General features: G+C 55.8%; 2 protein-coding genes across 3 annotated transcripts; both read left to right on the top strand.

Moving 5' to 3' along the window:
• Nucleotides 1-2,673: 2,673 nt before the first annotated feature.
• ASXL2 (ASXL transcriptional regulator 2) lies at nucleotides 2,674-21,467 on the top strand. The gene is made up of 7 exons (XM_040091449.2): nucleotides 2,674-2,803; nucleotides 6,345-6,485; nucleotides 10,240-10,403; nucleotides 11,097-11,193; nucleotides 12,288-12,393; nucleotides 13,926-14,499; nucleotides 15,821-21,467. Exons 5-7 carry the CDS (start codon nucleotides 12,305-12,307, stop codon nucleotides 17,888-17,890), a joined length of 2,733 nt encoding a protein of 910 aa, XP_039947383.1. The 5' UTR covers nucleotides 2,674-2,803; nucleotides 6,345-6,485; nucleotides 10,240-10,403; nucleotides 11,097-11,193; nucleotides 12,288-12,304; the 3' UTR covers nucleotides 17,891-21,467.
• Nucleotides 21,468-30,204: 8,737 nt separating this feature from the next.
• LOC120766079 (dystrobrevin beta-like) lies at nucleotides 30,205-98,807 on the top strand. Of its 2 annotated transcripts, XM_040091450.1 has the most exons (12): nucleotides 30,205-30,287; nucleotides 31,001-31,080; nucleotides 51,376-51,443; nucleotides 52,978-53,058; nucleotides 57,728-57,941; nucleotides 62,764-62,849; nucleotides 69,194-69,348; nucleotides 72,237-72,342; nucleotides 76,599-76,765; nucleotides 80,991-81,115; nucleotides 96,428-96,505; nucleotides 98,684-98,807. In XM_040091450.1, the coding sequence occupies exons 3-12, from the start codon at nucleotides 51,377-51,379 to the stop codon at nucleotides 98,781-98,783; spliced, it is 1,179 nt and encodes a 392-aa protein (XP_039947384.1). In that variant the 5' UTR covers nucleotides 30,205-30,287; nucleotides 31,001-31,080; nucleotide 51,376; the 3' UTR covers nucleotides 98,784-98,807. The 2 variants fall into 2 exon arrangements, with proteins under 2 accessions (XP_039947384.1, XP_039947385.1); XM_040091451.1 differs by lacking the exons at nucleotides 30,205-30,287; nucleotides 31,001-31,080 and having other exon boundaries at nucleotides 51,393-51,443; nucleotides 52,978-53,050.
• Nucleotides 98,808-111,011: the final 12,204 nt, after the last annotated feature.

Genomic DNA, 111,011 nt, shown 5'->3' with positions numbered 1-111,011 from the left:
AGAAGGAAGGAGGACAGGAATTCCATGGATATAAGAGAAGAAAGAGGAACAGGAATTCTCATGGGAGAAAGGAAGGAGCAGGAATTCCATGGGCAAGAAGGAGAAGGAGGAGGGCAGGCATTCCATGGAGAGAAGGAAGGAGGGCAGGAATTCCATGGACAGAAGGATACAGGACAGGAATTCCATGGCAGAAGGAAGGAGGACAGGAATTCCATGGAGAGAAGGATACAGAACAGGAATTCCATGGACAGAAGGAAGGAGAAGGAGGGAGGGCAGGAATTCCATGGACAGAAGGAAGGAGGGCAGGAATTCCATGGACAGAAGGAAGAAGGAAGGAGGGCAGGCATTCCATGAATAGAAGGAAGGACAGGAATTCCATGGAGAGAAGGAAGGAGGGCAGGAATTCCATGGACAGAAGGATACAGAACAGGAATTCCATGGACAGAAGGATACAGGACAGGAATTCCATGGACAGAAGGAAGGTGTCCTTGGTGTGCAGCAGGAACAGGATTTGTTTTGTGTCCCTGCTCTGCGCAGTGCTGAGTGACCCCGAATGCGAGCTCAGAGCTGAAATACACAAAATGAAACCCCAGGAGGTGGGAGATGTTCTGTTCCCAGCAGGGCGTTTGTGTTTAATCACTGTGTCATCCTGAGCAGGCATTTAGGGTGTCCTAAACCCATTTAGGGGATCCTAAACCCATTTGGGGGATCCTAAACCCATTTGGGGGATCCTAAACCCATTTTGGGGATCCTAAATCCCTTTAGGAGACCCTAAATCCATTTAGGGGACCCTGAACCCATTTCAGGGATCCTAAATCCCTTTAGGGTACCTAAACCCATGCTGGGTATCCTAAACACAGTTCGGGTATCCTGAGTCCCTGTAGGTCTCCTAAATCCATTTCAGGGATCCTAAATCCCTTTAGGGGATCCTAAACCATTTCAGGTATCCTAAATGCATTTCGGGTATCTAAATGCATTTAGGGTATCCTAAACACACTTTGGGTATCCTAAATCCCATTAGAGTCGCCAATCCCCATCGATCCCATGTTTGGAGCCGGGGCTGTCCGCGGTCCGATCCCATGTTTGGATCCGGTGCCGATCCACGTGTTTGGATCCGGTGCCGATCCATGTTTGGATCCGTGCTGATCCCTGTTTGGATCCGGTGCTGATCCCATGTTTGGATCTGGTGCCGATCCCGTGTTTGGATCCGGTGCCGATCCCGTGTTTGGATCCGGTGCTGATCCCGTGTTTGGATCCGGTGATCCCGTGTTTGGATCCCGTGCCGATCCCATGTTTGGATCCGGTGCTGATCCATGTTTGGATCCGGTGCTGATCCCGTGTTTGGATCCGGTGCCGATCCCTGTGTTTGGATACGGTGCTGATCCCGTGTGTTGGATTCCGGTGCCGATCCCGTGTTTGGATCCGGTTGCTGATCCGTGTTTGGATCCGGTGCTGATCCCGTGTTTGGATCCGGTGCCGATCCCGTGTTTGGATCCGGTGCCGATCCCGTGTTGGATCCCATGCCGATCCATGTTTGGATCCCGTGCCGTATCCCGTGTTTGGATCCGGTGCCGATCCGTGTTTGGACCGGTTGCTGATCCATGTTTTGGATCCGGTGCCGATCCCATGTTTGGATCCGGTGCTGATCCGTGTTTGGATCCGGTGCCGATCCATGTCTGGATCCCATGCCGATCCATGTTTCTGATCCGGCGCCGATCCATGTTTGGATCCGGTGCCGATCCATGTTTGGATCCCGTGCCGATCCCATGTTTGGATCCGGCGCTGATCCATGTTTGGATCCGGTGCCCGATCCCATGTTTGGATCCCGTGCCGATCCCGTGTTTGGATCCGGTGCCGATCCCGTGTTTGGATCCGGTTGCCGATCCCATGTTTGGATCCAGGTGCCGATCCATGTTTGGATCCCGTGCTGATCCCATGTTGGATCCCGTGCTGATCCCATGTTTGGATCCCGTGCCGATCCCATGTTTGGATCCCGTGCCGATCCCATGTTTGGATCCCGTGCCGATCCCATGCTTGGATCCAGTGCCGATCCCATGTTTGGATCCCATGCCGATCCCATGTTTTGGATCCAGTGCCGATCCATGTTTGGATCCCGTGCCGATCCCATGTTTGGATCCAGTGCCGATCCCATGTTTGGATCCCGTGCCGATCCATGTTTGGATCCCGTTGCCGATCCCATGCTTGGATCCGGTGCCGATCCATGTTTGGATCCCGTGCTGATCCCGTGTTTGGATCTGGTGCCGATCCATGTTTGGATCCGGTGCCGATCCATGTTTGGATCCGGTGCCGATCCGTGTTTGGATCCCGTGCCGATCCATGTTTGGATCCGGTGCCGATCCCATGTTTGGATCCGGTGCCTATCCATGTTTGGAATCCGGTGCCGATCCGTGTTGGATCCCGTGCCGATCCCGTGTTTGGATCCGGTGCCTATCCATGTTTGGATCCGGTGCCGATCCATGTTTGGATCCGGTGCCTATCCATGTTTGGATCCGGTGCCGATCCGTGTTTGGATCCGGTGCCGATCCCATGTTTGGATCCGGTGCCTATCCATGTTTGGATCCGGTGCCGATCCATGTTTGGATCCCGTGCCGATCCCGTGTTTGGATCCCGTGCTGACCCCGGCTCTCCGTGTCCCCGCAGGCCCTGAAGCAGCAGCAGCAGAAGCAGCAGCAGCAGCAGCAGCAGCAGCAGCAGCAGTGCCGGGCGGGGCTGGCGCCGGGCCTGGCGCTGCCCTCCGGCCAGCACGTGCTGCTCAAGGCCAAGGCCGCGCCCGGGAGGTCGGGTACGTGCGGGGCGCGGGGCAGGAGGGAGAGCGCCGCTCTGGGCACCTTCCCCTGGGCCATGGAACGGGCACCTCCTGCCCCTGGCTGGGTTCTGAGAGGGTTTGGGTTCTGAGAGGGTTTGGGTTCTGAAAGGGTTTGGGTTCTGAAAGGGTTTTGGTTCTGAGAGGGGTTTGGGTTCTGAAAGGGTTTGGGTTCTGAGAGGGTTTGGGTTCTGAAATCACCTCCTGCCCCGGGCTGGGGTTCTGAGAGGGGTTTGGGTTCTGAAATCACCTCCTGCCCCTGGCTGGGGTTCTGAGAGGGTTTGGGTTCTGAAAGGGTTTGGGTTCTGAGAGGGGTTTGGGTTCTGAAAGGGTTTGGGTTCTGAAATCACCTCCTGCCCCATGGCAGCAGTGCTCAAAGGGGTTTGGGTTCTGAAATCATCACCTCCTGCCCCATGCCTGGGGTTCTGAAAGGGTTTGGGTTTTGAAATCAACTCCTGCCCCTGGCTGGGGTTCTGAAAGGGGTTTGGGTTCTGAAATCAACTCCTGCCCCATGGCATTGGTGCTGAGAGGGGTTTGGGTTCTGAGAGGGGTTTGGGTTCTGAAATCACCTCCTGCCCCATGGCTGGGGTTCTGAGAGGGGTTGAGGTTCTGAAAGGGTTGGGTTCTGAAATCACCTCCTGCCCTGTGCCTGGGGTTCTGAGAGGGGGTTGAGGTTCTGAAAGGGTTGAGGTTCTGAGAGGGGTTTGGGTTCTGAAATGATCAACTCCTGTCTCATGGCTGGGGTTCTGGAGTGAGTTTGGGTTCTGAAATCAACTGCTACCTTGTGGTTTGGGTTCTGAAATGGGTTTGGGTTCTGAAATGAGCAGCTCGGGGTTTGGGGCTTGGGTCTGTCAGGGATGCACCAGGTAAGGACAGAGCTTGGAGAGACCTTGGCTGGATCCTGGGTGGATCTTGGATGGACCTTGGCTGGATCTTGGATGGATCCTGGGTGGATCCTGGGTGGATCTGGGGTGGATCCTGGCTGGATCTGGGGTGGATCCTGGCTGGATCTTGGGTGGATCTTGGATGGATCCTGGCTGGATACTGGGTGGATCTTGGCTGGATCTGGGATGGATCCTGGTGGATCTGGGATGGATCCTGTGTGGATCTGACGGTGCTTGGGCTGGTTAAAAGCTGCTCCCAGTTCTCAGTGACTTTCCCAGTCACCTGGACCCCCCGCAGGGGATTTCTGCTGGAGTTTCTGTTTGGGGATTTCTCCTGGTGTTCATGTTTTGGGAATTTCTCCTGGTGTTTCTGTTTGGGATTTCTCCTGGTGTTTATGTTTGAGAATTTCTCACAGTTATTTATGTGTGGGGATTCTCTCCTGGTGTTTATGTTTTGGGATTTCTCCTGGTGTTTATCTTTGGGAATTTCTCCTGGTGTTTCTGTTTGGGGATTTCTCCTGGTGTTTATCTTTGGGGATTTCTCCTGGTGTTTATCTTTGGAGATTTCTCCTGGTGTTTCTGTTTGGGAATCTCTCCTGGTATTTCTGTTTGGGAATTTCTCCTGGTATTTCTGTTTGGGGATCTCTCCTGGTATTTCTGTTTGGGATTTCTCCTGGTATTTCTGTTTGGGGATTTCTCCTGGTATTCCTGTTTGGGAATTTCTCCTGGTATTCCTGTTTGGGATTTCTCCTGGTATTCCTGTTTGGGATTTCTCCTGGTATTCCTGTTTTCCCAAGTGCCTCCTCATCCCGCAGGGTGGGTCCCACGTCCCGGTCTCACGTGGAAGATCCCTGAGGGGTTCCCAGAATCCGTGGTGTCAGAAGCCAGCGAGGTCCCTGCTCTGCTCAGGCGCTCCCCTGCCAGCAGCACATTTCCCACGGCATCCCAAATTCCTGGGAGCCACTTCCAGCCGCTTTTCCCTGATTTCTTCCCGGAGTAACTGAGTGCCTCGGTCAGGTCCTGAGGCACGGAATCATCAAATCCCGAAGTGTTTGGGTGGGAAGGGGGCTCAGAGCCCCTCCAGTGCCACCCCTGCCGTGGCAGGGACACGTCCCCCTGTCCCAGGTGCTCCATCCCCCATCCACATCCCAACAAAACTGAGGGATTTCCACCATGGAGCTCTCCAGGGTAATTCATTAATACTAATTATTGACCCCATCCCAATCCCAAAACTCCTTCCCTTCTGAGCTGTCAGTCCCTGCTGCCAAATTCCCTGGCACCTGGAGAATTCCCTGGCACCTGGAGAATTCCCTGGCAACCTGTTGAATTCCTGGTGTCTGTTGAATTCCCTGGCACCTGCTGAATTCCCTGGCACCTCTGAATTCCCTGGCACCTGGAGAATTCCCTGGCACTTGGAGAATTCCCTGGCACTTGGAGAATTCCTGGTGTCTGTTGAATTCCCTGGCACCAGCTGAACTCCTGGTACCTGCCAAATTCCCTGGCACCTGCTGAATTCCTTGGTATTTGCTGAATTCCTGGTGTTTGCTGAATTCCCTGGCACCTGGAAAATTCCCTGGCACTTGGAGAATTCCCTGGCACTTGGAGAATTCCCTGGCACCTGGTGAATTCCCTGGCACCTGCTGAATTCCCTGGCACCTGCCGAATTCCCTGGCACCTGGAAAATTCCCTGGCACCTCCTGAATTCCCTGGCACCTGCCGAATTCCCTGGCACCTGGAAAATTCCCTGGCACCTGCCAAATTCCCTGGCACCTGGTGAATTCCCTGGCACGTGGAGAATTCCCTGGCACCTGGTGAATTCCCTGGCACTTGGAGAATTCCCTGGCACCTGGAGATTTCCCTGGCACCTCCTGAATTCCCTGGCACCTGGAGAATTCCCTGGCACCTGGTGAATTCCCTGGCACCTGGTGAATTCCCTGGCACCTGGTGAATTCCCTGGCACCTGGAGAATTCCCTGGTGTGTCCAGGAGCCCCCTCAGGCTGTAAATCCCTCCCTGACGGGGCCTGGGAGGTTCCTCTCGTGGGATTTTCCCCATTTTCCCCGTTTTCCCCATCCCGGGACGCTCCCGGCAGGGACAGCGGGAGCTGTGCAGAGGGCGGGGATGGAACGGGAGCGGGGAGGGAATGACATTCCAGGGCAAAGCCAGGCACCGAGTGCGCACTTCCAGGGATCTGCCCGGAGCTGGAGGAGCTCGTGGGAGGAAGGGAAGGGAGGAACCAGGGTGGGAAACGAGGAGGAGGAGGAATTCCCCAGGGTGGGCAAGGACAAAAGCTGCAGTAGAGGGGTGAAGTTTGGCAAGGACAGGAGAGGTCTGGAGCGATTTCCCTGCCCTGGAAGCGTTAATTAAATCGTTAATGGGACATTAACCCCTAAACCCAGGGGTCGGGCGAGGTGGGAGATAAATCGGGATCATAAATCAGGATCATAAATCGGGATCATAAATCGGGATTATAAATCGGGAAACGGCCTCAAAGCCTTTGTTTTGGGGTGTTCTGGCGGCCCCAAGGGACGCAGGAGGCGCTCCGGGAGCGCGGGGATGCTGCTCCTGGGGTTTCCAGAGCTCCCTGGGCGCTGCAGGAGCGCGCTCACGCAGGATCCCTGCGTCCCTCTCCGGCAGGCTGGGAAGGGAAGCGGGCGGACGGGAATTCCAGCGGCCCCCCGAACTCCACCTGCGGCTCCTCGCCCTCGGTGAAGCTGGAGAGCTCCCTGCCAGGCCTGGGCAAGAAGGCGTTCCCGAGATCCGACAGGCTCCACGCACGTAAGAGACGGATCTCCCTGCTCCTCGGTCTGGGAGCACGTTCCAGGGAAAGCTGGAGAACGTAAAACCCCCTCCCCTCCCAATTATTGTCATTTGGAGATTAAGGGGCTCTCAGGCAAAGATACGGGGATAGGAGTAACAGTTCTTTACTGGGAATATTGAAAATACAAATGTAGTGGTACAAAAAAGAAAAAAAAAAGAAAAAAAAGAGAGAAAAAAAAAAAGGAAAAAAAAAAAGCAAACAAAAATCCTGGAAACGCTGCCGGAGTGAGCAGAGAGCTGTCCCGCTGCTGCTCAGGGTGCTGGGCCCAGCCCAGCCCAGCCTCCTGCAGTGACAGATGTGGTTCTGGCAGCAGGGATCCTGCAGCAGGGTGCAGTTTTCCTCTGCAGCTCCCGTGGTGCTGGGATGGCTCCGGGGCTCCTCTGGCAATCCCGTGCCCACGGGCTGTGCTGCTGTTCCCAGGGCCAGGTGTGATCCAGCCGGGAATGCCGGGCTCCTCCCCTGGCTGCAGCATCTCCCGGTGGGCTGATGGAATTGTCTGAGCCCTGCAGTGAGCCTGGATGGGCCAGGAACAGCAGAGATCCCCTGGAATGGTGAGGGATGGCTCCTGGAAGGGACAAACAAACACTGCCCCAGCTGCTTGAACAGCTGCCCATGAACAGAAAATCCCCTGGAGTTATGAGATAAATAAACCCCCACCTTTTTGACTGCTCTCAGCGGATTTGGGGATAGAATACACGCTTTTGGTTCTGTGTTGCAGCCCAGGACATCAGGGCTTGGGCTGCTCCAGCGCCAGGACGAAGCCTGGAGCAGCCAGAGGGAGTGAAGTGTGCTGATCCCAGGCTGAGGGGGTGCTGCCAGTCTGCTGGGAATGGGCAGAAATAATTCCCAGTGCCATGCTCAGAGCAGCCCTTCCCAGTGCTCAGCAGCTGGGCCCCTGCTGGGAGTTCCCAGCTGGTGGAGAGCACAGAAGGACCTGCAGGGGGTTTGGATGTTCTTACACCCTGTAATAACGGGAAAAAGGAAAAGAAATTCCTCCCCTGGATCTCCATCCCTGCTGGATTTGGCTCCCAGCCCTCCCGAGCTTCCTGGTTCCTTTTGCATTCTCCAAGGCTGGGATTGACCATGGTGAGCTTCAGGGTATTTCACAAACTCATGGAATGTCCTGAGAGGGGAGAAAAAACCCAGGAGGATCGTGGAATCCAGCTCCTGGTGCTGGCCAGGACACCCCAAAATCCCGCCCTGGGCATCCCTGGAGCGCTGCCCGAGCAATCCTGGAGCTCTGGGGCCGTGCCCATTCCCTGGGAGACTGGGCAGTGCCAGCACCCTCTGGGGGAAGAACCTTTCCCAAAATCCACCCCAAAATCCATCCCAAACCCCCCTGGCACAGCTCCTGCACCCTCTGGGGGGAAGAACCTTTCCCAAAATCCACCCCAAACCCCCCTGGCACAGCTCCAGCACCCTCTGGGGGGAAGAACCTTTCCAAAATCCATCCCAAAATCCATCCCAAACCCCCCTGGCACAGCTCCAGCACCCTCTGGGGGAAGAACCTTTCCCAAAATCCATCCCAAACCCCCCTGGCACAGCTCCAGCACCCTCTGGGGGAAGAACCTTTCCCAAAATCCACCCCAAACCCCCCTGGCACAGCTCCAGCACCCTCTGGGGGAAGAACTTTTTCCCAAAATCCATCCCAAAATCCATCCCAAACCCCCTTGGCACAGCTCCAGCACCCTCTGGGGGAAGAACCTTTCCCAAAATCCACCCCAAACCCCCCTGGCACAGCTCCAGCACCCTCTGGGGGAAGAACCTTTCCCAAAATCCATCCCCAAATCCATCCCAAACCCCCCTGGCACAGCTCCAGCTCTGCCCTCACTCCGAGATCTCTGTCCCAAATCCTGTCACCGTGGAAAACAGGAGCTCCCACAGAGCAGGAAAATCCCAAAGAAATCCCCGGGAACAAACCGACCTGCACTGGAGGCGTGAACCAGAGAAGTGCTGTGGCCAGGAAGGAGCTGTGGGAACCCTCCTGAGGCCAGGCAGGGTCCCTGGGCGTGGAGAGAGCGGGGATGGAATGTTCTGGGCCCGGTGTGCAGAGGTGGAACACCACCGTGGCTTGGGGCTTTATCTGCTTTCCTGCTCTTGGAGCCGGGATTAAACACTCGGGAGATGCAGTTTGGTGCCCAGACTCGGGTGTTGATTAATTTTTATCTGGTGCAGTCTCGACTGTGAGTTCTGCCTAACAGAGTGGCTCTAACTGGCTCTAACTCTTTCCATGATCTTTTAAGCACTAATGACCCAATAATGAGGTGACACCTAAATTATTTTTGCTTTTAACCCAGTAATGACCACTCAAGGTCTGCAATGCCGACCTTTTCACCCAGTTACAGAAAAAAACACCCAAACCCATAAAGAAGGTGAAGAACTTAGCCAACACCCTAAATCCTCCATCTTGCTTTATATATGTTACTATATCCTAAAAACCTTAAACTCTTGAGTTTTGCAGCCTGTGACATCACACACTTCCACTCAAAGCACACACCTGATGCCTCTGAAACAGAGACTGGGCAGATCTGGAGAATAAAATATTTATTGACAGGCCTTTGGGATCCACCGTGGGCAGGACAGGAGCCTGAGCAGGGCTGCACCCGGGGGGGGCACCAGTGAAAGGTGGTGTCGAGGTCACGAGGTCTCACACTTTTATAAGTTTTGGTTCATTTGCACGTTGGGGTTTTAATTGTCCAATTCCAGCTCCAGGTTGTGAGATCCCATCCTTGTTCCTTCCTTTAATCCACCCTTGTTTGTGCTTTTGGGCTGGAAGTTGTCCTTGGTGTGCAGCAGGAACAGGATTTGTTTTGTGTCCCTGCTCTGTGCAGAGCTGAGTGACGCTGAGTGCGAGCTCAGAGCTGCACCCCGGGCAGCACAGAACGTGAAATACACGAAATTAAAGCTTAAAGCAGCACAGCCCCAGGCCCGGCGCTGTCACTGGGATCTGGGAGCTGTTCACGGCCTCAGGGCAATGCCGTGTTTGCCTGGGGGGCAGAGCCTGGCACAGAGAGCCTGGCACTCCCAGCGCCCGGGGTTCTGAGAGGAGCTGGCACCGTGCCGTGCCTGGGGGTCAGGGAGGGCAGGGGAGGGGTCACCAGGGGTCACCAGGGGTGACCATGTGAGGGGTGACCAGGGGTCACCAGGGGTCACCAGGGGTCACCAGGGGTCATCAGGGGTCATCAGGGGTGACCATGTGAGGGGTGACCAGGGGTGATCAGGAGTGATCAGGAGTGACCAGGGGTGACCAGCTGAGGGGTGACCAGGGGTGACCAGGGGTGACCAGGGGTGACCAGCTGAGAGCTGACCAGCTCAGGGATGACCAAGGCTGACCGGGGATTGACCAGGGCAGCTCAGGGGTCACCAGGGGTCACCAGGTGAGGGGTGACCAGCTGAGGGCTGACCAGGGGTGTGCTCCACAGCAGGGCAGCTCAGGGCTGACCAGGGGTGACCAGGTGTGACCAGGGCTGACCAGCTGAGGGCTGACCAGGGGTGACCAGAGGTGATCAGGGCTGACCAGGGGTGACCAGGTGAGGAGTGACCAGGGGTGTGTTCCACAGCAGGGCAGGTGAGGGCTGACCAGGGGTGACCAGGGGAGGGGTGACCAGGGGTGACCAGGGCAGCTCAGGGCTGACCAGGGCTGACCAGGGCTGTCCAGGGCTGACCAGGGCTGACCGTCTGAGGGCTGACCAGGGCTGTGCTCCACGGCAGGGCAGCTGAAGCGAGCGCGCTGCGCCGAGATCGACGTGGAGACGCCGGACTCGATCCTGGTGAACACCAACCTGCGGGCGCTGATCAACAAGCACACCTTCTCCCTGCTGCCCCCCGAGTGCCAGCAGCGCCTGCTGCTGCTGCTGCCCGACGTGGACAGGCAGGTACGGGCACACCTGCGCCTGCAGCTCCGGGCACCTCCGGGGCGTGAGTGCAGCGTGGGGTGACCTCGGTGGCACCTGCAGGGGCTGAAGGGGCTCCAGGAGAGCTGGAGAGGGGCTGGGGACAAGGGACAAGGGACAGGACACAGGGAATGGCTTGGAGCTGGAAAAGGGGAGATTTGGGTGGGATTTGGGGCAGGAATTGTTCCCTGGCAGGGTGTTGAGGCCCTGGCACAGCTCTGGCTGCCCCTGGATCCCTGGCAGTGCCCAAGGCCGGGTTGGAGCAGCCTGGCACAGCGGGCGGTGTCCCCAGATCCTGGGATTTGGCCAGCAGTGCCCAGCAGTGCCCAGCAGTGCCCAGCAGTGCCCAGGGCTGTGCCCAGCAGTGCCCAGCAGTGCCCAGCAGTGCCCAGCAGTGCCCAGGGCTGTGCCCAGCAGTGCTCAGCAGTGCTCAGCAGTGCCCAGCCGTGCCCAGGGCTGTGCCCAGCAGTGCCCAGCCGTGCCCAGCAGTGCCCAGGGCAGTGCCCAGCAGTGCCCAGCCGTGCCCAGGGCAGTGCCCAGCAGTGCCCAGGGCTGTGCCCAGCAGTGCCCAGCAGTGCCCAGGGCTGTGCCCAGCAGTGCCCAGGGCAGTGCCCAGCAGTGCCCAGCAGTGCCCAGGGCTGTGCCCAGCAGTGCCCAGGGCTGTGTCTCTCACAGGTGGGGCCCGATGGGCTGCTGAAGCTCAGCAGCTCCGCTCTCAACAACGAGTTCTTCACCTCGGCTGCACAGGGCTGGAAGGAGAGGCTGGCGGAAGGTAAACGCTCCCCACGGCTGGGGAGGGACTGGGAGAGACTGGGAGAGATGGGGAGAGACTGGGAGAGACTGGGGAGGGACTGGGAGGGACTGGGGAGAGCTGGGGAGGGACTGGGAGAGACTGGGAGGGACTGGGGAGAGACTGGGAGAGACTGGGGAGAGACTGGGGAGAGCTGAGGAAGGACTGGGAGAGACTGGGGAGGGACTGGGGAGAGCTGGGGAGGGACTGGGAGAACTGGGGGACCCCCCTGGAGGGTCTGGAGCTCTGCAGGAGCCACTGCAGGCCGTGCAGGTGAGGGAGCCACAGCAAGCCCAGAACTGTGGGCTCCAGCCTGGAGGGGGCTGTGGAAGTTCTGCCTTGACCTGACAAAGGAAATCTCGGGAAGAGCTGAGAAAAGAGGGGAAATGAGTTTAAATCTTGTGAGCTGGGGCAGCCTGGAGCTGTCAGACACCACTGAGGGGGCAGAGAGGGGAAATGCTGTTCCAGAGCAGAGCACGGTGTCACTGGCACGGGGTGCCCGGTCCTTCGAGCCGTCCCTCTGATGTTTGGGTGGGATCCTGGGGGAAAATTCTTCCCTCTCAGGGTGGTGAGGCCTGACCAGGCCGTTCCCTCTCCTGCTGCCCCTGTTCCCTGGCTGTCCCCTCCTGTCAGGGACTTGTGCAGAGCCACAGGGTCCCACTGAGCCTCCTTTTCTCCAGGCTCAGCCCCTTCCCAGCTCCCTCAGCCTCTGCTGGGGCTCCATTCCCTGTCCCAGCTCCCTCAGCCTCTGCTGTGGCTCCATTCCCTTTCCCAGCTCCCTCAGCCTCTGCTGGGGCTCCATTCCCTTTCCCAGCTCCCTCAGCCTCTGCTGGGGCTCCATTCCCTTTCCCAGCTCCCTCAGCCTCTCCTGGGGCTCCATTCCCTTTCCCAGCTCCCTCAGCCTCTCCTGGGGCTCCATTCCCTTTCCCAGCTCCCTCAGCCTCTCCTGGGGCTCCATTCCCTTCCCAGCTCCGTTCCTTGGAGCAGCCCCTGGGGCTCAGGTTGGCACACCCAGCCCAGGCTGTGCCCCATTTCCCAGCCCTTTCCCGTCTCAGAAATCCCTCTGGCACCCACAGGAGAGTTCACCCCGGAAATGCAGCTCCGGATCCGGCAGGAAATGGAGAAGGAGAAGAAGGTGGAGCTGTGGAAGGAGCGCTTCTTCGAGAGCTACTACGGGCAGAGGTGAGACCCCAGCTGTGTTCTGGGCTTGCTCCATCCAGGATCCTTGGGGTTCGTCAGCTCTGCAGCCTGAGGGAGGTTTCTGGCTTCAGCTGCTTCCAGGAAACCGGGAAATGCCGGCGGGATCCAGGTCAGGTGTGAGGTGTTTGCCTCACCCTTCATCCAGTGCAGGGTGTCCTGGAACCCACACCTCCTCCTCCTCCAGGTTCTCCTGGAGCTGGGGCTCTGCAGGAATCACCCCCAGGGATCTCCTGGAGCTCTGCAGGAATCACCCCCAGGGATCTCCTGGAGCTGGGAAAGGGCATTTTGGGGAACACCCCCAGGGATCTCCTGGAGCTGGGAAAGGGCATTTTGGGAATCACCCCCAGGGATCTCCTGGAGCTCTGCAGGAATCACCCCCAGGGATCTCCTGGAGCTCCGCAGGAATCACCCCCAGGGATCTCCTGGATTTTGGGCTCTGCAGGAATCCCCCCAGGGATCTCCTGGTCCTGGGGCTCTGGAGCGTGTCCCACCCCAGGGTCAGGACCTGCATTCCCACATCTCCAACCCCACAGGACCTGCAGGAAGCCCCCCCAAAATCTGCAGAGCTTTTATTCTGCGCCTCCTCTCTGGGTTTTCCCATCCTTTGGGGCTGACAGGGAGGATCTGGGGGTTCTGAGAAACCTGGGAAGGAGCACGCAGGGGTAAGAGCTGCTCAGGAATTTCTGATCCTGCCCTGTGCCGGGTTTTTGTGTGTGCTCATCCAGGCTGTTTGAACCCTCCAGAGCGTTCGGGTTGTTCCTGGCATCCCCTGGTGCCCTGGCTGGGATGAGCCAGGGGCTGGGGGAACACACCCCAGGGATACAGCAGGCTGGGAGTGCAGCTCACAAAGGGCTTCATCAGCCACCTGAGCCGGGTCTGTGCTCCAGGGAAGGTGACAGCAGCCTTGGAGCACGAGGGGACAGGGGACAGCGTGGAGGGGACGTGTGCCAGAGCAGGACCTCCGCTCCCTGCAGCTCCTGAGAGCCTGTCTGGTGGGAGCCAGTCCAGAGATTGGCTTTACAGGGTTGTGTTTGGGGAAAAAAAACCCCCAAATTGACAAATCCTTGAGAGCGATGGGTGGAGTTAATCCCAGAGGAGTCACTTTTCCCATTCGGCACTGTGGGAACGAGGTCCCACGTTCCTCTGGAGGGGTGGTGGGACGTTCTCAGTGTCAATGTCACCCTGTGAGCCGGGGTTGCTCCCGTGCTGCTGTGGGGAGAATATTCACTGTTGGCCAAACTCCTTGGGTTTGCAGCCTGGAATTCTGGTGTCTGGAACAGGCCTGGAGCTGCCCAGCGTTCCCCGTATTGCATTTAGCTGGTTGGACCCTTCCCTGCTGATTTCTGTTCCCTGTGGAAGGACAGGCAGTGGGGAAGGCTCTCAGCACGGAGAATCGGGTGTGCGAGACATCGATTTAGGGAGTTCCGTTCACAGAATCCTGCCTCCATCTCCCCCAGCACGGGATGGTCTGGCGGGGACGTTTCACAGAGCAAATCCTCCCTTTTCCTTGGCAGTTCCGGGCTGAGCCCCGAGGAGTCGGAGCGGCTGACGGCGCAGCCCGAGGCCGAGCCCGTCCGGCCCCGCAGCCCCGCGGCACGGGGGACGGCTCCAGCCGGCGCAAAAGCGCGACAGGAGCCGCAGCCCGAGGCGGCCGAACCCGCCGAGGCCTCCCCGGAGCGGCGGGCGGCGAGAGCCGGAGATGGCTGCGGCGCTTCCCGGGACAGAGCCCACGGAGAAACCCCGGCCGAGAAACCCGCCGGGGCCGCCAGCCGCAGCGCGGAGGAGCGGGGCAAAGCTGCGCCCGCCACGGAGCAAACTCCGCGTTTGGCCCCGGGCGAAGCCAAGAGCCCCGAGGCAGCCCCGGGAGCCGCCGAGCCGCAAAGCCCCGCGGAGCAGGAGGAGAAGAAACCCGCCGGGAGCGAGGCGGCGGAGGTCGGTGCGGAGGCCCACAAGAGGAGGTGGGAGAGCGGGGAGGAAGCTGCAGGCAGCCCCGAGAAGAAGCCCCGCGTGGCCGAGCCCTGCCAGCACCTGCAGGCCTTTCGCAAGCAGCCCTTTCCCGGCGCCGTGCCGCGGGTGCCCCCGCTCAAGGTGAGCAGAGAGGTGGGGCTGCGAGGGCACAGACACCGCCCGGCGGTGGGGACAGAGGAGGGAATGTTATCCAGGACACCGGGATTAAATCCAGAGCCTCCGGCAGCACCGCGGGCTGCTGCGGGGAGCTGCGGTGCCAGGGAAGGAGCGTTTCGGGGAGCGTCTCAGGAGCAGAGGCCCTTTGGCTCTGCTGAGCCTTTGCAAAAGCCCCTCTGGGAAAGGAAAGAGGGAATTGGTTCCTGCTGGGATGGGCAGGGGAGGCAGCAGGACAGAAACATTCCAGGTTTGCAGGCGCTGGGTTTGGGAGCCAGGTCAGGACCAGGCAGCTGCTGCTTTAGGCTTCGGGCAGAAGTTTAATTATTCCTGTACGTCCCAGGAATTCTGCTCCCCTATTCGTATTTGGACTAAAAAGGCTGCAAACCCAGAACTTTAAAAGCAGCTCGTCATCCTCACGTGTTAATAAGAACAGCACCAAGGCAGGAAAGCATCAGTGAAATTGTGAGGGACAGAACTGGGGAAACCATCCAGAAAAGAGGTCTGGAATCCCAGGCAGGAGGGAGGGAGGGCACTAAAGGTGGGATTTGATTTCGTTGAACAGCAGAGCGAGTTGAAGGTGAGTGTGAACAGTTTCCCTTGCAAAGCAAGGGGAGAATGGGGACAGACGTTCCCAAAACACATCATTCCCCCCAAAAACGAAGCTGATCAGAGCTCAGTGGGGGTTTTATGGACACGGAAAATAAATGCAGCCTCAAGTCAACTCCCTGAGATCTCTGCAGGGGGAACAGGGCAGCTCCAGGCTCAGTGCAGGGCTCAGCTCATACCGGGAAGAGAAACATGGGGAAAGTCAGCTGGAACTTCGGGGAAATGTTCTAGAAGGAAAGAGGGAATTATTGGCATTTTTTCTCCAGCTCGGGGGATTATTATGGCTTTGTACAAAGGCACTGAGGAGACAAATGATGGGTGAGCAGGGGGGAAGAGCAAGGCTGAGTGCAGCAGGGTGGTGACACCTTTCAAAGGACAGAAATGACATCTGAATAAAGGGAGAGAGAGGAACAGGGCTGACAGGGCTGGATCAGCCCTTCAGGGAGGGAGGGAGCCTGGGCGCTCTGCCGTGCCGGGGTCCGATGTTCTCACCGCGAGGGACGAGCTGCACTCAGAGCCTCGGGGTTTGTCCCACCCTAAAAACGCCTGGGAGGAACCCGAGGGTCAGACAGGACAGGAGGGGTTTCTCCAGAGGGATTTCTCCGCAGCCAGGGGGAACTGCAGACACTTTAACCTGTGGGTCGTGTCTCAGCCGTGCTTTTCTCCCGCTCTGTTGCAGATTCCCGTGTCCAGAATCTCCCCGATGCCATTTCCTGCGGGCCAGGTCTCTCCCAGGGCGCGCTTCCCCCTCTCCCTCAGCAGTCCTGGCAGGACAGGAGCCAGGACCTTGGCCGACATCAAGGCCAGGGCCCAGCAGGCCAAGGCTCAGAGGGCAGCGGCCGCCGCCGCCGCCGCCTCGGCCGGGGGAGCCGTGCCGGGACCCGGCCCGGGCGGGGGGAGACCCCCGGGCAGGGCGGGAGACGGGAGAGACCCCGGCGGAGCCCCCCAGCCCGCGGCCGGAGCGAAGGCCCCGGAACCGGCGGGAACTGGAAGCGGGGGAAGTTCGAGAAGGTTTCTTCCCCATTGCGCAGGGCCCCGTTCCCAAGCGGAGGGCCAGGCGGAGCCGGGAGCTGCTCGCCATCCTCCTGGAGCACAACTACAGCCAGGGGCGGCCGCGGCGCTAGGGCACGGGGCCGCGCCGAGCCCCCCGCGGGGCGCGGCCGCCCCGGGGCCCCCAGGCAGCGGGGACCGGGCAGGGACGGCTCCGGCGGACGGGAACGGGAGCGGGCCCGGCTGCGGCGGTGGAAGCCCGGGAGGGAGCGGCTGTGACCTTCCCAAAAACAAACCTCCTTCCCCGCCGCTGTCCTCCCCGCCACCCACGGGCGCCGGGGCCCAGGCTGGAGCCGCGGGCGCTCCCGTGCCACCCTCCAGCGGCTCCTCGGTAGCGCCCGGCCTTAAATCCCCTCCCGGTGGGGCCCTGGGCAGAGCGAGCTCCAGCATTCCTGCCAACAACCCTTTGGTCACCCAGCTGCTCCAAGGCAAGACCGTCCCTCTGGAACAGTTCCTGCCCAAGCCGCTCACCAGAGCGGAGACGAGAAGCGTCCCCGCGGCTCCTCAGGAAGAGAAGGGGGCAGCAGCTCCCGGGAGCGGCACCGAGGCCGGGGACAGAGCGGCGAGTTTGCCCCCGCAGCCGCTGGGGAAGCTCTTCTGCCAGAACAGGCCTCTGCCTCACGTTCCAAGGGCCTTCGCGCCGCCCTCGGGAAAGGAGCCCGGTGCCGAGCAGCAGCAGCAGTGCCACGAGGCGCTGAGCAGATCCACCCAGGAGCAGATCCTGCAGACTCTCATCAAGAGGGTGCAGAGGCAGAACGCGCCGCCGCCCGTCCTTCAGCCCTCGCAGCCGAACCTCCCGCGCTCAGGTTTCCCGGCGGAGAACGGCTCCTCCGCCGGCCAGAGGTTCACGCTGGGCTTCGCGGGCAGGAGGACGTCCAGGCCCGCCATGTCTGGGCACTACCTGCTCAACGTCTCCACCTACGGCCGCGGCTCGGAGAGCTTGAGGAGAGGTTTCTCGGCGAGCGCCGAGCCGCGCCTGGGGCTGAGCGGCCCGGCCGAGAGCGGGGACGCGGGCGGCAGCGGCAGCGAGGAGGACGCGGACGACGAGAGCTCCGGGGACGAACGGGAGCGCGGCCGAGAGGAGGCACGGGCGGGCCGGGGGGAGAGGGGGCCCGGCTCCCCGGCGACGAGGGCCGGCAAAGCCGAGGCGGCCGGGCCCGGGGAGAAGGCGCTGGACAGCGGCGCGCTGGCCCGGGACCTGCTGCAGGCGGCGCGGGAGCAGATGGCCCAAGCCGTGAGGGGCAAGGGCGGCGCGGAGCTCTCGGGGCCCCCCGGGCCGGACTCGGCGCGGCCGCCGCCGCTCGCCGCCCCGCGCCCCCCGAAGCCGCCCGGGAGCGCCGGGGCGCAGCTGCTGGGGCCCAGCTACAGCGGCACCATCAACGTCTCCACCTCGGCCGACGTGGCCGGCCAGGGCTCGCTGGCGAGCGAGTGCAGCCCGCTGGCCAGCTCCATGGGCAACGTGATGTCCTTCTCGGTGACCGTCACCACCATCCCCGCCGGGCAGGCCGTCGGCTCCGGCGGCCACGGGCAGAGCCTCCCGGTGCAGGCGTTCGCCGAGGACGGCGGCGCGGAGGATCCCCCTTCCAAATGTTACTGCAGGTTGAAAGCCATGATCATGTGCAAGGGCTGCGGTGCCTTCTGCCATGACGACTGCATCGGCCCCTCCAAGCTCTGCGTCTCCTGCCTGGTGGTGCGGTGACGGCGCGGGGAGCGGCTCTCGGGAGCATCTTGGGAAGAAACAGGAATTTTACTGCCTTGCACAAGAGACACGTTACTGAATCAGGAATACAGAGTTTAGAGTCCTTCTTTCGTTAGCGAAAGAGCACCTTCTTGTACAGGGAGTCGAAATGGCGCTCGACTCCGTGAATCGTGACAAGAGTTTGCACTTAAGGAATTATGTAAATACGCCACGTTATTTTGTTCAAAGGTATTTTTTCAGTCTTTTAGGAGATAGCGTTCGACTTGTACCGCAGTCCCGGTAACCCCAGGCTGCCCTGAGCACTGCTGTCCCCGGGGGATCCGGCCCACGGCCCCGCTGTTGGTTTTCTCCCGCCCGAGGGGACGGGGTGACCCAATTCCAGCCGAGGCAGGAGCTCCCTCGGCCGCTCCAGTTCAGATCCCCGGGCACTGGGAGGCACCGCGGATGCGCTGCCCGCTGCAGGAGGCTCCTGGGCCGTGCAGGACGGGCTGGCCTCGCCGGATTGCGGATCCCCCCGTGCCAGAGTCCCGCTGAAGGGAGGGGTGCTGCCGCTGGAGCTGCAAGGAGCCCACCGCGGGGCTGGCAGCAGTCCGCTCTCCTGAGTTCCCCAGGAGCTGGGAGCTGCCGGCCCACGGGGGCAGGGGGAGAGCACAAAGCGTCACCCCGGGCCCTGCCGAGCTCTGGGAAGGGTTTTGTGCTCATCCAAACGCCCCCGTGGTCAGACATCTCCAGTTTCTATCCGAGATTTTAAATTTCCTGGGCGTGCGGGGGAAGGCGGATGAGGGTCTGCCTGGGCCTGGCTGGGTTTGAGATACCAAATTGGGCTGAGCTCGGCTCAGCTCGGGCCCAGCCGAGCCGGGGGTGCTGGGGCAGCGCCTCGGGCCCGGCTGGGGACACGGCTGGTGGCACCTGTGCCCGCTGTCCCTCCCTGGGGCCCTTCCCCTCCCGGGGCGGGTGGGGGCCTTGCTGCATCCTGGTCAGGGAACAGAGCTATGTATGTTTTTGATGGAAAAGCACTGAATTCACTTTTAATCCAAAGGCCTTTTTAAGCTGAAGCAATATTCCCTCGGCAGCGGGGCAGCTGAGCGGCGCGCGGGGTCCTCGGCCTCCCCTGCCCCTCTCCTTTGTACTACTGCTCCCTTCCCCTTCCCCCGGGAACCGGCGCTGGCCTGAGGAGCAGAAATCATTCCCCGGGTGGTTTTCCAAGGCTGCCAGAGCTCCAGGAGCCTTTGGACAGCACAGGGTGGGATTGCTGAGGTCAGGAGTCAGACTGGATGATCCCTGTGGATCCTTTCCAGCACAGGACATTCCGTGACTCTGTCATTTATTGGTGATGACAAGGGAGCTGCAGACTCGGTCCCGTGGTAGCAGGAGCGTTTCCTTCCCTGCCCAGGGAGCAGCAGGAGCCGCAGCATCACCTGCTCTGGGTTCTGTCACCTTAAATGTGCCGCAGAGCAGTCGCTGTCGCCATCCCGCATCGCTGCTCGGCCATCCCGTGGTGAGGAGGATTTAGGGAGCAGAAATTAACTCCCATTTTTTAAATCTAAAACATTGCACAAGATTGTCCCCACGAGCGTGTCACGCCCGTGGTGGCGGCGGCAGCCCGAGAACGCCCGGTGCCCGTTCCTGCCGCTTCCCACTTGCAGCTCTTGTTCGGGAAGAGGAAATCCTGCATGTTTGTGAACTCGGGGAGGCGGCGTGGGCCGCGTCCGTTCCTCCCTCAGCCCTCATTTAGACAGACGCGTTCGGGAGAGGCGCTCCGGGAGAGGCCGGTGCGCAGCTCGGTGCGCTGCTCGCACAAAGCGGCAGTTTTCTCCGAGGAGAGCGGGAGGTTTCCCGCACGCTTGGGGCGGTGCCGCTCTCCCCTTGGCTCCTCTCGGGGCGTTTCTCCAGGCTGCTGCGGAGGGGGAAGCAGAGGATGAGGAGGGAGCTGCGACCCTGAGCACCCCCAGGCGTTGGGCTGCAAAGGCTCTTGCAGGGCTCCCGGCCCGGCCGTGGCTCCTGCTGCAGCTCCTGCTGGATTTCCCGGGGCCCTTGCCGAGCCGTGCCCGTGCCCGGAGCCATCCCGTGGGAACGCGCCTGTCTGCCGTGCCGGGAGGGGCCGGCTGTGACCCGGGCTGGGACAGTCGTGACCCCGGCCGTGGAGGTGGCCCCGGGCTGGCGGCTCGGGAGTTTACACCTGTCAGTGCCTTAGTTCCGTTTCACGGATCAACACTTGGCCTGGGCTGCTTCCGTTTCTTTTTAAGGAAGGCGATTCCCTCGGCGCCCGTGTGAGCACGCTCCTGGTGCGGCCTGGAGCGTCTCCGCGGTGAGCAGAGGACACTGAGTGGGAGGAAGCTGTTCGGGATAACGGGCTCGGTGGCGTAACCCCTGGAAGAACTCCCTGGCATGGGGATAACGCCCCGGGAGTTCTGCCCGTGCTGCAGCTGGCTGTGGGAGGATGGTTTCGGAAGGGGGAATCCTGTGGAGTTCTTGGGATCAGCCTGTCCCGCTGCTGAGGCTCCTTCTCCCAGACAGTAAATCCACCTCCACACGGGATTGAGAATAAAGGGATGAAAGCAGGAGTTTAAACCCTCGGACCTTGGTCCCCCGGGAATGAACTGAACGGCGCCGCAGGGAATGGCGGCGTCAAAAATCCAGGATTTCCAAAGGCCGACGCCGGAGCGTTCGTGGCAGGGAAAGGAACCTGGTGAGGGAGGAGGTTTCAGTTTCCCTTCCCAGGACACAGAACTGGAATTTGAACCTGACCGACGCTTCGCTTCCCGGCCCCAAAGCCCAGGGACAGGCGGCGGCGCAGGAGGTGCCCGCGCCGCTCCGGGCCTTCGGCTTTTGAGCCAGGTGGGCAGCAAAGGGAAGGGATTTGGGGTGGAATTTTCCTTTCCCTCCTGGAATTTACAGGAAAGAGGAGGTTCCAAGCAGTTGCACTGGTTGGGGAGTTGGAATTCTTTATTTTATTTTTTTTTTTTGGTTGCACAAAACAGCTGCTGGAGCAGCAGCTCCTGGTGAGGTCGTTACCGGGAGGGATCCTCGGGAGGGAGGGAGGCAGCAAAAACCATCCCGGGGCGGGAGGGTGGACTGCGGGCGGCTTAGAATAATATATTTTAAATAATATATATTTTAGTAGCTGAAAAGAGGGGACGAAGGAGGGGTTCTGAGGTGGTGACAGGGTACCGGGGGCAGTTCCTCGGCCAGGCCAGCGGGGCTTACTGCAGCACAACTGAAAAGGTTCAGTTCCTGCCATTAATGCAATAAAAACGGGAATTCTCACAAAGAAGCAATCCAGTGCTGTTTCCCAGAGGCTTTTCCTGTGCGGACAACAGGCCTGTAAACACAGTTCCAAAAATCCTAAACCTTTGTCTTTTTTGCCTTTTTAAAAGGGACTTCGATTGGGCTTGAGGGTCTGTACAGCAAAATCGAGGTGACACCATTTGAAAATGTATTTTTACACAAATGATATAGAAAAAAAATCATATTTTACATAAGAATTTTAAGTATTTGAAATATGTGTATATATATATACTGTATGTACTTCGTATATGCTTTATTTTACATTTTCAATGTATTAAAAAGTATTTGAGCTGGTTGGATCTGAGATGTAATAATGTTTGAAAACACAGAAACGAGGGAAAAGGAGCCTGGGGAAGAGAGCGGGTGGGAGCTCTGCAGGGAAGCACGAGCCCAGAGCACAGGGTCTGGGGAAGGCTTTGGCAGTTTGGGGTTTGGGAAAAGCTTTAGCAGTTTGAGAGCCATAAATCGTTCTGTTCTCATGACCTCCTGGGATAATCCAGGAGCTGGGATGGATGCAGGAGCTGGGATGGATGCAGGAGCTGGGATGGATGCAGGAGCTGGGATGATCCAGGAGCTGGGATGGATGCAGGAGCTGGGATGGATCCAGGAGCTGGGATGATCCAGGAGCTGGGATGGATGCAGGAGCTGGGATGGATGCAGGAGCTGGGATGGATGCAGGAGCTGGGATAATCCAGGAGCTGGGATAATCCAGGAGCTGGGATGGATCCAGGAGCTGGGATGGATCCAGGAGCTGGGATGGATCCAGGAGCTGGGATGGATCCAGGAGCTGGGATGGATCCAGGAGCTGGGATGGATCCAGGAGCTGGGATGGATCCAGGAGCTGGGATGGATCCAGGAGCTGGGATGGATCCAGGAGCTGGGATGATGCAGGAGCTGGGATGGATCCAGGAGCTGGGATGGATCCAGGAGCTGGGATGGATCCAGGAGCTGGGATGGATCCAGGAGCTGGGATGGATGCAGGAGCTGGGATGATCCAGGAGCTGGGATGGATGCAGGAGCTGGGATGGATCCAGGAGCTGGGATGGATGCAGGAGCTGGGATGGATGCAGGAGCTGGGATGGATCCAGGAGCTGGGATGGATCCAGGAGCTGGGATGATCCAGGAGCTGGGATGGATCCAGGAGCTGGGATGGATGCAGGAGCTGGGATGGATCCAGGAGCTGGGATGGATCCAGGAGCTGGGATGATCCAGGAGCTGGGATGGATGCAGGAGCTGGGATGGATCCAGGAGCTGGGATGGATCCAGGAGCTGGGATGGATCCAGGAGCTGGGATGGATGCAGGAGCTGGGATGGATCCAGGAGCTGGGATGGATCCAGGAGCTGGGATGATCCAGGAGCTGGGATGGATCCAGGAGCTGGGATGGATGCAGGAGCTGGGATGGATGCAGGAGCTGGGATGATCCAGGAGCTGGGATGGATCCAGGAGCTGGGATGGATCCTCCTCACAGCGATGACCCTGCACAGCCGAAGCTGCTGCAGCCCCTGCTCGACCAAACCAAAGCAAACCAAACCAAACCAAACCCAACCCAACCCAACCCAACCCAACCAAGCAGCGACTGTGTTTGCTCCGGCCCTGCAGCGGGGATAAATGGCTGGGTTCTCCACAGAATCGTTTAGGTTGGAAATGACCTCCCAGCCCGTGGAATCCAGCCTTTGGCAGCGCCCTGCGGGAGCCTCTCACGGCGCTGCAGGGGTTCAGACACCGAACCTCCCCCAGGGCAGCTCCGAAGCAGAGATTTCTTCACCCTGCAGGGCTTTTGGTGCCCATCTCCCTGCAGGGGTCCATCCATCTTCGCAGCTCGTAGCTCTGGAGTGAATTCCCGTGGGGAGTGAGGTCCCACCAAGAGCAGCTGGGGGGGCTGAGCAGACACAGCTCCGTGTGCTGCAAATCCCAGCAGGCAGTCCTGCAGCAGGAGGAGACACAATTCCCAGCTGAGGGGGGCTGGGAGCAGGCTGGAGGCAGCCTCGTGCCTGCTCTGCCATGCCCTGGAGGACATCCATTCCAGTTAACACCGTGAACGTTCCTGGGATCCCGTCCCTAACCCAGAGCTGCTGGCAGCAGTTCTGTCCCTGGGATGCGCAGGGAAGGAAACCAGGTGGGAGAAGGAGCAGAGTGAACGTGTCGGGGTTAAAGGTTGTGGTGGTTTCAGGCAGATTTTGGGAGAAACCCTCCCACGGGGCCCCCCTCCCCTCCTCCAACCGGTTTGGGAAAAAAGATTTCCTCAGAGAGAAGTGGAAAAAACCTGTTTATTAAACAGGCAAAGCACTCCCAGCACAATACCCAATGACAAGAGCTTTGTGCCGCTTACGGAGGGATAACAAACTTAAAGAAAGTCTCCTCGAGGGTCGTCGCTGTGCTCCACCGCTCCATCTCCACTGACGTTGGGAGAAAAGGAGATGTGCAGGGCTGATCTTGGTGGGGTGAGTCCCCTGTGGAGGCCCCCGGTGCTTCCCCAGGTCCTTAGTCAGGAGAGGTTGGAACAGTTCCGAGGAGAGGGCAAAAAAAAGCAAAAAGGAAGAAAAAAAGGGAAAAAAGGAAAAAGAAAAAAAAAAAAAAAAAAGAAAAAGAAAGCAAAAAGCTTCAGCTATTCTACAGCGTCTAACTACGCTAGCACTAAACTTACTAACTGCTGGGGAAAAAACAACAGAGCTTCTTTCGTCTTGCCGTGTTCCAGCTCCCCTGCTTCAAGGTCACTCCGATGAGCAGAGTTTTCCTGGGGAAAAACAAACCGCGCTTGCCCTCCCCCCTGCACCCAACAGACGATTGGGGATACAGAGTCACCCCAGGACAAAGGCACAAAAGTGAACCCTGGAAGGACCCAGAACTGGTGCTTCCGTGCGTGGTTGTTACCGGGATGTCCTGCGAAGCCAAACCTTGGCACGCAGCTGGCACAGTGCTGGGGCAGGACGGGTTCCACTGGGTCCTGCTGGATGAACACAGGCTCTGGAGGGTTTTCCCTCCTGTCCAGAGGGATCCTGCCTTCATCCCAGGCTCCTCCTCCTCTCCTGCAAAGCCACCTCGCAGCTGGGAGGGAACGGCGGCCTTGGGAGCGGTTCCTGTTTAGGGTGCGTGGGTGAGATAAAATATAAAATGGCCAAGTGTTGGAGCTGCTGCTTCCAAAGGAACGTTCCTTGTTCCTTATTCCACTGGTGCTGCTGCATCTCCCCAAACTGAACCAAGCTGCTCTCTGTCCCTTTCAGTCCAGCCTGCTCTGACGCCGATTATGGATATTGCAGTGCCAAAGCTGGGCTGAGAGTTTCACCTCCAGAGGCCAGACCCCTGGATGTGATCCCAGGGGCAATGAACCAGCTGCAGCTCCCACAGCCTCCTCCAGGCTGCTTCCCAACGGATGGGATTCGCCTGTCCCAATGGGACGGGTGGACCTCTGTCACCGAGACACACAAAGCAGTCACACACAGACAAGAGATTTTCACAGAGGTCCTTCCCATCCCAGCTCACAGCTGAGAGAGCTGAGAGAAGAAGAGAGCCCCTTTCTTTATTTCTTACTTTTTATACATTTGTGGGTCCAGCAGAAGATTGGCTTTTTGGGGTTTCCACCCCTCAGCCTCAGTGGCCAGACCAATTGTCAGTTACAATTGTTTTCAGGTTAGAAATATGCGAACAAAGGACAGAGAATGAAAAACAAAGGATTTGTTTATGTTACATCTGTGGGAAAGGTAGAAAACTGCTCTTAATATTGTACAATAACTAAAAAGATCTGACTCCATTTAAGAAAATCAAAAGGCTCAGAAAAACCAGGGTAACAGACCTCGAGCCTCACGCACACAGGTTTTACTCCGGTGTCCAGAGGCGCCCCAAGGATGAGCCCACAGAACGACTCCGTGGGAGCTCTGGGCCAGTTCCAGCCACGCCGAAATCAGGAGAGCGCTGGGGCTGAGGGTCACAGGCCCCTGCAGGGCAGTGAGGGGATCTCTGGGCGTTGAAACAGCCCAGGAGTGCCGGAGTCCAGGGCGTTCCTCTGGTCACCCTGGAAGGTCTGAGACCTGGGCAGGGGGGTCTGGGACCTGGGCAGGGGGGTCTGAGACCCTGGCACAGAGCCCAGAGGGACATTGGCTTTGATCCCAGTCCATGGGAAAGGCTTCCTGCACTGAGAGATGAATTACAGGCCACAGGAGTGTGAAAGGTGGTAGTTTAGCTTATCACAGGGTGAAAAATGGTAGTTTTGGGTTCTTTAGTGTGGAAGTGGATGGGAGCAAGATGGAGGATTTTGGGTGTTGTCTCCTGCTTCTTCTTTCTTCTTCCTTCACTCCATTTTCTGCAGTGACGGTGGCACAAAGTAATTTAAGGAGGTTGGGTCAGAGCAGAGGTTACCTGTTTAGTACAGGTAGTAGGTGCTGGCAAATAACTATAAATAAAGAACAGGTAACAATTAGTATAAGAGGCAGCGACCTCCCAGTGCAGGGGCACTCGTCAGATGCCCGAGCAGCTGCACAGACCTTAGCTGGGCACTGAGAGAATTGTAAGATAAATAATAAACAAAGCACAAAACCTTGAGAAATCAGAACCTGAAGACTCCGTCTCTTTTTTGCATCTGGCTCTGGGCTTTTCAGAAGGCAAAGGACTCTAAAGCCACCTGAATCTCAGGAGAAACACTCGAGACAGGAGCAACCCCTGAGGGACACACACGCATATATTTATGCATTTATATAAATAAATTAAAATACACACACATATATATATGTATGTCTATATATGTATATCTATATATGTATACACACGCAATATACTTATATATAATATGTGCACGTATGTGTGTGTATATATATGTCACCGAGACACACAAAGCAGTCACACACAAGACAAGAGATTTTTGCAGAGGTCCTTCCGATCCCAGCTCACAGCTGAGAGAGCTGAGAGAAGGAAGAGAGCCCTTTGTTTAGTTTTTTACCTTTTATACATTTGTGGGTCCAGCAGAAGATTGGCTTTTTGGGGTTTCCACCCCTCAGCCTCAGTGGCCAGACCAATTGTCAGTTACAATTGTTTTCAGGTTAGAAATATGCAAACAAAGGACAGAGAACGAAAAACAAAGGATTTGTTTATGTTACATCTGTGGGAAAGGTAGAAAACTGCTCTTAATATTGTACAATAACTAAAAGATCTGACTCCATTTAAGAAAATCAAAAGGCTCAGAAAAACCAGGGTAACATATATCTATATGTATAAAATTCCACCCTAGTGTCCCAGAGGGGGATCCGAGGGCTGCTCCCAACAGCCCATTCCCAAGCTGGCTCTGGAATACCCGTGCCCTCAGGACATGGCACCGGACAAAGCCCTTCCCTGCGGCCCATGTCCTGCCACAGGCTCTCTTCTCTTTCTCCGCAGGATCCTGGAGTTCCTGGGCGCTGGATGCTGTGTTCCACGGCCACGGTCCATCTTCTGCTCACTAAAACCACCCGGGGCTGTGGCGCGAGTCCTGCTGCTGGTGGTGTTCAGGGATTTCCTTCTGACTTCCCTGGCTTTACAAGCTGTGGACATCTGATAAATTCTCCTTTGGCACATTTTAAGGGGAAGAAGTTGGTTCATTACTTGGCTTTAATTAATTCTGCAATTCCCTCACTTCTTGGGGTCCCAGGACACTTCAGGAGCATGGAACTGTAGACTGGGGGGGAAAGAAAGAAACAGGAAGAAGCCTGAATCGAGTGACAGGAGCTTGATTTCCCTTAAAATGGAGGGATTCAGGGAAACAGGTGTGTGACCAGCTCACCTGATTTCTGACAGGAAAACTCTGAATGCACTGAACAACTCGGTAAAACCAAGCAGCACTGAGGGATGTGCAAGAGCCCGGGATTTATTTTCTCTGAATACATTAATAAAAGTACCATCAACTCTGTATTTTAAGCATGGAAGGGGTTGGAGACCTGCCAGTGGGAATAATCCACCCCAGCCCTCAGGTGGCTTCGCTAGACTTTAATTTATTCTCCTTTTTAATCCGCGTGACTAATTAATGGCTCTATCTCGTTGTTCGGTAAGTAAAATCCTTTTTTCCCTAGCCAGGCAGAATTCCCCTGGGACCCTCGGGAAGAAGGAGGATGAGCAGAGCTCAGAGAGGAATGGGAAACCTGAACTCCCAGAGTCAGAGGCATAAAGAAATAACTAAAGCCGTGGCACCATCTGGTGTTTCTCCAGGTTCCAGCACTTCTCCCTCCAGCCCACGGCAGACGGCTTTTCCCAAAATTTTGGCCGCTGCGGCGTTTCGGATGGAAAGGCAGCCAGCAGGAATCACCTCCCTTACGCGGTCCCACTGCCACCCGTGGGCTTGGCTCGGGAACTGGGGACAAAGCGAGCACTGGCACTGGCACTGGCACTGGCACTGGCACTGGCACTGGCACTGGCACCGGCACCGGCAGCTCGGAGCGAGCACCGGCACAGCAGCAGCTCCAAGCTCTCAGCGGCACTTTCCCCTCTCATTTCCCATTTCCTGACCAAGCATTCCCTCCCACTCGTGCAGAGTGGTCCCTCCTCGCCACACTCGGGGCAGGAGTTCTCCTCCCCGGCAGCGCTGTGCAGGACGAGCTGTGACATTTCCACAGGGGCGGGACAGAGCCGGGGCTGCCGGATGCTCCTCGGGAAGCACTGCCCGCAACGATGGTGCTGCCGGCGGCTGCCCGGGGCCGAGCGGCGAACCCCCAGCGCCCCTGGGACGCTGTTATCCCCGTGGGATGCTGTTAGTTATCCCCGTGGAATGCTGTTATCCCCGTGGGATGCTGTTATCCCCGTGGGATGCTGTTATCTCCGTGGGATGCTGTTATCGCCGTGGGATGCTGTTATCGCCGTGGGATGCTGTTATCGCCGTGGGATGCTGTTAGTTATCCCCGTGGAAGGTCACCCAACGGAGCAGGGGACGCCCTCATTGGGAGCAGCCGCTGTCGCTGTGGCAGGGGAGCCCCAGGAGCTGTGAGCAGCCTCCCCTGGAGCAGGAGACACGTCCTGCAGGGGCTCAGTGCTAGCAAACCCTCCCAGCCCACGGAAACACCGATCCCCGTAATGGTTTGGGCGGGAAGGGAGCTCAGAGCCCACCCAGAGCCACCCCTGCCGTGGCAGGGACACCTCCCGCTGTGCCAGGCTGCTCCAACCCGGCCTTGGGCACTGCCAGGGATCCAGGGGCAGCCACAGCTGTGCCAGGGCCTCAACACCCTGCCAGGGAACAATTCCTGCCCAAAATCCCACCCAAATCTCCCCTTTTCCTGCTCCAAGCCATTCCCTGTGTCCTGTCCCTCCAGCCCTTGTCCCCAGCCCCTCTCCAGCTCTCCTGGAGCCCCTTTAGGCCCTGCAGGGGCTCGGAGCTCTCCCTGGATCCTTCTCCTCTCCAGGGGAGCACCCCCAGCTCTCCCAGCCTGGCTCCAGCCCTGGGAGCTGAGCAATGGCTGTGGCTGGGTGCTGAGGGCACGGCAGTCGCTCACAGCTGTGAGGGGATTGTTCTGAAAGATGGCTGTGCACAGCTGTGAGGGGATTGTTCTGAAAGATGGCTGTGCACAGCTGTGAGGGGATTGTTCTGAAAGATGGCTGTGCACAGCTGTGAGGGAATGGCTGTGGCTGACACGGTGCTGAGGGATGCTGTGAGGGGACAGCTGTGGCTGACACGGTGCTGAGGAGATGGTGCTGAGATGGCTGTGAGGGACAGCCATGGCTGACACGGTGCTGAGGGACAGCCATGGCTGACACGGTGCTGAGGGATGGCTGTCAGTGGATAGCCATGGCTGACACGGTGCTGAGGGACAGCCATGGCTGACACGGTGCTGAGGGACAGCCATGGCTGACACGGTGCTGAGGGATGGCTGTCAGTGGATAGCCATGGCTGACACGGTGCTGAGGGGATGGCTGTCAGTGGATAGCCATGGCTGACACGGTGCTGAGGAGATGGTGCTGAGGGACAGCCATGGCTGACACGGTGCTGAGGGATGGCTGTAAGGGACAGCCATGGCTGACACGGTGCTGAGCGGATGGTGTTGACAGACAGCCATGGCTGACACGGTGCTGAGGGATGGCTGTCAGTGGATAGCCATGGCTGACACGGCGCTGAGGGGTGGCTGTGAGACGACAGCCATGGCTGACACGGTGCTGAGGGATGGCTGTCAGTGGATAGCCATGGCTGACACGGTGCTGAGGGATGGCTGTCAGTGGATAGCCATGGCTGACACGGTGCTGAGGGGTGGCTGTGAGAGGACAGCCATGGCTGACACGGTGCTGAGGGGTGGCTGTGAGAGGACAGCCATGGCTGACACGGTGCTGAGGGGTGGCTGTGAGAGGACAGCCATGGCTGACACGGTGCTGAGGCGATGGTGCTGAGGGACATCCATGGCTGACACGGTGCTGAGGGATGGCTGTCAGTGGATAGCCATGGCCGACACGGTGCTGAGGGATGGCTGTCAGTGGATAGCCATGGCTGACACGGTGATGAGGGATGCTGTGAGGGACAGCCATGGCTGACACGGTGCTGAGCGGATGGTGTTGACAGACAGCCATGGCTGACACGGTGCTGAGGGATGGCTGTCAGTGGATAGCCATGGCTGACACGGCGCTGAGGGGTGGCTGTGAGACGACAGCCATGGCTGACACGGTGCTGAGGGATGGCTGTCAGCGGATAGCCATGGCTGACACGGTGCTGAGGGGTGGCTGTGAGAGGACAGCCATGGCTGACACGGTGCAGACGGATGGCTGTCAGGGAACACCCATAGCTCACGTACGCCCCAACTCTACCCCGCCACCCCTCCGCCCGCCCCGCTCCCCTCAGGCGGCCCCAGCCCCTCAGGGCGGGCCGGGGGCGGGGCCGCCCCCTCGGCCGTTCTCTCCGCGCCTGCGCGGTCCCGCCGCGCCCCGGGGTGAGCGCCGCGCGGCGCGCGCGCGCTGCGGCGGAGGCGGGAGCGCGCCGGGCGGCTGCTGGCCGCCCATTGGCCCAGGGGCGCGAGGAGGCGGCGCCGGGCGGGCGGGGATTGGCCGGGGGCCGCGCGCCGCCGGCGGAGGCGGGCCCCGATTGGCCGGGGCGCCGCGCGGCGGCGGCCGGGACCGTTGGAGCGCGGCGGCGGCTGAGGCGGCCCGGCCGCCCCTGGAGCCCCGGCAGCGGCTCAGGTACAGCCGGGAGCTGTGAGGGGACGGCCGCGGCGGGGGAGCGCCCAGCGGGGCCGCGGTCACCGGGCTGGGAGTGGGGGCCGCCGGTTTGGCCATGCCCCGCTGTTCCTCCCGGCCGCAAAACAGCTGCTGGCAGGGAACCGGAACGTGCAGGATCCATTGCTTTGGTGTTAACGGAGACCTGGAATGTTCAGGCTCCATTGCTTTGGAATTAATGGAGACCTGGGATGTGCTGTTCCATTGCTTTGGAATTAATGGAGACCTGGAATGTGCGGGCTCTATTGCTTTGGTTTTAACGGGAGAGCAGGAATGTGCAGGCTCCGTTACTTTGGAGTTAACGGAGACCTGGAGTGTGCTGTTCCATTGCTTTGGAATTAACGGGAGAGCCGGAATGTGCAGGCTCCATTACTCTGAAATTAATGGCAGACACGGAGTGTGCAGTTCCATTGCTTTGGTTTTAACGGGAGAGCCGGAATGTGCAGGCTCCATTACTCTGAAATTAATGGAAGACACGGAGTGTGCAGGCTCCATTGCTTTGGTATTAACGGAGACCGGGAATGTGCTGTTCCATTGCTTTGGAGTTAACGGGAGCAGCAGCCAGGGCAGAAGCAGCGCTGTGTCGTCGCTGTGAAATAAGGCAGTGTAATTTTTCCGTGGGAAGCCTCTGCTTTCTTGGGGAAGAAGCTCACTTGGTGTTTTTCGCCTCTCCTTAGGTTGTCGTTTAAATGTCTGGAGAAGGAAGTGAGTCCGGGAAAGTGGAAGTTGCCCTGAGAGACTTCTCGGTGTGATTCAGGTAACGTGATCTGTTGAGATTGACTGTGGTGTTGGCTTTAAAATCTTGTGTTTTGTGTGTTCAGCTGCCCGTTTCTTACACTCACGAAACTGATACTGATGTTTTTCACTTCTGACAAACTTGTGTCGCGAAGCGACAGTGACTTCTGCATTTTCTGTTTACATGTTGGACTTGTAAAAAGATGGAATCGTGTAAAAAGTTGGAACCTTCTGGTTAAAATTCCTCCAGAGAATGTGTTTATTGTGCAACACATCCCTCGTCTGGGGAAGGTGAATCATGGAATTACGGAATGCTTTTGAGTGGGAAAGAACTTCAAGCAACATTTAATTCCATCGCCCCTGCCATGGGCAGGGACACATTCCGCTATCCCAGGCTGCTCCAAGCTGGCCTTGGACACTGCCAGGGATCCTGGATGAGCTTTAAGGTCCTTTCCCACTCAAACCTTTGATCGTAGCTCTGTCTGCTGCAGCTGCCCAGTGACCATTCCTGGTGATTCAGTGGTTTAAAAAGTCACAAGTTTCAGTTCCAGGTTTCCTTTGACCCTTAAATGCTTCCCTGTGTGCAGGATGCTGTTCCAGAGGTGTTTCTTTTTCCTTGACCATGAAATCCTGATAAAACTTCTTCGGGTTTCTGCTTGTTCCCATTATCATACTCGGGATTCTTGTTTTGTTCTGGGGCTGTTTAGGACACTCCAGATCTGCTGCTGGGTCTGGCTCATTCCCAAGGGAGCAGCTCCCAGGCTGAGCTGCCAGAGTTGACTTCTGCCAGTCCCAGAGTCCCGTGGACGCATCCAGGATCTCCTGCGAGCTCCATGGGACACCCTCATTGTTCACTGCGGTTCCTGTGGCGGTGAATGCAGCAGCCCTGCCAGCATTGTCCCAAACTCCCCGGGTTTGGAGCAGCCTGGGGGCTTTGGGAGCAGTAAATGTCTTTATTGGCTGGCTGTGTCGCAGCTGGTGCAGCCAGGCCTCTGCTTTGTCCCAGGACCCAACGGCAGGACGTGTTTTAGGGAGTGCTGGGTGCTGGAGAGGCTGTAGGAAGGAGCCACAAGGCAAGAAAAAAGGGCTTTTGCAGGCACAGAAAAGCGTCAATTTCCCTCCCACCGGTTCAGTTACACCACACACAGCACGGGCGAAGTGGGACTCAGGGCTGGCAGTCCTGGGTGGGTGTTGTGAGTTGTGCAGCCCTTTCCACGCTGGTGAATGTTCTGAGTTGTGCAGCCCTTTCCACGCTGGTGGATGTTGTGAGTTGTGCAGCCCTTTCCACCCCAGTGGATGTTGTGAGTTGTGCAGCCCTTTACACCGCGGTGGATGTTGTGAGTTGTGCAGCCCTTTACACCGCGGTGGATGTTGTGAGTTGTGCAGCTCTCTCCACCCAGGTGGATGTTGTGAGTTGTGCAGCCCTTTCCACCGCGGTGGATGTTGTGAGTTGTGCAGCCCTTTCCACCGCGGTGGATGTTGTGAGTTGTGCAGCCCTTTACACCCAGGTGAATGTTGTGAGTTGTGCAGCCCTTTCCACGCTGGTGGATGTTGTGAGTTGTGCAGCCCTTTACACCGTGGTGGATGTTGTGAGTTGTGCAGCCCTGGGTGGATGTTGTGAGTTGTGCAGCTCTTTCCACCGCGGTGGATGTTGTGAGTTGTGCAGCCCTTTCCACGCTGGTGGATGTTGTGAGTTGTGCAGCTCTCTCCACCGCGGTGGATGTTGTGGGTTGTGCAGCCGTTTCCACGCTGGTGGATGTTGTGAGTTGTGGAGCCCTTTCCACCGCGGTGGATGTTGTGAGTTGTGCAGCCCTTCCACCGCGGTGGATGTTGTGAGTTGTGCAGCCCTTTCCACCGCGGTGGATGTTGTGAGTTGTGCAGCCCTTTCCACGCTGGTGGATGTTGTGGGTTGTGCAGCCCTTTACACCGCGGTGGATGTTGTGAGTTGTGCAGCCCTTTCCACCGCGGTGGATGTTGTGAGTTGTGCAGCTCTCTCCACCGCGGTGGATGTTGTGAGTTGTGCAGCCCTTTCCACCGCGGTGGATGTTGTGAGTTGTGCAGCCCTTTACACCGCGGTGGATGTTGTGAGTTGTGCAGCCCTTTCCACCGCGGTGGATGTTGTGAGTTGTGCAGCCCTTTACACCGCGGTGGATGTTGTGAGTTGTGCAGCCCTTTCCACCGCGGTGGATGTTGTGAGTTGTGGAGCCCTTTCCACCACGGTGGATGTTGTGAGTTGTGCAGCTCTTTTCCACCGCGGTGGATGTTGTGAGTTGTGCAGCCCTTTACACCGTGGTGGATGTTGTGAGTTGTGGAGCCCTTTACACTGCGGTGGATGTTGTGAGTTGTGGAGCCCTTTCCACCGCGGTGGATGTTGTGAGTTGTGCAGCCCTTTACACCGTGGTGGATGTTGTGAGTTGTGGAGCCCTTTACACCGCGGTGGATGTTGTGAGTTGTGCAGCCCTTTCCACGCTGGTGGATGTTGTGAGTTGTGCAGCCCTTTCACGCTGGTGGATGTTGTGAGTTGTGCAGCTCTCTCCACCCAGGTGGATGTTCTGAGTTGTGCAGCCCTTTCCACCGCGGTGGATGTTGTGAGTTGTGCAGCCCTTTCCACCGCGGTGGATGTTGTGAGTTGTGCAGCCCTTTACACTGCGGTGGATGTTGTGAGTTGTGCAGCCCTTTACACCGCAGTGGATGTTGTGAGTTGTGCAGCCCTTTCCACGCTGGTGGATGTTGTGAGTTGTGCAGCTCTCTCCACCGCGGTGGATGTTGTGAGTTGTGCAGCCCTTTACACCGCGGTGGATGTTGTGAGTTGTGCAGCCCTTTCCACCGCGGTGGATGTTGTGAGTTGTGGAGCCCTTTCCACCGCGGTGGATGTTGTGAGTTGTGCAGCCCTTTCCACCGCGGTGGATGTTGTGAGTTGTGCAGCCCTTTACACCGCGGTGGATGTTGTGAGTTGTGGAGCCCTTTACACCGCGGTGGATGTTGTGAGTTGTGCAGCCCTTTCCACACCGCGGTGGATGTTGTGAGTTGTGCAGCTCTCTCCACTGCGGTGGATGTTGTGAGTTGTGGAGCCCTTTACACCGCGGTGGATGTTGTGAGTTGTGCAGCCCTTTCCACCGCGGTGGATGCTCTCAGCTCGGTGCTGTGGAAGCTGTGGCAGTTTTTGAGGAGGGAAGGAACCACGTGTGGAAGTTTAAAGAGAGGATTTGGGGCCAGGCTGGTGCCTGGAGCACCCTGAGCTCAGCCTGCCCCAGCTGCTCTGGGGGAGTTTTAGGGAGCCTGAACAGGGATTCAGATAAGGTGATTCAGCTGATAAGGATTCAGATTCATAATAATTTTATTTATTTTTTTCCCCTTGGTCCCAGGGAGAAGGAACTGTGACTTTATTGTCTCTGGTTCAGTGTTTAAACAGATTTCTATTTATAAACTGTACCTGTATTTAAACAGCTCCACGGGCCTTCCCCAGTCCTGTGGGCTTTAGGGCTGAAGTATTTTAACTTCTCAGATGTGCTTAAGTGATACAGACTTATTAAAAAACTTACGTAATGAAGAGTTTTAGGCAGCCTGGATCTGGAAGGAACAGTAAGAGACCTTAAAATTCCACGGCAGGAAGCAGATTACATTTGGCCACGTGTTTCTGTGGGAACAAATGCAATTATGAGAGCAGGTGCCAATTCATCGCTGAATTTTAAGAGTTGGATGCCTAAAGGATGTGTTGTGGTTACAAAAACACTTAAAATCGTAGTAACTGAAGTAGTTGCTGGCTGACTGCGAGGCGTTTCTCAGTCTCTGTCAGTGCAGTTTTTAACTTTTCTTGAGGTCAGAGGCTGGACTCGGTGGTGCTGGGGGGCCGAGAGCCTCGGTATCCTGTGATTTACCAGGAGCAGAGGGCTGTCCTGGCATAAAGCAAGCAGGGAGGCAGCGGAGCCCCTCACTTAATTCCTTTTAAATTCATTATTTTTAAACAGGAAGTGACAAGATTAAGTGATAGAAACTCATCATTTTACAGAAGACAATGGCAAGTGTCAACAGCTGGACTTTGACTTCTGGCTGATGTTCTTGTAGAGAAACCCCTGTTTGTGCCCACACCTGGAGTAGTGAGGAGCGGTGTGGAAGGCGTTTGAGGAGCTGTGTGGAAGGCGTTTGAGGAGCGGTGTGGAAGGCGTTTGAGGAGCGGTGTGGAAGGCGTTTGAGGAGCGGTGTGGAAGGCGTTTGAGGAGCGGTGTGGAAGGCGTTTGAGGAGCGGTGTGGAAGGCGTTTGAGGAGCGGTGTGGAAGGCGTTTGAGGAGCGGTGTGGAAGGCGTTTGAGGAGCAGTTGGAAGGCGTTTGAGGAGCAGTTGGAAGGCGTTTGAGGAGCAGTTGGAAGGCGTTTGAGGAGCAGTTGGAAGGCGTTTGAGGAGCGGTGTGGAAGGCGTTTGAGGAGCAGTGTGGAAGGCGTTTGAGGAGCGGTGTGGAAGGCGTTTGAGGAGCAGTTGGAAGGCGTTTGAGGAGCAGTTGGAAGGCGTTTGAGGAGCAGTTTGAAGGCGTTTGAGGAGCGGTGTGGAAGGCGTTTGAGGAGCGGTGTGGAAGGCGTTTGAGGAGCAGTTGGAAGGCGTTTGAGGAGCAGTTGGAAGGCGTTTGAGGAGCAGTTGGAAGGCGTTTGAGGAGCAGTGTGGAAGGCGTTTGAGGAGCAGTGTGGAAGGCTTTTGAGGAGCAGTTTGAAGGCGTTTGAGGAGCAGTTGGAAGGCGTTTGAGGAGCAGTTGGAAGGCGTTTGAGGAGCAGTTGGAAGGCGTTTGAGGAGCAGTTGGAAGGCGTTTGAGGAGCGGTGTGGAAGGCGTTTGAGGAGCAGTGTGGAAGGCGTTTGAGGAGCAGTTGGAAGGCGTTTGAGGAGCAGTGTGGAAGGCGTTTGAGGAGCAGTTGGAAGGCGTTTGAGGAGCGGTGTGGAAGGCGTTTGAGGAGTGGTGTGGAAGGCGTTTGAGGAGCAGTTGGAAGGCGTTTGAGGAGCAGTTGGAAGGTGTTGGAGGAGCGGTGTGGAAGGCGTTTGAGGAGCAGTGTGGAAGGCGTTTGAGGAGCAGTGTGGAAGGTGTTTGAGGAGCAGCATGGAAGGTGTTTGAGGAGCGGTGTGGAAGGCTTTTGAGGAGCAGTGTGGAAGGCGTTTGAGGAGCGGTGTGGAAGGTGTTTGAGGAGCAGCATGGAAGGTGTTTGAGGAGCGGTGTGGAAGGCGTTTGAGGAGCAGTTGGAAGGCGTTTGAGGAGCGGTGTGGAAGGCGTTTGAGGAGCAGTTGGAAGGCGTTTGAGGAGCGGTGTGGAAGGCGTTTGAGGAGCAGTTGGAAGGCGTTTGAGGAGCGGTGTGGAAGGCACTGGAGGAGCAGCATGGAATGCGTTTGAGGAATAGCGTGGAAGGTGTTTGAGGAGCAGTGTGGAAGGCGTTTAAGGAGCAGTTGGAAGGCGTTTGAGGAGCGGTGTGGAAGGCGTTTGAGGAGCGGTGTGGAAGGTGTTTGAGGAGCAGTTGGAAGGCGTTTAAGGAGCAGTTGGAAGGCGTTTGAGGAGCGGTGTGGAAGGCGTTTGAGGAGCGGTGTGGAAGGTGTTTGAGGAGCAGTTGGAAGGCGTTTAAGGAGCAGTTGGAAGGCGTTTGAGGAGCAGTGTGGAAGGCGTTTGAGGAGCAGTTGGAAGGCGTTTGAGGAGCAGTGTGGAAGGCATTTGAGGAGCAGTGTGGAAGGCGTTTGAGGAGCGGTGTGGAAGGTGTTTGAGGAGCAGTTTGAAGTTGTTTGAGGAGCAGTGTGGAAGGCGTTTGAGGAGCAGTGTGGAAGGCGTTTGAGGAGCGGTGTGGAAGGCGTTTGAGGAGCAGTGTGGAAGGCGTTTGAGGAGCAGTGTGGAAGGCTTTTGAGGAGCAGTTGGAAGGCGTTTGAGGAGCAGTTGGAAGGCGTTTGAGGAGCGGTGTGGAAGGCGTTTGAGGAGCGGTGTGGAAGGCGTTTGAGGAGCGGTGTGGAAGGTGTTTGGGGAGCAGTTGGAAGGCGTTTGAGGAGCAGTTTGAAGGCACTCGAGGAGCGGCGTGGAAGGTATTTGAAGAGCGGTGTGGAAGGCGTTTGAGGAGCGGTGTGGAAGGCGTTTGAGGAGCGGTGTGGAAGGCGTTTGAGGAGCGGTGTGGAAGGCGTTTGAGGAGCAGTTGGAAGGCGTTTGAGGAGTGGTGTAGAAGGCACTGGAGGAGCAGCGTGGAATGCGTTTGAGGAATAGCGTGGAAGGTGTTTGAGGAGCGGTGTGGAAGGCGTTTGAGGAGCAGTGTGGAAGGCGTTTGAGGAGCAGTGTGGAAGGCGTTTGAGGAGCAGTTGGAAGTTGTTTGAGGAGCGGTGTGGAAGGCGTTTGAGGAGCGGTGTGGAAGGTGCTCGAGGAGCAGTGTGGAAGGCGTTTGAGGAGCAGTTTGAAGGCACTCGAGGAGCGGCGTGGAAGGTATTTGAAGAGCGGTGTGGAAAGCGTTTGAGGAGCAGTGTGGAAGGCGCTCGAGGGGCGGTGTGGAAGGCACTCGAGGGGCAGTTAGTTGAGAAGGTGCTCGAGGAGTACTTTGGAAGGCGCTCGAGGAGCAGTGGAGAAGGCGCTCGAGGAGCAGCGTGGAAGGCGCTCAAGGGGCAGTGTGGAAGGTGCTCAAGGAGCGGCATGGAAGGTGTTTGAGGAGCAGTTAGTTGAGAAGGTGCTCGAGGAGCAGTTAGTTGAGAAGGTGCTCGAGGAGCACTTTGGAAGGCGCTCGAGGAGCAATGGAGAAGGCACTCGAGGAGCACTTTGGAAGGCGCTCGAGGAGCAGTGGAGAAGGCGCTTGAGGAGCAGTTCAGGTGTTGTGTGTGTCTGGCAGCTCAAAGTTAAAGTTACCAGGCCGGTGTAGGTGTTCAGTTCCCATTGCCTGGGGCAGTGGCAGGGAGACTTTTAAATGCAGATTAATGGCAATTCCTGCTTCTGTACTTTCTCAGTCATATCAAACTCTTCACAAACTTCCGATTATTTTAATTTAGACCTGTGGAGCTGCCGAGGAAGATTTCACATTCATTCTGAGTTAACGTAGGAGGCAAAATGAGTTAAAACCGAGCAGGCTGTTCTATCCTGAAGTCAGTTGTGATGGGGAGAGCAGTTCCTGTTTCCAGGTGTTCCTCCCTGCCCCGCTGGAATTTCCCTCCTCCCCAGGTGTGCCAGGGTTGCTCTGCTGGGGCTGCTTTGGCTCCTGGCGCTGCTGCCAGCTGTGTGGTGCCTGCTCCTGCTCCCAGTCTGGGTTAAGGGGTGTGAAAAACGCCAGTCACTTGTTTCAAAATTTTGAAAAGTTTAATAGTAATAAAAAGGTTATAAAAATAGTAATAGAATGAGAGTAATAAAAATGTGGACAATTAGGGTTAGGACAATACAAGACAATAAAAACAAAGTAACAGAAGTCTGGGTGACTTTCTGGGCAAATAAGCCCCAAAAAAGGACCCCGTTAACAGAGGATTATCTCTTAAAAGCAGTAGCCTGTTGAATATTCATACATCTCATACATAGTGCATAAATTCCATTTAAACATTGAATTCTCTCTGGTCAGTGTCACCTTCTTCCTCTTAATCCCTACGGCATCTTCAGGGCTGAGCCAGGCAGGAGAAGTTGGTCTGTTCTTATAAGGGAGTAATAAATTCTTTTTCTCTGAAAGATTTACATCTCCTGTGGCTGCTATCTCTTTGTGAGTATCCCCTTCCTTTTTTTAAAAAAAATATCCCACATACATAATTTCTATTTTAACTACGAAAACTACATTTGAACTATAAAACTACATTTACCATACTATCAAAATATCAATGCAGCACTACTAATCAGTACAACATAATACATATAGTAAATATCTCACGTGTAGAACCATATAATGTGCACTTTTCACAGAGGGGAAAAGAGTGAGAAGGCAGCTCAGAGCCCGTCCTGATAATGAACATTGCATTCAGCTGCAGAGGCACTTGCACAGTTCTCTCCTGTGCTCTGGGAGCAGTGCTGCAGGCTAAGATGGAGAGAGGAAAAGCTTTGCCAGGTTTTCTTGGAAGCACTGAGCGCTCAGAAATCCCCTCCACCAAAAAAAAAAACCCAACTTCCCTTCCTGAGAGGGAGGGGTAAGCTCTTAATTACTTAATTCGACCATTCCCAACTTCTTACTGCTCGAAAACCCTCCTGTAATATTTCATTTGTCTTACCCAACAGGGGCACTGCTTTATTTCAAGGAAACGATCTCAGCTGCTGTATTGCTCTCGTTTGCAGGCTGGTGGTAAATGCCATAGCCAGGCATTAACTTCAGGCTGCAGACCAGCAGGGAGGTTGTAAAAACCCATTTCTACTGCTCAGCCTTTGGGGCAGCAAAGGAAGACGAGGGTTTGGTTCTCTGTAACCCCAGGAGAGCCTTTGAGTGCTTTCTGTCCAGCCTGGCTGCGTTTGCTGGAGAACAGAGCTGCCTGTGCCAGAATCTGTGCTGAGACATCAGTGCTGTCCTTGAGGGCCTGCAGAGCCCCTGGGCCCAGCCTGAGCGATTCCCTGGGGGCTGGAAACGGATCTGGAGAGCTGTCAGCTTCAAACAACACCTTGGCAGCAGGGCTGGGACCTCCAGTGCCGCTGGCACCCTCACTGCTCTTACCCTGAGCCAGTTCCTCTGCGCTGGGGCTTCTCTGTTCTGGGCGCTCAGCTGGCACGTACAGATGTGAAAGCACAGGGACTCAGGTGGTTTGGAGCTCCCCTGGAGCTGAATTTTGAATTTGTTCTGTTTTGTCTGGAGGGAACCACTGTTAAAAGTTTTGGAAGGCTTTCAAAGGAGCCTCTGATTAAATATTGTTGCGTGTTCCATGTTTGCTTAACTCGAATCCTGTACAGTCTTTAGCAGTTCCTGGCCAGGAGGGCAGGTGAGGTTGTTGGGCTCCCCCTGGGGTTTTCCTGGAATCACACAATGATTTTGGTTGTAAAATTCCTCTAAGTCCCAGCTGTGCCCGATCCCCAGCTTGTCCCCAAGAGCTCTGAGTGCCACCTCCAGGTGACACCTCCAGGGCTGGGCACTGCAAAGCTCCCTGGGCACTGCCAAGGCCTGAGCCCCCTTTCCACGGGGAAATTCCTGCTGCTGTCCGAGCTGAGCCTGGCCTGGCCCAGCCTGAGGCCATTTCCCCTTGTCCTGTCCCTGTTCCCTGGGAGCAGAGCCCGACCCCCCCTGGCTGTCCCCTCCTGTCAGGGACTTGTGCAGAGCCACAGGGTCCCACTGAGCCTCCTTTTCTCCAGGCTCAGCCCCTTCCCAGCTCCCTCAGCCTCTGCTGGGGCTCCATTCCCTTTCCCAGCTCCCTCAGCCTCTGCTGGGGCTCCATTCCCTTTCCCAGCTCCCTCAGCCTCTCTTGGGGCTCCATTCCCTTCCCAGCTCCCTCAGCCTCTGCTGGGGCTCCATTCCCTTTCCAGCTCCCTCAGCCTCTGCTGGGGCTCCATTCCCAGTCCCAGCTCCCTCTGATCCTTCAGTTTTAGCTTTCCCATTTCCCAGATTCTTCCATTGATATTTAACTCTGAACTTCATAGGAAGTGTTAGCCAGCTCTCCTCACAGTTCAGTCAGACAGAACAATCCTGAACCAAGGGCAGCATTGCAGCTTCAGGCCCAAAATGTGCAAATGAGAGCAAATTTGGGAGGATGGGAGTTCATCACTTGAAGCTGTCATTAGATAATTAACCCCAATATGGAAATAGACCAGAACTTATAAAAGTATGAAAACTCGTGACCCCTGCTCTATCTTGGTGTAGCCATGGCCAGGCTCTTGCGCTGCCCAAGGTGAGACCTTTAAAGGCCTTTTAATAAATCCCCACTTTATTCCTTTAACTCTGTCCGGCCTCTGTTCTAGGCAGCCTCTCACAGCATCACCTCAGCTGCTCCTGGGGCTCCCTTCCCCTGTTCCCTTCCCATCCTGGAGAGTTCCCTGGGGTTGGTGTGACCCCGTGTCCTGGTTTAGGGTAAATTTGGGAGAAAACCCCTGGATGGGGTCCTTCTGGGGAGCAAACCTAAACAGCCCCTCCCCACAAACTGTCTGGGAAAGAACTTGGAGAAAAGTGAAAAAAAACCAGTTTTAGTTAACAAAGTGCCCACAAGTTCAAAGAAGGAATAATCTGAAACAATAAAACCTCTCGTTCTGGAGTGAGATGGCAAATTGAGAAAGTTCTTGCCGTGGGTGGAGCTCGGCTCTCTCTCTCAGTCTCTCCTCAGTCCCAGTCCCTCCGGCACTGCTGGAAAATGCCGAGCTCCAGGCCCCGGTGCAGCCCCCAGTGCTCCCCTGGGTTTTCAGTCCAGAGCAGGTTTAAACAGTCCCAAGAAAAAGGAAATAAAACAGTCCAGGGAACTTCTCTGCCCTAGCTGTGTAAAACTAACTAAAAGCAAAGAGATCTCTGTCCTGCAGTCTCTCCAAGCCTCTGCACCCAGCCCCGAGAGGAGTGTGGAGTCAGGCAGTTCTCTCAAAACAAACTCTGTGCTTCTCCTTGCTCTTAGAACCAGTTTTAAAGGCACAGAACTCAATATTACATTGTTACCATATTCTTTTCAGCCTTCCAACGTTTACATTTTTGTAGTGAAGTCTTCTCACAGATTGTAACATAAACAAAGTGATTGTTTTCACATTCCTCCTTGGAGGAGGGACAGTTGATGGACTTCTAGTGTGACGGGTGGAGTGAGAGGTGGAAACCTCATTCTCCAATCCCTGGGCATTTTCCAGAACAGATATCAGCGAGGTCAAGTAAATAAACTTCCCTTCTTTTGCCCTGACCACTTAACTGTGTGAGCGCAATTCTTTTTGTGTCCTCTGGCGACACAGCGCAGAGCAGAGGACTGGGGTACGAGCATCACAAAGTCACCCCGGTGCAGCACCCATGGGTGCTCCCTGCCCCCAGCAGATCCCATCCCACCCCCTGGGGCTGTCCCTGAGCACAGCCAGCCTGGTGCCCTCGTGTCCAGCCCCACAGGAGTTCCACGGTGCCCGCTCCCGGCTGGATGTGCGTCGCTAGTGGACACGAGTAAACACCTCTCACCCTGGGTTTTTTTGAATTTTTTTTTTAAAGCCATCTACTTGTTCATAAGGTGGAGTCAGTGTCTTTAGTTTCTGCACAATATTAGGAGCAGTTTTCACTTTTCTCACACGTGGGAAACATAAACAAACCTTTTGTTTTTCATTCCCTGTCCTTTGTTTACATATTTCTAGCCTGAAAACAATTGTAACTGACAGCTGGTCTGGCCACTGGGGTGAAAGGTGAAAACTCCAGAAGCCAATCCACAACCAGAGCCACAAATGTATAAAAAATGTAAGAAATAAAGAGGCTGGGGCTCTCGGCCCCGCTCTCTCTCTCTGAGGAGCAGCTCTGCCCTGCAGATCTCTCATCTCTGTGTGACTGCTTTGCGTGCCGCGATCACAAATACTCACAGATTTGACTCCACAAGACGAAGGCTGATGAAGAGAAGACTTCATTGTTTACAAAGACCTCGCTTTTACAGGTTTTGAAGAATGACCAGGGACTGGAGAGCAGGGCTACCACCTCTCCATCCCACTGGCCAGGCTAGAAGTCCATCAGTTGATTATCAGAAAGGAGTGTGAAAAACAAGGTGTTTACATTAGAGGCTGTGGGAAGATTCAGTCAGAGCTATAAACATCTGACAAAAGCTCACAAAATGCGGCAGCAGGTGTGCCTCTCGTGCCCGGGGTTATCCCAGCCAGGAGCGGCCCTGTCCCTGGATTTTCCACCCCGGTCACTGAGGGCTCTGTGCTGTGAACAAACCGGCACTGCTCGTGCCCGGGAAGGAGCTCAGGGTTCCAGCAGAAGCGACAAGGTGTGCAGGAGGGGAAGCTTTTATGCTTCAAAACTGGGTTTTTCCCCTAAACTGCTGGATTGCCCGTTCGTTTTTAATGAAGATTCCTGCGTTACTGGGGCAGGCCTCGGCAGAATCTTCCAGAGCAGCTTTGGATCCACTGGATTTATGGAGAGGGGTAAAAAAAGGAGCCATTGACTTGTTTGGAGTTTCAGTGCAGAGCTGTAAGCCCTGGGAAGTTACAATCCATTTCCTGGCTCTTGCCAAGCGGGTTTTTCCTTACACCCCCGAGGCTGGAGTCAGCTTGGGTTTGTAAAGGTTTTACACAATCATCGGAGTGCAGGAGGTGTGAAAACACCTCTGACACAGCCAGACCTTTGGCTTTTGGGGAAGCTGCTGCTGGAAGGTGCAAGGTGCATCCCAGAGATGCAGAAATAGCATTTTAGGGTGTTTTTTTCATACTTTTGTGCACAGTTGCTTTTGGCTTCAGTTATTGCTATAAATGATGGGAGCAGAGTTTAAAATGTTAAAGATAAATTAGAAGAGTTGCCAGGAGCGGTTAAAATGCGCTTTAAAAGATGTTGTTGCCAGTCAGTGTGAAAGGTTTGTCTCTTCCAGGGGTCAGCTGTGTCCCCCTGAAATCACTCCTCGGTCACTCCTCTTCCTAGCAAAAGGCACAGGGGAGCAGAGGAGTATTTTTGATTAATTATGTTTGACTGCTGAGGGAAGGGATCCGGAGAACGAACCAGGAGAGCAAAGGAATGAGTAGGAGCATCAGATACTTCGGATGGACGGAGGGAGAGGAGGGGAATTAGGAAAGAATTAGGACAGTTAGGAAAGAAAAGGAAAGATACTTCATGTTTTTATTGAAATCGGAGGTGAGCAAATACAAGCACCTTTGTATCCTAAGTCAGTTTAATTTTATACTTGAGCAAAACCTTTATGCCAGTTCAGGAATGATTTTAGATGATTTCAGTTCAGTGTCAGAAGCCAGACGTGTTCAGGAGCCCAAAGCAGATGGACACCAGTTACTTCTTCTGCCAGCACAGGCATGCCCTCAATTTTTATTCAGTATCTTCACCCCAGTTCTGTTGTTTGTTAAAGTTACATTTTTGGGGAGTGAATGAGCTGACAAGGGAGGAAAGCTTTTCCTTGAAACACCAGGAATGGCAGGGAGATGAGGAAAGTCAGAAAAACGGCAGAAAATCACTGAAGCTCCTTCCCTGTGTCCAGCACAGCCATGCCCCAATCCGGTTTTCTGATTTATTTTTAATTACAAATTCTTTCTGACCATAAATAGGTCCGGGCACAGCTTTATCCTCATGCAGCAGCTGCAGTTTAACCAGTGACATCAAACATTATTTCTGCTGATGGCGTGCGGCGCCAGGAATCCAAACCCAGTCAGGTGTAAGGGTTGGTGAATGAAATGGAAATTGCTTTCCCTGCCGCCTTCGGCCTGGGTGCAGAGCGATGGCTGGGAAAGGTCCTCAAACCCCAGAGGTCATCAAACCCCAGAGGTCATCAAACCCCAGAGGTCATCAAACCCCAGAGGTCATCCAACCCCATAGGTCCTCAAACCCCAAAGGTCCTCAAACCCCAGAGGTCCTCAAACCCCAGAGGTCATCAAACCCCAGAGGTCCTCAAACCCCAGAGGTCCTCAAACCCCAGAGGTCCTCAAACCCCAGAGTTCCTCAAACCCCAAAGGTCCTCAAACCCCAAAGGTCCTCAAACCCCAGAGGTCATCCAACCCCAGAGGTCCTCAAAGCCCAGAGGTCCTCAAACCCCAGAAGTCCTCAAACCCCAGAAGTCCTCAAACCCCAGAGGTCCTCAAACCCCAGAGGTCATCCAGCCCCAGAAGTCCTCAAACCCCAGAAGTCATCAAACCCCAGAAGTCCTCAAAGCGCAGAGGTCACCCAACCCCAGAAGTCCTCAAAGCCCAGAGGCCAGACCCCCTTGGAGCGTTCCTGGCAGGAGGAAGCAGTGGAATGAAGCTCCTGAGGCTGAGCAGTGATCTCCTGAGCACGGAGCTGTCCTGGGGCCGTTACCTACAGCTGATGAGCTCCAAGAAGAGCGAAACCTGCTAAGAAAGGTCCTGTAGTATTGGCCTGAACCTGGGGGGGCCTGGGGGGTCCTGGGGGGTCCTGGGGGGGCCAGGGGGGCACCTGAGGGCTCCTGGAGGGGCCAGGAGGCACCTGGGGGAGACAGGGGGGCACCTGGGGGAGACAGGGGGAGCCTGGGGAAGCCAAGGGGAGCCAGGGCGGTACCCAGGGGAGTAAGGGGGGCAGAGCTGGGTGGGCACAGCTGGGTGGCCACAACCCAGGTGGGCACAGCTCAGGTGGGCACTGCCAGATGGGCACTGCCAGGTGAGCACAGCCCAGGTGAGCACAGCCAGGAGAACAGAACCAGGTGGGCACAGCCAGGGGTTCAGAACCAGGAGGGCACAGTCAGGTGGGCACAGCCAAGTGAGCACAGCCAGGGGTTCAGAACCAGGTGGGCACAGCCAGGAGGGCACTGCCAGGGGCACACAGCCCAGGTGGGCACAGCTCCGGTGGGCACTGCCAGGGCTCTCTGGGCACTCCCAGGATCTCCCTGCAGCCAGGATCTCAGCTCTCCCCTGCTGTGCTGGGCCAGAGCCGTGCCCGGCACAGCCCTGGCACAGGGCAGTGGCAGAGGGGCAGGGAGCGGGGAAGAAGAGCAGTGGGAGGTTACTGAAGACGCTTTCGAGGTGCCTGAGCCTGGAGCGTCCCACGGCTGTTGGTGTGGGGTTTGTGAATCCTCTGCCACGAGCTCTGTCAGAGGGTACCCTGGGGCCTGGCACGTGTTGGAAAGAGAGCGGGTGACAGCACGGAGGGAAACGGTGAAATCTGGGGCGTTTACATCAGACACACTCGGCTGGGCTTGCCCAAGGTGCTGCATCCTTTCCTGCTTCCAGCTGAGCTTTGCTTTTCCCTAAGGATTTCCGAACAGCTGCGTTCCTGTGCCCAGGGCCGGGCTGGGCAGGGTTTGGGGCAGCCTGGCACAGTGGGAGGTGTCCCTGCCGTGGCAGGGGTGGCACTGGGGGGGCTCTGAGCTCCCTGCAGCCCGCCCCACCCTGGGATTTTATATTTGAGTGGTTTCCCCTCCGCGTGCCCACGGAACGTGAGCGGATTCCAGCCCACCTTGTGTTTCCTGGCGCTTTGCTCGTGGATTTTGCTACGATTTTTTTTTTAAAAAAGCGAGGAACCGGCGAGCAAACAAAACAAAGGCAACCCAAAAAATCCCCACCCAAAGCCAAAGCCAGCCTCCCCACCCCCTTCAAAGAAGCCAGCCTAACAAACCAAACCAGCTCAGGCCAAGCTGCTGTTCCCCTTGCGTGTTTCGGGAGCCGAGCTCTGTCATTTGCATCCCAAACATAGCTGCAGTTCTTGTGGGTTTGGTTCATTCCCGTTCTGAGCTCGAGAAGAGCTCCCCGTCGTCCTCCTTCCCGAGGGATCCTCCTGTGTCTGACGGGGCAGGGATTAAAAACAGGTTTGTGAATTATTCTCATACAGCCTGATTTGCGCCGCTTTCCCAAATGTTTGGCAGCAGTGTGGGAGTTGGGCTCTATTCCCGGGGAACAGGGACAGGAGGAGAGGGAATGGCCTCAGGCTGGGCCAGGCCAGGTTCAGGTTGGGTTTTAAGAACAATTCCTTTATGGGAAGCTTTGTCCAGCCCTGGCACAGCTGCCCAGGACAGGATTCCCCATCCCTGCAGGGGTTTCAAAGCCCTGTGGATGTGACTCTCGGGGACCTGGGGCAGTGCTGGGGATGTTTGGGCTCTGAGGGCTTTTCCAACCTTTACAATTCCGTGTTTCCATTGCTGGATTCTCTCCTCTCTGTTCAGAGCCTGAGGCCCTGTGCCCACAGAGCATCCCCGAGGTGTTTCCCTGCTCAGACAGGGGCAGCAGGGTCACGAGTGCAGACATCACCTTTGATGGGTCTGAGGAGCAGGGCCAGGGCTGAGCTGTTCCCCCAGGGAAAACACAAACCTTCTTCTCCTTTTGAGCCAGGCACGAGGCTGAGGGAGCTGGGAACAGAGCTGGGAAAGGGAACGGAACCCCAGGAGAGGCTGAGGGAGCTGGGAAAGGGAATGGAGCCCCAGGAGGGGCTGAGGGAGCTGGGAAAGGGAATGGAGCCCCAGCAGAGGCTGAGGGAGCTGGGACAGGGAATGGAGCCCCGGGAGAGGCTGAGGGAGCTGGGAAGGGGCTGAGCCTGGAGAAAAGGAGGCTCAGTGGGACCCTGTGGCTCTGCACAAGTCCCTGACAGGAGGGGACAGCCAGGGGGGGTCGGGCTCTGCTCCCAGGGAACAGGGACAGGACAAGGGGAAATGGCCTCAGGCTGGGCCAGGCCAGGCTCAGCTCGGACAGCAGCAGGAATTTCCCCATGGAAAGGGGGCTCAGGCCTTGGAAGTGCCCAGGGAGCTTTCAGTGCCCAGCGCTGGAGGTGTCACCTGGATGTGGCACTCGGAGCTCTTGGGGACAAGGTGGGGATCAGGTTGGACTCGATGCCCTCGGGGACTTTCCCTGCTGGAGGATTCTGGATGATGGAGAGAGCAGATCCCTCCTCAGGTCTCGATTCAGGGGCACCTGGCAGGAGCTCAGCCCTTCCTTTCCTTGCCGAGGGTGACACTCAGCTCCTGTGCCGTGGGATTTGTGTCTGTCTGGGTCACCGTGGCCTCCTTACCCAGGAATTCTGTGTGGCAGCCGTGGGAGCTGCGTCCTGGCCCTGGGAACGGGCTGGAACTCCTGTCCTGGCTCGTGCCAGGCTGTGCCAGGCTGAGCAGAGCAGCTGTGGCTGTCCCTGGAGCCTGGCAGGGGTTGGACATCGGGGGTTGGAGCAGCCTGGCACAGCGGGGGCTGTCCCTGCCACGGCAGGGGTGGCACTGGGGGGATTTGAGGTCCAAATCCCACCCGAAGCATCCTGGGGTTCCATGAGTGAGGAATCTCTAGGGAGAGAGCTGAACTCATTCCTCGGTGCAGAGCGAGACGGGGTCGGAAACTCGCGTGCCCAAACCCCCAACTTCTACAAATCATTTTAAAAAAAGCATTGAGGCTTTTTCCTGTAAATGAAATAAATGGATAAAGGCACAGCAGTGCTTTGGTTCTGAGTGTGTGGGTTTGTAAAGCAGGAGAGAGCAGGGAGCTGCAGCGGATTCCCGGGTCAGAGCCGTGTGCTTGTTCCCTGCTGGCTTCGGGCACGGCGTGCGTGGCAGCTGGTGAATTTGGTAATGAAGGAATAATGTCATCGTTACTGCAATTACAAATGACATTTTACACTGCTGCTCAATTGACTCGCCTTTTTTTGCTGCAGTGAAGTGGAGAGGAATTGTTTGGGATTTTTGTCTTTTTGGAGTTTTAGACACCTAAAACCAACATTTCATGTATGTAAGTTGGTGAATTTGGTAACCAAGTAATAATGTAATAATTACTTAAATTACAAATTAAATTTTACACTGCTGCTCAATTAACTTGACTTTTTTTGCTGCAGTGAACTGTAGAGGAATTGTTTGGGATTTTTGTCTTTTTGGAGTTTTAGACACCTAAAACCAACATTTCATGTATGTAAGTTGGTGAATTTGGTAACCAAGTAATAATGTAATCATTAGTTGAATTACAAATTAAATTTTACACTGCTGCTCAATTAACTTGACTTTTTTTGCTGCAGTGAAGTGTAGAGGAATTGTTTGGGATTTTTGTCTTTTTTGGGGGGTGTGCTTAGACACCCAAAACCTACATTTAGTGGTTTTTAAGTTGGTGAATTTGGTAACCAAAGAATAACGCAATCATTAGTTGAATTACAAATGAAATTTTACAGTGATGCTGAATTAACTTGACTTTTTTTGCTGCAGTGAAGTGTAGAGGAATTGTTTGGGATTTTTATCTTTTGGAGGGGGTTTAGACACCTAAAACCAACATTTAATGGTTTTTAAGTTGGTGAATTTGGTAATGAAAGAATAATGGAATCATTCGTTGAATTATAAGTTAAATTTTACACTGATGCTCAATTACCTTGACTTTTTTTGCTGCAGTGAACTGTAGAGGAATTGTTTGGGATTTTTGTCTGTTTTGGAGTTTTAGACACCTAAACCCAACATTTAATGGTTTTTAAATTGGTGAACATGGTAATGAAAAAAATAATATGATCATTAGTTGAATTGTAAGTTAAGTTTTTCACTGATGCCTGATTACCTTGACTTTTTTTGCTGCAGTGAAGTGTAGAGGAATTGCTTGGGATTTTTGTCTTTGGAGTTTTAGACGCATAAAACCAACAATTAATGTTTTTTAAGTTGGTGAATTTGGTAACCAAAGAATAATGCAATCATTAGTTGAATTACAAATTAAATTTTACACTGCTGCTCAATTAACTTGACTTTTTTTGCTGCAGTGAACTGTAGAGGAATTGTTTGGGATTTTTTGTCCTTTTGGAGTTTTAGACACCTAAAACCAACATTTAATGGTTTTTAAAATGGTGAATTTGGTAACCAAAGAATAATGGAATCATTAGTTGAATTATGAATTAAATTTTACACTGATACTCAATTAACTTGACTTTTTTTGCTGCAGTGAAGTGTAGAGGAATTGTTTGGGATTTTTGTCTTTTGGAGGGGGTTTAGACACCTAAAAACAACAATTAATGGTTTTTAAGTTGGTGAATTTGATAATGAAAGAATAATGGAATCATTAGTTGAATTATAAATTAAATTTTACACTGATACTCAATTAACTTGACTTTTTTTGCTGCAGTGACGTGTAGAGGAATTGGTTGGGATTTTTGTCTATTTTGGAGTTTTAGACACATAAAACCAACATTTAATGGTTTTTAAGTTGGTGAATTTGGTAATGAAAGAATAATGGAATCATTAGTTGAATTATGAATTAAATTTTACACTGCTGCTCAATTAACTTGACTTTTTTTGCTGCAGTGAAGTGTAGAGGAATTGTTTGGGATTTTTGTCTTTTTGGAGTTTTAGACACCTAAACCCAACACTTCATGTATGTAAGTTGGTGAATTTGGTAACCAAAGAATAACGCAATCATTAGTTGAATTACAAATGAAATTTTACAGTGATGCTGAATTAACTTGACTTTTTTTGCTGCAGTGAACTGTAGAGGAATTGTTTGGGATTTTTATCTTTTGGAGGGGGTTTAGACACCTAAAACCAACATTTAATGGTTTTTAAGTTGGTGAATTTGGTAATCAAAGAATAATGCAATCATTCGTTGAATTATGAACTAAATTTTTCACTGCTGCTGAATTAACTTGCCCCTTTTTTGCTGCGGCGGACTGGAATTTGGAGTCTTTTGGGGAAGGAAATAAAGCTGAGCGGAGCAGGATTGTCCCTGTGCCCCCTTCCCTTGGGGCCCCAGCTCCTCCCCGCTCCTGTCACCCTTTTCATCCCTTTTCCTGGGACGGGGAGGTTTGATTTCCAGCTTAATTACTTCCAAGTTCTTTATTCCCCCACTTGAGCTGGGGTGTCGGGGTTCCGAGCCGGGTGAATTTTAGCGAGTTTTCTGAAAGCCGCCGTCCCCGCGGATCCCGGGCGTCCTTCCCGAGCCGGAGGAGCAATCACACGAGACGAGAGATTTTCGCAGGACAGAGACTTCTCCGATCCAGCTCAGGCTGAGGCAGGGCGGAGAGAGCCTCCTTGGTTATTTCTTACTTTTTATACATTTGTGGGTCTGGCTGTGGATTGGCTCCTGGAGTTTTCACCTCCCAGCCCAATGGCCAGACCAGCCGTCAGTTACAATTGTTTTCAGGTTAGAAATACGCAAACAAAGGACAGAGAATGAAAAACAAAGGATTTGTTTATGTTACATCTGTGGGAAAAGGTAGAAACTGCTGCTAATACTGTACAGAAGCTAAAAGATCTGACTCCATTTTATGAAAATTCAAAAGGCTTTAAAAAACTCAGAAAAACCAGGGTGACACCAGAGGATTCCGTGATCCCGCAGGGAAGGGGATGGGGTGGGCTGAGCTCCTTCCTCCTGGCCCCAAAGCCCGACCCGCAGCCTCTCCCCTTCGCTTGGCTCGCTTTCCCCCTGTGTTTTCCCAGCACAGGGATTCTTCCTGGGATGCTCAGAATAAATTCAGGTGTTGAGAATTCTTGCTCTGTGTTTTCCCAGCAAAGGGATTCTTCCTGGGATGCTCAGAATAAATTCAGGCATTAAAAATTCTTGCTCTGTGTTTTCCCAGCAAAGGGATTCTTCCTGGGATGCTCAGAATCAATTCAGGCATTAGAAATTCTTGCTCTGTGTTTTCCCAGCAAAGGGATTCTTTCTGGGATGCTCGGAATCAGTTCAGGCGTTGAGAATTAACGCTTCCTGCGCCTTGCAAGGTGTTAACTGAAGTGTGTGTGTGTGTGTGTGTGTGTGTGTGTGGGATGGGATCGAGAGGAGAGGCGTCTGTCTGTCCTGGAATTCCCAGCAGAGCCAGCCTGTTCCCACCATGGCCGGAATCCTGCAGGCTGCTCTCGTAATTCCAGCACAAACAGTGGGTTTTCGCCGTTTTTGTCTCCAGGATGATTGAGGAGAGCGGGAAGAGGAGGAGGACCATGGCAGAGAAGAGGCAGCTGTTCATGGAGATGAGTAAGTAGGAAATCTGTCGTTTGTTCATCCCCGAGACTTCGCTGTGATCGTCCCCGTCCCGTCCCACAGCCTGGGAAGGTTCTGAGGCTCATCCCTGGTTTTGGGGAGCTCCTTCCTTAGGGAGCGCTCACATCTCTCACCCCTGCCAAGGCCTCAGGTTTGTGGGCTGTTTGAATAAATCGTGACAGCAGACTGAGCACCTTTGGCCTTAAAAAACCAAAATTACAAATGGCCCAGGGATGCTGGTGTGACTGGAGAGATGGTTTGAGGGCAGATCCGTGCAGGACCGTGCTCTGGGAGAGAATTTGTGTTTGGCATCCCATTTTCCTGCTGTCCTGCAAGGACTCCGGGCTGAAGGGGATTCCTGGATCGGGCCAGCACGTCCTTAATTCCAGTTACACCCGAGGGAGCTGACTTGGAGCTGCAGATTGACGCTGGTTTGTTTCCATTGCAGCGCTGTCGTGGAATCCTGGAGTGGTCTGGGTGGGAAAGGGACCCTAAATCCCACCCAGAGCCACCCCTGCCACGGCAGGGACACCTCCCGCTGTGCCAGGCTGCTCCAGCCCGGCCTTGGGCACTGCCAGGGATCCAGGGGCAGCCACCGCTGTGCCAGGGCCTCAGCACCCTGCCAGGGAACAATTCCTGCCCCAAATCCCATCCAAATCTCCCCTTTTCCAGCTCCAAGCCATTCCCTGTGTCCTGTCCCTCCAGCCCTTGTCCCCAGCCCCTCTCCAGCTCTCCTGGAGCCCCTTTAGGCCCTGCAGGGGCTCGGAGCTCTCCCTGGATCCTTCTCCTCTCCAGGTGAGCAGCCCCAGCTCTCCCAGCCTGGCTCCAGCCCTGGAGCAGCTCCGTGGCTCCTCTGGGCTCTCTCCAGCAGCTCCAGGTCCTTGTGCTGCTGGAATCCCCAGGGCTGGGGCAGGTGGGGTCTCACCTGAGCACAGTCCGTGTGCTGCGGGTGGGGATGGGCTGAGATGGAGCCACAGAGGATCCTCAAAGCCTGGCAGAAGGGTCACAGAGCCTGGCTCTGTGCGCTGCCTCTGAGTTAGAAACGCCGTGGAATGGGACAGACATCGTGGAGAGAGAAATGGAACTGGAAACAAATTCCAAATGATGACCTTGCAAATAGACCAGATACTTTGGAGAAATAAAACTGTGAAAGATGTGTTGTAGCAAGACCCACGTGGGGTATTTTAATAGATGATTGGTTTAGAAGCATTTAGCAGCATTGTGTGGCAAAAGCTGACAGGCCAAGAAACGCTGATAATGTTTTGTAATTAGGAAATAGTTTGGCTTCTGGTTGTGATGGCGTGAATTGTAACATCTGCACCGTCTCACCCTTCTCATGAGACTGAAAATGGAATAAAAGCCTTTAAAACGCCTCTCAGCTGCCCCATCTCTGGGTCAGAAAAAAGCAAAATCCCACATGTGAGGAGACACTTGTGCTTCTTCCGAGTCCTCTCAACGGCCTCAGCAGAAGTGGCTGCGGCAGAGGGGAGCAAAGGCCCAAAGCTTTGTTTTGTTTGTTTTGCTGCAGGAGCCCAGAACTTCGATGTGATCCGGCTCTCCACGTACAGAACCGCCTGCAAGCTGCGCTTCGTGCAGAAGAGGTGCAACCGTGAGTCGCCCTCCCCCCCGCTGCTGCTGCAGGCTGCAGCAAACGCTGCAGCAGCCCCGCTGCGGTGCAGGGGCAGGCTGAGCAGACCCTGTCACAGAGCTGGAACTGCCCTGGAAAGACAGGGAAGGACAGAACTTCCCTGGGGATGGGGAATGTAAACACCCACCCCCAGCATTACCGTCATTTTGGAATTAAGGGGCTTTCAGGCAAAGATATGGGGATAGGAGCAACAGTTCTTTACTGGGAATGTTAAAAGTATAAATGCAGAGTGGTACAAAAAAGAAAAAAAGAAAAAAAAAAGAAAGAAAAAAAGGAAAGAAAAAAGGAAAGAAAGGTAAAACAAAACAAACAAACAAAAAAACCCACACACACACAAAAAAGAAAACCAAAAAAAACCAACCAAACAAAAAAAACACACCCACACAAAAAACAACACCCCAAAAAAACCCCGAAAACAAGCAAACAAACAAAAAAGGAACCACTGCCGGAGTGAGCAGAGAGCTGTCCCGCTGCTGCTCAGGGTGCTGGGCCCAGCCCAGCCCAGCCTCCTGCAGTGACAGATGTGGTTCTGGCAGCAGGGATCCTGCAGCAGGGTGCAGTTTTCCTCTGCAGCTCCCGTGGTGCTGGGATGGCTCCGGGGCTCCTCTGGCAATCCCGTGCCCACGGGCTGTGCTGCTGTTCCCAGGGCCAGGTGTGATCCAGCCGGGAATGCCGGGCTCCTCCCCTGGCTGCAGCATCTCCCGGTGGGCTGATGGAATTGTCTGAGCCCTGCAGTGAGCCTGGATGGGCCAGGAACAGCAGAGATCCCCTGGAATGGTGAGGGATGGCTCCTGGAAGGGACAAACAAACACTGCCCCAGGGGTTTAACAGCTGCCCACTGACAGAAAATCCCCTGGAGTTACGAGGGTTTGGTCATAGAAGAGCTAAAGAAACACCTCCCCAACCATTTTCAACAGGTTGGAATAGAACAGATCTTGCACTGACCCCGAGACAAATAGATAATTAAAAATGTAGTTAGAAAGAGGCAGGGACCCTTGCCCCATGCTCTGTGATATCTTCACGTTTGTTCACTGTTCAGCACAGGTGAAGTGCAGGGGCAGCTCCAGGGTCTGGCTGCCCTCAGAGCCGGGTGTGGATGGTCTCCAGGTGCGTGAGGGGAACCCCAGGGCACCCCCAGTGAGCACGGGGACAGTCCCTGCCTGTGCCAGCAGCGACCAGGAGAGCTCTGGGCAGGGCAGCCCTTCTCCTCCTCTGCCCTGGGCTCTGCCCTTGCACAGCTCCCAGGGCACAGGTGAGTCCCAGGTGTGCCCCAGGTGTGCCCCAGGTGAGCCCCAGGTGAGTCCCAGGTGTGCCCCAGGTGTGCCCCAGGTGTGCCCCAGGTGTGCCCCAGGTGTGTCCCAGGTGTGCCCCAGGTGTGCCCCAGGTGTGCCCCAGGTGAGCTCCAGGTGAGTCCCAGGTGTGCCCCAGGTGAGTCCCAGTTGTGCCCCAGTTGTGCCCCAGGTGAGCTCCAGGTGTGCCCCAGGTGTGTCCCCAGGTGTGTCCCCAGGTGAGCTCCAGGTGAGTCCCAGGTGTGCCCCAGGTGAGCTCCAGGTGTGCCCCAGGTGTGCCCCAGGTGAGTCCCAGTTGTGCCCCAGGTGTGCTCCAGGTGTGCCCCAGGTGAGCAGGATGCCCTTTGTGCCCTGGCACAGCTGTGGCTGCCCCTGGATCCCTGGCAGTGCCCAAGGCCGGGTTGGAGCAGCCTGGCACAGCGGGAGGTGTCCCTGCCATGGCAGGGGGGCACTGGGTGGGATTTGGGGTCCCCTCCCGAACCCGAACCACTCTGGGATCTGCTGAAGCTCTAAACCCGCTGCTCACAGTGATTTTGAGCACCCTCACGCTGACTCGTAGAGCACTGAAGGAGGAGCCTGATGTTCCAGTTCAGCTCTGACTGTTTCCAGTTGATCCAGTTCCCAAAGCCAGAGCAGAGTGTTTTATAAACACAGGGCTGGCGCTCCAAAGCCTCCCCCCGAATCCCCCTGCTGTATCTAAGGTGCAGAAAACCTTTCCAAACTGCAGTAAGTGATCTGCAGAACCACATTAAACAATATTTGGAAATGTTTCCGAGCTCTAAGGTTTGCAGCAGAGTGGAGAAGACATCTAAGGATCAGCAGCCACCCAAAGTGAGCATGAGGCAGCACCCAGAGCAGGGGTTCTGATCCTAAACCTGGAACTGGCAGAGCTGTGTGCTCCTGCTGGAAAACAGAGCTGTGATCCTAAACCTGGAACTGGCAGAGCTGTGTGCTCCTGCTGCAAAACAGAGCTGTGATCCTAAACCTGGAACTGGAACTGGCAGAGCTGTGATCCTAAACCTGGAACTGGAACTGGCAGAGCTGTGATCCTAAACCTGGAACTGGCAGAGCTCTGATCCTAAACCTGGAACTGGAACTGGCAGAGCTGTGATCCTGAACCTGGAACTGGCATTACAGAGCTGTGATCCTAAACCTGGAACTGGCACTGCTGTGTGCTCCTGCTGGAAAACAGAGCTGTGATCCTAAACCTGGAACTGGCATTACAGAGCTGTGATCCTAAACCTGGAACTGGCAGAGCTGTGTGCTCCTGCTGGAAAACAGAGCTGTGATCCTAAACCTGGAACTGGAACTGGCAGAGCTGTGATCCTAAACCTGGAACTGGAACTGGCAGAGCTCTGATCCTAAACCTGGAACTGGCAGAGCTGTGTGCTCCTGATGGAAAACAGAGCTGTGATCCCAAACCTGGAACTGGCATTACAGAGCTGTGATCCTAAACCTGGAACTGGCAGAGCTGTGTGCTCCTGCTGGAAAACAGAGCTGTGATCCTAAACCTGGAACTGGAACTGGCAGAGCTGTGATCCTAAACCTGGAACTGGAACTGGCAGAGCTCTGATCCTAAACCTGGAACTGGCAGAGCTGTGTGCTCCTGATGGAAAACAGAGCTGTGATCCCAAACCTGGAACTGGCATTACAGGGCTCTGATCCCAAACCTGGAACTGGCAGAGCTCTGATCCCAAACCTGGAACTGGCATTACAGGGCTCTGATCCTAAACCTGGAACTGGCAGAGCTGTGTGCTCCTGCTGGAACTGGCAGAGCTGTGATCCTAAACCTGGAACTGGAACTGGCAGAGCTGTGATCCTAAACCTGGAACTGGCAGAGCTGTGTGCTCCTGATGGAAAACAGAGCTCTGATCCTAAACCTGAACTGGCATTACAGAGCTGTGATCCCAAACCTGGAACTGGCATTTCAGAGCTCTGATCCTAAACCTGAACTGGCATTTCAGAGCTGTGATCCTAAACCTGGCACTGCCTCCTGATAACGTCCCAGCCGTTAAACCCAGGTGGGGCCGTGTTTGTTGTCTCTGTCACCTCCCTCCACCCTCCCGGGGACATCTCCTGATAACGGCCCATCAGTGCCCACCAGTGCCAGGACACACTCCATCACCCACCGGGAGATGCTCCACACACTGGGAGGAGCCAGCTGCTCCCAGCTGGATAAAAACTGGCACTGAAGGACACGAGGGATCCGGGTTTTCCACGGGATCCCCGCAGGAAGACCGGACCCATCTCACCAGCACTGGACTTTCCACAGGACCATCTCCGCTCCCCAGAACCACAGCTGTTACTGCAGGAGGATTTATCTGGGCTGCTCCCAGCACCCTGAGCACAGGGTGCCAGCTCGGATCCCTGACCCTGACACGGCTTTTCCAGGATTTTGTTTGCTCCCTTGCTTGTTTTTTGTACTACTACATTGGTATTTTCTTTTTTATTTTTAATATTCCTAGTAAAGAACTGTTACTCCCATCCCCATATCTCTGCCTGAAAGCCCCTAATTACAAAATTACACTAATTAGGAGGGAAGGGGGTTTCCATTCTCCATTCCAAGGGAGGCTCCAGCTTTCCTTGGCAGAAAACTCTTTCCAAACCCAGACAGAAACCCACCCCATCCTCGGGGAAGGTTAAAGCAGGATTGGTCTCTGCTCCTCCAGCTGCTCCTTCCAGTGCCTGCCCTGGGATTCCTGTCCTGGAATGGGGAAAGGAGCAGCTGGAAGGGGAAGGAGAAGCTGGAAGGGAAAGGGGAAGCTGGAAAGGGAAGGAGCAGCTGGAAGGGGAAGGGGAAGCTGGAAAGGGAAGGAGCAGCTGGAAGGGGAAGGGGAAGCTGGAAAGGGAAGGAGCAGCTGGAAGGGGAAGGAGCAGCTGGAAGGGGAAGGAGCAGCTGGAAGGGGAAGGAGCAGCTGGAAGGGGAAGGAGCTGCTGGAAGGAGAAGGAGCAGCTGGAAGGGGAAGGAGCAGCTGGAAGGGGAAAGGAGCAGCTGGAAGGGGAAAGGAGCAGCTGGAATGGGAAAGAGCAGTTGGAAGGGGAAGAGCAGCTGGAAGGGGCTGCTGGAAGGGGAAGGAGCAGCTGGAAGGGGAAGGAGCTGCTGGAAGGGGAAGGAGCAGCTGGAATGGGAAGGAGCAGCTGGAAGGGGAAGAGCAGCTGGAAGGGGAAGCTGGAAGGGGAAGCTGGAAAGGGAAGGAGCAGCTGGAAGGGGAAGGGGGTTTCCATTCCCCATCCCGAGGGAGGCTCCAGCTTTCCCTGGCACACAGCTGTGTGTCCGAACCGAGGCACCTGCTCCCCAGGGCCGTGCCGTGCAGAGCTCATTGCTCTCCCTCCCTTTGCAGTTCACCTCGTGGATATCTGGAACATGATCGAGGCTTTCCGGGATAACGGCCTGAACACTTTGGATCACGGCGCCGAGCTCGGCGTGTCCCGCCTGGAAACCATCATCTCGTCCATCTACTTCCAGCTGAACAAACGGCTGCCCTCCACGCACCAGATCAGCGTGGAGCAGTCCATCAGCCTGCTGCTCAACTTCGTCATAGCGGCGCTGGACAGGCCAGTGCTGGGCTGGGCTGGGCTCTGGGCTGGGCTGGGCTGGGCTCTGGGCTGGGCTGGGCTGGGCTCTGGGCTGGGCTGGGCTGGGCTGGGCTGGGCTGGGCTGGGCTGGGCTGGGCTGGGCTGGGCTGGGCTGGGCTGGGCTCTGTCCTGAGCTGAGCCGAACTCTGCTCTGAGCTCTGCTCTGGGCCGAGCTCTGTTCTGGGCTAAGCTCTGTTCTGAGCCGAGTTCCATTCTGAGCCGAGCTCCATTCTGAGCTGAGCTCTGCTCTGAGCTCAGCTCTGTTCTGGGCTGAGCTCTGTTCTGGGCTGAGCTCTGTTCTGAGCTGAGCTCTGTTCTTGGCCGAGCTCCATTCTGAGCTCAGCTCCCTTCTGGGCTGAGCTCTGTTCTGGGCTGAGCTCTGTTCTGGGCCGAGCTCCATTCTGGACTGAGCTCTGCTCTGGGCTGAGCTCTGCTCTGAGCCCAGCTCTGCTCTGGGCTGAGCTCCGTTCTGGGCCGAGCTCTGCTCTGAGCCTAGCTCCATTCTGGGCTGAGCTCTGCTCTGGGCTGAGCTCTGCTCTGGGCTGAGCTCTGCTCTGAGCCTAGCTCCATTCTGGACTGAGCTCTGCTCTGGGCTGAGCTCTGCTCTGAGCCCAGCTCTGCTCTGGGCTGAGCTCTGCTCTGAGCCTAGCTCCATTCTGGGCTGAGCTCTGCTCTGAGCCTAGCTCCATTCTGGGCTGAGCTCTGCTCTGGGCTGAGCTCTGCTCTGAGCCTAGCTCCATTCTGGGCCGAGCTCCATTCTGGGCCGAGCTCTGCTCTGAGCCTAGCTCCATTCTGGGCTGAGCTCTGCTCTGGGCCAAGCTCTGCTCTGAGCCAAGCTCCGTTCTGAGCCGAGCTCCATTCTGGGCTGAGCCTGGGATCAAACTGAGCTGGGGCTTAGCAGTGCTTGAGCAGTGTTGGATCCTTGGGTGTGAGAATTCCAGGATTTGTGTGCTGCCAGTGTCTGAGCCCCACACAAACTGCACTGACCTGAGGCCGTGGAACTGCTCCCAAATCTGAGTGACAGCGCCGGGGTTGTGGGGTTTGAACAGAAGTGTGTGAGATCACAGGGTGCAAAACAGAATTTAAAGCTTTAGACCGCGGTAATAAATACAAACCAAGGTTTAGGGAGGCTTTAGGCTTAGGCTAACTTCACAGCCCACAGAGAAGTGCAGGTGTTTTGTTGCCTCTTGCTCACAGAGCCCTTTTTAAGCTCAGCTGCATTTCCTGCCCGGGGTTGTGTCCGGGCTCCTCCTGGTGCCAGTTTTGAGTTTCTGTCCCAGCCTCTCTCTGCAGCCTTTGCTCTGCTGATCCTCAGCACCTGCAGCTCCTTTGCTGTGCTTGGCATCTCTTACTTTTCATCTTCCCTTTCTCCAAATCAGTTTTTTTGGGTTTTTTTTTCCCTTTTCCTGGCTTCTCCTCCTGCCCCACGGAGAGGATTTACCCGAGGCAGTCCGGACTTTGGTCCTGTCCTGCTGGGACAACTCCTTCCTGCCACCAAGCAGGAGCTGGGAGCGTCCCTCAGGAATCCAGACCCAGGGCAGGGCAGAGGGAGCTCAGGGCAGGTTCTGTGCCGGCACAGCCTCTGCTCAGCTTTGAGCTTAGCCAGGACCAGCTGTAAGGCTTGGCTGAGGGTTTAAAGCCAGCAGTGGTCGCGTTTGGAGCAGCTGCCTCGGGAGGAGGAGGTTTTATCGAGAGGAGGGGTTTTATTCCCCGCTCTGCCCCAGCCCAGGAGCACAGCAGAGCAGGGCCCCTTCTGCAGGGATTCTGCTCCAGGATGCAGGAGCCTGGAATTTTGGCTCTCTAATTTTAGTTGTTCCCGTTGTTTTCTTTTTGTGTGCGGTTTTTTTCCCCACATTCTGTTTCCAGGGTTAAGCCTAATTTTTCTGGCTGGCTTGTTTTTCTAAAATACAGAAGTGCACCATTTTAAATATTTTTTTTTCTCTTTTCTCCCATTTCTCCTAGTATACTTTATTTTATTCAAGTGACTTTCATTTCAAGCTGCTCTGTTTAGTCAGCGATAGAAATTCCAGGTCGTTTTTATCCCTCTGAACTTGGGAATTGCAGGTTTCTTGCTGAGCTCATTCGTGGATCTCCTGGATCCCAGCAGAGGCAGGGATGGGGCAGAGTGGGATTGGGGCACCCAGGGAATGCCCTTCATGCCCAGGGAATGCCCTTCATGCCCAGGGAATGCCCATCACGGCCAGGGAATGCCCTTCACATCCAGGGAATGTCCATCACACCCAGGGAATGCCCATCCCACCCAGGGAATGCCCAGCACATCCAGGGAATGCCCATCACACCCAGGGAATGTCCATCACACCCAGGGAATGCCCAGCACATCCAGGGAATGCCCATCCCATCCAGGGAATGTCCATCCCATCCAGGGAATGTCCATCCCACCCAGGGAATGTCTATCACATCCAGGGGATGCTCATCCCACCCAGGGAATGCCCATCCCACCCAGGGAATGCCCATCACAGCCAGGGAATGCCCATCACAGCCAGGGAATGCCCATCACAGCCAGGGAATGCCCATCACAGCCAGGGAATGCCCATCACAGCCAGGGACACAGCCAGGGAATGCCCATCACAGCCAGGGAATGCCCATCCCACCCAGGGAATGCCCATCCCACCCAGGGAATGCCCATCACAGCCAGGGAATGCCCATCCCACCCAGGGAATGCCCTTCACATCCAGGGAATGTCCTTCACACCCAGGGAATGCCCTTCACATCCAGGGAATGCCCATCACACCCAGGGAATACCCATCACACCCAGGGAATACCCATCACACCCAGGGAATGCCCATCACACCCAGGGAATACCCATCACACCCAGGGAATGCCCACCACACCCAGGGAATGCCCATCACATCCCGGGAATGCCCTTCACACCCAGGGAATGCCCTTCACAGCCAGGGAATGTCCATCACATCCAGGGAATGCCCATCACAGCCAGAGAATGTCCATCCCACCCAGGGAATGCCCATCACAGCCAGGGAATGCCCTTCACACCCAGGGAATGCCCTTCATGCCCAGGGAATGCCCATCACAGCCAGGGAATGCCCACCACAGCCAGGGAATGTCCATCACATCCAGGGAATGCCCATCACATCCAGGGAATGCCCTTCACATCCAGGGAATGCCCATCCCACCCAGGGAATGCCCTTCACATCCAGGGAATGCCCTTCACACCCAGGGAATGCCCATCACAGCCAGGGAATGCCCATCACAGCCAGGGAATGCCCTTCATGCCCAGGGAATGCCCATCACACCCAGGGAATGCCCGTGACACCCAGGGAATGCCCATCCATGCTGGAATTGCATCCCGGTGCTGCTGGAACCCCACAGAGTTCTCACAGCGCCTCCGGGACCTTTCACATTCCCCTCGACCGCAGCGATCCCGGAATCCTGGAGAGCTCTGGGTGGGAAGGGGCTGTCCCAAATATCCAGTGCCACCCCTGCCCGGGCAGCGACACCTCCCAGCGTGCCAGCCTGGCCTCGGGCACTGCCAGGGATCCAGGGGCAGCCACAGCTGCCTTTCCTGGGAATTCTGCCTGGCTGGGGGCCCTGAGGGCGGCTTTGGGCCCTGGCACAGCTGGAATGGGCCCTGGCACAGCTGGATTGGGCCCTGGCACAGCTGGAATGGGCCCTGGCACAGCTGGATTGGGCCCTGGCACAGCTGGAATGGGCTCTGGGCCCTGGCACAGCTGGAATGGGCCCTGGCACAGCTGGAATGGGCTCTGGGCCCTGGCACAGCTGGAATGGGCCCTGGCACAGCTGGAATGGGCTCTGGGCCCTGGCACAGCTGGAATGCTGCACTGAGCCCTGGCACAGCTGGAATGGGCCCTGGCACAGCTGGAATGGGCTCCAGGCCCTGGCAGGCCCCGTGTCTGGGGGCACCAGCAGAGGGATTTCTGAGGACAGGTTCTCTCCTGGCAGGAGACTCTGGTGCCTTTGGTTTTTCTGGGAGCTGATTCCGAGCTGAACCTGCCTTTGGTCCAAAGGGGATGTCTGGGAAAGGGGAAGGGGCTGTGGCTTAGGGATTTGGAATTTCCAGGTGAGCTTTGCCCCGGGCTGAGCCCCCAGCAGGGAGGGGGGATTGTGCCCCCTGTGCTCAGGTGAGACCCCACCTGCCCCAGCCCTGGGGATTCCAGCAGCACAAGGACCTGGAGCTGCTGGAGAGAGCCCAGAGGAGCCACGGAGCTGCTCCAGGGCTGGAGCCGGGCTGGGAGAGCTGGGGCTGCTCACCTGGAGAGGAGAAGGATCCAGGGAGAGCTCCGAGCCCCTGCAGGGCCTAAAGGGGCTCCAGGAGAGCTGGAGAGGGGCTGGGGACAAGGGCTGGAGGGACAGGACACAGGGAATGGCCTGGAGCTGGAAAAGGGGAGATTTGGATGGGATTTGGGGCAGGAATTGTTCCCTGGCACAGGGTGCCCAGAGCAGCATTCCTGGATCCCTGGCAGTGCCCAAGGCCGGGCTGGAGCAGCCTGGCACAGTGGGAGGTGTCCCTGCCATGGCAGGGGTGGCACTGGATGGGTTTTGATGTCCCTTCCCACCCAGACCATTCCCTGTCCCTCATACCCATGTCCAAAGCCCCTCTCCAGCTCTCTCCTCTCCCTGCTGCAGAATTCAGATTTGCCACGAATTCCCTGCCCAGCCCGTTGAGTGCCAGCTCCTGCGGGCGCGGCGCTCCCTCAGGGGCTTTGCTGGGCTGTTCCTGCCGCGTTCCCTGGCTCCCTGCCTGCCTCTGGGGCTGCGTGTGCTCCGTTCCCCCGGGAATTGCTCACTGTGCTTCTCCCCGCAGCGAGGGCCACGGGAAGCTGACGGTGTTCTCGGTGAAGGCCATGCTGGCCACCATGTGCGGGGGGAAGATCCTGGACAAGCTCAGATGTGAGTATTCCCCAGAAATCTGGCCCGTTCCTTCCCTGTGTTTGTTGTGTTGAGTTCCTCAGGCTTTTATATTTTTATTTTAATTTTTTTTCTTTCCCTGTTTCTGTGATCTTTACGCTGTGCTGTCAATCCCAGAATTCCAGAGGGATGATCCCTCCCAGCCATGCTGTGCCCTGTCCCCTCCTTGTCCCCAGAGCCACCTCCAGGCCTTCCTGGGACACCTCCGGGGACGTTTTGTTCCGTGTTCCAGCTCCTGCTTATCCCGAGCCCTTGGGAAGCCTCCTCAGCCCATTTAACCTCTTGGGCACCTCTTTAAGTGCAGAACTTGGGAGCTGATTTTCCACTAGGAATGTCCCAGTTGTCCCTGCTTGGAGGCTCCTGTGAATTTTCTGCTTCCCCTGAGGCTCTCTGCACCTTCTCACTCCGTAATTCCAGCTTCTGAGGTAGAATCCCGGGGTGGATTGGGTGGGAAGGGGACTCAGAGCCCCCCTGCCACGGCAGGGACACGTCCCGCTGTCCCAGGCTCCGAGCCCTGCTGAGCCTGACCTGTCTCCAGCAGCTCTGGGGCGGTGGAACTGACCCTGGATCCCAAAATCCTGCTGGATGAGGACACGGAGCAGGGTTCCTCCAGCTGGAGAGAAAACGGGTGGTGAGAGAGTGTTCTGTGAAATCCTGATCAAAATGGGGAATTGCCAAGAGCTGCTCCTTCCCCTTCCAGCTTCTCCTTCCTCTTCCAGCTGCTCCTTCCCCTTCCAGCTGCTCCTTCCCTTCCAGCTTCTCCTTCCCCTTCCAGCAGCTCCTTCCCATTCCAGCAGCTCCTTTCCCTTCCAGCTTCTCCTTCCCCTTCCAGCTGCTCCTTCCCATTCCAGCAGCTCCTTCCTCTTCCAGCAGCTCCTTCCCATTCCAGCAGCTCCTTCCTCTTCCAGCTTCTCCTTTCTCCTTCCAGCAGCTCCTTCCCCTTCCAGCAGCTCCTTTCCCTTCCAGCTGTTCCTTCTCCTTCCAGCTGCTCCTTTCCCATTCCAGCTGCTCCTATCCCCTTCCACCTCCTCCTTCCCCTTCCAGCTGCTTCTTCCTCTTCCAGCTTCCCCTTCTCCTTCCAGCTGCTCCTTCCCCTTCCAGCTGCTCCTTTCCCCTTCCAGCTGCTCCTTCCCCTTCCACCTGCTCCTTCCCATTCCAGCTGCTCCTTTCCCTTCCAGCTGCTCCTTTCCCCTTCCAGCTTCCCCTTTCCCTTCCAGCTGCTCCTTTGCCCTTCCAGCTGCTCCTTCCCCTTCCAGCTGCTCCTTCCCCTTCCAGCAGCTCCTTTCCCCTTCCAGCAGCTCCTTTCCCATTCCAGGACAGGAATCCCAGGGCAGGCACTGGAAGGAGCAGCTGGAGGAGCAGAGACCAATCCTGCTTTAACCTTCCCCGAGGATGGGGTGGGTTTCTGTCTGGGTTTGGAAAGAGTTTTCTGCCAAGGAAAGCTGGAGCCTCCCTTGGAATGGAGAATGGAAACCCCCTTCCCTCCTAATTAGTGTAATTTTGTAATTAGGGGCTTTCAGGCAGAGATAAGGGAATGGGAGTAACAGTTCTTTACTAGGAATATTAAAAATAAAAAAGAAAATACAAATGTAGTAGTACAAAAAACAAGCAAGGGAGCAAACAAAATCCTGGAGAAGCCGTGTCAGGGTCAGGGATCCGAGCTGGCACCCTGTGCTCAGGGTGCTGGGAGCAGCCCAGATAAATCCTCCTGCAGTAACAGCTGTGGTTCTGTGGAGCAGAGATGGTCCTGTGGAAAGTCCAGTGCTGGTGAGATGGGTCCGGTCTTCCTCCGGGGATCCCATGGAAAACCCGGATCCCTCGTGTCCTTCAGTGCCAGTTTTTATCCAGCTGGGAGCAGCTGGCTCCTCCCAGTGTGTGGAGCATCTCCCAGTGGATGATGGAATGTGTCCTGGCAGTGGTGGGCACTGATGGGCCGTTATCAGGAGATGTCCCCGGGAGGGTGGAGGGAGGTGACAGAGACAACAAACACGGCCCCACCTGGGTCTAACGGCTGGGACGTTATCAGGGAGCATCCTCCTCCTTCCCCCTGGAGTTAGGAGGATAAAACATCTCCCAAAAAACAGCTTTTGACAGATGGAATGGAATACACATGTCTAGGTTACTTAATCCAGGACTTTGTCCAACACCCTCAGCCCCCAGCTGCTCCTGGAGCTGCTCCCGCTGCAGGCAGAGCCCTCGGAGCTGCTGAGTGCCCGGGGATCCCGGGAATGTGCTGGGAGTGTGCTGGGAATGTGCTGGGAATGTGCTGGGAGTGTGCTGGGAATATCCTGGGAATGTGCTGGGAGTGTGCTGGGAGTGTGCTGGGAATGTGCTGGGAGTGTGCTGGGAATATTCTGTGACTCTCCTGGCAATGTGCTGGGAGTGTGCTGGGAATGTGCTGGGAATGTGCTGGGAATATCCCGGGAGTGTGCTGGGAATGTGCTGGGAGTGTGCTGGGAATGTGCTGGGAATGTGCTGGGAGTGTGCTGGGAATGTCCTGGGAATGTGCTGGGAATATCCCGGGAATGTGCTGAGAATGTCCTGGGAATATCCTGGGAATCTCCTGGCAATGTGCTGGGAATATCCTGGGAATGTGCTGGGAATGTGCTGGGAGTGTGCTGGGAATGTGCTGGGAGTGTGCTGGGAATGTCCTGGGAATATTCTGGGAATCTCCTGGGAATGTGCCTGCCCCATCCATCTGCTCCAGGGAGGAGCATCCTCCTGATGTCCCAGCCTCAGCTGTTCCCTGATCCCTGATTTCTTCTCAGCGTCAGGATTGTGCTGCTTCCCTTCCTTCCCCACATCTCCCCGGTTTCTGACCCTTTTCATCCCCAAAATCTCCTTCTCCAGGAGGGTCCCACCCCATCCTCCCTTCCCGGGGCAGGCTGGAGCTCTCTGGGAATCCTGGCGGTTTTATTTTCCATGTTTCCTCGTCCCGGGGTCCGTGTGGATGGTGGGAGCTTGGTCTCTGTCCTCTCTGGGGCCAGGACGATGTCCCAGGAGCGTCCCCGTGGCACAGAGGGGCTGGGGGAGCTCCAGCGGGGCCCTTCCCCGCCTCTGGAATTCTCCTTGCAGAGCAGGGCTGTGGGGGATCCCAGGATCCCTGCGGAGGGAAGATCCCCCGGAGTTCAGGCTCAGAGCCCTGCAGGGACGGGCGCTCCCAAGCTCCACCGCCTTTCCCTGGGGCAATTCCTGCCGCTGTCCTGCCCTGGCCCAGCCCGAGGCCCTCTGAAGGGATATCAGCTCTATCCTGCTTTTTATCAGTTCCAAACGTCACTAATTGTGGAAGTTTCCCACCTGGACAACAAACCCACTTCTTCTGACTCCAAGCGCGGCCGGGCTTTGGAGGGGAATTTTAATTTTTAATTTACCCTTGGCACAGCCTGGGCTCTTTCTTCTCTCTCGTTTTCAGTTGATTTCCAGGCCTCGGATTTCTCCCTCTTTTGGGGATCACTTCGCTCCCACTGCCTGCTCAGCTGGGATGAGCACCCCGAGCACACCCAGGAGGTTTCAGCCCATTTTAAATACAATTATTTAAATTTAAAAGCCCGTCCCACCTCGCCAGGCTCATTGCAGAACCTGTGCAGGGCCCCTTCTGCAGGGATCCTGCTCCAGAACGGATCAGGAGTCTGGAATTTTGGCTATCTAATTTTAGTTGTTCCCGTTGTTTTCATTTTGTGTGCGTTTTCATCCTGGGTTTTTTGTGTTTTTTTTTCCACATTCAGTTTCCAGGTTAAGCCTAATTTTTCTGGCTGGCTTATTTTTCTAAAATACAGAGATGCACCATTTTAAATATTTTATTTCTTTTTTTTTTTCCCCCCCCATTTCTCCTAATATATTTTATTTTATTCGAGAGACCTTCATTTCAAGCTGCTCTGTTTCATCAGTGATAGAAATTCCAGGTCGTTTTTTTCCCCCTCTGAACTTGGGCGTTGCAGGCTTCTTGCTGAGCTCATTCTTTCAGGAAATTGGGGTCATTTCTCCAGCCTCTCTGAAAAATGTCGTGTTTTTTTCAGAAGTTGGTTTTGATCGCTGAAATGCAGGTTATTTTCTGCCAGCGCGAGCTTCTGGGGGTTTTTTTGATGTTTAATTTCTGACGGTGCCTGAAATAACAGCAGAGAGGGTTGGGTGGTGCTGAGGGGATCTGGGATCTGTCACATCTCAGGGAATTTTCCCTTTTTAGCACTGAGGAAACCTCCCTTGGAGCCTGCACCAGGGACATGTCTGGCTTCTGTTGCTTTATCTTCTTTTCTCTTAGAGCCAGGATTAAACACTCAAGAGATGCAGTTTTGTGTTTGGACTCGGGTGTTTATTAATTTTTATCTGGTACAGTCTCAGGAGTTGTGAGTTCTGGTTAACAAAGGGAGAAATGGCTCCTGCTCTCTCTACGAGGTCTTTTAAGCACTAATTGTCCAATTATGAAATTACACCTAAATTATTTTTACTTTGAACCCAGTAACCAAACACCCCTGGCCCGCAATGCGGATTATTCCAGTTACAAAAAACCACCCAGACCCGTGGAGAAGGTGAAAAAGAGGAATTTAGGCAACACCCTGAATCCTCCATCTTGCTTTATGTGTGTTATTATATTCTAAACCCTTAAACTCTGAGTTTTGCACCCTGTGCTCTCACACACTTCTATCCAAACTCCACACCCACAATCCCAGCGCTGTCACTCCATTTTGGAGCCTTTTCCACGGCCTCGGGTCAGTGCAGTGTTTGCTGGGGGGTCAGAGCCTGGCAGCACAGAAATCCTGGAATTCTCCGCGCCCAGGGTTCCAACACCTCTCCCAGATTGTGGATCCCAGGGCAGCTCTGTCCCCTCCCTGTGTCCTGTCACTCTCTGTGCAGCCCTGCCCCAGGGTTTGCCTTCGTTGGGACCCCCGAGGCTCAGGGGGGAGCAGGGCCGGGCGGTGGGACCCCTGCAGCACCTCCCTGCTCTGCTTCCATCCTTCCAAACGTCGGGGAACGTCTGCTCAGCCCCTCGTTTGTCCCCACAGAGCCGCTCAGAAGGTGCAAACCCGTCACAAACGTCCTCAGAATCCCTGGATGGTTTGGGCTGGAAGGGACCTTAAAGATCACCTGGTGCTGTCCCCAGCCATGGCAGGGACACCTCCCGCTGTGCCAGGTGCTCCAAACCCTGTCCAGGCACTGCCAGGGATCCAGGGGCAGCCACAGCTGTGCCAGGGCCTCAGCACCCTGCCAGGGAACAATTCCTGCCCAAAATCTCAGATCCAAAACGGGATCCCGCTGCCCTTCCCACCTCTGCAGTACCTGGGGATGAGCTCGGTGCCCTCGGCTTCCAACAGCTCCTGGCAAAGCTGGGACAGGGCATGGAGCCCCAGGAGAGGCTGAGGGAGCTGGGAAGGGAATGGAGCCCCAGCAGAGGCTGAGGGAGCTGGAAAGGGAATGGAGCCCCAGCAGAGGCTGAGGGAGCTGGGAAGGGAATGGAGCCCCAGGAGAGGCTGAGGGAGCTGGGAAGGGAATGGAGCCCCAGGAGAGGCTGAGGGAGCTGGGAAAGGGAATGGAGCCTCAGGAGAGGCTGAGGGAGCTGGAAAGGGAATGGAGTCCAGGAGAGGCTGAGGGAGCTGGGAAAGGGAATGGAGCCTCAGGAGAGGCTGAGGGAGCTGGGAAAGGGAATGGAGCCCCAGCAGAGGCTGAGGGAGCTGGGAAGGGGCTGAGCCTGGAGAAAAGGAGGCTCAGTGGGACCCTGTGGCTCTGCAGAAGTCCCTGACAGGAGGGGACAGCCAGGGGGGGTCGGGCTCTGCTCCCAGGGAACAGGGACAGGACAAGGGGAAATGGCCTCAGGCTGGGCCAGGGGAGGCTCAGCTCGGACAGCAGCAGGAATTTCCCCATGGAAAGGGGGCTCAGGCCTTGGCAGTGCCCAGGGAGCTTTGCAGTGCCCAGCCCTGGAGGTGTCACCTGGATGTGGCACTCGGAGCTCTTGGGGACAATTTGGGGATCGGGCACCGCTGGGAGTCCCTGGTTTGTGGGGGATTTTCCAGTCCCAGGGACGCTGGGATGTTGAGCACATTTCCCTGGAGTTCTGTCCCCGTTACAAACATTTGTCATTCTGGGAGCCCCCTCCGAGGGGTCTCTGCAGGTTTGGGGTTCCAGGTGTGCTCCTGTGGGGTTCCCCCCCCTCTGCTCCCTCTGTCCCAGTCCCTGCACTGGCAGCAGGATGGAGGGAACAGGGAGACATTTTCACCCTTCCCTGGCTAAATCCCAGAACCGCAGCGCTCGGGGACGCCTCAGGGCCGGGCGCTGGGCGTTCTCCCCGCGCCGAACCCGCATTTACCCCGGGGTTTCGCTCTGTTTCCTTACAGATATTTTCTCTCAGATCTCAGATTCCAACGGGCTGCTGGTTTTCAGCAAGTTCGACCAGTTCCTGAGGGAGGTGCTGAAGCTGCCCACGGCCGTGTTCGAGGGCCCCTCCTTCGGCTACACCGAGCACGCCGTGCGCACCTGCTTCCCCCAGCAGGTCGGCACTGGGCTGTGGGAGGTGGGAGAAGGGGTTTGGGAGATGGGGTTTGGGAGATGGGAGATGGGGTTTGGGGTTTGGGGTTTGGGAGATGGGGTTTGGGAGATGGGGTTTGGGGTTTGGGAGGTGGGATTTGGGGTGTGGGAGGTGGGAGAAGGGATTTGGGAGATGGGAGATGGGGTTTGGGGTTTGGGAGATGGGGTTTGGGAGATGGGGTTTGGGGTGTGGGAGATGGGGTTTGGGAGATGGGGTTTGGGATTTGGGAGGTGGGAGATGGGGTGTGGGAGGTGGGAGAAGGGATTTGGGAGATGGGATTAGGGAGATGGGGTTTGGGATTTGGGAGGTGGGAGATGGGGTTTGAGAGATGGGAGAGGGGGGTTGGGAGGTGGGAGATAGGATTTGAAGTTTGGGAGATGGGGTTTGGGAGATGGGACATGGGGTTTGGGATTTGGGAGATGGGATTTGGGAAATGGGAGACGGGGTTTGGGGGCTGGGGTGTGGGGTTTGGGAAATGGGAGGTGGGATTTGGGAGATGGGGTTTGGGATTTGGGAGGTGGGGTTTGGGAGATGGGATTTGAGATTTGGGAGATGGAGCTTGGGATTTGGGAGATGGGGTTTGGGATCTGGGAGGTGGGAGATGGGGTTTGGGAGATGGGATTTGAGATTTGGGAGACGGAGCTTGAGATTTGGGAGATGGGGTTTGGGAGGTGGGAGATGGGGTTTGGGAGATGAGGTTTGGGAGATGGGGTTTGAGAGATGAGGTTTGGGAGATGGGGTTTGAGGTCTGGGAGATGGGATTTGAGTTTTGAGGTCTGAAAGCTGGGATTTGGGGTCTGGTATTTGGGATCTGGGATTCAGGTGGGATTCAAGATCTGTGATCCGGGGTGTGGGATCTGGGATTTATTGTCTGGGATTCAGGATCTGGGATCTGGGATTCAGGATCTGGGATCCAGGGTGTGGGATCTGGGATTTGGTATTTGGGATTCACGAGGTATCAGGGCTGGGGGTCACTGAGGTCCCCTCGGCACTTTGAAACAACCCAAATTAAGCAATGAAAGGATTTTCTGTCATTCCCGTTGATTCCCCTCCTTGGAGGGCCACCCCCATTCCCCACCAGAAGAGCAGGAATGACTCCGTTCCTTCCCAAAACATAAACCACGGCATTTTGTCTATTCCCCCTTGAGTTTTCCAAAGCTTTTTCACTGTGTTAAGACAATTAGTTTCAAAAAGTCGCTTCCAGGATCTGTTTGAAACAAGCACCTTATTTTTAAATCCATTGCAGTTGTATTTTAATTGTTCCAACGATTTGTTTCTCGTTCAAGGTAGTGTAAATACTATAACTAATCCTTAAATCAACTGCAAACGTGAACTTGATTGATCTTAGGCCTCAAATTCAATGTTTAGACTCTGGACAGGGTGATGCTCCAGAAGAAACATTTCTGCAGCATTCGGTGTAAAATCTATAGTGACTAAATAGGAGTTAATCAGCAATTAGCATGTTTGGAATACTGTGCAGTAGGAAGCAGCCTTTGATTTCTGAATCAGTGAGGCTCCAGATTTACGCTGGGTTTCGGGGCAGGAGCTGTTCCCTGGCACAGCTGTGGCTGCCCCTGGATCCCTGGCAGTGCCCAAGGCCAGGCTGGAGCAGCCTGGCACAGCGGGAGGTGTCCCTGGGACAGCAGGACGTGTCCCTGGCACAGCGGGAGGTGTCCCTGGCACAGCAGGAGGTGTCCCTGGGGCAGTGGGAGGTGTCCCTGGGGCAGCAGGAGATGTCCCTGGGGCAGCGGGAGGTGTCCCTGGCACAGCAGGAGGTGTCCCTGGGACAGCAGGAGGTGTCCCTGGGGCAGTGGGACATGTCCCTGGGGCAGCAGGAGGTGTCCCTGGGGCAGCAGGAGGTGTCCCTGGGGCAGCAGGAGATGTCCCTGGGGCAGCAGGAGGTGTCCCTGGCACAGCAGGAGGTGTCCCTGGGGCAGCAGGAGGTGTCCCTGGGACAGCAGGAGGTGTCCCTGGCACAGCAGGAGGTGTCCCTGGGGCAGCAGGAGGTGTCCCTGGGACAGCAGGAGGTGACTCTGGCACAGCAGGAGGTGTCCTTGGCACAGCAGGAGGTGTCCCTGGCACAGCAGGAGGTGTCCCTGGGGCAGTGGGACATGTCCCTGGGGCAGCAGGAGGTGTCCCTGGGACAGTGGGAGGTGTCCCTGGCACAGCAGGAGGTGTCCCTGGGGCAGCAGGAGGTGTCCCTGGGGCAGCAGGAGGTGTCCCTGGGGCAGCAGGAGGTGTCCCTGGCACAGCAGGAGGTGTCCCTGGGGCAGCAGGAGGTGTCCCTGGGGCAGCAGGAGGTGTCCCTGGCACAGCAGGAGGTGTCCCTGGGGCAGCAGGAGGTGTCCCTGGGGCAGCAGGAGGTGTCCCTGGGGCAGCAGGAGGTGTCCCTGGGGCAGCAGGAGGTGTCCCTGGGGCAGCAGGAGATGTCCCTGGGGCAGCAGGAGGTGTCCCTGGGGCAGCAGGAGGTGTCCCTGGCACAGCAGGAGATGTCCCTGGGACAGCAGGAGGTGTCCCTGGGGCAGCGGGAGGTGTCTCTGGGACAGCAGGAGATGTCCCTGGGACAGTGGGAGGTGTCCCTGGGGCAGTGGGAGATGTCCCTGGGGCAGTGGGAGGTGTCCCTGGGGCAGCAGGAGGTGTCCCTGGAACAGCAGGAGGTGTCCCTGGGGCAGTGGGACATGTCCCTGCCGTGCCAGGGGCGGCTCTGGGTGGGATTTAAGGTCCTTTCCCCCCAAACCGTGCCCTGGTTCCAGGACTGACGGCGCAGGGGCCGTGTCGGGGGGATTTTGTGTGCAGCATGAAGCGGGTGCCGTTCTGTGCCATCCCGTGCTCCCTGTGTTCCTGTCCTGCAGAAGAAGGTGATGCTGAACATGTTCCTGGACACGCTGATGGCTGACCCTCCTCCCCAGTGCCTTGTGTGGCTGCCCCTCATGCACAGACTGGCGCACGTGGAAAATGGTAAATGGCATCTTTTCGCTTTGGGGACGGAGCGGGGCTCTGCTCACACCTGGATTGCTCCGCTGTCGGATTATTCCTTTTTCTGACCCGGAGACAGGGCTCTTGAGAGGCGTTTTAAAGGCTTTTATTCCATTTTCAGTCTCATGAGAAGGGTGAGACGGTGCAGATGTTACAATTCACGCCATCACAACCAGAAGCCAAACTATTTCCTAATTACAAAACATTATCAGCGTTTCTTGGCCTGTCAGCTTTTGTCACATAAAGCTGCCAAATGCTTCTAAACCAATCATCTAAAAATACCCCACGTGGGTCCTACAACAATGCACCTTTCATGTTTCTATTCCTCCAAAGTATCTGGTCTATTTGCAAGGTCATCATCTGGAATTTGTTTCCAGTTCCATTTCTCTCTCCACGATGTCTGTCCCATTCCACGGCGTTTCTAACTCAGAGGCAGCGCACAGACCCAGGCTCTGGGACCCTTCTGCCAGGCTTTGAGGATCCTCTGTGGATCCATTTCCCACCCTCTGCCCCTGCTCGTGCCCCCGGTGCCTCCGTCGCTCCTGCCCCATTCCCAGCCCCGCTGGGCTCAGGGTGTGCTGGGGCTGGCTGGGCGTGAGAGCAGCAGCAGCACAAATCCCCTGATTTCATGGAAGTGAAACCACATCCTCTGAATGTTCCAGAGCCCCAGCAGAGGCTGAGGGAGCTGGAAAGGGAATGGAGCCCCAGCAGAGGCTGAGGGAGCTGGGAAAGGGAATGGAGCCCCAGCAGAGGCTGAGGGAGCTGGGAAAGGGAATGGAGCCCCAGGAGAGGCTGAGGGAGCTGGGAAAGGGAATGGAGCCCCAGCAGAGGCTGAGGGAGCTGGGAAAGGGAATGGAGCCCCCGGAGAGGCTGAGGGAGCTGGGAAGGGAATGGAGCCCCAGCAGAGGCTGAGGGAGCTGGGAAGGGGCTGAGCCTGGAGAAAAGGAGGCTCAGTGGGACCCTGTGGCTCTGCACAAGTCCCTGACAGGAGGGGACAGCCAGGGGGGGTCGGGCTCTGCTCCCAGGGAACAGGGACAGGACAAGGGGAAATGGCCTCAGGCTGGGCCAGGCCAGGCTCAGCTCGGACAGCAGCAGGAATTTCCCCATGGAAAGGGGGCTCAGGCCTTGGCAGTGCCCAGGGAGCTTTGCAGTGCCCAGCCCTGGAGGTGTCACCAGGAGGTGGCACTCAGAGCTCTTGGGGACACGGTGGGGATCGGGCACAGCTGGGACTCCATGATCTGGGAGGGATTTTCCAGCCTCAGGGATCCTGGGATTTTAAAATTAATTTTGATGGTGGCAATTCCCTGCTCTCAAGTCCTATGGGAAATCCTGCCCAGAAGGTGAGGAGGTTGATCTGGTTAAAATGTTGGGTGAACTCCAGGGAAAAGGGGGATCCTGACTTGATCCTGGCGTTCCCTGGCAGCAGCCAGGAGCAGGAGGGGACCAGCTTGGCTGCTCCCCTTCACCCGGGTCTTTCCCATCCAAAGATTAACTGTGGCCCTTGCAGAAAAATGAAAACCAAAAATAATACCACAAAAAAAAAAAAAAAAAAAAAAAAAAAAAAAAAAAAAAAAAAAAAAAAACAAAAACAAAAAAAAAAACACACCACCACAACCCACAGGCAAAAACCCAAACAGTCAAACCCCACAAAAAACTAAACAAACAAACCCCAAGGAAAGAACAACAACAGAAAATAAAAACCACAAACAAAAAACCAACCAAAAAAAAAAGGAAACAGCCAAAAAACCCCAGGACCAGAAAAAAGAAAAGCTCCCACCTCTTTGGTTCCCGTCTTGCTGCTCCCTGCTGTAGCAGTCCCTGATCCTGGCCGTTCCAATTTCTCCCCATCCATCACTCAGAGGCCGTGCCCGTCCCTGCTGTGGTTCCTGCTCTCGGAGCCCTGTTATCGCGTCCCCACGCCGGGATATCAGCGTCTGGGCTCTGTGCTGCTCTTATCCCCTGTTCCCTTTGACCAGCAGCAATCTCTGCCACCTGCACGGGGCCAGGGAAGGGTCGGGGAGGATTCCTCATGGAGCCAGGCTGGCAGAGCTGGGAACGTTCACCTGGAGAAGGATCCAGAAGCTGGAGAGGGGCTGGGGACAAGGGATGGAGGGCAGGACACGGGGAGTGGTTTTCCATGACGGAGGGCAGGACACAGGGAATGGCTCCCAGTGCCAGGGGGCAGGGCTGGACGGGATTTGGGGCAGGAATTGTTCCCTGGTTCTGTTTTGTCCCTCACGTTTCAGGATGCATTTGCCATGGGGAGTTCTCATCTCCTTCCCCTCAGGCTCACGTTCCTCTTTGGTTTTGTCTTGGTTTGGACAGACAGGTGCGTGCCAGGGAGAGCTGGAGATTCCCTTGGGATGGAGAATGTAAAACCCCCTCCCTCTGAATTATTGTGATTTGGAAATTAAGGGGCTTTCAGGCAAAGATACGGGAATAGGAATAACAGATCTTTGCTAGGAATATTAAAAATATAAATATAGTAGTATAGAAAAAAAAAAAAAAGAGCAAATAAACAAACAAAATTTCCTGGAAACGCTGCCAGAGTCAGGACACGACCTGACACCCCGTGGGTCAGCAGATAAATGCTGCTGCAGTGACAGGTGTGGTTCTGTTATCAGTGATCCCGTACAGGGGTGGAGTTCTTCTATCCAAACCCCACACCCACAATCCCGGCGCTGTCACTCCCTTTTGGAGCCTTTTCCACGGCCTCGGGTCCGTGCAGCGTTTGCATTTCTGGCAGCACAGAAATCCTGGGATTCTCAGCGCCCGGGGTTCCAGCAGTGACCCGCGGGCTCTCCTGAGGCAGGATCCAGCCCATCCCACCCGGTGTGAGGCGGCTCTGCTGCTTCCTGCCGCTCCCACCCGCCTCAGCCGCGCTGGAATTCCCTGGGGGATTCTGAGTGTGCCAGGGAGAATTCCCTGGGGGATTCTGAGTGTGCCAGGGAGAATTCCCTGGGGGATCCTGAGTGTGCCAGGGAGCGAGGCGTGGGAGGAGGGACCATCGTGAGAACCCGTCAGAGGGAACTGCTGCGTTACCATCAGCATCACCTGAGGGGTCCTGGCACCACAGCTCCCTGCTCTGCCCCCAAAATCCTGCACAGACCGCGAGTGCTGGAGCCTCAGCTGCTCTCCCGAGATTCAGGTGGTTTTAGAGTCTTTTTGCCTCCTGCAAAGCTCTGAGCCAGACACAACAAAGAGACGGAGTCTTCAGGTTCTGATTTTTCAAGGTTGTGCTTTGTTTATTGTTTCTTATCTTACAATTCTCTCAGTGCCCAGCTACGGTCTGTGCAGCTGCTCGGGCATCTGGTGACTCCTCCCGCACTGGGCTGTCGCTGTCTTTTATACTAATTGTTACACGTTCTTTATTTATCATTATTTGCCAATACCTATCACTTACACTAAACAGGTCATCCCTACTTTGACCCAATCTCCTTAAACTACTTTGTGCCACTGTCGCTGCAGGAAATGGAGTGAGGGAAGAAGAAAGAAGAAGCAGGAGACAACGCCCCAAATCCTCCATCTTGCTCCCATCCACTTCCACACTAAAAACCCAAACCTACTGTTTTCTCCCCCTGTGATAAGCTAAACTCCTCTCTTTCACACTCCTGTGGCCTGCAATCCTTCCTGCAGTGCAGGAAGCCTTTCCCATGGACTGGGATCAAAGCCAGTGTCCCTCTGGGCTCTGTGCCAGGGTCCCAGACCCCCCTGTCCAGGTCTCTGACCCTCCAGGGCAGCCAAAGGAATGCCCTGGACTCCAACACTGGAGTGCTCCAGAAGCTCTGGCAAAATGGGATATTCCAGCTTGACCAAAAAAATCACTGAAACTTATTTTTTTCTTTGTTTTGTTTGTTTGTTGTTGTTTGTTTTGTTTTTGTTTGGTTGGGGTTTGTTTGTTTGGGTTTTTTGTTTGTGTTTTTTTTTGTTTGGGGTTTTTCTTTGGTTTTTTTGTTTGTTTGTTTGGGGTTTTTGTTTGTGTTTTTGTTTGTTTGGGGGTTTTTGTTTGGTTTTTTGTTTGTTTGTTTGGGGGTTTTGTTTGTGTTTTTTTGTTTGTTTGTTTGGGTTTTTTGTTTGTGTTTTTGTTTGGGGTATTTGTTTGGTTTTTTGTTTGTTTGTTTGGGGGTTTTGTTTGTGTTTTTGTTTGTTTGGGGGTTTTGTTTGTTTTTTTTTTTTTTTTTGCTTGTTGGTTTGTTTGGGGTTTTTTTTGTTGGTTTTTTTTTTTCCCCGTCTGCAAGTCTTCCACCCCGTGGAGTGCTCGTACTGCCACTGTGAGAGCATGATGGGCTTCCGGTACCACTGCCAGCAGTGCCACAACTACCAGCTGTGCCAGAACTGCTTCTGGAGGGGCCACGCCAGCGGCCCCCACAGCAACCAGCACCAGATGAAGGAGCACTCCTCGTGGGTAAGGGCCTCCTCAGGGGCAGGGCACATCCCTGGGTGTTGTGGTTTGGAAACTCAGGTGTGTGTGCCAGGGAAAGCCGGAGATCCCCTGGGGATGGAGAACGTAAAACCCCCTCCCTCTGAATTATTGTAATTCTGGGATTAAGGGGCTTTCAGGCAAAGATACGGGGGTAGGAATAACAGTTCTTTACTGGGGATATTAAAAATACAAACGTAGTGGTACAAAAACCAATCACGTAGTGGTACAAAAACCAATCAATCAAACAAAAATCCTGGAACCGCTGCCGGAGTGAGCAGAGAGCTGTCCCGCTGCTGCTCAGGGTGTTGGTCCCAGCCCAGCCCAGCCTCCTGCAGTGACAGATGTGGTTCTGGCAGCAGGGATCCTGCAGCAGGGTGCAGTTTTCCTCTGCAGCTCCCGTGGTGCTGGGATGGCTCCGGGGCTCCTCTGGCAATCCCGTGCCCACGGGCTGTGCTGCTGTTCCCAGGGCCAGGTGTGATCCAGCCGGGAATGCCGGGCTCCTCCCCTGGCTGCAGCATCTCCCGGTGGGCTGATGGAATTGTGTGAGCCCTGCAGTGAGCCTGGATGGGCCAGGAACAGCAGAGATCCCCTGGAATGGTGAGGGATGGCTCCTGGAAGGGACAAACAAAAACTGCCCCAGGAGTTTAACAGCTGGTGATTGAATTCACACTGCTGGGTACAGCTCACACTGCAACCCAAGACAAGGGGTCAGGGTGTTCTCCTGGGTCAGATGTTTCTCCTGGGTCAGGTTTCCTTTCCCTTTTGGGTGGCACTTGTGGATAATTCAGGCTCTGAGGATGTTTGTGCCGCTGGCCCCGAACGTTCCGGGCCGTGCACGGGGATTCCTCAGGTGGGAATGGATCCAGGTGAGCTGGGAATGGGATCAGAGTGGGCACCTCCCAGCAGAGGGCACGAACACATCGGGAATGGGCTGGGAAAAGGGGCTGGGAAAGGGAATGGAGCCCCAGCAGAGGCTGAGGGAGCTGGAAAGGGAATGGAGCCCCAGGAGAGGCTGAGGGAGCTGGGAAGGGGCTGAGCCTGGAGAAAAGGAGGCTCAGTGGGACCTTGTGGCTCTGCACAAGTCCCTGACAGGAGGGGACAGCCAGGGGGGGTCGGGCTGTGCTCCCAGGGAACAGGGACAGGACAAGGGGAAATGGCCTCAGGCTGGGCCAGGCCAGGCTCAGCTCGGACAGCAGCAGGGATTCCCCCATGGAAAGGGGGCTCAGGCCTTGGCAGTGCCCAGGGAGCTTTGCAGTGCCCAGCCCTGGAGGGATTTTGGGGAATTCTCGATTCCCCAAACCCTTGCCATGACCGGTGGCAAACCTTTGCCATGAGTTTTGTTATTCCATGCGGGAAGAGAAAGGAGCAGAAACCATTTATTTGAATGTTGGTTGACAGATGTGGACAGAAGGTGAGTGTCCTTCCTTGATGGGTGTGGATATGGAAAAGGCTGAGTTTGCTGAAGAAGGGATCTCAGAAAGCTGATTCTGTGATTTTTATAAAATTTAGAAATATCATTGAATCCTGCATTCACTTGGGTTGGAAAAGCTCTGTGAGACCATTGAATCCAACCATCCCCAGCACTGCCCAGGCCACCACTGAGCCCTGTCCCCAAGTGCCACATCCACAGGGATTTGAATCCTTTCTGGGGAGGAATTGTTCCCAAAATCCGACCTCCCCCTGCCCTGGAGCAGCTTTGCAGGGAGCAGAGTGACACAGGAGCGTCCCCAAGCCCTGGGGACACGCAGGGAAGGGGAAGGAGCTGCTCTGGGATGAGCATCCTGTGGGGAGCTCACTTCCAGGGGGCTCAGGGGGGCTCACCCCGATTTCCTGGGGCTCACCGGCCACGGGTGCATCCCAGAGATGTTCCTGATTGTTAATCGGTGTTTAATCACAGGATCCCAGGGTGGTTTGGGCTGGAAGGGACCTCAAAGCTCATCCAGTGCCACCCCAGCCATGGCAGGGACACCTCCCGCTGTGCCAGGCCGCTCCAACCCGGCCTTGGGCACCGCCAGGGATCCAGGGGCAGCCACAGCTGTGCCAGGGCCTCAACACCCTGCCAGGGAACAATTCCTGCCCAAAATCCCATCCAAATCTCCCCTTTTCCAGCTCCAAGCCATTCCCTGTGTCCTGTCCCTCCAGCCCTTGTCCCCAGCCCCTCAAATCTGTGGGAGGGAAATGAACAAAATTCAGAGAGAAACAAATGAGGACGCTTTCAGCACGTGAAGAATTAATTTAGGAAAGCTGGGGGCAGGGGTTTAAGCTTGGAATAATCACTTTTGTGTGCACGATTTATCAGTAAGTGATATAAAACCAAATCGTGATTTTCAGAGGATTTCAGAGTAATTAAATCTTGGGGGGGCTGTGGAATGAGATGAGCTCTCAGGTCCCTTCCAGCACCAACCATTTCAGGATCCCAGGAGGTTGGGGGTCCCTGGGATCCAGAGGCTGCTGCACGAATTGCCTCCACACAATGCTGCTGCTTCCCAGGATGATAAATAAAAAATCCCAGAACCGGAGAGGAGTTGGGCTGCAGCTGCAGGGCGGGTTGGACGTCAGGAGGAATCGATTCCTTCTCTAGTAAAAGGTGTTAATTGTCACTAATTGCCCGGTGGTGTCTGCTGGATCTCCTGTTTGAACCAGCGTTAATCTGAATTTTAATCTGAATGTGCCTTGAGAGCCGCTCCCGGTCCCGCTTTGGAATGTTGGGCAGGAGCAGTAATGAATTCCACGGGATTAATTAGCCCGGGCGTTAATTGGTTACACTTTCCTGGGATCTCAGTGAGCGAGAGCAGGAGCTGCCTGAGCTCCACATCCGTGGAATCCTGGAATTTTTAGCGCTGGGAAGGAGCGTGCCCGGGGTTCCTGTGTCTGTCCCTGGAATTTTTAGCGCTGGGAAGGAGCGTGCCCGGGGTTCCCGTGTCCCTGGAATTGTTTCTGGAATTTTTAGCGCTGGGAAGGAGCGTGCCCGGGGTTCCTGGAATTGTTTCTGGAATTTTTAGCGCTGGGAAGGAGCGTGCCCGGGGTTCCTGTGTCCCTGGAATTGTTTTTGGAATTTTTAGCGCTGGGAAGGAGCGTGCCCGGGGTTCCTGTGTCCCTGGAATTGTTTCTGGAATTTTTAGCGCTGGGAAGGAGCGTGCCCGGGGTTCCTGTGTCCCTGGAATTGTTTTTGGAATTTTTAGCGCTGGGAAGGAGCGTGCCCGGGGTTCCCGTGTCCCTGGAATTGTTTTTGGAATTTTTAGCGCTGGGAAGGAGCGTGCCCGGGGTTCCCGTGTCTGTCCCTGGAATTGTTTTTGGAATTTTTAGCGCTGGGAAGGAACGTGCCCGGGGTTCCTGGAATTGTTTTTGGAATTTTTAGCGCTGGGAAGGAGCGTGCCCGGGGTTCCTGTGTCTGTCCCTGGAATTGTTTTTGGAATTTTTAGCGCTGGGAAGGAGCGTGCCCGGGGTTCCCGTGTCCCTGGAATTGTTTTTGGAATTTTTAGCGCTGGGAAGGAGCGTGCCCGGGGTTCCCGTGTCCCTGGAATTGTTTTTGGAATTTTTAGCGCTGGGAAGGAGCGTGCCCGGGGTTCCCGTGTCTGTCCCTGGAATTGTTTCTGGAATTTTTAGCGCTGGGAAGGAGCGTGCCCGGGGTTCCCTTGTCCCTGCTGGGAGCTCGGGAGTGCGCGATCACTTTCGGGTTTGGATTTTTTCAGATTTGGTCCGATCTGATCTGGTCAGGTTTGATTTAAACCCCGGGTCACGGCCGTGGCTCGGGGCAGGAATTCCAGCATCCCCCAGGATCCCGGAGGTCACCGAGCACAAGTGAGGCAGTTGTGAGAGGAGATAAAGTCACTCCTGCCCTTCCCAACCCCTGGCTTAGCCCGTAGGGGACAGAAAATCGGGAATTGAGTGTTCTCCCCTCCAAAGGCCCCCTCTGTGCTCAGAGAGCGAGTGTGAAACAAATCCCTCGAGGGGATGGGATCGCCCCTGGCCTCAATTCCCGGGAGAAACCCCCGGTGATTGGTTTATTTCCCCATCTCACTTCGTTAGAACTTTGAATTTCCAGCGCCGGGGCGCTCCCGAGGCTCCCCGACCGATTTCCCCGTGACAAACCCGGCTCTTGCCGGCTGCTCTGCCCTTTTCTGCTTTTCCCCCTCGTTCCTCGCCCGTCCCCGAGCGCCCCCCGCCCTCGCCCGGGCTCACCCGGCTCCTGTGGTTCCCCCGGCAGAAATCCCCGGCCAAGAAGCTGAGCCACGCCATCAGCAAGTCGCTGGGCTGCGTGCCCAGCCGGGACCCGCCGCGGCCGCTGTTCCCCGAGCAGCCCGAGAAACCGCTGGACCTGGCCCACATCGTGTGAGTACCTGGGACCCCTGAGCCCCCCTGAACACCCCTGAACCCCAGAACCCATCCTGAACCCCTCCTGTACCCCTGAATCCCCTCTGAACCGCTGGACCTGGCCCACATCGTGTGAGTACCTGGGACCCCTGAGCCCCCCTGAACTCCTGAACCCATCCTGAATCCATCCTGAACCTCTCCTGAACCCCTGAACTCCTGAACCCTTCCCACATCGTCTGACTACCCCTGAACACCTTCTTGAACCCCTGAACCCATCCTGAACCCATCCTAAACCCCTGAACCCATCCTGAACATCTCCTGAACGCCTGAACCCTTCCTACATCGTCTGAGTACCCCTGAACCCCCTTCTGTACCTCTGAACCCCTTAACCTTTCCTGAACCCCCTCCTGAACCTCTCCTGAACCCCTGAACCCCCTCTGAACCCCTGAACTCCTGAACCCCTGAACCCCTCCTGTACCTCTGAACCCATCCTGAACCCATCCTGAACCCCCTCCTGAACCTCTCCTGAACCCCTGAACCCCTGAACTCCTGAACCCCTGAACCCTTCCTGTACCTCTGAACCCATCCTGAATCCATCCTGAACCCCTGAACCCATCCTGAATCCATCCTGAACCTCTCCTGAACCTCTCCTGAACCTCTCCTGAACCCCTGAACCTCCTCTGAACCCCTGAACTCCTGAACCCCTGAACCCCTCCTGTACCTCTGAACCCATCCTGAATCCATCCTGAATCCCTGAACCCATCCTGAACCCCCCCCTGAACCCCTGAACCCATCCTGTACCTCTGAACCCATGCTGAATCCATCCTGAACCTATCCTGAACCCCTCCTGAACCCCTGAACCCCCTTTGAACCCCTGAATTCCTGAACTGCTGAACCCATCCTGTACCTCTGAACCCATCCTGAACCTCTCCTGAACCCATCCTGAACCCATCCTGAACCCATCCTGAACCCCTGAACCCTGAACCCCTGAATTCCTGAAATGCTGAACCCATCCTGAACCTCTGAATCCATCCTGAACCCATCCTGAATCCATCCTGTACCTCTGAACCCCTCCTGAACCCCTGAACCCATCCTGAATCCATCCTGAACCCCTGAACCCATCCTGAACCCCTCCTGTACCTCTCCTGAACCCCTGAACCCCCTCTGAACCCCTGAATTCCTGAACTGCTGAACCCATCTTGTACCTCTGAACCCCTCCTGAACCCATCCTGAACCCCCGAACCCTGAACCCCTGAATTCCTGAAATGCTGAACCCATCCTGAACCCATCCTGAACCCATCCTGAACCCCTGAACCCATCCTGAATCCATCCTGAACCCCTGAACCCCCTCCTGAACCCCTGAACCCATCCTGAACCCCCTCCTGAACGCCTGAACCCCCTTTGAACCCCTGAATTCCTGAACTGCTGAACCCATCCTGTACCTCTGAACCCATCCTGAACCTCTCCTGAACCCATCCTGAACCCATCCTGAACCCCTGAACCCATCCTGAATCCATCCTGAACCCCTGAACCCCCTCCTCAGCCCCTGCACCTCTCCCCCATGGTGTGAGTGCCCCTTGTGAAAAACGAGCTTCCCTTCCTCAGTACAATTTATATGTTTTATAAAACTTAAAAAAAAAAAAATAAAAAAGAGACAATTAGGAGACAAACAAGCGAAGAACAAAATCTGGCATTCAGGCAAAAACATCCCCTAGCCCAGGAAACACCTCTGGAAATGCCCCGGTTTGTTACACATTCAAAAGGCCCTCATGCATTATTCAAACATTCCTTTGAGGTTAGAAATTCCCTTGGTTTCAGCCCCCCCAAGCTGCCCCCACTTCACCAATTCAACATTTTATTGCTCCTTGTGGAGAAATCTCTGGGTGGTGCCTCGTGGTGCTCTCGCGTCCCATTCTCTGAGGACAGGGGATCAAGAAATTCAATAAATTCTTCCTTTGGAGCTCTGGTCACTGGATAAGATAACCCAGGAATGAGAGGGGGTTTCCTGATGATCTTCCCATTCCCTGGGTTATATTTACAAAAGCAGTCTTTATTTTAATACCGGGCTACAGCCTAAGAAATATATTAATTTTATATATTATTTATATTTACACTGCTATTTCTAAGCTCCATTAATAACAGAAACTAACTCAACTAGATGAATACAGCAAAGGTTTCCAGCATTATTTCCTCTGGAGGCTGTGGAGGTGTGAGGAGGCTCAGAGCTGTGTCCTGCCTGCAGCTCTGCCACCTCCCTGTCCCCTCCAGGGCCACCTCTCACTCCTCCCTCTGCTGGCTCAGGCTGTTTTATCATTTGTATAAATTAATTGTACAAACAGTGTCAGACGCGTGCAGGTTCAGCCCCTGGTTCTGCCCAGGTCTCTCACTTGTCCCTCTGCTGGCTCAGGCTCTGTTTTATCATTTATATAAATTAATTGTACAAACCGTGTCAGACACATGCAGGTTCAGCCCCTGGTGCTGCCTGGGTCTCTCACTCCTCCCTGTGCTGGGTCAGGCTCTGTTTTCTCATTTATATAAATTAATTTGTACAAACACGGTGCAGGCTCAGCTCCTGGTTCTGCCCAGGTCTCTCACTCCTCCCTGTGCTGGGTCAGGCTCTGTTTTATCATTTATTATAAATTAATTTGTACAAACACGGTGCAGGCTCAGCCCCTGGTTCTGCCCTGGTCTCTCACTCCTCCCTCTGCTGGCTCAGGCTGTTTTATCATTTATATAAATTAATTGTACAAACACGGTGCAGGTTCAGCCCCTGGTGCTGCCCAGGTCTCTCACTCCTCCCTGTGCTGGGTCTGTTAGGAGAATTAATCCACGAACACCAGAGGTTTATGTCCGAAATGGAGACAGAGCAGTCCTTTGACTTTATTCCAATAAAGGGAGAGGCCATGGGGCATTTCTCCTGGGGTCTCTCAGTTTTTCGGAGGACTCAGCCTCCTTTTTATCCCAATTTCCCGGCCGCATTTCCCTCTCTCTTTCCCCATTGGCTGAGGTACTTGGGAGGTGCAGACTTCCTGAAATGCCTAAGATTCCCCTTTTCATGTATAACCCCCCTAATCTTTAATTTTTATGGGATTTATGGGTTTTTCCCCATTGTTGCTTTCATCTTTCAATATTCATTTACAAACAACCCTACAGTTTGTTTGTAAAGGCAAGTATCTTCTTTTCCATTCATCAATCAATAGAATAATTCTATTGTTTCTCTCATCTCTCAGCGCTGGTTTTATCTACCAGCAGACCCAGGGCTTGTGAGTAAAGACAAACCTTGTCATTCCTCTCAGGTCAGGCTCTGTTTTCTCATTTATACAAATTAATTTGTACAAACACGGTGCAGGCTCAGCTCCTGGTTCTGCCCAGGTCTCTCACTCCTCCCTGTGCTGGGTCAGGCTCTGTTTTATCATTTATTATTAATTAATTTGTACAAACACGGTGCAGGCTCGGCTCCTGGTGCTGCCCAGGTCTCTCACTCCTCCCCGTGCTGGGTCAGCCTCGATTTCCTCATTTATATAAATTAATTTGTACAAACACGGTGCAGGCTCAGCTCCTGGTTCTGCCCAGGTCTCTCACTCCTCCCTGTGCTGGATCAACCTCGATTTCCTCATTTATATAAATTAATTTGTACAAACACGGTGCAGGCTCAGCCCCTGGTGCTGCCCTGGTCTCTCACTCCTCCCTGTGCTGGGTCAGGCTCTGTTTTATCATTTATTATAAATTAATTTGTACAAACACGGTGCAGGCTCAGCCCCTGGTGCTGCCTGCATCCTCTCTCCGGGGCATTTCTGTCACCCTCACCGTGGGAGCGGTGGGATGCTTTGGGTGGAAAACCTCTGCACCGGCGCTGCTCTGAGCAGCCCGGGCTCCCTCCGCTTCCCCTCTGTCAGTTTTCACCTCCGGCGGAAAAACTGAGAGAAAATCTCCCAAACAAACGGAACTCAGTCTGCGAAGGAATCTCGGTGTCCTGCGGGGGCTGGGGAGAAGCTCCTCACACGCGTGGGGAGGACGGGGATTCCACCGGGTGTGATTCCAGGAGAACGGAGCGCTGCCGATTCCGGGAGCGTGGAAGTGGGCACTCCGGGGGTGAGGGCAGCTCGGCGGCCCGGGTTTATCTGACCCCCCAGTGCCAGGCTCCTCCGGCGGCGGGTTCCCTGCGGCGTTCCCAGAGCCAGGGCCGTGCCCTCCCCTGTGCCCACATCCCGGTGGTTGCGCTGACTGCCTCTTCTGCTCGCTCCTTTAACAGCGCGGCATCCCCTAAGGAAAAGCTGGAGGCTAAATTCCCAAAAGTCCGGACAGGTGAGACCCTGCCGAGCTTCGTGTAGCGTGGTAGAGCTGCTGGGCTCCTCCCAGCCCGGCCTGGAGCCCGTTCCTGCTGGTTCCCGCTCTGCTCCCCGCCCGTTCCCGGCGGTCCCTCCCTCCCGAGGGTCCCCCTCCTCTCCCGGAGCTCGCCCCGGGGCCGTGCTCCGAGGGATGGACGGGGCTCCACGGAACAGAAACGGAAATTCTGCTCCGGTTTCCCTGGGCCAGCTGCACTCGGGGTGGGAAGAGCTCAGGGGTCAGTGCTGCTGCTGCTGCGTTCAGAGCTCAGTTCAGCGCTGCTGCTGCTGCTGCTGCTGCGTTCAGAGCTCAGTTCAGCGCTGCTGCTGCTGCGTTCAGAGCTCAGTTCAGCTGCTGCTGCTGTGTTCAGAGCTCAGTTCAGCGCTGCTGCTGCTGCGTTCAGAGCTCAGTTCAGCGCTGCTGCTGCGTTCAGAGCTCAGTTCAGCGCTGCTGCTGCTGCTGTGTTCAGAGCTCAGTTCAGCGCTGCTGCTGCTGCTGCGTTCAGAGCTCAGTTCAGCGCTGCTGCTGCTGCTGCGTTCAGAGCTCAGTTCAGCGCTGCTGCTGCTGCTGCGTTCAGAGCTCAGTTCAGCACTGCTGCTGCGTTCAGAGCTCAGTTCAGCGCTGCTGCTGCTGCGTTCAGAGCTCAGTTCAGCGCTGCTGCTGCTGCTGCTGCGTTCAGAGCTCAGTTCAGCGCTGCTGCTGCTGCTGCGTTCAGAGCTCAGTTCAGCGCTGCTGCTGCGTTCAGAGCTCAGTTCAGCGCTGCTGCTGCGTTCAGAGCTCAGTTCAGCGCTGCTGCTGCTGCTGCTGCGTTCAGAGCTCAGTTCAGCGCTGCTGCTGCTGCGTTCAGAGCTCAGTTCAGCACTGCTGCTGCTGCGTTCAGAGCTCAGTTCAGCGCTGCTGCTGCTGCTGCATTCAGAGCTCAGTTCAGCGCTGCTGCTGCTGCGTTCAGAGCTCAGTTCAGCGCTGCTGCTGCTGCTGCTGCGTTCAGAGCTCAGTTCAGCGCTGCTGCTGCTGCGTTCAGAGCTCAGTTCAGCGCTGCTGCTGCTGCGTTCAGAGCTCAGTTCAGCACCGCTGCTGCTGCGTTCAGAGCTCAGTTCAGCGCTGCTGCTGCGTTCAGAGCTCAGTTCAGCGCTGCTGCTGCTGCTCCGTTCAGAGCTCAGTTCAGCGCTGCTGCTGCTGCTGCGTTCAGAGCTCAGTTCAGTGCTGCTGCTGCTGCGTTCAGAGCTCAGTTCAGCGCTGCTGCTGCGTTCAGAGCTCAGTTCAGTGCTGCTGCTGCGTTCAGAGCTCAGTTCAGCGCTGCTGCTGCGTTCAGAGCTCAGTTCAGCGCTGCTGCTGCGTTCAGAGCTCAGTTCAGCGCTGCTGCTGCATTCAGAGCTCAGTTCAGCGCTGCTGCTGCGTTCAGAGCTCAGGGGTCAGCGCTGCTGCTGCTGCGTTCAGAGCTCAGTTCAGCGCTGCTGCTGCTGCTGCATTCAGAGCTCAGTTCAGCGCTGCTGCTGCTGCGTTCAGAGCTCAGTTCAGCGCCGCTGCTGCTGCGTTCAGAGCTCAGTTCAGCGCTGCTGCTGCTGCTGCTGCTGCGTTCAGAGCTCAGGGGTCAGTGCTGCTGCTGCTGCTGCGTTCAGAGCTCAGTTCAGCGCTGCTGCTGCTGCGTTCAGAGCTCAGTTCAGCGCTGCTGCTGCTGCTGCGTTCAGAGCTCAGTTCAGCGCTGCTGCTGCTGCTGCGTTCAGAGCTCAGTTCAGCGCTGCTGCTGCTGCTGCGTTCAGAGCTCAGTTCAGCGCTGCTGCTGCTGCTGCGTTCAGAGCTCAGTTCAGCGCTGCTGCTGCTGCGTTCAGAGCTCAGTTCAGCGCTGCTGCTGCTGCGTTCAGAGCTCAGTTCAGCGCTGCTGCTGCTGCGTTCAGAGCTCAGCTCAGCGCTGCTGCTGCGTTCAGAGCTCAGCTCAGCGCTGCTGCTGCGTTCAGAGCTCAGTTCAGCGCTGCTGCTGCTGCTGCGTTCAGAGCTCAGTTCAGCGCTGCTGCTCCGTTCAGAGCTCAGTTCAGCGCTGCTGCTGCTGCTGCGTTCAGAGCTCAGTTCAGCGCTGCTGCTCCGTTCAGAGCTCAGTTCAGCGCTGCTGCTGCTGCTGCGTTCAGAGCTCAGTTCAGCGCTGCTGCTGCTGCTGCGTTCAGAGCTCAGTTCAGCGCTGCTGCTGCTGCGTTCAGAGCTCAGTTCAGCGCTGCTGCTGCGTTCAGAGCTCAGTTCAGCGCTGCTGCTGCTGCGTTCAGAGCTCAGTTCAGCGCTGCTGCTGCTCCGTTCAGAGCTCAGTTCAGTGCTGCTGCTGCGTTCAGAGCTCAGTTCAGCGCTGCTGCTGCTCCGTTCAGAGCTCAGTTCAGTGCTGCTGCTCCGTTCAGAGCTCAGTTCAGTGCTGCTGCTGCGTTCAGAGCTCAGTTCAGTGCTGCTGCTGCTGCGTTCAGAGCTCAGTTCAGCGCTGCTGCTGCATTCAGAGCTCAGTTCAGCGCTGCTGCTGCGTTCAGAGCTCAGTTCAGCGCTGCTGCTGCATTCAGAGCTCAGTTCAGCGCTGCTGCTGCTGCATTCAGAGCTCAGTTCAGCGCTGCTGCTGCATTCAGAGCTCAGTTCAGTGCTGCTGCTGCGTTCAGAGCTCAGTTCAGCGCTGCTGCTGCGTTCAGAGCTCAGTTCAGCGCTGCTGCTGCATTCAGAGCTCAGTTCAGTGCTGCTGCTGCTGCGTTCAGAGCTCAGTTCAGCGCTGCTGCTGCTGCGTTCAGAGCTCAGTTCAGCGCTGCTGCTGCGTTCAGAGCTCAGTTCAGCACTGCTGCTGCGTTCAGAGCTCAGTTCAGCACTGCTGCTGCGTTCAGAGCTCAGTTCAGCACTGCTGCTGCGTTCAGAGCTCAGTTCAGCGCTGCTGCTGCTGCTGCGTTCAGAGCTCAGTTCAGCACTGCTGCTGCGTTCAGAGCTCAGTTCAGCGCTGCTGCTGCTGCGTTCAGAGCTCAGTTCAGCGCTGCTGCTGCTGCTCCGTTCAGAGCTCAGTTCAGCGCTGCTGCTGCGTTCAGAGCTCAGTTCAGCGCTGCTGCTGCTGCTGCGTTCAGAGCTCAGTTCAGCGCTGCTGCTGCGTTCAGAGCTCAGTTCAGCGCTCCTTCTCCTTGGGAGTTCCTCCACCTCTGCAAACACACGGGCTCAGCAGGGCCAGGGGCAGGGCTGTGCATGGTGCACAGCACTGGCCCTCCTCCCAACGCTGCGGGGCTTTTCCTTCTGATCCATCCTCTCTGCCTTCTCCTTCTGATCCATCATCTCTGCCTTTCCCTTTTCCTTCTGATCCATCGTCTCTGCCTTCTCCTTCTGATCCATCGTCACTGCCTTTCCCTTTTCCTTCTGATCCATCGTCTCTGCCTTTTCCTTTTCCTTCTGATCCATCTCTGCCTTTTCCTTCTGATCCCTCACTGCCTTTTCCTTCTGATCCATCGTCTCTGCCTTTTCCTTCTGATCCATCTCTGCCTTTCCCTTCCTGGACATGGGGACATGTCCCAGCTCCTGCAGAGACAGGGACATGGGGACAGGGACATGGGGACAGGGACATGGGGACAGGGCTGTACAGTTCCTGCAGGGACATGGGGACATGGGGACATGTCACAGCTTCTGCAGAGACAGGGACATGGGGACAGGGACAGGACATGGACAGGGACAGGAACATGGGGACAGGGACATGGGGACAGGGACAGGAACATGGGGACAGGGACAGGGATGGGACAGGAACATGGGGACAGGGATGTGGGGACAGGGACGGGACAGGGACAGGACATGGACAGGGACAGGAACATGGGGACAGAGACAGGGACATGGGGACAGGGACATGGGGACAGGGACAGGAAGATGGGGACAGGGACATGGGGACAGGGACAGAGGCAGGGACATGGGGACACGGGGACACGGGGACAGGAACATGGGGACAGGGACAGAGATGGGGACATGGGGACATGGGGACACGGGGACAGGAACATGGGGACAGGGACAGAGACAGGGACATGGGGACACAGGGACACAGGGACAGGAACATGGGGACAGGGACATGGGGACACGGGGACAGGAACATGGGGACAGGGACAGAGACAGGGACATGGGGACACGGGGACAGGAACATGGGGACAGGCACAGCTGCCCATCCATCTCTGGCAGCAGCGCACAGCTCTGCTCTGTGCTGGCAGCTTTAATTCAATGTAAATTGAATTAAACACGAGCCCCTAAAGCTCCAGAGGATCAGGAAATGGGCGCTGATGGCCTGAGGACAGCTCTGGGAACACCAGGCACCGGCCTGGCGCAGAAATTCGGGAAGCAGGTGATTTAAATCCAGCACCAAACGGCCGGGAAATCACAGGGACACAGAAAAATCCCCCTGGGGTTTGTGTGAGGGGCGTGAGGCCTTTGGGAGCTGAAACGCCAAAAATAGCAATAACCCCTCCCCTGGGGTTCAGCTGTGACAGGGGCTGCGGCCAGGAGAGGTTTTCTGCTGGAACTCAGCTCCAAACCGGAATTGCTCCAGGCTCCCAGAGTCTCTCCGGGGTGCCAGGGCTCGATTGTGTTCGATGGGTGACGAGGAATCGGCGCCGACAAATAAATGCTGGGGCAGAGACTCCGCAATAGCTGAGATCTGCTCCAGCTGGGTAAATGAAGAATGAAAATACGAATAACTGGGGGAAGTTTAACGAGAGGCCAAAGGTTCTGGGGAAAACAGGGCTTGGAAGGGAAAAAACAAAACAAAACAAAACAAAAAAACCAAAAAAACCCCGCGGTGCTCTTGGAGGGAGGGAGGGAACACCAAAATGGGCAGCAAAGAATGTAAACAATGAGGTGGAAGTTGTTGGTGAATCCTGGTGAATCCTTTCCAGGCTGTGGTTTGGCAGAGGGGCAGCGATGCTGCAACGAGGGATTCACCTTCCCCAGGGGCTGGAGCGTGTCCAGGGCAGGGAACGGAGCTGGGAAAGGGAATGGAGCCCCAGGAGAGGCCGAGGGAGCTGGGAAAGGGAATGGAGCCCCAGGAGAGGCTGAGGGAGCTGGGAAAGGGAATGGAGCCCCAGGAGAGGCTGAGGGAGCTGGGAAAGGGAATGGAGCCCCAGCAGAGGCTGAGGGAGCTGGGAAAGGGAATGGAGCCCCAGCAGAGGCTGAGGGAGCTGGGAAAGGGAATGGAGCCCCAGGAGAGGCCGAGGGAGCTGGGAAAGGGAATGGAGCCCCAGGAGAGGCTGAGGGAGCTGGGAAGGGGCTGAGCCTGGAGAAAAGGAGGCTCAGTGGGACCCTGTGGCTCTGCACAAGTCCCTGACAGGAGGGGACAGCCAGGGGGGGTCGGGCTGTGCTCCCAGGGAACAGGGACAGGACAAGGGGAAATGGCCTCAGGCTGGGCCAGGCCAGGCTCAGCTCGGACTGCAGCAGGAATTTCCCCATGGAAAGGGGGCTCAGGCCTTGGCAGTGCCCAGGGAGCTTTGCAGTGCCCAGCCCTGGAGGTGTCACCTGGAGGTGGCACTCAGAGCTCTTGGGGACACGGTGAGGATCAGGCACAGCTGGGATTCCATGATCTGGGAGCTCGTTCCCAACCCCGGGGATTCAGTGATCCTGGAATTGCCCAGGGCAGCAGAGACACGTTCCTCATCCCCCCCTGCTGAACAAAGGGTGGGAATTCGCCGTTCCCCAGGGATGAATCTGCCCCATTTCCAGATTTCCCTGTGGTTTTCCCTGGGAGCTGCTCCCAGGGTTTGCCCTGGGGTGGGGTGATGCCATCCCCTGAACTTGTGTGCCATCCCCTGCTGTGACACTGACCACTGTGACACTGACCACTGTAACACTGACCACTGTGACACTGACCACTGTGACACTGACCACTGTGACACTGACCATTGTAACACTGACCACTGTAACACTGACCACTGTGACACTGACCACTGTGACACTGACCATTGTAACACTGACCACTGTGACACTGACCATTGTAACACTGACCACTGTGACACTGACCACTGTAACACTGACCATTGTAACACTGACCATTGTAACACTGCCCACTGTAACACTGACCACTGTAACACTGACCACTGTGACACTGACCATTGTAACACTGACCATTGTAACACTGACCATTGTAACACTGACCACTGTGACACTGACCACTGTGACACTGACCACTGTAACACTGACCACTGTGACACTGACCACTGTAACACTGACCACTGTGACACTGACCATTGTAACCCTGACCATTGTAACACTGACCATTGTAACACTGACCACTGTGACACTGACCACTGTGACACTGACCATTGTAACACTGACCACTGTGACACTGACCACTGTGACACTGACCACTGTAACACTGACCACTGTAACACTGACCACTGTGACACTGACCATTGTAACACTGACCACTGTAACACTGACCATTCCCACACTGACCATTCCCACACTGACCATTGTAACACTGACCATTGTAACACTGACCACTGTGACACTGACCACTGTGACACTGACCACTGTGACACTGACCACTGTAACACTGACCATTGTAACACTGACCACTGTGGCACTGACCACTGTGACACTGACCATTGTAACACTGACCACTGTGGCACTGACCACTGTGACACTGACCATTGTACCACTGACCACTGTAACACTGACCACTGTGACACTGACCACTGTAACACTGACCATTGTAACACTGACCATTGTAACACTGACCATTGTAACACTGACCACTGTGACACTGACCACTGTAACACTGACCACTGTGACACTGACCACTGTGACACTGACCACTGTAACACTGACCATTGTAACACTGACCACTGTGACACTGACCATTGTAACACTGACCACTGTGACACTGACCATTGTACCACTGACCACTGTAACACTGACCACTGTGACACTGACCACTGTAACACTGACCATTGTAACACTGACCATTGTAACACTGACCACTGTGACACTGACCACTGTAACACTGACCACTGTGACACTGACCACTGTGACACTGACCACTGTGACACTGACCATTGTAACACTGACCACTGTAACACTGACCACTGTAACACTGACCATTGTGACACTGACCATTGTGACACTGACCATTGTAACACTGACCACTGTAACACTGACCACTGTGACACTGACCACTGTGACACTGACCACTGTAACACTGACCACTGTGACACTGACCACTGTGACACTGACCACTGTAACACTGACCACTGTGACACTGACCACTGTAACACTGACCACTGTAACACTGACCACTGTGACACTGACCACTGTAACACTGACCACTGTAACACTGACCATTGTAACACTGACCACTGTAACACTGACCACTGTGACACTGACCACTGTAACACTGACCACTGTGACACTGACCACTGTGACACTGACCATTGTAACACTGACCACTGTGACACGGACCACTGTGACACGGACCACTGTGACACTGACCACTGTAACACTGACCATTGTAACACTGACCACTGTAACACTGACCACTGTAACACTGACCACTGTGACACTGACCACTGTGACACTGACCACTGTAACACTGACCATTGTAACACTGGCCACTGTGACACTGACCACTGTAACACTGACCACTGTAACACTGACCATTGTAACACTGACCATTGTAACACTGACCACTGTGACACTGACCATTGTAACACTGACCACTGTAACACTGACCACTGTAACACTGACCATTGTGACACTGACCACTGTGACACTGACCACTGTGACACTGACCATTGTGACACTGACCACTGTGACACTGACCACTGTGACACTGACCATTGTGACACTGACCACTGTGACACTGACCACTGTGACACTGACCATTGTAACACTGACCACTGTGACACTGACCACTGTGACACTGACCACTGTAACACTGACCATTGTAACACTGACCATTGTAACACTGACCACTGTGACACTGACCACTGTGACACTGACCATTGTAACACTGACCACTGTGACACTGACCACTGTGACACTGACCATTGTAACACTGACCGCTGTAACACTGACCACTGTGACACTGACCACTGTGACACTGACCACTGTGACACTGACCATTGTAACACTGACCATTGTGACACTGACCATTGTAACACTGACCATTGTAACACTGACCACTGTGACACTGACCACTGTGACACTGACCACTGTGACACTGACCACTGTAACACTGACCACTGTGACACTGACCATTGTAACACTGACCACTGTGACACTGACCATTGTGACACTGACCACTGTAACACTGACCACTGTGACACTGGCCACTGTGACACTGACCATTGTGACACTGACCATTGTGACACTGACCACTGTAACACTGACCACTGTAACACTGACCACTGTGACACTGACCATTGTAACACTGACCACTGTAACACTGGCCACTGTAACACTGACCACTGTGACACTGACCACTGTAACACTGACCATTGTAACACTGGCCACTGTGACACTGACCACTGTAACACTGACCGCTGTAACACTGACCACTGTAACACTGACCACTGTAACACTGACCATTGTAACACTGACCACTGTAACACTGACCACTGTGACACTGACCACTGTGACACTGACCACTGTAACACTGACCACTGTGACACCACTGTGACACTGACCACTGTAACACTGACCACTGTGACACTGACCACTGTAACACTGACCACTGTAACACTGACCACTGTGACACTGACCACTGTAACACTGACCACTGTAACACTGACCACTGTGACACTGACCACTGTAACACTGACCACTGTGACACTGACCACTGTAACACTGACCACTGTGACACTGACCACTGTGACACTGACCACTGTAACACTGACCACTGTAACACTGACCACTGTGACACTGACCACTGTAACACTGACCACTGTAACACTGACCATTGTAACCCTGACCACTGTGACACTGACCACTGTAACACTGACCACTGTAACACTGACCACTGTGACACTGACCACTGTAACACTGACCACTGTGACACTGACCACTGTGACACTGACCACTGTGACACTGACCATTGTAACACTGACCATTGTGACACTGACCACTGTAACACTGACCATTGTGACACTGACCATTCCCACACTGACCACTGTGACACTGACCACTGTAACACTGACCATTGTAACACTGACCACTGTGACACTGACCACTGTAACACTGACCACTGTGACACTGACCGCTGTGACACTGACCATTGTAACACTGACCACTGTGACACTGACCACTGTGACACTGACCACTGTGACACTGACCACTGTGACACTGACCATTGTGACACTGACCACTGTGACACTGACCATTGTAACACTGACCACTGTGACACTGACCACTGTGACACTGACCATTGTGACACTGACCATTGTGACACTGACCACTGTGACACTGGCCATTCCCACACTGACCACTCTCCTGGTGACCTTGTTTTTCCCTGCTCTCTGACAGGATCCCTGTCAGGTTTGGATGATCCCTGGTGTTTTTCCCTGCTCCCTGGCAGGATCCCTGTCAGGTTTGGATTATCCCTGGTGTTTTTTCCCTCTCCCCTGGCAGGATCCCTGTCAGGTTTGGATGATCCCTGGTGTTTTCCCTGCTCCCTGGCAGGATCCCTGTCAGGTTTGGATTATCCCTGGTGTTTTTCCCTGTTCCCTGGCAGGATCCCTGTCAGGTTTGGATGATCCCTGGTGTTTTCCCTGCTCCCTGACAGGATCCCTGTCAGGTTTGGATGATCCCTGGTGTTTTCCCTGCTCCCTGACAGGATCCCTGTCAGGTTTGGATTATCCCTGGTGTTTTTTCCCTGCTCCCTGGCAGGATCCCTGTCAGGTTTGGATGATCCCTGGTGTTTTCCCTCTCCCCTGACGGGATCCCTGTCAGGTTTGGATGATCCCTGGTGTTTTCCCTGCTCTCTGACAGGATCCCTGTCAGGTTTGGATGATCTCTCTGGTGTTTTTCCCTCTCCCCTGACGGGATCCCTGTCAGGTTTGGATGATCCCTGGGGTTTTCCCTCTCCCCTGACAGGATCCCTGTCAGGTTTGGATGATCCCTGGTGTTTTTCCCTGCTCCCTGGCAGGATCCCTGTCAGGTTTGGATTATCCCTGGTGTTTTTCCCTGCTCTCTGACAGGATCCCTGTCAGGTTTGGATGATCCCTGGTGTTTTTCCCTGCTCCCTGGCAGGATCCCTGTCAGGTTTGGATTATCCCTGGTGTTTTTCCCTCTCCCCTGGCAGGATCCCTGTCAGGTTTGGATGATCCCTGGTGTTTTCCCTGCTCCCTGGCAGGATCCCTGTCAGGTTTGGATTATCCCTGGTGTTTTTCCCTGTTCCCTGGCAGGATCCCTGTCAGGTTTGGATGATCCCTGGTGTTTTCCCTGCTCCCTGACAGGATCCCTGTCAGGTTTGGATGATCCCTGGTGTTTTCCCTGCTCCCTGACAGGATCCCTGTCAGGTTTGGATTATCCCTGGTGTTTTTCCCTGCTCCCTGGCAGGATCCCTGTCAGGTTTGGATGATCCCTGGTGTTTTCCCTCTCCCCTGACGGGATCCCTGTCAGGTTTGGATGATCCCTGGTGTTTTCCCTGCTCTCTGACAGGATCCCTGTCAGGTTTGGATGATCTCTCTGGTGTTTTTCCCTCTCCCCTGACGGGATCCCTGTCAGGTTTGGATGATCCCTGGGGTTTTCCCTCTCCCCTGACAGGATCCCTGTCAGGTTTGGATGATCCCTGGTGTTTTTCCCTGCTCCCTGGCAGGATCCCTGTCAGGTTTGGATGATCCCTGGTGTTTTCCCTCTCCCCTGACGGGATCCCTGTCAGGTTTGGATGATCCCTGGGGTTTTTCCCTGCTCTCTGACAGGATCCCTGTCAGGTTTGGATTATCCCTGGTGGCTTTCTCTGCTCCCTGGCAGGATCCCTGTCAGGTTTGGATGATCCCTGGTGTTTTCCCCTCTCCCCTGACGGGATCTCCTCTCTTGCAGCCCCCCCAGGCCCGTGAGCATCGTGACCGAGGCCGTGCTCACCCAGGTCTCCTCGGGAGCGCCCACGCCAACCAAAAGGTACCGGAGCCTCCCGCCGGGCTCGCTGCTGGGGCCGGGGCGGAATTTGGGAATCGGGGAATTTGGGAATTTCGGCTCTCCTGCTCACCCCAGGCGCCCCCGGCCCCGCAGAGCGGCCGTGGCTCTCCCGGGGGGATCCCGGGAGCGATTTCCGAAATGCCTGGAGAGCTGCTGGCTTTCCTTGGGCAGGGATCGGTCCCGTTCCCGAGCCGGGAGTGGCACTGGCTGCTCCTCCCGCCCTGTCCCGTCCCCTTCCCAAACCCAGGAGCTGCCCTGGTGTGCGCATCGCCTGTGGAATCGGTCAGGGAAGCCCCCGAACCGGGACCTTCGCTTTCCTTTCCCGGGGAATCGATCCAAGGGGAGCAGCGCTGGGAATGGGGAGAGAAATATTCCTGCAGGGATTGAGGAGATAAATATTCCTGCAGGGGATGGATACGGAGATATTCCTGCAGGGAAGGAGTTAATAAATATTCCTGCAGGGATTGAGGAGATAAATATTCCTGCGGGGGATGGATACAGAGATATTCCTGCAGGAAAGGAGTTAATAAATATTCCTGCAGGAAATGGATATAGAAATATTCCTGGAGGGAATGAGTTAATAAATATTCCTGCAGGAAATGGATATAGAAATATTCCTGCAGGGAATGAGTTAATAAATATTCCTGGAGGGAATGAGTTAATAAATATTCCTGCAGGGAATGGATATAGAATATTCCTGCAGGGAATGAGTTAATAAATATTCCTGCAGGAAATGGATATAGAAATATTCCTGCAGGAAATGGATATAGAAATATTCCTGCACGGAAGGAGTTAATAAATATTCCTGCAGGAAATGGATATAGAAATATTCCTGGAGGGAATGGATACAGAAATATTCCTGGAGGGAATGAGTTAATAAATATTCCTGGAGGGAGTGGATATAGAAATACTCCTGCATGGAATGAGTTAATAAATATTCCTGGAGGGAATGGATACAGAAATATTCCTGGATGGAATGAGTCAATAAATATTCCTGCAGGGATTGAGGAAATCAATATTCCTGGAGGGAATGAGTTAAATATTCCTGGAGGGAGTGGATATAGAAATACTCCTGCATGGAATGAGTTAATAAATATTCCCAGAGGGAATGGATATAGAAATATTCCTGGAGGGAATGAGTTAATAAATATTCCTGCAGGGATTGAGGAAATCAATATTCCTGGAGGGAATAAGTTAAATATTCCTGGAGGGGATGGATACAGAATTATTCCTGGATGGAATGAGTTAATGAATATTCCTGGAGGGGATGGATACAGAAATATTCCTGGATGGAATGAGTCAATAAATATTCCTGCAGGGATTGAGGAAATCAATATTCCTGGAGGGAATGAGTTAAATATTCCTGGAGGGAGTGGATATAGAAATACTCCTGCATGGAATGAGTTAATGAATATTCCCAGAGGGAATGGATATAGAAATATTCCTGGAGGGAATGAGTTAATAAATATTCCTGGATGGAAGGAGTTAATAAATATTCCTGGAGGGGATGGATACAGAATTATTCCTGGATGGAATGAGTTAATGAATATTCCTGGAGGGAGTGAGTTAAACATTCCTGCAGGGATGAGGAGCACAGCTGGCATCCCTGGGTTTTCCTCCTGCTCCCAGACCCTCCCCAGGCTCGCCGGGGGCTCTCGGGATGCTCCTGGCGAGGAGCCCGAGCGCTTTTCCCCGGGAGCTGGGAGCAGCCGGCGCTGGGAGGAGTTTCCAGCAGGAATTTCCGGCAGGAATTTCCCCGTGGAAGGGGGGCTCGGGGCAGCTTTGCAGCGCCCATCCCCGGAGGTGTCCAGGGAATTCCTGGATGTGGCGCTCAGCTCTGGGATGGGCACGGCTGGGACTGGCCGGGCTGGGAGCGCTTTTCCAGCCCCAGGGACTCCGGGATTTGGGGACTGCGGCTGCTGAGGGTGCCCTGGATCCCTGCCCGGGGCATTCCCAGGCTCCAGAGCCCCTCTCCGCTCTCTCTCGGAGCCCCGAGACACAAACCACAGCTGGAAGGATTTTTTCCTCAGGGTCCCAAAGATCCCAGAGCAGCTTTTCCTTTAGAGAGAGCAGGAGAATGACAAAAGGAAGGGGTTTGCACTTGGTCCGGGGGAAATCCGGGATTTATTCCCTCTTTCTCCTGAGGTCCTGCCCCTGCAGGGTCTGGAGCTCTCAAGAGAACTTTTCCACCTGCGTTCCTGGCTTTTATCCAAGGGAAGCGGCTGGAGGCGGGGACAAAGCCAGCGCCAGTCAGGGATAAGGTGGGAGCGGAACAGAGCTGGATTTTTGTGAAAAAACGCCAATCACTTGTTTTAAAATTTTAAAAGTTTAATAGTAAATAAGATGGTTATGAAAATAGAATTAGAGTAAAAAATTGAACAATTAGGGTTAGGACAATACGAGACAATAAAAACAAAGTTACAGACGTCTGGGTGCCTCCCCAAGCAAAAAAACTCTGGAGAAGAATCCCTGTTAACAAAGGATTATCTCTTAAAAGCAATAGCCTGTTGAATATTCATACATTTCATACAGGATGCATAAATTCCATTCAAACAAAGAATCGTCTCTGGTTAGTATCTTTTTTTTTTTTTTTTCTTTTTTAATCTTTATGGCATCCTCAAGGCTGAGAGAGATAGGAGGAGTTGGTCTCTTCTGATAAGGAGGTAGTAAATTCTTTTTTCTCTGAAAGATTTACGCTTTCCTGTGGTTAGTACATAAAAACTACATTTTAACTACAAAACTACATTTACCATACTGTCAAACTGTTAATACAACACCAGCAATCAGCACAGCACAACACATGTAGTAAATCTTGCGTAGAGCCATATAATATGCGCTTTTCACAATTTTGCATTCCAGAGTGGGAGAATGGGCGGGGAAAAGGAGCGGGGACAAATTTCCGGATACATATTCCAGGGGAACGGGGAGGGTACAGAATAAACCCTTACAAAACCCAATCTAGAAATGAAATACAATGTAAACCCAAATAACGCACAACAACACCTCTCCCCTCCCTGGCCCCCGAGCAGCCCTGGGGTGTCAGGAGCGCCCCAGGAATTCCGGAATTCCAGCCCCGGCGGGCAGGAGGCTCCTGCGGCTCCCAGCACGTCCCCGTCCCTTTTTTGGGATCGCATTTCCCAGTTTGGATGACCGCAGTGGGGTCATCCCTGAACCCTCCATTCCAGCCTGGAAAAAAAGGTGTTGGAAAAAAAAAAAACCCACGAGGTTCGCTTTCTTGGTAAAAATTAAACAGTTTAATAAAAAGACAATTAGGAGACAGAAATGAAGGAAAAATATCGGTTACAGCGGTGCTCGGCATTCAGCCAAGAGCGCACCTTTAACTCGGGAAAACTCCTTTAAATGCCCCAGTTTTTACATGTTCAAAAGAGCCTCATGCATTATTCAGGAATTCCTTTGAGTTTGGAAATTCTTTCCCAGCTTTCAGCTCTCCCAGCCTGCCCCGCCTTGCACCAATTGAGCATTTTATTTTACTCCTTGTGAATTTTTAGGGTTTTTTTTAGCGGCGCCTCTTGGTGGCCTCACGTCCCATTTCCTGATGGCAGGACCAATGAATTCCTCCTTGGAGCTTTGGTTCCTCGTTATCCTCCCCTGGATCGTCCAGGAACGCAGGAGGATTCCCTCCATCCTCCGCTTTAGGTGTTCCAAAAACAGCTTTTGCTGTTAACACCACGCTACAACCACCCCCCAAAAAATACACATTAATCCCATCACCGTTTCTAAACCCTGTCATAATAAAATAATAAATAATAAACCAAAAAAATTACAATAGAACAAACTAGAGAAACCTTCCCACATTACAAATTATCATTTAAATATTTGCGAAAAGCCAACTTTTAGAGTATTTCCAGCCCCTGGGAATTCCCTGCTCTGCCTGGTGGCAGAAGTTTTCCCCACGACTCGTTGCAGTTTCTGGTGCAGGGGCTCCTCGCTCCCGTGCTGGAGGCTCTGGCAGCTCCTGGCGCCTGGAATTGCAGCTGGAGCGGGTTGGGAGCGGCATTTCAGGGTCTGGAGATGCTCAAGGTGGCCACTTCCCTCCCCCCCGGCTTCTGCTCGGGAGGCGGATTTGTTGCTAAAATCAGAATGTATTTCCCACACCGTGGGAAATTGGGGATGAGAACGGGAACAGTTGTGGTTTTTCCCCGTGCCCAATCCCTCCCCATCCTGAGGAGCATTTTGGGGTTGGTTAAACTCCACCAGATCTCCTCCTGTGTGCTGTAGGGTCCCACCAGGACACCAATCCAAGGGGATTCGCTTCCTTCCCACAAAATATGGAGCAAATCTGGAAGGGTTCGTTCAAAGGCGGCGTTGGGAGGAGGAGGAAATGGGAACTCCACGGGAATCCACCTGGAGAGGAACCAGGGGCATTCTCCAGAGCTCAGAGCCCTGGCAGGGCTCCAGGAGAGCTGGAGAGGGGCTGGGGACAAGGGCTGGAGGGACAGGACACAGGGAATGGCTTGGAGCTGGAAAAGGGGAGATTTGGGTGGGATTTTGGGCAGGAATTGTTCCCTGGCAGGGTGTTGAGGCCCTGGCACAGCTGTGGCTGCCCCTGGATCCCTGGCAGTGCCCAAGGCCGGGCTGGAGCAGCCTGGCACAGCGGGAGGTGTCCCTGCCGTGGCAGGGGGGGCTCTGGGTGGGATTTCAGATCCCTCCCACCCGACCCAGTCTGGGTTCAGAGCCCGGGAGCTGAACCTGTCCCAGCTGAGCAAGGAGAGGCTGCGTGGAGCCAGGAGCAGGGACAGAGAGCGCAGATCCAGCTGTGCCAGCTGAGAAATAAATGGAGAAATTAATGGAGAAATAGAGAATTTAATGGAGAAGTAGATGGAAAAACAGAGGAGAAATAGATGGAGAAATGAATGGAGAAATAGAGAAATAGAGGAGAAATTAATGGAGAAATGAATGGAGCAATAGAGGAGAAATCTGGGGGCTGGGATGGGAGTGTGCTCACACTCTGCCTGTGCCTTGGGGACAGGGTCAGTGCTTGGGGACATGGTCACTGGGGATGTGGTCACTGTTTGGGGACACAGGGTCACTGGGGATGTGATCACTGTTTGGGGACACAGGGTCACTGTTTGGGGACACGGTCACTGGGGATGTGATCACTGTTTGGGGACACAGGGTCACTGTTTGGGGACACGGTCACTGGGGATGTGGTCACTGTTTGGGGATGTGATCACTGTTTGGGGACACAGGGTCACTGTGCTTGGGGACACTGTCACTGGGGATGTGATCACTGTTTGGGCACAGGGTCACTGTGCTTTGGGCACAGGGTCACTGTTTTGGGACAGGGTCACTGTTTGGGGACACGGTCACTGGGGATGTGATCACTGTTTGGGGACAGAGTCACTGCACTTGGGGACATGATCAGTGCTTTGGACACAGGGTCACTGTGCTTGGGGCATAGTCACTGTGCTTGGGGTCACTGTTTGGACACAGGGTCACTGTTTGGGGACATGGTCACTGTTTGGGGACACGGTCACTGTTTGGGGACACAGGGTCACTGTTTGGGCACAGGGTCACTGTTTTGGGACAGGGTCACTGTTTGGGGACACAGGGTCACTGTTTTGGGACAGGGTCACTGTTTGGGGACACAGGGTCACTGTTTGGGCACAGGGTCACTGTTTTGGGACAGGGTCACTGTTTGGGGACACAGGGTCACTGTTTGGGGACACAGGGTCACTGTTTGGGGACATGGTCACTGTTTGGGGACACGGTCACTGTTTGGGGACACGGTCATTGTTCTGGCACAGGGTCACTGTTCAGGCACAGGGTCACTGTTTGGGCACAAGGTCACTGTGCTTGGGGACACGGTCACTGGGGATGTGGTCACTGTTTGGGGACACAGAGTCACTGTTTGGGGACACAGGGTCACTGTTTGGGGACAGGGTCACTGTGCTTGGGGACACAGGGTCACTGTTTGGGGACACGGTCACTGTTCAGGCACAGGGTCACTGTTCAGGCACAGGGTCACTGTGCTTGGGGACACAGGGTCACTGTTTTGGGACAGGGTCACTGTTTGGGGACACAGGGTCACTGTTTGGGGACACAGTCATTGTTTGGGGACACAGGGTCACTGTTTGGGCACAGGGTCACTGTTTGGGGACACGGGGTCACTGTTTGGGGACACAGGGTCACTGTTTGGGGACACAGTCATTGTTCTGGCGCAGGGTCACTGTTTGGGGACACAGGGTCACTGTTCAGGCACAGGGTCACTGCTCCCCCTGAGGGTGCTCTGGGGACACCTCCTGCCCCCCAGCCCAGCTCTCTGCCCCTCCCCTGCGGTTCCCCTGTCCCTGCTGCCACCACCGATCCCAAATGCTGTCCCCGCAGTGACCCCGGGGCTGGAAGAGCCCCCCAGGGTGGTGGCTGTGCCCTGTCCCCACCCTGTCCCCAGCCCCGAGCTCCGAGTGTCACCCTGGGCACCTGCAGGGACGGAGGGGGTCCCCACCCGGGCTGGGTGACAGCGGGTGACGGATCAGAGGTGGCTCTCCACGGGCTCTGGGATCCTGCGAGATCCCGGGGAATGCGGAGCTTCCCTGGACCCTCAGGATGGAGGCTGTCACAGCCCTGGCTCCCAAAGGGCTCCCAAGTGACTCGGTGTCACCAGATCCTGTCCCTGTGTCCTGCAGGGATGATTGATTGTCCCTGTGTCACCAGATCCTGTCCCTGTGTCCTGCAGACTGAGGTGGTTGTCCTCTGTCACCTCAGGGACCCCTCTGGGCTCCATCCTGGCAGCTCTTCCCAGAGCTCTCCCCTACCCAGAGATCTTCCCAAAAGCTCTCCCCTTCTCAAAAGCTCTCCCTTTCCCAGAGCTCTCCCTTTCCCAGGGCTCTCCCCGTTCCCAGAGCTTTTCCCTTTCCCAAAGCTCTCCCTTTCCCAGGGCTCTCCCTTTCCCAGGGCTCTCCCCTTTCCCAGAGCTTTTCCGTTTCCCAGAGCTTTTTCCTTTCCCAGAGCTCTCCCCTTCCCAGAGCTTTTCCCTTTCCCAGAGCTCTCCCCTTTCCCAGTGCTCTCCCCTTCCCAAAGCTCTCCCTTTCCCAGAGCTTTTCCCTTTCCCAGAGCTTTTCCCTTTCCCAAAGCTCCTCCCAAAAGCTCTCCCTTTCCCAAAGCTCTCCCTTTCCCAGAGCTCTCCCTTCCCAGAGCTTTTCCCTTTCCCAGAGCTCTCCCTTTCCCAGAGCTCTCCCCTTTCCCAGAGCCTTTCCCCTTCCCAGAGCTCTCCCTTTCCCAAAGCTCTCCCCTTTCCCAGAGCTTTTCCCTTTCCCAGAGCTCTCCCTTTCCCAGAGCTCTCCCTTTCCCAGAGCCTTTCCCCTTCCCAGAGCCTTTCCCCTTCCCAGAGCTTTCCCCTTTCCCAGGGCTCTCCCCTTTCCCAGAGCTTTTCCCTTTCCCAGCGCTCTCCCTTTCCCAGAGCTCTCCCTTTCCCAGAGCTTTTCCCTTTCCCAGAGCTTTTCCCTTTCCCAGGGCTCTCCCCTTTCCCAGAGCTTTTCCCTTTCCCAGAGCTTTTCCCTTTCCCAGAGCTTTTCCCTTTCCCAGAGCTTTTCCCTTTCCCAGAGCTCTCCCTTTCCCAGAGCTCTCCCTTTCCCAGAGCTCTCCCTTTCCCAGGGCTCTCCCCTTTCCCAGAGCTTTTCCCTTTCCCAGAGCTCTCCCTTTCCCAGAGCTCTCCCCTTCCCGGAGCCAGAGCAGCTCCGTGCAGTCCTGCGAGCATTTCCCAAGCTGTGAGCCAGCAGAAGAGAAATTCACGGGGATTCCTTGGCGTAAATTACGGGATTTAAAGTGAATCGTCCCTCTGGCTTGGCTCTCCTGCTAGATTTTCCGAATTCCAGGAATTAATTCGAGGCACCAAAAGCAGCATTTCAACGCCTCTCGTTTCTTGGGCTGCCTGGAAAGCAGCAGGGCCAAGTCTTGGGGTGAACTCTGGGGCCAGTGGAGCTCCCAATCCCCGTTCCAGGCGTGTGGGTGCCTGCTCCCGAGCCGGGATCAGCACCAGCAGAGCCCCGGGGCCCGGGCAGGCTTCCCAACCTCTCTTCCCAGGGAATTTCCCTCCCTCTCCCCTCGGGACACCATTCCTTGCCCTGCTGCTGGAACCTGCCGTTGGTACAGCGGCTGCTGAGCTTCGGGAAGCGCGGGAATCGTCCCCAAAACCCGGGCTGGGTGGAGAATCCAGTTCCAGCGCTGGCTCAGCCCTGGGAGGAGGTGGGGGCCGGTCCTGGGAACCTTCCCGGGCTCTGGAGCTGGGAACGTTCACACGGAAAAGAGAAGGACCCAGGGAGAGCTCCGGGCCCTAAAGGGGCTGCAGGAGAGCCGCAGGTGGACACAGGGAATGGCTTCCCACTGGGAATGGGGGGCTGGGGCTGGGATCTCGGGCGGGAATTCCCAGACCGGGATCCCAGGTTTGGAGCAGCCTGGGGCAGCGGGAGCTGTCCCTGTCCCTGTCCCCGGCGACCCCAGAGGTCCCTTCCCTCCCACACCAGTCCGGAATTCCGTGATCCTGGTTTGGTTGTTGAGGCAAGGAAAGGCCTCGGGGCGGCGAGTGGGGTCAGGGGAGGGTCCCTGGGCGCCCCCGGCACCCCAGGATGGCTCCGAGCCCCTGCCGCGGCCCCAGGGGGCGTTCCCGGAAAAAACCCGGCTGCGCCCGCTGCTGCGGGGGGCGGCAGCAGCCGAGGGGAACATCGACAGTGCCCTGGCAGAGGGAGCGGGGGCAGCTGGATCCCACGGGATCGGCTCCCCTGTCAGCTGGGATCCGCTCCCATGTCAGCTGGGATCCCACGGGATCGGCTCCCGTGTCAGCTGGGATCCCACGGGATCGGCTCCCGTGTCAGCTGGGATCCCACGGGATCGGCTCCCGTGTCAGGTGGGATCCCGTGGGATCCGCTCCCGTGTCAGGTGGGATCCTGTGGGATCAGTTCCTGTGTCAGGTGGGATCCCGTGGGATCAGTTCCCATGTCAGACAGGATCCCGTGGGATCAGTTCCCGTGTCAGGTGGGATCCTCTGGGATCAGTTCCCGTGTCAGACAGGATCCCATGGGATCAGTTCCCGTGTCAGGTGGGATCCCGTGGGATCAGTTCCCGTGTCAGGTGGGATCCCGTGGGATCAGTTCCCGTGTCAGATGGGATCAGCTCCCGTGTCAGACAGGATCCCTGGGATCCGCTCCCGTGTCAGACAGGATCCCGTGGGATCCGCTCCCGGTGCTGCTCGGCGGGTGGCTCAGGGGGTGACAGGAGCCAGGGGCGCGCTGGGGGCTGGCACCAGGACACGGGGACAGGCCGGGCTCAGGGATCCTGGACGGGAGTGACCCTGGGGCTGTGAGGGGCAGGGGCAGGGAGGGGGCAGCGCCCAGCCCGGGTGATCCCAGAGGATCCCAGCTGATCCCGGCTGAGCCCAGCTGATCCCGGGTGATCCCGGGTGACCCCAGGTGACCCCAGCCGATCCCAGCTGAGCCCAGCAGATCCCATCAGATCCCAGCTGATCCCAGGTGATCCCAGGTGATCCTGGGTGACCCCGGGTGACCCCAGGTGATCCCAGCAGATCCCAGCTGATCCCATGTGATCCCAGCTGACCCCAGGTGGTCCCAGGTGACCCCAGCTGATCCCAGCCAATCCCAGTTGATCCCAGCCGATCCCAGCTGATCCCAATTGATCCCAGCCGATCCCAGCCGATCCCAGCCGATCCCAGTCGATCCCAGCCGATCCCAGCCGATCCCAGGTGATCCCAGCAGATTCCAGCTGACCCCAGGTGATCCCAGCAGATTCCAGCAGATCCCAGCTGACCCCAGGTGATCCCAGGTGATCCCAGCAGATCCCAGCCAATCCCAGCTGACCCCAGCCAATCCCAGCCGATCCCAGCGGATCCCAGCGGATCCCAGCCGATCCCAGTGGATCTCAGCTGATCCCAGCCGATCCCAGCCCGGCGCTCCCGCTGCCCGCGGTGGTTCCGCACCGGTGCCGCCTGCTCCCGGGGAGGTGGCAGCAGGTGCCAGGGGACGCTGCAGGGACACAGGGACAGCTCAGGGACACGCGGGGCTGTCCCCAAACCCCTGCTCCAGCACCAGGTCCGGGATTGATTTTCCTGCTCCCCAGGGAGTGCACAGCCGGGGACAGGGACAGGGACAGGGACAGGGACAGGGACAGGGACAGGGACTGGGACAGGGACACAGGGACAGGGACAGGGGATAGGGACAGGGGACACAGGGACAGGGACAGGGACAGGGACAGGGACAGGGACAGGGGACAGGGACAGGGACAGGGGATAGGGACAGGGATAGGGACAGGGACAGGGACAGGGACAGGGGACAGGGACAGGGACAGGGACAGGGGATAGGGACAGGGGACACAGGGACAGGGACAGGGACAGGGGACAGGGACATGGGACAGGGGACAGGGGACAGGGACAGGGACATGGGACAGGGGACAGGGACAGGGACAGGGACAGGGACAGGGACAGGGGACAGGGGACAGGGGGACAGGGGACAGGGACAGGGACAGGGACAGGGACAGGGGACAGGGACAGGGACAGGGACAGGGACAGGGACAGGGGACAGGGACAGGGGACAGGGGACAGGGACAGGGACAGGGACAGGGGACAGGGACAGGGGACAGGGACAGGGGACAGGGGACAGGGACAGGGACAGGGACAGGGACAGGGACAGGGGACAGGGACAGGGACAGGGACAGAGACAGGGACAGGGACAGGGACAGGGGACAGGGACAGGGACAGGGACAGGGGACAGGGGACAGGGACAGGGGACAGGGACAGGGGACAGGGGACAGGGACAGGGGACAGGGGACAGGGGATAGGGACAGGGACAGGGACAGGGGACAGGGGATAGGGACAGGGGACAGGGACAGGGGATAGGGACAGGGGAAAGGGACAGGGGATAGGGACAGGGACAGGGGACAGGGGACAGGGACAGGGACAGGGACAGGGGATAGGGACAGGGGACAGGGACAGGGGACAGGGACAGGGGACAGGGACAGGGATAGGGACAGGGACAGGGGACAGGGACAGGGGACAGGGACAGGGACAGGGACAGGGGACAGGGGACAGGGACAGGGACAGGGGACAGGGACAGGGGACAGGGACAGGGGATAGGGACAGGGACAGGGGACAGGGACAGGGGACAGGGACAGGGACAGGGGACAGGGGATAGGGGACAGGGACAGGGGACAGTGATGGGGACAGGGACAGGGGACAGGGACAGGGGATAGGGACAGGGACAGGGGACGGGGACAGGGACAGGGACAGGGGACAGGGGATAGGGGACAGGGACAGGGGACAGGGACAGGGGACAGTGATGGGGACAGGGGACAGTGATGGGGACACAGGATGATGATAGGGACAGGGGACATGGGACAGTGATAGGGACAGGGATACTGGACAGGGGACAGGGATGGGGACAGGGGACACGGGACACAGGACACAGGATGGTGATAGGGACAGGGGACAGTGACAGAGACTGGGGACAGGGACACAGTGACATGCCACAGTGACAGGGACAGTGACACAATGACAGGGATGGTGACACAGCACAGTGACAGTCACAGTGACACGGACAGTGACACTGATGTGGGTCAGTGACACAGGCAGTGACAATGACAGGGGACAGTGACATGTGACAGGACACGGGACAGTGACACGGGCAGTGATAGGGACAGGGACACAAGACAGTGACAGTGACACGGGCAGTGACAGGGACAGTGACAGGGGACGGTGACACAGTGACAGTGACACGGGCAGTGACAGGGGACAGTGACAAGGACAGTGACACAGTGACAGTGACACGGGCAGTGACAGGGGACAGTGACAAGGACAGTGACACAGTGACAGTGACACGGGCGGTGACAGGGACAGTGAGATGTGACACAGAACAGTGACGGGACAGTGACACAGCACAGTGACAGGAGACAGTGACACACCACAGTGACAGTGACACAGGCGGTGACAGGGACAGTGACAGGGGACAATGACACAGCACAATAACAGTGACAGTGACACAGGTGGTGACAATGACGGTGACACAGCACAGTGACAGTGACACATGCAGTGACAGAGAACAGTGAGATGTGACACAGTGACAGTGACAGGGGACAGTGACACAGCACAGTGATGGTGACACAGGCAGTGACAGTGACGGGGGACAGTGACACAGTGACAGTGACAGGGGACAGTGACACAGCACAGTGACAGTGACACAGGCGGTGACAGTGACAGGGGACAGTGACACAGCACAGTGACGGTGACACAGGCAGTGACAGTGACACAGGCGGTGACAGTGACAGGGGACAGTGACACAGCACAGTGACGGTGACACAGGCAGTGACAGTGACAGGGGACAGTGACACAGCACAGTGACAGTGACACAGGCGGTGACAGTGACAGGGGACAGTGACACAGCACAGTGACGGTGACACAGGCAGTGACAGTGACAGGGGACAGTGACACAGCACAGTGACAGTGACACAGGCGGTGACAGTGACAGGGACAGTGAGATGTGACACAGCACAGTGGCGGTGACACAGGCAGTGACAGTGACAGTGACACAGGCGGTGACAGTGACAGTGACAGTGACACAGTGACAGTGACAGGGAACAGTGACACAGCACAGTGGCGGTGACACAGGCAGTGACAGTGACAGTGACACAGGCGGTGACAGTGACAGTGACAGTGACACAGTGACAGTGACAGGGAACAGTGACACAGCACAGTGACAGTGACACAGGCAGTGACAGTGACAGTGACACAGCACAGTGACAATGACAGTGACAGGGCTCAGGGCCAGCCCCTGCTCCCTGTCCCAGCGGTCACTCAGAGCCAGGCCTGTGGGAACGGGAGCTGAAGCAGCTCAGCTCTGTGTCACCCAGGCTGGCACTGCCCGAGGGGACATCCCGGCTGTCCCTGTGTCCCTCTGTGTCCCTCTGTCCCCTCTGTCCCTCTGTCCCTGTGTCCCTCTGTCCCTCTGTCCCCTCTGTCCCCTCTGTCCCTCTGTCCCTGTGTCCCTCTGTCCCTCTGTCCCCTCTGTCCCTCTGTCCCTCTGTCCCTCTGTCCCCTCTGTCCCTCTGTCCCTCTGTCCCCTCTGTCCCTCTGTCCCTCTGTCCCTCTGTCCCCTCTGTCCCTCTGTCCCTCTGTCCCCTCTGTCCCCCTGTCCCTCTGTCCCTGTGTCCCTCTGTCCCTCTGTCCCTGTGTCCCCTGTGTCCCTCTGTCCCTCTGTCCCTGTGTCCCTCTGTCCCTGTGTCCCCCTGTCCCTCTGTCCCCTGCACCGGGCCCAGCACAGGGACAGGAGCTCAGGGCCTGCACTCAACAGGAACATGGGAAATGGAGCTCAGAGCCCTGGCAGGGCTCCAGGAGAGCTGGAGAGGGGCTGGGGACAAGGGACAAGGGACAGGACACAGGGAATGGCTTGGAGCTGGAAAAGGGGAGATTTGGATGGGATTTGGGGCAGGAATTGTTCCCTGGCAGGGTGTTGAGGCCCTGGCACAGCTGTGGCTGCCCCTGGATCCCTGGCAGTGCCCAAGGCCGGGCTGGAGCAGCCTGGCACAGCGGGAGGTGTCCCTGCCACGGCTGGGGTGGCACTGGATGAGTTTTGGGGTCCCTTCCCGCCCAGACCACTCTGGGATTCCAAGATTCCTGTGGCAGGGAAAGGGGGTGATTTTGAAGCTCCCCCTGACCCAAACCATTCCATAATTCCCTGATATTTTTGGGGGATGCTCTGGAGGGGGCTGGGTGCCCCCAGGCACGGAGAAGCAGGAATGGAAAAGCGGATCCGGGATTGCAGGGAGCGGTGTCCAGCCCCGCTGGAGGGTGACTGCGTGGAGCTCCGATCTCCCCAGCCCAGGAATGCTGCTCCTCCTTCCTGATGGGCTTCTAACGAGCCCTGGGAACGAGCTGGGATGGGGAAGGTTCGGGAATCTGCTGCGGCCACAGCTCCAGTCGCACCTCCAGTGCAGCTTTTCGGCGTTTCCCAGCGGCTCAGCCCCAGATCCCTCGGGGCGGTGCAGAATGTTCAGCGTGCCCCCCACAAACCCCTCGTTCCACAGGCTGCTCCTTGCCCGGGGGGCTCCACCTGGATAATTCCCTTTCTTTTCCTTTCCCTCTGTTTTTCCCGGCTCTGCTCCCCGGCGTGTCCCTGCACGTCCCCAGGGAGTAAATAATGAATTCCCTGTTTGTAAAAGCTCCCACCCCCGGAGGAGGAAAACTTCCTGGGGGCTGGGGAGGAGCTGAGAGCAGGTGATGGGGCAGGAATGACAGGAATGACATTCCCGGCAGGAATGACGCCTGGAATTGTGCCGCAGCGGCAGTGGCAGTGTCCCGGAGCCCGTGCTGTGACCCCACAGTGCTCGGGGCTCTCATCCCACGGGGAAATTTCCCCTCTCCCCTTTGGGAGAAGGGAGGGTCGTGCCTTCGTCTGCAGCGTCTGGGGTCAAAAAAGAGAACATTTTGCTGCATTTTCCCGGGGTTTTGCTCCGTTCCCTGAGATCCCTG

The sequence above is a fragment of the Hirundo rustica genome, assembly GCF_015227805.2.
Source record: "Hirundo rustica isolate bHirRus1 chromosome 3 unlocalized genomic scaffold, bHirRus1.pri.v3 SUPER_3_unloc_1, whole genome shotgun sequence".
NCBI lineage: Eukaryota > Metazoa > Chordata > Aves > Passeriformes > Hirundinidae > Hirundo > Hirundo rustica.
The sequence above is the reverse complement of the archived record's forward strand: the minus strand, read 5'-3'. Positions and strand labels throughout refer to the sequence as shown.

Coding starts and splice junctions, on each gene's coding strand:
- ASXL2 (XM_040091449.2), top strand. CDS start 12,305: ATGCAGCTCCGGATCCGGCAGGAAATGGAGAAGGAGAAGAAGGTGGAG. Junction 12,394..13,925: donor GAGAGCTACTACGGGCAGAG/GTGAGACCCCAG, acceptor TTTCCTTGGCAG/TTCCGGGCTGAGCCCCGAGG. Junction 14,500..15,820: donor CGCGGGTGCCCCCGCTCAAG/GTGAGCAGAGAG, acceptor GCTCTGTTGCAG/ATTCCCGTGTCCAGAATCTC.
- LOC120766079 (XM_040091450.1), top strand. CDS start 51,377: ATGATTGAGGAGAGCGGGAAGAGGAGGAGGACCATGGCAGAGAAGAGG. Junction 51,444..52,977: donor GCAGCTGTTCATGGAGATGA/GTAAGTAGGAAA, acceptor GTTTTGCTGCAG/GAGCCCAGAACTTCGATGTG. Junction 69,349..72,236: donor GCACCTGCTTCCCCCAGCAG/GTCGGCACTGGG, acceptor CCTGTCCTGCAG/AAGAAGGTGATGCTGAACAT.